Here is a 141,381-nt window from a genome sequence, read left to right as displayed (position 1 = left end):
GCGATAATGGTACCAGGAAAGAAGGTGTGGTTGGGGTAGGGACATAACTGCAGAGTTTTCACTTATGTCCGAGGCCACATCAATCACTTGAAAATGTCTGCTTTTTGTGGGTTTAAGTTATTTGTTTTGAGTCTTCTCTGGCAATTGGATTATTATAAAAATAGGAAATGTGCCATTATTTTTGTCAAAACAGATGCTGTCTGTTGCTAGCTCTTTGTTTATAGTCAAGCCTGTGGTGAAAGAACAAGTGACTGTGTGTGCACATCAACTCTAAATCCTATTTTAGTTCTTTTCAAATAGCAGGCAAAAGGAAACGAGAATAAAGTTAGTGGAGAGGAAAAAAAAATTGACAGAATTGGGTGTCCATTGTACATTTATGTGACTACATTAGCTGCTTAGTGATTTAGCTGCTTTTCTGCTTGATTTTGAATGTTGGACTGCAAACCTAAAGAGAAATTCGCTTTTGCATTGAGAGCTGGAGCACAGAGCACATGTTTGTGTAGTTTACAGTTCATGTTATGAAATATGTATATAGGTTCATTCCAGGTCTTTTCACTAGTAGTAGATTTTGCATGGCTGAAGGGTTTTTTTTGAGGTAGCAGAAATGTCACTTCTGAGCTGACTGAAAGCACACAGTACTGAATATTTTTTCAGACAGACGGGGACAAACCAAAACAAAAGCATAAGTAGTCACACCCAGTGTTTTATACTCGTGATCCTTATATAAAGGGCATTGCTCTTGAGAATATACTGAGACAGTGCATTGTTCCCCATATCAGCACCTTTTACTGTGACCAGAATTGGATTTTTTATTTTTTTTTACGATTTCCCATTCTTAACTTCTCTTATTCAAACTCACATTAATTTCTTCACACAGGAAGTTGCACTGGTGTCGCAGAAGCTGCGCACATAAGTAAGAATATTTGTTTGACCAGTCACTCGGAGGCTGGGGCCTCATGTCACGAGGTATCAAGTTCCTCACTGAGGAGCTCAGCATCCTTCTTTCTTCACCAAAGCAATGACCTTGCAGGACTGGAGGCTGGAGAAGTATTGCTCTGGTTCATGAAAAGCAAGTTCTCTTGCCTGGGTCGTAGCTCACGCTCCCACAGAGCTGCTGTGGCACCTGAGAAGCCTGCAGAGTAATTTACACAGCTGCAGAGGTCCCAGAGGGGAGCTGAGGCCTGGCCTGAGCAGCCTGTGTGCATGTTGCAAGGCAGAGCCCTGCTCTCCACAGGTGGCATGCTCACCTGTGCAGCCTTGCGAGGAGGCTCCTTCCCTTGTCCTTCTTTTCTGGCTGGCATGTTTGGAGGAAAGCAACTGTTTTGTGATAAATACTAAGGGGATTTTATGCAACGTGTTTGCATAAGAGTATATTGCTTAGTATATGAAACAATACTGCAATTTAAAATCAGGGGCGTGTATTAAAGTTGTATGTGGTAACTGGGATCTTGGAATGGCTCGTCACGCCCAAAGAGCAAAGATGGACATGCCTGTGCTGTATTTCTGAGCTTAAATCTTTAAATACCCATTGTATGTAACTTTGCAGTGTGCATCACTATGAAAACTCTTTTCTCTCCTGTTTTATTTTGTAGAAACCCCATTACAAGTGTCGGTGGCATTCAGTGGTCATATTTTGACATGTATTTAGGCACAGAAAATCAAAGAAAGATACCTCTGACAGTTTTCAGAAGTGCTTAACATTATTTAGAATACGATGTTTTCCCACATCCAAGCCTTCTCTTCGCTATGCCACATAAAACAACCCCTGCTGAGAGAAAGAGCAGATGGAGTTTCAAGTGCTCTGTACCAGTGACTTGTGTTTGTGTAGATGCGTAGCTGAATTGCACGAAGTTGATAAAACTTGTTCTCTGTTTCAGCTCAGCAGTTTACAGTTTTCTTCCACCGGTCTCTACTATCATGAGGAGGAAGTGTGCAAAGTTTTTAGTTTGAGTACCACTTCTAGTTCTACTTGTTTCAGCAGGAATGACAAGAAAACTGCTATTTAGATTATGAAGGGGCTCTCAACTTCATTTAAGCTGCCATACAGAGATACTCCCTGCATTTACTTAGTTGCACTTTGAGTGTCAAAATATATTATCTGCAGAAAAAATGGAATTTGTCAGTGATAAATATGAACCTGAGGTCTTGCACTGTTATGTTTAGAATTAAGGGGGGTAAATTAATTCAATGTACAGAAGGATGAAGGATATCTGAAAATGAGCCAATGTGAATGTGGGCTTCTAGGAAGGAGATCGCATCATGAGGCGGAATTTTGGGGAACGATTGAAAACGTATTGGACAGAGCTGAGGCTTGTTGGATTTTGGAAGGAGCTAGATAAGCTGAACTGATGCAGCAAGGCATCTAAGCAAATGTGCAGTATTTAATTATTAGTCTTGGTGGAGATGTGGGGACTCCAAATGCATAATAATGCAAGTACAGCTTAGGATCACACAGAAGCTTTAACTATGATCACAGCAAGAGAAGAACATTTGGACAGCATCCCCGCCTCTGCTCCTCTCTTCTCTGCCAAGTGGTTGCAGAGCCCCAACCTATGTACTGTTTCAGGAAAACAAAAGAAAGAGGTGAGGAAAAACAAAGATTTCAGCTTCTAAAAACAAAGATCAAAGGCTTATTCTGTAAGTGTTCTGTTTCGTACAAACAAACGAACAAAAACCCTGAGTTAGATGTTAATTGAATTTATCTTGCTCCTTCCACATGGCTTGCAGCCAGAGTAGGAGATAGGAATTGCTGCATTAAGAGAGATCCTTTTATATCCTTTTATATATTAAGAGAGTCCTTTTATATCAACAGTACTTACAAAGGACACAACTGTACAAAAATATCGATAACTTGTAATACATTTTCAGATTTCCAATTGTTTTCTAAGTCAACACCAGAATAAATTGGGCAGTGGATCACAGAACTGAAAACATCCCAGTTTGAAAGATGAGGCCTTTCACTAGCTGAGAGCTACCTGTAAACGGCCTGCTTAGTGCTCCCATTAATTTGCGGTTGTGATTTCATGCTCACTGGTTGTGATACTGATTCATGTGCTGTGGTGCAGTAACCTGGACCATCCCTTGGACTGATTCCCCTGGAAAAACAGCAGAAAAACATCACAAGACAGAACTTTGAAGAATTCCAAGAAGCAGGTTTAAATGATTGCTCAGCAATTAGCCCACTGGTAATGTTTTGTTACACGTAAAACATCCTAAGCACCTATTTGCTGCAACACAAAGGTAGGCTCCGGTTCTGGAAGCTGTTTCTTGTCAATAAAACCTTGCAGGATGGAGGCCCCTTGCAACAGATGTTTGTACAGACTGACAGTCTGTCCATCTGAAATAATTTAAAGGATCTGGGCTTTAAGGCTTAATTGTATTAGTATGGTATAGTAAATCTTTTGTGCAAAGCTGTCACCTTCAGTGGACTGCTGGAGTGCAAATAGATCTGAATGACTACAAAGGCTTAAGGTAACAGCTGCTGTAAAGTTGGGCGATGTCTCACGGAGCGGTGTTTTCAATCTGCTAACCTGACTTGTAACTGAATAGTTCTACTAAAAATCACACTGAGCAAGTACAATAGCTAAAGATTCCCCTGTAATTCCCAGGGAAGCTCCTTAAGTTTCCTGCGTGATTCAGAGGTATGAATGCCACTGAAAGTCACCTCTGAGCTTTCAGAAATCTTAAGTGTTTGTACTACTTAAGCTTTTCAAAAAAAAAAAAAGCAAAGAGAGCCTCACTAAAGAACTGCTAGTCTTGATTCTTGGCTAAACACTCTCTGTAATAAAGATAAACACAAGCAGCAGCTCTGAGATAGCTGGTAACAGTTCCTTTTCATCACGTTGCAGAGTAAATCTAACTTCCTTGGTGTCAATGCAGTGAAACTTTGACATTATTCTGTTGATGACTTTCAGCTGAAACACCAGTTGTTTCTAAAATTGTAGGCACTAAATGAAATAACCTTACCCTAATCTGATCCTGTAGGCTTTTCTATACCACGCTACCCTCTGTGGTTATTGCTGGGGAGCAGTTCTAGTAGAGATAAGCATCTCTTTAAGCTGTGTTTTCTTCCTGCATGAAAACTCTACGTCGAATATTATGCTTCATATTTTAATGTTAAAAAAGAGTAACCTACCTAGTTGTTGTAACTTCAGATGGTCAGCAAACAAACATTTTGCTGTTGACTGAGCAGCAACCGTTGTTGCTGTGCCTTTGCAGAGCAGCAGTTGTGTTAATGATGGCTCAGCACATCTTGCAAACTAACACTTAACTTTCACCTTCTTTGCTTGGAGGAGAAATGCCAGTAATTGTGGTTTGTTGAACCTGCGTGGAAAATTACATTCAGTGCAGCCATTTGGAAAAGATGTGTTTCCCCTGCAAAACAGAACAGATTAAGCAATTGTAGGTATCCTGGAGGAAAGTAATGCTCTGGAATGATCCCTCTCAGCTCAGAGGAAAGGTTTCAGTTCAAACTCTTTTCTAATGTTTCACCTGCCTGTCTTTTTTGTTTTGTTTTGTTTTGTTTGTTTGTTTTCCCCCAGGTGTCATTGTGGTAACACTTGTTGATTTTTTTTTTGAGCTCTTTGCTGAGATTTGTTAGAAATGTACAAATCCATCAATTTCAGTTTTGCCATGGCATTGCTCACATCTACAGCTATCTGGAATTTGGGTTTGCAGAAATTGGTGCAAACTACTGTTAGGTAAACTTGCGGGGTTGAATCTGTGAGCTTGGACTTGAGTCCTGGATTTAAAAGAATCGTGGCCCTCCATGCATGTCTTTGAAATGAATCTGCATTTTCCAGCTTTCTCAAAAGCCAAGGATATCTAGAATCATTTGGATAAGAGGTGTGTAAGTCACAAATTAGTCATACACTGAAAATGTCACGCAGTAATCTTTTAAGAGATTCTATGTACAGCACTTTCAATATTTACTTTTAGTGGGTCTGAATTCTTAGTAAAATATTTTTCCTTTTATACTAATTTATGTATTTAAAATAGCAAGAAAAACTAAAACCCCAGTAAGTGACTAACAATACAGTACATACAGCATCCTGTTAAAATAATGATTTCAGCAGTGAGTCCAGTGTTAGACACAGAGACGTGTTATTTTGTAGGAAGAAAATTTTTGCAAATAATCCTGTGTTATCCTTCCAGTATCTAAAGGGGGCCTATGGGAAAGCTGGGGAGGGGCTCTTTGTCAGGGAGTGTAGTGATACGACGAGGAGTAATGACATTAAACAAAAAGAAAGTAAATTTAGATTAGATATAAGGAAGAAATTCTTTACTCAGAGGGCGGTGAGGCCCTGGCCCAGGCTGCCCAGAGGAGCTGTGGCTGCCCCATCCCTGGCAGTGCCCAAGGCCAGGCTGGATGGGGCTGGGGGCAGCCTGGGCTGGGGGCAGGGGCCCCTGCCCATGACAGGGGGCTGGAATTAGATGGGCTTTGAGGTCCCTTCCAACCCAACCTGTTCTGTGATTCTCTGTTTCTATCTGGAGCGTATTAATTCTGTTTCAGATGTATCGCCTTACTACCTGATGTTCACAGGCTTTCAAATTTAAAAAACTCACCCCCCCCCCCCCCCCCCCCCCCCCCCCCCCCCCCCCCCGTAACTCACTATTTTTTTTTGTTGGTCTCATGAAGGCATGTGCCAGTGAGCTACAGACATGATCATATTCTCTAGGAAGATAAAAAAGCAGAAAGAAATGGTAAATTAGTTGTTGTAGGTCTGTAAGTGTTCTGCCCAGGTGAAGAAGTGAGGATTAAACCTCAGGAGCAGCCAATGTGCCTTCAAGAGTTACATGAAAAGGTCACATTGAAGTGGCTCATACATAACCAGTATCAGTTCTCCTGGCTTTTACATTCCCTGTCAGTCATAAAGAGGGGGTACACGTGCTGGAAGGAGGTAATTGCTACAGATCAGAACCTCACGTGAAATCAAAAAGCCATAAAAATGCTTTATTGTTGCTTGGCATGAGTTCCGATAATACAAAGTTCTTTTTTATTATTATTATATAACGTAGCCATCTTCTGCAGACTAAACAAAAGTCCTACAAGACAATAGTTCCAGCCTGTGAGCATAGCATGTTTAAATGCTGTGCACAGCCAGAGCTGGCAGGTGAAAAGTAAAGACAGGATTGCTTGTCCAAATAGGAAGACTTAGATTTCTTCTACTTCTTTCCTGTTTAATGCAATCTTTTTGTGTTTTAGCTGCAATAGGATGGCTGATATTTTGCCATATTTTAGAGCCATCTAGCCATTCTTATTTTATGTATACAAACAAACACATTTTTTTCTCTTGCTATCTCATTGGTAGGAATAAAAAAAGACAATTCCCTGGTGGGATCCCAGTGTGCAAGACTGATCATCAGGCAAACTTGAAAAAATAATACTCTTGAAATGTTGCTCATGAAACTTACACAAGTAGCAACATTTTTTGACTTGCTATGTGTAGAGTCAACCCTATGATGACACTGTTGAGACAGATGTGTGCACTTGGGCAGAGATCCATTTTTTTTTTTGATTTCTGGCTTGAAATAACAATTTATCTCTAGGGAGGAATACAGGGCAATTTCTTACATTTGTGTTTTTCCTATTGCCAGTCATCAAGAACTATGCAGTATATTTAGATCAACTGCCACTGTTTTGCAGAGTTACTAATTTTTCAGTGCTCTGCACATTTTATGCCCTATTTTGAGATCCTGTTATTCCTGTTTGAAGTCAATAGGTGCTCTTAGTGCACAAAAAATGCAGTCTTGAATGTTATGCAACTAAATTAAGCTTCCACCTGCCCAGTCCTCCAGGAAACAGCAACACTTGGTGATAGGAAGAGGCCTCGTTATTAAGAGGTAGTTAATTTTACTTTGATGCTTTTCAGTGCATTTGCTAGTATATTATGATCACACAAATGACTTAAGTCGCTTATATAAAAAAATACTAACAGTCTTGATACGATATTGTAGCTCAGATTTGATAAAATAGTAAAAGAAATATTACTTATAAAGGCGATGTTTCCTTTGTAAGATTTTAGGACTATGCACAGAAAGTTTTTATATGCAGAGAAAATGTCAACATGCAAGCATAGGTATAGACATATTACTTTCTATATTTGTGCACTAAGGGCAAATTCTGCTGGCTGATGTAGTGCAGGAACTTAGAATGTTCTTGGGTTCTGTTTGCAAAAACTCAAGCACAATATTGTTGACTTTTGTCTTTGCTTTAGACTAAGAAAAAAGAAAATATGCATTGTAATGTTGTTGTTGGGTTATGCTAGTACAATCAAATACATTTGAAAGCATATTCCATGTTATCTGCCTGAGTATTTACCATGCCCTGTGCATAAACAGATATTTTAAGTCAGTGTGGCCTCATTCTAAATTAATTCAGGTTGACAGATGCTGTCATGCTTTCAGTGTGGACAAAGTTCATTGAGATTTTGAAGTTTTAAGTTACTAAATGCTGAAACAACTACTAGTGCAGTATTGACAGTTTTTTAAAGTGAATTAAAAAAATACACCAACCTGGTTTTGCAATCATATATTTCAGTGCAAGATTTTCTCCCAGCCAAAGAGTTGAAATACAAGACCAATAAGAAAAATCTCTCAAAAGGAATTATAAAAGAAAATCATTGTTCCTAGAAATGTAAATGTCAACTGGACTCCATTCTTCCACTTGAATTTCTGCCAAACACATTCAAATGTTTGGCATTTCCTTTCTCTCTTCTGTATGTTTTCTGATTTGGTCAATTGTGGAGTTTCCTGTTTTGTTTTTGTTTGGCTGAAGCAACTAAATCAACCCACAATCAAGGTCATTGTAGAAAACCAAACCTTCAGTAAAATTTGAACAATTTGAACATGACCTCCCCATGTCTGTTCTCTGACCTACTATTTGTTCTTGTGGTGTTTTAGTCTTTTCCAAAGTCTGCATTTTCCCTCATCCTCATGTTTCTTCTCCTTTCCCATCAGCTCCTTGTTTGCTTAGTGGTAGTCTTTTTTTTTTTTCTGATTTCGCTTTTTACCCATTTTTATTCTTTAAAGAGGGTTTTCCTTCTTAACGAGGGTTTTCCCCCCCTCCTTTTCTCCTCTCAGCTGATTTTTCCTGCTTTGTCTCATTCCATCTCTATTCCCTTTTGCCACCCTCTGTCCCTGCACGCTCCCGGCTGCGGCCATAAGTGCAGGGTGGTCAGGTATCCAAGTGCCAGTAGCTGGGCATGCCTGGGGAGGGGTTTTGCAAGGGCTCTGAGTATTTCTCCTCCCTCTGACTCCCTCTGACTGCATTTCCTGGGTGTAAGGAGGAGCCTTGAAGTGTCCCAGGACACCCTGCTCTGGTGAGGTGGGGGGTGAAAAGCTGTGAGGAATAAGGGGGCAATAACTGATGGGGAGGGAGGCTTCCATGTTACTGAATGCATTCCCCTTTCATGCAACAACAGCAGCCTCAGCTCTTTATCTTTTCTTGGGGACTGCAGGGTGGGTTATCAGTGGAGTCCCAGCCCCGTTTCCTGCCTGCAATGCAGCCATCCTTGCCCTGCCAGTGGCTGCAAAACCCCATGGCTGACAGCAATTGGGTCATCTTGTCCACACAGAGAGAGCCCTGTTTCTGCTTGCAGGGAGCAATGCCTATTCCAGTGCAGGATGTATATATTTTCTTAAAGCTACCCTTATCTGAGTAGATTTGTCTTGGCAAAAGACAGACCTTGTTCCTCCAATATGCTTCTGATCCTTGGTAAGTAACCATTCAGAGAAATTCTAGTAAAAACATGTGATTTTCATTCTCCAGTTATCATTGATGTGACTGTTACAGGAATTGCTGTGTGAGAAAAAGAGAAATCAGTTTAGAATTGCTTCAGTTTTTGAAGTTTGAATCTTCACAGATTGATTTTAGATTAAAAAAAAAAAAGTTTTTTATAGCCAGTGAGTTTTCCTGACATTTTTCCATAACTATTGGCTTTGTTGCCATCTCTGCCATTTCACCAAACTGTAATTTACCAAGTCTGTAATGAGGCAGTTGTGTTTATTCTAGGAGTTTACGCAGATCTTTGCTCCCTTCATACTACTCTGGAGGAACCACAGGACGAATCGACCCGTCACATAGTGCCACTGCATAAGCATAGAGACCCTTGGATGTGAGGATGCTGTGAGTTCAGACTGTAGCTGTGCTGCACAATTACTTCTTCTGAAGGTAAAAGGCTCTGTATTACATTTGGTAGTAAGAAAAGCAATGGGGGTAAGGTACATTTCTTAGGTTTGTGTGGTAGAATGCTTGAAAAGTAATAATATATTTCATGTTTCTGTTTTACTGGCATCTGTTTTCCTCTGTTGTTTTCTTCTTTATTCCACAGGACATTCTATGAAAGGCGTAATAATGGGAGGAATGGATGGGTTAGAGTGATTTTACTTGCGCTTGGCCTCTAGCTTTTGCCTGCAGATACACCTCTACTGTTCTTATTGCTTGGCTTCATAGAATCTGAATGCTAGGAGTGATAACCAGTTCATTTTCTTCCTCTGTGGCATTGGGGCTAGTCTTTAAAAATTCTGTTTGCTTCCTTTGTATCACTGGTTAAATCTGAAAGCAAATAGGAGTGTCCTTTCGTGTGGTTTCACAACAGGATGGTTCCAAAAAATCCTTATGTGAATTTAATTTTGAATATAGGACAGATGAGACAAAATTTTCACTTGAAACTTGAAGAAAATATATTTTTTTTCTATTTAATACTGAAATTTTAAACCCATTTGGTTGTCCACCTGTCAGCTGAGACTCATTTCAAGGGTGAGAAATATAGCTCCATCCTAAAAGTAACTAAGTGTTTATTAAACAGTCTCTTCCTTAATAAGGCTGTAGAGTATCTGAATAGATGTATGAGGGAAGGAATAAAATAATTTAAATAGGTACAGCTCATAAGAAGAAAAGCTAGTAATCGCAAACCATCTCTTCTGGGATTGTATTAAAAAAGGATGAAGAACATGGAGGGGAGGGAGGCAGGGAGTGTAAAAAATATCACAACGTTAAGCAATGTTGTGCAAATTTGGAAGAGAAAAGATGCAGCAAATTACTCAGGAAAAGGCAGGACATTTAAAATGTGGAAGACCTGTCCTTTAGTTGATATTTTGGATCAAATTGGCTGTCCTGGCTAGAGGAAGCACACCTTTGGCCTGGTGCTTCATTTTGCTCCATCCAATAAAAGTTACTTACCCAGCTGCTGAGATCCATGACCTTGAGAGAGCTCATAAAGAAAAAGGCAGTATTCATAATCAGCCTGTCTTCCGTTTCAATTCCTTGAACTCCCACTGGGCAGTTCCCATAGCATTATTATGTACAGCTGTTTGCTCCTGGATGTTGGCATTCCTGGGTCAATATGATCCAGTTTTTGCTTGTGAAGTCTGTACAGAGACAAGAAGTATTTTTTCCGTACACTGATACAGGTTCACACCTCCGCTTAAGCAAAAGTTAGTCTTGTTTGCCTTTATATCGTTGCTTCTGATATGAGATTGGGCAGACCTGGCCATCTGTGCCAGTGTGATGGTCAGTGGGAAAACCTCATCACACTGACGAGTGTCCTCAGTACTATAATTTGGGACACTTCCAAAAGCAAAAGGAAAAAAATAAAAAGTACCAATCTGTTTTGTTTCCTGCCTTCCTCCAGCTTGGTATGTGCACAAGTAGTACTGAAAAAAAAATAAAATTATTTTTTATTTTTATCACCTTAGCCCTCCTTGGTTCAGTTGTTACGCTTAGGAAAATCAGTGCCAAAACATGTCTGAAAGTAAACGATGTGACCGATTTCTTTTTCAGAAAGCCTGTCTGAAAATACTCCGCTTTCCTCACTAAGTGTGTAGTGATGCTGTGTATCTGCTGAAAAGCTCTGGTGTTTTTTGTTGTTTTGTTTTGTATTTTCAGAACTGTTTGGCTGGCAGCCACTTTCCCTGGCTGTGCTAGAAAGACTGATACACTTGCATGGATAAGTGGTCTTTCACTGGTTCTACATTATCTTCCAGATGCAGATGGGAAATTTAAAAAAGCTGATAATGTTTATGGTTACTTGCCTGTTTAGCTAATAACTGAAAGTTTAGTAATAATGCTAATAAATTCAGTCTCCATGCAAAGGGCTAGATTTATTGTCCGTACTCTTCTGTGTGCTCATGCTTTTCTGTAACTGCTGCTGGCACCAAGTTCTCCACACAGCTCCTCCACATACCTTGTGTTGCCCTGGAAAGGCTGTGATAATGTTTAGCCAACATCAGTCACCAGGAGTGAGATTTATTCGAAAAGTTGAGAAAAGGCTGGGAGTCTGGGGCCTGACCTCTATTTGCTTTCGCTATGAAGTTAATTTGGATGCTTCTTGTAGATTTATTTGAGACTGGTGATCTCGCTGCACAACATTTCTATGGGTGATCTCTACATATAGTGCAAAGATTACTGGCCTTTGGGCAAATATGCAAACACACAGTGAAGAGGAAGGGGTCACAGGGTCTGCTTGTTTGGGTGGATCAATCGCTGCTACTGTAGAGAGGTTTGCAAATATAACTACCTGTGTGCATCACCCTTTTTTAAAACAGATTTTAAAATTGCCTTCCATTATGTGCTCTGAAATCTGCTGCTTTTCCCCATTACTGCAATAACAATTGCTTATGGTAAGTGCTGAAAAGTGTATCATTAGTTCTGTTCCTCCTCCATGGGAATTATTTGGCTTTTACCCTCATCAGAGGGATATAAGAACACTGTATTATAATAATAATGGCCTATTTATTCATCTCTAAAATGTAGTCCTCCTTTCTGTTTGGTTTATATTTTAAGGGGGGGGAGGTTATTTAGAAAATAAGCAGAGGTTCTAAGGAGAAAATATTTGGTAGCAATATAGCTTAAATGGGTGTTTGTCTACCACAGGTAAAGCAACAGTTGGGAGGGGAAAAGCCTTGTAATGTTTTTGGGTCATTACTAACTGTTTGTTAGGATTTAACATAACATGCTTCTTGCATAAGAAGCAGTGTGGCCAGCAGGTCTAAGGAGGTGATTGTCCCCCTGTACTCGGCTCTGGTGAGGCCGCACCTCGAGTACTGTGTTCAGTTTTGGGCTCCTCACGACAAGAAGGACATGGAGGTGCTCAAGAGAGTCCAGAGAAGGGCAACGAAGCTGGTGAGGGGTCTGGAGAACAAGTCTTAGGAGGAGCGGCTGAGGGAGCTGGGGTTGTTCAGCCTGGAGAAGACGAGGCTCAGAGGCGACCTTATCGCACTCTACAGGTACCTTAAAGGAGGCTGTAGAGAGGTGGGGGTTGGTCTATTCTCCCACGTGCCTGGTGACAGGACGAGGGGGAATGGGCTAAAGTTGCACCAGGGGAGGTTTAGGTTGGATGTTAGGAAGAATTTCTTTACTGAAAGGGTTGTTAGGCACTGGAATGGGCTGCCCAGGGAGGTGGTTGAGTCACCATCCCTGGAGGTCTTTAAAAGACGTTTAGGTGTAGCCCTTAGTGACATGGTTTAGTGTAGGACTTGTTAGTGTTAGGGCTCAGGTTGGACTCGGTGATCTTGGAGGTCTCTTCCAACCTAGACAATTCTGTAATTCTGTGATTCTGTGATTCTGTGATTTACTCAGAGAAGTATCTGAATTTGGTGGAAATTAGACCAATGATAGTGTCCTGATTTTCATACACTTGCAGTAATTCTGTATCATCTGGGTGAGGTCTTTATAACATTCTCAACTTTTTGCCTCTAAAGCTGTTGACAAGCATATACATCAGTTCCTTTCTTTGGAGCTAAAAGGTATGCATTCTCTGAGGGCACGTGCAATTTAGGAGTTCATCTGCTTCATAACAAGGATGTGACCAGCAAAGCTGTGTGCACTGTCTTCTGCCTGACACACCTCCTTTTCTCACGCAGCAGATGTGCTGCTGGCTGCTGGCACAGTGTCTCAAGGAAGTGCTTCCTTGGTACACTGCGACATTTATTCCAGAAAGCTGGGTGGCGATGTGAGGATGCAGGCCTTGAGATGTCCATCTTTGGGAGATTTGTTTTTCTCATAAGGATCAGCGTGCGTTGCACTGTCATAATTTTTTTTTAAACTTGGCAAGGATAATGTGAACACTGATGCTTGTTGTAGCTTGCAATATGTATCTTGTCACAAGCAGATGTTGCAGCAGAATAGATAATGGTGTTGGTCTGGCTGCTCTGAGTTGTCAAGCAGCAAATAAGTTATTTAATCTCTGTGCTTTGGAGTACCCCTTTAGTCCCCTGGACCCTCCCTAGCAAGGAAATTTCCTCCCTGCTTACCCACTTTGGCTCCTGGTCCCTGCCTCGTAGCTTGGTGCCTTTGAATCTGGCAGTAGATGCACTGTGTTGAAGTGCCACAAATAACAGATGTTGCTCTGGCTTAGGCTGCATGAATGTTGTCGTTTTGTTTCTAAATAGCATAATAAATAAGGTGTTTGCTGCTTAATTGAGTGCTTGGATAGATAGGCTGGGGGGGGGGGGATCTGTGCAGGCACAGGGACAGCCCCTGCAGCAGCATGTGGCCGTCCGTGGCAGCAGATCAGACCTCTCTTTGCGAGAGCTTATTGCGGGTGGGAGTCACCGCAGCAGACTGAAACCTGGGGCATTCACCTGGCACCGGCATCCTACAGAAGCCACAGCCCGGCAGCTTGTCCATCGTTGAGATTCTCATAGGACTGAGGCAAACTGTCCCGTGGCCTCAATGTGTTTTGCACCGCGTTGCTACTGAGAGCAGGTCTGGGGAATCTGCCATCCACACTGTTCTCCCTCCCCGAACAGCGGAGGCAATTTGACAGCACACCCTTTGGTTTTGTGTGCCAATATCCCTTGCGCAAACTTCCTTTGTCTGTGATGCTTGGCAGGCAGTATGATTTATCCTAGTTTAATGTGAGGTATTAAGCCTTTTGTGCAAATCTGACTGCGCCCTTTTGGATAGGACCGATGTTTTGTAAGAAGAAAGGTGACAAAGTAGAGATCATTATAAATGTTGCTGCCCATCCTGCTGTGTTCTAACTAAACACAATCTGCTGAAAGGCTGGATCCCTTTGGAGGGACATCATTCTCCAGTTGTCAACTGAAGCACTTTCTGAAAAACATTTTTTGTTTTAAAGTGCATTTAGATGGTCTTTAAAGAATTTTTAATGGTTGAACTAAAGCTGTGCAGTAGGCACTTCAGAATAGGGGAGTAAAATAGTATTTCTGAAAATCCAACAATAAGGCTACCAATTAGCTTTGTGGACATATATAGGTGCTTTACATCCAGAATTTCAGGGGGTTCCCCTCATTTTGAGCACCTAAATTTGCATGGCTAATCTCTTTTTCATACATGCCACTTCTGATTAAGTGTCCAGAACAAGTAACAGCAATAGATTGTGGAAAACAAACAAAATAGACAAAAAAGCTGGATTAAAAAATGCACACACACCCCAAAACAAACAAACAACAACAAAAAGAGCAAGCTGCTTCTGCAAGTGTTGGCACTAATTGCTTGGAAATAGTAGAAGGATATTGTGTTGGATCGATAGACTCATCAATTATTTGTAAACAACCATAAGCAGTTGGTGCTGAGGAATCAGAATATTTTTCTTTTTCTGTTATTTTTAAACACAGCAGAGGCATCTCTGTCTAGCCAGCAAAATAATTTTAAACTTCCACTAGATGTACTAGAGGGGGAAAATTTCACAGGAACCCCTGAGTACTGCTTGTATACTAAAGGTTAGCAGGTTATTTCAATAACGTGTATTAAATTCATATTATGTATTTGTTATGGGAGTTGAAGTAAGTGCGGGGGGTTCTCCTGAAACTGGCCTCTCAGAGGTTCTTGGGATCAGCTCTGCCCATTGGCTGTCTTAATAGCTCAGTAAATGCTAATTGTACAAGCTTTTTGTTTTGCCACAAAATGATCAATCGGGTTCAGTGCCCAAGTGAGCTGCGAAGCAGGCTGGGAACTTCGGGAGAATTGTTTTGCTGATCAGAGGTTACCTGCAGGTTACAGTGAATCTGTTTTTATTGGAAAGCTGCAAACCCCCTCTGCGCTCCTGTGCCTCTGAATGGACCCCCAGCCTCAGCGGGGACATCTGTGAGCGTGAGGGCCGGGTAGAACTGGAGTCCTTGGGAACAAGTTGTCACTTACCATTATCACAACTGGGGTCAGCAAAGTTAAATAAGGAAATGAAAGAGGGAGAAACGCCTGATACTTTAGGCATGCTGGCTGCTAACATTAAGCAGAGCAGCTCTGCAAAAGTGTTTGGTAGTTGGCCTTGCTGGATTTCAGACCAGGCACTGAAAATGTGTTTATTGCCTGAAGTAGGATGTTTTTGGAGAAAGATGAAACCCCTGTACCTGTTGAGGACACTAAACAAGAGTTTTGCTATGATGACTGTAATCGGGCTACGATTTGAATGCATGCCTTCTAGCTCCAAACTTCTGGGCTAGTTGTCGGCTGCATTTACTCCTGTTTTACCTTCTGCAGTCTAGAGATGACAACTTTGGATTTTTGCCTTTGTGCCACCATTAGTAAATACAGACATCTAAAACGCTTTATATCCTGTATAGTAGTTCAACAGAGTATTTAAGCAAAAGGAATTAGAAAATCTTTGAGTTTATATCATTAAAAAATAAATCAACAGTCTAAAACCATTTTTGTTCATGTTGTTTAGCTTGAAAGATGACACTAAGAACTTCCTAGTACTTGATACAGTTCAGGGAAAAAGGTCTAGGAAGACAGATTACATTCTAGAAACTGTGGAAATAATCACGTAACTAGGTTGTTTTTAAAAATTGTTTACAAGCAGGCGGTTCCAAAACTTGCTTCTAAATCGTTAGCTTGCAGCATTATTATACATGATAGTAAAATAAATGGAGCTGATTTGGATTTAGATTTGGTGCTTTATAATAGATGAGCTGCCTGTTGCTAAAACGTTGAAGCAGGAAGGTTTTTTGAGGTCTTGAAAAATAAAACTGTAAGGGAGAAGTTGTAAGGAAAATCTGTTAACAGCTAGTACTTGCTGTGCCATTGACACTTGGAAAAAAATATATTTATTTTTGTCTAATGTTTTTATAGCAATTATATTCTGAAGTACTATTCTGTTCTCTGAAAAGGAGGGATGTCAGGTGAGCAGTACGGCCAGCACGAAGGAAACTGGAGGGTGGCACAGAAGGACTTGGTTACATCTCGCTGCAGCAGAGACAGAGAGGTGTCTGGGCAGGATGAGCGGCATGGGGACTTACCAGTCAAGAGAGCATCAGCTGTAGGAGGGGAGGTTTAAGTTGGCTTGTTGAGCTGAGGCTTTGCAGCGCTGGACATAACACATTGCAGGGGTATCTGATCAAAGAGAGCTGATGTGCCAGAAATCCTGTTGGGACTGACCCAGATAGGGTTCCCAGTTTGTGCAGCTGCCACTCATGGAACTCGCATACCCGTCAAGCGGATGGCACTTAGATATGAAATAGATCTTTGTGTTAAGGAGGAGGTTGTATCCCCATCTTGTGTCAAAAGCTCGTGTCTGTTTCTGTGCAGAAGAAACCTGTTCCCCAATGCTTCTGTTGCTGAACAGGAAAATCAAACAGATGTGTAAATCTCACTGTAAAGCAGATAAATCTTTAGACTGACTGATTCCAAATAGGTTCAACAGGATCAACCCACTACTGTGTTAATGGGTGGAATTTAATAATATGAAGAAGTCTTGGAAAAGGGAAGCTGCTGTCCAAATAAAACTCTTGTGCATTAGGCAAGGGGAGGAAAAAAAAAATAAGCAGTAACAAACTTCTCATCCAGAAAAGTTATTCCATGAGATTTTTAGGTTATAAACACCAGGAGCTAATTTCTGGGATCCTCACACAATCGAAACATGTGTGTGCATGTAAGGCTATTTGTCTGATCCCAACTCCGAATTTATAGCAAATGAAATTGAGATGCATCTTCTGTGAAAGTATTTCCATTACTGAACCTCTGCTGTTCTTAAATTCCCTGCCTCCAACAGGGAATTCTGTGAGAGCAAGACGTGGGTGACAGGGGGAAGTATGGAGAAATGTGTAAGTAAAAGAGCAGAGACACTTTCCAGGCCCCCTTCAGAAAACTTAATTTTGTCTGGTATACTTTGACCTTTTGAAACAAAAACATTTTCTAGTACTCAGGGTGAAAGGGATTTTGGTTGCCATATCATGAAAGCACAGGGACAATGTTACAAACTTTGGAGGCCACTGAAAATTGGTGATAGTTTCCCTTTGGTAAATCCATCAGGGGAAATATCAGCCCCTCGTGCACTATGTCATACTGAATGGCTTGTGGCTTTGCTCCTAGCAAGCTGTCTCTCTTCAGGCAGGGACTAAACCAGTAGTTTTGGCCTTGCAGCACTTGCCTCAGTCAGCAAAGTAACTAAGGCCCTGACTCTGGAAGAAATCAAGATCCTGAATGATCCCTTGAGTCTGGGCCAACTTGTCTGCGATGCAAATTGAGGTTGCTCATCTGATGGGAGTGTGGTAGATTTTGGAGTGAAAATACTGGTTGGCTTACTAAAATGTCTGAACATCCCTCGGAAATGACACTTACAGTTACTAGCTTGGCCAAACTTATTTACAGTAGGCTGTTTGCTATAGAAGTACCCTGAAAAATCTCTCTAAGCACTTTGCAAGTAAATTTTATCTTTGTTGTATCATCAGAAAATGCTGTGTAAGAGAATACTTGCACCTGCTGTATCTCCCATAATTATCCTGAACTCAGCACTGGATTTTGTGTTCCTATTTTTAAAAACCATCTTGCTAAATAGATGTAGAGAATGTTCCCTTTGGAAGAGTGAGTGAACAGCAGTGCAGCGTTAGGGAGGCACTGTGAACTTGGCCTGCCTTATATCAGCTGAGAGAGTGAAACGAGGAAGATAAGAGAACAGAATAAATGAGTATGTTTTACATGCAGGATACTGGTTTGCAAATCTGGCAATGCCAGAGAAAAAACCTTTCATGTATTAGAAGGCACCTGAGAGTTGGAAACTTTTTTGTAAGGAATATAGCTCGTCTTCCCTTTATGACAGAGTAGTTAACCGAAGGAAAATAGCATTGGCTTGCAAGCATTTGAAAATGAATGTCTTTACAAAAATAGACAGCAAAACACCAGTATTCTGCATCTTGATTGCTAGGTTTTGGATGTGTTTAACGAAGCTGGCAGCCTTGTGTGAAAAAAGAGCCAAGTAGTTGGTCACAGCTTTGGAGAAGGCAGAGAAAACAAAGAGAAGAAGGATACACAGAGCTCCCATTTGAACACACTGTGGCTAGGCTGAGTTTGCAAACCTTTGGGCCACATCCTACACTTTGTCAGGGTTACGCTCAGTTACACTCAGACGGTAACGGGAGGGCTGTGAGAAGTTCCCTGTCCGTTCTTTGCCTGCCTTGTCAGTCCGACAGCCAGCTGGGGACTGCATCGGTCCATGGTTCAATTTAGCACGGGTTTTGCACGGCCAGCAGTGAGAGCACCTGCTGGCTGCCAAAGCAGGAAGGCCGTCAGTAGCAGTGGAGGCTGTGCTGGCTACTTGCAGGAAGATGCTTCATGTTGCAGGGAAATGCCCACTGCAAACCCCTCCAACAGCTACTTTGCAGTAGCTCTATGGTTCAACACAAAGCCTGCAAGCTGTCTGGGCAACAGGATGAGTGTGTTTGAGCAATGAGACAGGGCAAAAAGCTAACTTAGTGCTTTTAAAAATACATTTCCAGTAAGTACAGTAGGGCTTGTCTACGCTTAAATTTGTATGGTTTAATTAAACCGATTGTTTAAAATCCATTAATATCTGAGCGCATTCAGTTTGTGCTGCTTTGTAAGGGTTTAGCATGCCCTGTAAACTACAGAGCTTATTTAATTTAATTGAAGAATTTGCTTTATGTGATTGGTTTAAGAGTCCGAACTGTGAAGCAAGCAACCAGTGTTTCATGTTCTTTTATGCAGTATGTTTAAGTCTTCCATTTTGGTGAGAAGGCTTATTCTCTGTCTTCATCTTTGAGGCTTTTTTTTTTTTTTTTATACACATTTGGCCTTTGAGAACCCAGCAAAGACATTAGACTGAAATTCCCAGGAAGAAGGAATTGCTTATGTATGTTTTACTCTATGTAGTTTGTGCACTTATAAGGCAAAGCAATTTACATGTCAGCAATTTCTCCTCCAACATGAGACCGGCTGCAACATTGCAGATATCCGCTGCTGGGTGGCAAAAAGTTGATGATAGCAGAAAGGACACAAACTTACATATATAAAATATATAGTTATATTTATTTAAAAAAAAAAATAAGGACCAGCTCCATAACCTGAACTTTTTTTAAAGAGAGTGAAGCAATAACAAATCTATATTATACAAAACTCCTCCAAAAGGATATTAACTTAAAAAACAACAACAACAACAAAATTAATGGGAAAGAAATGTAGATTAATGCTAAGATTTAGGAGTGTGAATCCCTATAAGAGAAATGTTTAGACAGAACAAGAAACTTTTAGCTGCAATGAATACTATTGCTTCCTTAAGAACAAATAAAGATAAAGTGAAAAAGAATTTAAGACAGCCCTCATTGTTTATGGATCTTCACGAAGGAGGCATTTGTATATGTAATGCGTGTTTTTGCCTGTTTGTCTTAACACATTCAGGTACCCAATGTTAATTAACAAAGGTACATGGTATTTGGTACTTCAGAGTGGCAGCTGCACCACAGGATATGCTGCACCCAACAGTTGTGCAGTAGAGTAGGTGAAGTGTCCAAGCAGGAGTAGTAGAAATTAACAGCATCTAGGTACACGAGTGACAAGAGCAGAATCATTTTACACAGGTATCAGTGTATAGATGAAGAACGTATCTTCATCTTACCTAGATGAATGGGCTAATTTGGCTGAAGTCTATTATTTGCCTTTGCTTGTTATGTTTAAGGAGCATTTCAGGAGGGACATAGGAAAGTAGCTGTGACAAATATCTCTCTTTATTTTCCAAAATGATCTAGGGCAAGTTCCAGACCTGGGTTAGTCTGCCACTGCCACCAAAACAAGTATCCCTTTTCTTGTGGTTAAAGAAAATCATGAACAAAGCTACATTGCTGGAGGTGTGAGCATGAAGTGAAGAAGGCGCCTTTCACTGCTTGCAAAAGGGGCTCCACATTTCTCTTCCACACAAGGTAACTCTGTACCCAGGCGGTCTCGGTACACGCAGGACTTGGAGCAGACCTCAGCCTAGATCCTGGAATGCAGAAAACAGCTGTTTTGCCTATAAATAAACCAAGAGGCTCTTCTCATATGAGGCCTTTTTTTTTTTTTTTTTTTTAACAGATATGCCGTAGAAATGAAGTGTCACTTTAACTGTTGGTGTTTGAAGTTGAGTATGTGGTAGTAGCAGGATTCACATTCTAATCTGTGAAAGTCACTGTGATCAGGTTTCAGCCTTATCGCCTTGGTATCATATTTCAGTGAAACCACTTGTACTGCAAGAGTTAAAGCTGTCAGCCTTTCTGTTTCCAGTCTCCAGAGTGCCAGAGGTTTATATTTTGGGTAGCGCACAGAACTCCACTGGATTTAGTCGAAAACATCTCCATGCACCAGTGATTGTTTTGTTTGTTTGTTTAAATCACATACTAAATTATGCAAAATATTTTAAGCATTTGACAAAGATTTTTACTTGTGGGAGAGGAAGCCTGCTTGATCTCCTGGACTCCTGTTTTGTTTTTCTGTTTTTTTCTTTTTTTTGGTTGAATCTGCAGAGCAGCAGCAGTAGGAATGACACTGGCCTTGGCAGTGGGCTTAGACCCTGGTAACAGCTTCTCAAAGCGGCCAGCTGGCTCAGCTGCTTCTGTTCAGCCCTGGGCCACTCTCATCTACTGGCCCTAGGTAACTGTGGCAGAGGTGGTAACAATTAAGTGATGGGAATGCCTTACACTATGGGCCACTGTGGCACTAAATGGGGAAAACTTGTTGGGCATCTGATCAGCCCCCAGAAGTTCTAACACCTGTTCAATGGGCACAAATCGAGTAGTTTTATTAGCCCCCAATTAAAGGGCTTCCACTTGCCATTGCACTCAGCTCCAATCACTTATTATTGGACACGTACCAGCCCACATTTGGCTATAGTCACGCTAGTGGAAAACTAGCAGTTTTCCTCATGTCAGAACAAAAGCTCTCAGTTGCAAGGATGATTTTCCTTTACGAAGTCTAGTTTTTGTACCAGCCTTGCTGAATCTCAGCAAGCTGGGACAAGAGCAGAGCCAGCAAACTTACTGACAGTGTTCGATCTGCCCAGTATGAGAACAGCCCAAGCCTCCCTTTCCCCAGCAGCGTGGAGCAGTTTCCACAGCCCTGGGCTTGCAGCGACTGCTGTTGGAGAGAGATGGGCAGCAGCCAGATCCCAGCAGAATGATCTTCCTTAAACACTTCTGGTTGCTTTTTAAGGGGCTGGCTAGGGGCCACCGTTTGAGTTTGTCATCTCTGATTGCTTGGGCTGGAGGGAGGGCAGAAGCTTTTAACCCTGATCCTTTCTGTCTGTCCCTTTTCCTGAATGGCAGCTGGAGCAATTGGAGATTAAAGAGAGAGCAGCTTCTTTTAAAGGAACCTGTTACCCAGTTTTGGAGGTGAACCACATCTCCTTTCTTGAAAGGAGCTCTGTTACCTGTTCAATCTTTCTCTCTCTGCCATCAGCTTGAAGTGTAAATGCCCTAGCTTCTGAACAGGACTGTCAGTCCCAAAAATAAAAGGGAAAACCATTGAATTATGTTTAGCAGGCCGTGGCATCCTTGTATTTGCTTTGTGGTTTATGAGATTTGGCATTCGCTTGGAAAAAAATTTGGGACTGCAATCCAGCTCTTCCTTCTCAGGAAAAAAAAAAGGAAGAAAGAAAAAACCTGAAGCCCAGGTTGGTATCCTCTCCCAGTTAGGTAACTGGAGAAGCTGGGAACTTGAGTCCCCAGTTGATGGCTTTTTTTTCCTCTCTCTCTCTTTAAATTAAAACCAAACAAAACTATCCAAAATCCAGTAACATAACCTTAGTGGCTGTTCAGCTAACAAAGGTTGGCAGTGACAGTCATGCAGCAAGCGCTGTAGGAAGCAGCCCCTCCTGTTGCCTCTGTGGCTGGAGCCAGCAGGCACGTCCGAGTCCCATGCCATACAGGCAGCCTTAGCTAGGTTTTAGGTTTGAATTTTAATACCTTGAAAAGATTTCTTTCAGCTTTTTTCTTGGCTTAGTCAATCAAGTAGTTTTCAGAAAGCATATTACATGCTAGCAGCCCTATTTTTAGGGGCATGATTTCTATTTGTTAATGAAATATTTAGCCCATTATTTCTCTAACAAAAGAACATGCACACACACCCATTCTCTGATATGCCCCCTCTGCCAGAAACATTAATAAAAGTACTCTTCTAATTGCAGCTCTTCTGCATTGGCTAAAAGGGTTTTTCAAATAGTAATCTCCTTCCAAGAGGGAGAGAACAAAATGGGCCAAATTTCTCGCAGCCCATTTTGCCATGGGGGGGAATTGCTCAGTGTCCTACAGCTGGGTCCAGCCAGACCTCTCTCCGAGACAAGTTCCCTGAGCAGACCCTCTGCTGAGGCCAGCAGCTGCTGCCTTTCTTGTTTGTTATTGAGAGGATATTAAATGTTCTCCTGCTGGTCCCTGAGCAGAATGTATGCGTAGCCAAACAGTAACTGAGGATGGTAGCTGAGGGGGTGAATGGATGCTCTATTAATAAGGGTAATAGGCATCTGCAGGCCTCTGGGGAAACTTGCCAAAACCTTTTTCTAGTAACCGTGGAGATTATCTGGAAATCAATAATAAAGGCGGTAACCAGGGGAAGGAAAAATACATCTTCAAGGGATGTCAAATTCTGTAAGTGCTCTATGAGAGCAATCATGGTAGGATTTAGTGTAATTGTAAAGCAAATCAGATTGAGGAAAATTGTTTTCAAAGGGACCCTTAGCTGACAACAAGGACCATATGTTCCTTCTTATCTTTACAGAAATATCCTACTTTTTAGTGTATTAACCTATGTGAGTAGTTGTCACAGTCTTGATTTTTAGCATCAACAAATTTTTTATGTAGTAAAAAGAATAAATGACTCTGAGTACACTTTATCGATCTTTGTGATTTTAACTGTATTTCACCTATGCTAGTCTGTAGTGTGTGTCGTTTTATTAATCTGTAGCATACAGCAACATTGGGATAAATTTCCTGAAGTCAATGGAACTCTATCCTTTAATGCCAGAAGTGATTTTGGCTCATCATCTGTTGCTCTGTGTTCTTCCTAGCAGATGGTCTGTAGTAATGATGTAATCTCTTCTCATGACACTTCAAAATGCTAGGATGGTTTGTGTGTTTAACACTTTATCCTTCCAGAAAAGCGTTAATTGCTATTAATACTGAAATCTTATTTTGTCTGCGGTGCTGTTCAAATCGGGAATATCAGCTGTTGAACAGAGTTGTTTAACTATGTAATTTAACACTGTCTGTGAAAAAGAAATCAACACTTCTGAAGTACTGCTCAGATTCTGTTTCACTTCTAGGGGCAGGATTTTTACTGACTTTTTGTTGTGTCTAGGAACACTGGCCTTGAGGCTCCCATGTGCTTAGATACAAAGCATGAAAAATATAGGAAATCTTTCTACATCCTAGACATTTAGCTAGTGACCTAAAAGGCGTGTAGGTGGCCTAGTGAATGTCTGCTTCCATAGAGCCAGTGGGAGCATTGGCCCCAGAGCTGCTTTGTAAAAAGTTGGACTTTTTGTTTTGAGTGTGGTAGGTGTCTGCATACTGTCAAAAATCTGCCAGTTGATCTCACTTGTAAGGGACAGAGTGTTCTGTTAAGCTTTTTCTTTTGTTTTATTCCTGACCTTGTTCTTAAGCTGTTGTGTGATATAGGGCAACTCAAGATCAGGTCTAAAAAAAAAAATAAGCAATTGGAAGTTTGAATACAAGCTGCCATCTTCTAGCTCTGGAGACTTCCCAGACTCGTGCCATTAGCACTCTCTCCTTCCTTTTTCTTTTTCCTCCCTCTCTAAGTAGATCTAATCTAAGACAAATGTCTGGTTAGCAGAGAACGGGTCTTTTACACATCCGTGTCACATTTTATCTCATTTTTCCCTTTTTTTTTTCCCCTTCCTATCTTTGTTTTAAAAAAGTGTTTATTTTTAAACTGTATGTCTTTAGGACTAGGTTAACAGATCCACAGTTGTCCGAATCATGTTTTCCTTCACTTCTTAAATACAGATGTGTTATTTGCAGCTATCTTTGCAGTTATCTTATCGCATGATATTATCCACAAATTATTTTCAGTGTTTACTCCTGGATCTGCCACTTCAAAAGGCAGTTCTTCCTAGAAATCTGGGATGGAGATTGCTTAGCACTTCTCATTTAAAAGCATTGAGATTTTTAGGTTTTGCTCCTCCTCTGGAAGTGGTGATTTTTGCATGTATTCTCACTCTCCTGAAACATTCTGAACTTTGTCCCACTTGCCACCATTTTTAATGAAGAAAGTCATGTGTTATTTCAAGGTCATATCTTAATTTTGAAACTTGTTTATCTTATCTTTATTTTCATTGTTTATCTTTGATCTCCACCTTTCCTTATTACCCCCTGGTTTCAATTCTACTTTCCCTGAGTTGGTTTATTAAAAGCGTGGAGAACTTGTTTCTATCTTTTTTTTTAGTGTGCTTTGTAAGATCTAATTCAACTTTACTATTGAAAAGTCTTTTATTATTGCACTTCATTATCACTTTAAAAAGTAAGTGGTCAGTGTATCTTTTTGCCTCCTGAATACCTAATATTTATTGCTTTCAACATGGCAATTTGTTCAGACTTTCCTACACTTTTATCCTCTTCTTGATGATAAAAGCTTGAGATGGTTGGATGTTTACATTCAAGGAAATTCCAAGCTTGCTACTTCTGATTGGAGAAATTCTGTCTTGTAAACGTTAGGTGCTTTGATTTCCTTCTTGACTGTAGAACTGTAAGCGATGCATCCTGCATTTTGTCTGTTCAGACTCCTGTAACTTTACGTTTAAACACCTACATTGTACATAGGTCTTTGAAGCCAGACAACTGGACAGAAATTTACTAATGCAGTTTTACAAGCATAGAAGTGTACCTAGAAGAGTTTGATATAAGATGCTGCTGACCTAAAGGACCTTTTTTTTATATCCTAAAAGAAGCCTTAAAAATGTGTATTTGTCTACTGAGAACGATATTGCAATAAGGAGACCTGCGGATATGTTTTGAATCTGAATTTTGGTATTTACCTAATATCAGAAGTTTTAATAAAATGCTATTAATTGTTGATTAATAATTGTTAATGATAATGATAATTGTTATGATATAATGATATAATATAAAATATAAAAATATAATAGATATATTAGATATAAAAGATATAATATAAAAATATGATATAATGATAATGATAATTGTTGTTGTATAAGTTGATTAAGAGGTACTGTTCCTAATTCCTTTTCTTTTTTCCTGGAATTAGTTATACTGCAGGGAGTATTTATACATTTTTTCCTGTCTGAATCAGAAGGAAAGAAACGGTGTTTGGAATAATAGATAAGTCTATTAAAATACATTATACTCTGCCTGTAAGGCTTATTTGTAATAAGAATGTAGCCATTTCTGTCTTAATTGCTTACTTAAAAACTCTTGGGAACTATTTTTATACTAATGCACTTCCCACCATGGCTTCAGGCTTAGTGGTCATGAGGTTCTTCTGTTGTGTAAATACAATTAATCATGATAATTTTGTCATATGCAAACCTTTCCCATGCAGCAATGATAATTTGGGTTAAGATTCCAGAAACATCAGTTCATTTGGCACCTTTTCTGGACACAAGTGAGCAGGAGCCCACTGCTGCTCAGGCAGCTGGCAGGAGCAGTCCCACAGAAATACAAGACCTTTTGAGCTATCTTATTTAAGGAGGCACAACGTGGATGATGAACCGCTGAAGGCTGTGCAAAACACTCTCTTTCCTCTGCTGAAGTGCTCCTTTCCTTGTGCTAGCTAATATTATTCCTACAGTGCTTACTTGAAAAGTAAGGTATTTTTTACTACTCCGCTTCAGCATTTTCAGGTCTAAAAAATGGCTGCTTCCCTTGTGTGCTAATCCTAACACTTCTTTTGCAAGCATTACTGCTGTCATTGCTTTTTTTTAATATGGGTGACCCTATAACACAAACCATTGGAAGGGACGTGAAAATTGTCACATACTTTTGTTCTGCATTTCTGAAGCAATGTTGAACAGTCTTTGTCAGAATCAAAACTTACAAGCATTTTTTTTTATTTTTTCGGCTCCTCAGGAAACTGCTTGTTGTCACTTCTTTCATGTATGAAGTTATGTCTGTAAAGTGAGATGGACCAGAAAATCAAACTATGAAGACATCCCCAATGCAAGATAGTGCTTAGCAGGTATAATACAGATGTTTTTTTCATATTTCTGGCAACGTTTTGTGCAGTAGATTGTGAAAACCCATATAAATGTGGTAGATAGGTGAACTCACCTGGAAAAGCCACTTAAATTCTATATAATCTTTTTTTTTTTTTGTTAATTTTCTTATAGAGGAGTAGGTCTAAAGGAATAGGTTTAAATGAGGACTCCTCCCTACCTCCTCTGACTCTTACTGTTTTTATGTCTAATTGTGAAATATCACAAGTGAGAAGTGAATTGGGTATGCATTTCTTGCGCTTATAAATATGTAGGTAGTATGAAAACACATGATGTAGTTTCCTTCTGGGTCTGCAAAACAAAAGCTTTAGAGCGTCTGCAGTTGATAGAAAACTGATGGAGCTTTCACATGATGCCATGTATTTCCTTGTATTATGTGTGGACAGCTGCAAAGATGGCAAAAATCAAAGCCATTCTTACCTTGTTCCATGGGAAGTTACAAGTAGAACCAATGTTCACTCCCAGGGGTGATAATTACTCAGAAATCCTCTACTGTAGAGGAGTCTGATATTTATGATACATCTACTTGCTCTGTGTTGACATAAAAATTGATAGAACCACCAGCAAGGTATAACAGTGTGCTGGTAGAACACATTGCATCCTTCTTTTTTTTCTATAGCTTTGCCATATAGGTTTGCCATTTAAAGCTATGGAGAGGAGTGAAAGGTTATTGTAATCACAGTGTAGAACCAGGCATAATGTGCTGTCCTCCTGTATGCTGCAAGAAATGCAACTAGACTGAGGATGGAAACTGGAAGTAACATCAGGTATTCCTGTTGGTTAAAACCCTTCAATGATGATTCATGGTGTGTTGCAAAGCACTGATGCAACACTATGGTATTACTCTAGTGACTCCTTTGATTCTGATAACCCCATAACAGCATGTGTGGAAATAATAGTAGTCCAGTGTTTATTTAGGTTAAATGCATCATGGTTTTGTGGCAGATGTGAAGCTTTCTGGACAAAACTTGCTGTCTAATGTGTAATATTTTTATAGTGTCATTTGGTCTTTATAGTGTGACCAGTTCTAGAGAGGTTGCTTTCGTGAGTTTGTTTTAATTTGTAATGAAAGTTATTTACAAAGTATTTTACTGACTTCACCAATAGAAAATTACCTCTGCAGAAAGTATACATTAAGGGAACATGAGAGGTGAATTGGATTTCATTATTATTACTCTGCTGAAAATCTTTATTGATCTTCTACTATTTGTTTTAATTGAAGCAAACTATGCACTTTCTGATCGTAGGAATCCCAGGAAAAAGAAATTTACTTGAAAATCCAAATGAGAGAAAGGTAAAACCAGAGTTTTTGCTATTAGACTGATTGTAATCAAACTGTGGTTGGTAAATACTCTGTTTTTCTGAATAATAACAAGCAGAGATGGGCACTGATGTTCTTCTTGTGCTACATTTGAGGAATGTGATTCTGTTCATTTAAAATGCTGTTGCTGACTTCTGCTGGTACAAGCTGAGATTCATAGAAGCTTTGTAAGACTAAGGTAAGGTGAGGATGTTAGTCATCAAAAACAATGCTGTATAAAAATTCAACTTCTTAATTCTGCTTGTGCTACATTTTATATTTCGCTTCTGTGGGCCTTCTTAATCTGTTGTAAAAATCTTAGTGTTCCCCTCATAATCTTCAAAAATAAGAGTTATTTTTCCCCTTTGCTTTTATACCAGTCATGTGTTGATGTAGAAAGGTGCTGATTTTTCTGAAAACAAGAACAATTGGTGAGGGACTGGAGAAGAGAAGGGAGAAGGAAGGAGGGAGGCCTGTACTTTGAACTTTGTTTTCTCTTACAGACCAGTTTCAGGAGACCTTTGGCCCCATTCTCTAATGCTTTGGGCATTAGATAGGCATTTGTGCTTATGTGGCTGTATGTAATGTCCAGTCATAATAGAGGTATTTTAAACATTTGGGTTACCTAGAGGGGGAATTCACCCCTCTTGTGGGCTTTTTTTTTTTTTTTTTTCCCCAGTTAAACTATAGTGTAGTATCTCAAGAATTCAGAAAGGATGCTTACAGTGCTACAGTGCAGAGATCATGTCAAGGGCATGATGAAATGAGTACAGTTGCATCCACACCCATTCCTGGGAAGCACAGTTCTTCTTGGGTGAACAGATGTTAGCAGAAGGTAAGGAAGGTTGGAGAGAAGTTTTCAAACGCATGTAGGTGATTGCAGACTACAAGCCTTCTACTTGCCCCTCTTTCTCTGCCTACTTATGTTCCGGATCAAACCACAGATTTGGTGTATAGATTTGTGAATGCCGTGCAGTTTCCATGTCTGTTTCCCTATCTGTAAACGGAAAAATATTGTTTTTCTCTGTTATTGTGTACACGCTTCTTTAGAGGTACAGCTTTACTACCTAGGTGAATACCTGTATAAATCACTATTTATAAGTTTTAATTGTTTTTGTTGTCTAAAACTGGAGCTACAAAGGCAATTAAACACATTCAGCTATTATTTAACTCTGCAGCTTTGTTTCTTTAGATATACCACCATTGATTTGAATGATTCTTTTCTGAGAAAGCAATACAATTACAAATGGGTCCCACAGCTGCAGACTTCCTTTCCTCCTATTCACTTCTGCCTCAGTCCCGTCACAAGAGCTGCAAATAAAACTGTAAAGACCATGTGTCAATCTTAGATGTTTCCAGAAATATACAGGGACAGAAATTCCACCTGCCTTGAGCGGAGAAGCCACCGGAGAAAATATCAGGACTCGTCCAATCCATTGCTGCAGTAGATAGAGGTAAAGTAGTGACCGATCACGCTCTGTTTCTCAGGTCTCACTCGAGCAGTTTGAATGTGCCTTTCAATCGTACTAGCGAGAATAAACTGGAAAACAAATCCAATTAGAGTTGCCCACTTCAAAGATCCCCTTCAGAAGACCTGCAGCTGAAGTGCTCCAGGATTCAGACTGTCCCAATTGCAGAAAGGAAAGGAGGATCCAGAAGAAGTATGACACATTAATTTTGCAGTCCACAAGAGATGAGGAGGCTTTGGAGAAAAGGATAGTGGAACTGGAAGCTGAAATGAAAGAACGCAAAGAACATAAGCTACCTCTTGGACAAGAGAATGGAGAGGTCTGCTTTCTTAAGGTGAGTCTTCTGCCTTTCAGCTGTATGGGGTTGTGCCTTTTCTTTTTAATTTCCTTTGTTCTTTGTCAGTGTACACTGAAATGTATTTCATGACAGAGAATTATACACAGAAATGGCTGTATTCTGCTGCTTATGGAGTAGTTCACCCCTTCTATATGGAAACGTTCCTTCTATATGGTAGTCATATCTGGCTGTGGTCTATCACAACTGCAGCTGTTTTAGTTATTTTTGAGACAAGGTGAAGAGAAAGGAACCTGTGGTATTGATATATAAGGATTATGTCTGCTGGGTATTACTATTTTTTAATGTGTACTCATAGAATTAAACAGCTGTTTGTCAATGTTTTCACTTCTTGATGGACCTTAGTGGTAAGAAATGACTCATAGTTTGTTGTTTGTGTTTGGTCTGCTGGGCAAACTGGCTACCTGGAGTAATACCACCAAGTTTTTCTTATGTTCTAAGAGAAAACCATCTTAAGAAAATATTTTTCAAGGAGTATGTGAAGTGCAAAGTAGATGTTCCTTCATGGTACAATTGTGGGCTTTTACACTGTTAGGAAAATATTTTATCCATTAAGCTAAGCCAGTCTTCCTGCCTGTTTAGTGCCTGCCTTGTTTTGAACTTCTCAAAAAAGGAGAAGAATAAATAGATAAGGTAAAGATCAAGCAGTTTTTTTTTTGCACTGCTTTCCTCTGTTTTCACCTTCTCGTCCCTGAGCCCTCTGTGAGAAGTGGGACCTGCTTGTACTTTGCTGTCACATCTATCAGGAGATTGCCACCTGCTGGATACCCTCCACAGCATCTTTGCTCCATCACGCTTGGAGGCTTTACCAGCATCTCCATTAGCAGGTGTGGTGTACTGGAAGAGGTGAACGCTCAGTGCAACAACCCGTTTGTGTGTGTTTCAAGGGTTTTACTTTGGACTAGCTCCCACTGGTGGCCGGGATGCATCTTTCAATTGATTTGATCCTAAAGGAATCCATTTTGCATGTTTCAAGGTTGCTTGGTGATGTGAAGCACAGTGCAGGACACAGGGACAGTTGGAAGATTTGTAGTAGGTACTTCTCCACACCCAAACCGAGATGCTGATGTAGAAGTACCCTTTGATTTATTTTTTCCATGTTTTTAATTTTTTTTTTTTGCCTCTTTCATATGCTTCGAAATCTTGAAGGTCAATTTAGTTCTCCTGAAGGATACCTGGTGGCCATTGTTCAGCAGGTGGCCTGCAGACGTGCAGCAGGCTGGCGTCAGAGCCTGTGCTGCCAGTGCTTTCCAGGCCTGTCTTGTGAAGGCTCCGCGAGCTCTGAGGGCAGCCTTCCAGCCCAGCGAGGCTGCTGTCGCTGCCCATGAAACAAAACAGGCTGGCGTGCTCATGCTGTGTGCCTTCTTGCCTCACTGCTTGTCTCGGACAGAAGCTGGATTTCTGGGAGATGATTAATATCACCCTCTTTCTCCCCCTCCAAATGCCCTAGTTAGTACTGCTGCATTTGCTGCAACATCCTTCTGCCCAGTAATCTCATTTAGTACTAGGCATATAGATGAATATTATTGTACTTTATGAATGGAGAAGCCAGAAAGCCACTGTCCTACGATCCAGCAGTGGGTCAGAAAGAAGACTGAATATTTTTTTTCTGTGTAGTAGACCCTGTGAGTAGTCCCTCTACTCATTCCTTTAGGCTTTGCGTGCCAGGCCCTATTACTATACAGGAAATTCAGAACACTTACACTTGTCTCTTCTTTTCCACATAGCTATTAGATGCAGTCTTGAGAAGGAAAGAACAATAGAAAAGGAGAATGTTTAAAATCCTAAAACACTCTTAATGTCTGGCAGTTAGACAATATTAATTATACATGTACCTGTGTATTTAGAAACTCAATAAAACTCTCTTATTTCTCAATGAGCCAGAACTGCTTGTTCTGTAAAAGTCATTTTCTAACTGTAGACAGGTATCAGTTCCCTTATTGACTGGACTGATTGCTTCCTGTGCTAATGCATCTACTATCATGCACCTCCTCATAAGGTGACTCTGACATAACTCATGCACATCTTTGGTACAGCGGATTAAGAAAACTGTTTTGTTCACAGTGCTGTCAGCATACAGCAACTGCACATGGGCACTTTGAAACAAAGTTAGTTTCATCATCCTAAGAGTCCCCTGATACCGGTTCATTTCAGTAGCACACCACTCTGCTCTGTTTTTTCTGTGGGCCAAATATATTGTGAGAATAAAGGCAGTCTGTCTTGGATGTTCACCAGTGTTATTTTTGTCTCCAACCACAAATTTCATTTGTTCAAAAGCTGATGAGTTTTATGTCTTTGCGGTGACCCACACACGAGGATGAAGGCAATGCCCTTCTTGTCAATGAAGCATTTGCCAGAACTGATAATGCCTCTCAGCAGCCAGGAGGAATGCAAGTGCAGATCAACTCCAGTCTATGTTGCTGCTGCTCCTGAGAGAACGGTTTGATTGACTGGGATGTCAGTCTTGTGTTTGTTTGTTTGTTTGTTTAATATAGGCTTACAATTTTATATTTTCAAGGAATTTTGAGGTTTGAAGATACTTCTAAGTCTTCGCAGCAGGAAGATGTAGCATTGTAGTGTTCAGATACAGGAAATGAGTATACCTCATGGCCAGAGTATTCCCCTACAGCCCTGGGGAATAGGGAAGTTGGGAAGAAATCCTAATGGAGAGACAGCAAGACTTTGTAAAGTACAGTCTCCAGTGGCCTGCAAGTGAGAGATGTAGAGAACCCTGGACACGACTCTCCTGTGTATTGGGAGAAAGACAGGTCTCTTCTGTATGCTGCACAGCTGGAAAAGGGGAATCACTCAGCCTTATGGCATGATGCATACTGCGTTTGCCAACAACTTCTTTCTTCAGAATGTAATTAGATTTGGACAAGGAATAGGGAGACAAAAGACAGGATTTCATTAGTATTAATGGACTTGCTAAAGGAGAGTTCTTCTCGTTGACAAGATAATGCACAGCTTTAGCATAGCCAATTTCTCCAGCTGGCAAGGATTCCAGTATCTTCCTCGTGGAAAATGCCCAGCTATAATGTTGTTTTTCAGTGTTCAAAATGACTCCAGAGGGAGACGCGGGTGAAATCCTGCTCCCTGTTTCAGTCAGTGGCAAAGCACCCACTTCTCTTACTGGGACTAGGCCTTCCATCTCAATTTTCCAGCATGTGCTCAGACTCTTAAGGCTGAGCAGAGAACATTTAAACTTTAGTTCAGAGCGAACATGGAGCTCGTGAGGTCTTTTCTCCCTACCAAGGTCAGCTCATTAATCAAAATGGAGGACTCGAGCCTGTCTGGAAGGAGCTCAGGATGGAAAGGAGATGCGAACCCAGAGGACCAACATGAAGCACAGCAAGCTGTTTCTTCAAATGGAGGAGTTAAAAAGTCAAAGCTCAAAAGGACAAAAAACAAAGGGGAAAAGGAAAAAAACTGATTCTGGATAATGAAAAGGTGCTTATCAGAGGAAACGTGATTGTGTTGATGCACGCATGCCAGTGTACAGCAGTTTTCTTCCCAGTTCTTATGCTTGCTCTGAAGGAATTTAACCTTGAAATATATACAGGGAAGGTGGCTTTTTGCTTGTTTTATGTGTTGGGGAAGATGAAAAAGGACGAAGGGACAGATGTGGCACCCTTGAAGTTGTTGGGGGACAGAGTTTTCCTTAATGTCCATTGATATTGGCAAAATAACTGATGTGATCTTTTGAAGTTCACTTTATGAAAAAAGTAAACAAATTCTGTATGAATTTTGTATTTGTTACAGCATTAAGAGAAATACTGTGGTGTTGGTAATGAAGATTTATTATTCTTCCTGGCAAAACACTGGAGGAAGTGGTTAAGATATCCTAACACTTCACTGCTCTCCGGGGCTGTGAGCGTGCAGGTCACAACACTGCTCTGTGATTAAAGGGAGTGGGACCATTTTTTTTTTCCTCTAGCAAGTGAAATCCTGAGAACTGAATTCTTGCAGTTCATGTAAAGTCAAAGGTAGGCTTCTTGCTGGGAATAAGATAGCTTGGAAACGAGGAGCTGAGTGCTTTTCTGCCACATTATCCCTCTTTCATCAGGCTGGGATCAGGGCCTCATCAGCAGTTATTCACTGAACGATTGTGCAGTGGAGGACTTGGAGAGCTGAAATGCTCCAACCAAGTGACCTTCACTTTCATAATCTCCAGTGCTGCGGGTGTTGTCAGAACTTTGCTCTAAGAAAACAAATTCCCCCAATTAATCTCTTTTTAAGTCCCTTGAAATCTGTGGTGTTGTCCCAGACACGCAGTGAAAACAAAGCACAAGCTGCTGTAGTACATTTGTCCTCGGGTTTCCTGAGTCGAAGTGCAACGAGATATGGCCTAAAATGAACCATTGTTTTAACAATGACATAGAGGCTGGGGTAAAAATCATGTTATTTCCTTTGCAAAGAGTCCTATTTTTAATTATTTTTTTCCTTAATCTTTCTATTTTATTCTACCAATGTTTATAGCACGTAGTACAATACCTCTTGTTAGAATTGTTCTTTGTGTGGCTGGGAGGTAAGTAGGAATGTCTGCAGTGAAATGTCTTGGATACTGAGTCCAAAAAGCTTGTGCTACAGGAAGTTCTAAAAAAAAAACAAAACAAAAAAAAACCCTGAAAGACTCCAACATAGTTCCAATATAGAAAATGACTGTATCCTTTGGAACATAACCTGTGTTTCTATTAGGATAGGATGTTTTTTTTTTTTAAAAAAATGGATACCTTCTTTTTGAAAATTGCATTTGCTCCAGAAATGGGGGGATCTTGATTTTGATTACTGAAAGACATGAAAGAAAATCTGCCACTGGCAATGCTTTTTTTTTTTTTTTTGATGGTGACTGGTCGGCTGGGTTTCAGTTTCAGCCAGCTCTGCTCTCCTGTAAAGCCAGTGGACCCGAAACGGACCTGTGTGACTACACAGAATCCTCCAGTCTTCAGGGAGGCTGCCTTTCACATATGTTTTGAGGCAGTACTGCTGCTGAAAGAGGTTCTTTTTGTCTTTTTTTCCTTTATTCTCATTTCTCCCTTGCACTGGCACAAGCAGAGTCTGGTGACAGAACAAGGCAGGAAACTAAACAGTGAAAACCTGCAGAAATTTGAAAAAGAGAAACTGTTTTCAGGAGTGGGAGAAAAATAAAAAATCTTCTTCCTCACATGTTTTTTGGGGGGCAGGGGTGTATATATATATATATTTTTTTTTTTGGGGGGGGGGTGATTGTTGTTCCTTTTCTCTAAATTTCAAAGGGATTTAATCAGTGCTAGAGGGAGTCTGGACTGCATTCGCACATCTCAAAAAATCACCATGGCTTTGTGCTAGGACTACATGAGGAGATCACCGTTCGTCCTCCTGTTGATGAGATGACATACTGTGGATGTTGCAGAAACATAAATATCGTCTCTTCAGTTTCTTTTGACAGTTTGTGCTTAAAAAAGAGGAAAAAAAAAGGAAAATCAAACAAAAAAACTCCACAAAACCAATAACCTTTGCATGGCTTATGTCAGAAGTCTGTGGGGAAAAGAGAGAGATCCCTCAATATAATTGACAAATGATTTTTGTGCAGTTAACAAAGTAAGAAAAATATTTGGAATGTGCTCCTGTATTATGGCTGAGGAAAAAAGACTGCTTTTTGCTTGAAGCAAACTCTTCATTCATCTCAAACTGTTCTGTGAAACCAGAGTTTGGTTAAGAAAAACGTTTGCACAAGTACTTTAGCAAGCATGTCATGCCGCCTCAGACCTTTGTTCTCATTTATGGAAAGTGAATTGTGCATATTTACATGTTTGTGGATACAAACAACAAATAATTTATCAAGTTATGATCACTTCTGTTGTTTTACAGGATGCTTGCTTGAAGGAAATAGCAGACCTGAGGGCCTGTGCTGAATGGGTAATGTATGAAAATGACTCTTGTGGTGGTGAGTTAAGTTGGAATACAACAAAAAATGAAAAGGAAGTTAATTTGTTTTTCTGAGAATCCCATGAAACACTGTCCTGGTTTCAGTTAGGACAGAGTTAATTTTCCCTCCTAGTAGCTGGTAGGGTGCTATGTTTTGGATTAGGATGAGAAGAGCGCTGATAACATGCTGATGTTTTAATTGTTGCAGAGCAGTGCTTACACCAAGCCAAGGACTTTTCGGCTTCTCACTCTGTCCTGCCAGCGAGCAGGCTAGGGGTTCAGCAGGAGCTGGGAGGGGACAGACCCAGGACAGCTGACCCAAACTGGCCCAAGGGGTATTCCATACCATCTGACATCATGCTAAACAATATATAGGGGTGGCTGGCCGGGGTGGGGGGCCGGCTGCTCGGGGATAGGCTGGGCATCGGTCAGCGGGTGGTGAGCAATTGCATTGTGCATCACTTGTTTCGTACACATTATTATTAGTAATACTATTATCATTATTATTATTATCATTGTTATTATTATATTCCTGTCTTAAAAAACTGTCATTTATCTCAACTCACAGCTTCACTTTCCCGTTTCTCTCCCCCATCCCAGAGAGGGAGGGGGGAGGGTGAGCGAACGGCTGTGTGGTGTTTAGCTGCCGGCCAGGTTAAACCACAGCAGTCCTTTTGGTGCCCAACGTGGGGCACAAAGGGTTGAGATAACAACAGATTTGACCAGAGTGTGTTAAACTAAAATTGGTATAAGTATTGGACCTGCTTAATAGTTGCTAGTCACAATGTTGATTGCCTTAATCTCAAGTCTGCTGTGCCTGTGTTCCAAATTGAGTTTTATAACACATTACTTTCTGTATGTGCTCCCTGTCGCGCTGTTTATCCTTTCCGGGCCCTGGTTTAAGATTGTTATGGTACTGTGCGGTTAGCTAAACACCACACAGCCGTTCGCTCACCCTCCCCCCTCCCTCTCTGGGATGGGGGAGAGAAACGGGAAAGTGAAGCCTGTGAGTTGAGATAAAGACAGTTTATTAAGACAAGAAAATAATAATAATAATAATAATAGTATTACTAATAATAATGTGTACGAAACAAGTGATGCACAATGCAATTGCTCACCACCTGCTGACCGATGCCCAGCCTATCCCCGAGCAGCCGGCCCCCCACCCCGGCCAGCCACCCCTATATATTGTTTAGCATGACGTCAGATGGTATGGAATACCCCTTGGGCCAGTTTGGGTCAGCTGTCCTGGGTCTGTCCCCTCCCAGCTCCTGCTGCACCCCCAGCCTGCGCGCTGGCAGGACAGAGTGAGAAGCCGAAAAGTCCTTGGCCTGGTGTAAGCACTGCTCTGCAACAATTAAAACATCAGCATGTTATCAGCGCTCTTCTCATCCTAATCCAAAACACAGCACCCTACCAGCTACTAGGAGGAAAATTAACTCTGTCCTAACTGAAACCAGGACAGCACTGTGAACTTCACAGAACTTCATAGAAGAACTGTGTACTTCAGCATCTTTGTGCTGTTGTTTATATATAGTATTTTATTGAGGCTTTGAGAAAACTACTAGTTCTTTTTTTCCTCTTAAAGTTATCACATTGTGGAAACTACTTGGTAGCTGCAAGGTGATTTACAAATTTTGCTGTGCAGTTTCTTTATATTGTTTTGAGCTCCCTTTTGAGAAACCATAAGGAATCTCATCTACAGGTTAATTGCCATGAAGACAGCCTTTGCTAATTTATCCTAATACTTAGCCCTTCCAGAATTTCTTCTGCCTGACGGATTCAAAGATTTTTGCCAGAATTTTAGGAGTCTTCTGTGTCAGTACACAGGTCTTGCATGAGAATAGTGCAGAAAGTCCTCTGGAAGACTGCATGCCGGAAGGCCCCCCCCACGTACCCGGGCATTCCCCACTGGGATTTCCTGCCCCTTCAGCTGGCTGGCAGCAATAGCAGGGGATGGAAGGTCCTTTAGGATGTGGCAACTCCCCTGGAGTTTGCAGGGATTCATTTCTTAGAAATGTCTTCCAGAGTGAATTTTCTTTTATCTTATTATTAAATCAAGTGTATTTCACAGGTAAACGACAGCACTGAGCTCAATCAAGTGGCCTAAAGTGAAGTCTGGCCTGTCTTTTAGAGTCTTATTGGCTGGGCGTTAGGGTGACAGAAGGTCTTTGAGAAAGAATCTCCCTCACATATCTTGGCCTCAGCTGTTCGTGGAAATGCAGGGATGTTAGCACTTTCCCAGTGCAGCCCAATGGCTATTGGGTCAGGTATGTAATGTAGAGGCAATATTGCCTGTGTTCAGAAACACACACAAACACTGAATAGGTTCATTCTTCCACAGACTTGAAATGTGGTTAGTGATTTTTGGCTTCTGAAAGGAACAGTCCAACTTCGTTTCTTGTTTTGAAGTGTTCATTGTTTTGTGCATGCAGTTAGTGAGGAATGGGTGTCAGTAATAACTCTAGCTATTTTCATCAATTTGAAAAGTCCAGATACCCCCCTCAGAAGCTTCTCAACCCCAGGAGTGAAGTTGCATGGCTGGTTTGGAGCTGAAGGCTGTGCATTTCTGTGCAGCACTGAGCTGCCTTTCAGTGGGAAGGAGGCTGTGTGAACAGGGGAGCTTGTGTGCTATGAAGGAGCATGTTCTCAGGGGAAGAAACAAGCTGGAGCAGGCAAACAGGTACCCAGACAGCTACCCAAGGAGACTTGAACTCAGCCTCAGCTTGCTAGGACTGAATGAAATCAGCATTAACAGAATATGAGGGGAAGGAAGGTTTCAGCCAGGAATAAACTATGAATCTGGTCAACAAGGGAAATGGGAAGTTCTCACTGAAGAAATGAAATGGAGAGTTTTACATGGAGAGTGTGCTAACCTTCAAAGTGGGTAACTCTACAAACTTATTGCTTAAGTGATTAATTGCTAAATATCTTGGCTGTCTTATATTCACATGTTTCTGATCCAACTGCCTCAGGAACTCTCACAGTTCTGAAGTATCAACTTTATGAACTAATTGATAGGTATTTCTTCATAATTTTAGTATTTCTTGAAGGCAGATACACATTTTCTAGACTTTCAGGCAATAGAGTAAGTAAAGATATTCTGACGCTTCATCTTTTATTCTTATTTCGACTGAGCATGGTAGAGTTCGTATTAAGAGTTTATGTTAGGAATTTGAGACCGCAGGTTCCAGAATTTGAAAATGTGTTCTCTGTTCCTTCTGGAGCTGATTAGTAAGTACATTTGTTAATTCTAGCTTTAAAGAAACAGGCTTTTGCTGTCTGAAGGATTTCTGAAAAAAATTGAATAATTGCAGTGTATTTCCTGTCACGAGTAAATATTAGTTTTCTATTGAAACTTTATGATTGATTGCTAGGCCGCGCATTATGGTTGCTTACCACAAGCACTGGAAAAGTATAATGTAGTAAAGGATGTTTATGGACTTTACAATTTTTAAGTTTTGGTTTTGGTAAACCAGAAAATCAGATCAACTCATTGATCGTTGGCTTGTCCTCTGCTACTATATTGCTGTAAATGCCTTTGGAATAAAAATGAATGAACTAATTAAACTGAGGCCAAGAAATAATTTGTGAATGTCTTTGTCTTTTTAGGTATTGCTCGTTGCTTTACCAGCTGTGATGATGCTCTCAGAAGTTCCAGTGCCTTCAGATATAAAGGTGTTACTGGACTGAGATCCACAGAGCAGAACTTATTCAGAAAGAAGGAAATGCAGCAAGAACTGTAAGAACTGATTTTAGTTTGTTTGCTTTTCCTACTTACTACAAAAGGAAATGGTGTATCTTTATATCCATTCTAGAAATTGTTCAGTGGCATGAAACGTGCATTAAAAGCATAGCAAGTTAACAGAAGCCCTTCATGAGAACCATGTACATCTGAGAGTATGGAGGGATGTGTTTGAAAACAGAGCAATGAGCTGAATAATGCGATAACGGCAGGGTTTGTAACAGCTCAGTATGCTGGAAACTGGAATTTCCTACCTGTGTTGCAGTATGGTTACGTATTGTTAATCAGTAACCTGCTTACTCTTACTAACCTTCTTATTACTAACCTGCCTAGTAACTATTGTTAGTAATCGGCTTGTTAGTAAGCCCTAACTATTAGTAGCAAGTTTGGAGCCGTGCAAAGGCATATACATTTGGTTTTAGTCTTGTTGTCAGCTGGCTTCCATGGTACCTTCTGTGTTCACACAATTAAACACAGTCTTGTTCACAGTCTTAATTGTCAGAAAAGAAAACTGCTTCTTGTCTGTAAACATCTGTCCTTCCTGTACTACAGCCACTTAAGCACATGGGGGATTTTCCTGTGTCTAATCCTTGGACGCAGCACCGCGAGACACTGATTATCATAACTAGCTACTGCTAAAAGGGAGAAGTCCTGTTTGTTCGTCTCATCCTTTAACCTCAACCACTTCTTTTGGCTGGGTTATTTTAATGACTTAATTTGACCTGGAAGGGTCTGCAAAACAAGGAGGAAAAGACGGGAAGAAAGCTGCCCTTTCTGGGAGTTCAGCTGCCCATGAAAGGATTAACGTTGTCAGTAAACATGATGCGCTTCCTCTGAAGTACGTGGTGATGCCCTGTAAGACTGGATTGGAGATTTATTTCTGAGTTTGTGCACACTTAGCACGCTGGAAGCCTCTTAATGCTGTTACTCTGTAATACAAAACTAATATCTAAAGCAGTCCATCAGGTCCCACAACTTTCTTTGTATCTGTGCAGTTCACCTCACATGATCCCTGATTTTTATGCTTCTACATTTGACTGATGGTCTTTTTAGTATACAAGTAGGGAGGGGAATTTTTCTGATACTATTGTAAGCCTTAGTTTTGAACTGGCATTTCTGAAATACCTCGAATTCCTGTTGAAGAAAGAAGCAATTTTGAGTTTTGCTGGCATATGCAAGAGCTTTTTTTTTTTCTTTTTTCCCAAAGCCAAGTAATTAGCAAAATATTATACAACCAGAGATGTAAAACTGAAATTTCACTTCAGAATGAGGAGAACAGACCTCAGACCATTTCTAATTTTATCTGCATGTTTTAAGTTAGTAAGCATGCATCTGCCATCTCTTGTAATCATGGACTAGTTGGTCTTTCTGGACAAATGTATTTAGCATACAAAACTTGTTTGACTCAAATTTATGGGCAAATCTATAGACATACTTTCAGAAATAATTTTAATGCATAGTTTGATTTTTGGAGTACCTATATCTGCTATACTGAGGCAAATATTTTGCTTTCTGCCATTCTGAAAGTGCGAGGACTCTAAATGTGCCAGTTAAATCACTTCAAATTAGTGATCACTTTAAAAGTTTTCTTAAAAAAAAAAAAACATAATTCTTTTGTTAATCTGTTTGGAGCAGCTGTAACCTTGTGTTTAATTCAGATATTTAATTCAGGAAGGTAATGATGTAATCATTTTTCCTTAAAGGAAAAGAGAATGTAACCTCCTGCTTGATGTTTTGGTAATTATGTATTCAAGAAGATGGTTTCTAGAGGAAGCAGTACCATATATACAAAGAAAGCTTGAGAAATGCAGGGGAAATTTGGAAGACAGAAACTGAAAGACACAAACACCCTCCTGAAAAGAGGGGCTGTTTTCTGTTGAAAGCACAAAGTATTGTCTAATAGTCCACAGTGGCATCTTTTCTTGCTCCTATATCCTTGTTGGATTCCAGCTGAGTGTTGTGCTTCCTGTGGCAGATGTGAGCAGATGCAAGGGGGGAAGCTTAGTATGGAATTCCCAAAAAAAAGGCTCCAGCTTATATTCAGTATTGTGAGAATTACTTTGAAACCCAGAACGGATGTGTTTGCAGACTTGCATGTACTGTTCTTCCAAATCTGCTGGAAATTTTTTGCCTGACACATCCTTAGATTTTTAGATTTCCTTTTTATGATAAGAATTTGTGGTCAATTACCAACTGTTGCCCAACAAATCATCTGGGTCTTTCTCCTTATAGCTTTAGGTGACAAATTCCCATTACAGAAGTGTTATTCCTGCACTTTGAAATACTTATTTAAGAGTACAGTCTACAAAGTTACCCTCTTCTTCCCATGTGATATTTTTAATCCTTTTTAGATACAGCTTTCTCATTTTCTTTGCAAATTTTTTAAACATGTTTCTACTTCTGTGCCTTGGACATTAATTAAAATACTAAAGTCGGAATATTCAATAATCTGTGAGAAACTTCTGTTTGTCTCTCTCCTGATATTTTCTCTAAAAGCATAACTCATAATCTGTCCTTTAATGAGCTTCTTACCTTAAAATATTTCTATTATATCATCCTTAATGATTCAAACGAATTATTTTTCTCCATGTTAATTGCATCAAATAGATTTGAGTTCTGACAGAAAGTAGTACATATTTTATTCTCCTTTCTTATTGTACTACACAACATCTTGGTAATTTACCAAAACCTCTCATCTGGATTTGAATTTTTGTGTTGAGTTTACTGTATTTTTTCATTAAATATAGTCATCTTAATTTCAGTGTCATTATCCTTTTAGCTTTCTCTTGCCTTATCTATGTTTTAAATCATCCTCCTGACTGTGCTGGGGAGGGAAGACTTAGTTTTTAGGCCAGCGTACTGTTCATCTCATGACAGTATGGTATCCACACCTCTTTTTATTGTTTAGTCATATATCTGAAACTTTTGTTGCTGTACTTGCTTCATGAGATTTAATTCATCCTAACCTGTCTCTCTACATTTTCTTCTTTCATGTGACTTTTCATTGCTATTTCATTCCTTTCTAATTCCTTATTGGAGTACATACTTATCCCCATATATTTTTAGAGAGTTATTTATCCATACAGTGCTTTTTTTTTTGCTTGTAATGCTACTACTGAACAGTTTTTTTTTTAAAATTAGATTTCACGATTCTTCCCTTTTCAACATCTGTGCTTCTCAAAGTGGTTGCCCTAATATCTCGGAGTTTAATACCTTTTTCCAAATTAAAGGATCCCATATATGTTATTGTCAAATGAAAACCATACCTTATCTTGGATCATTCTTGTTGACTTCTTCCAGTTCTATAATAAATCAATCAATCCTTTTTAAGATGGGAAGACTAAGTGCAATATTCATGCTGGAATTTATTTTTTTCAGTATATGGTATTGTATAATCTTGGAATATTTTTTACCCTCACATGCATTTATTTGCAATTGCTAAAATTGAACTATACCTGCTCTTCTGTCATTCCACTTTGTAAGATCATTCTGCATGTTCTTTGCAGTCAGGTGAATTTATTCATATCATTGAATAACTCTGTGGACACAGTACTACAGATACTTCTGAGTATGTTGAACAATTTGAATCTCATTGAATGTCCGCTGATAACTGCACTTACACTGTTAAAATTGACCTTTTCTTCCCTGATGGTTTAATTGATTATTAACTCATGAGGACCCTTCTTCTTGTACAGTACAGCTGGCTTACTTGGGATTTTTTAATGGCACATTGTCAATTAGCTAAACCATATCAACTGGATTCCCTTAGTCCATATGGTTCTGCTTGACTCTTTTGGACATGCTGGAAAAATTGAGGTATATTCTCCAAAAGCTGTGCTTAACTCTTCCTTGTTATATCACGTTTATCCATGTGTTCATTAAATCTGTTCTTCTGAAGATTGTTTTTGCTACCTCCTAGTTCAAATGAGGTTTTCAGTGACATTTCTTATGCTCTGTCGTAGTGGCTCAACAATTATATATTTATGTTATTCTAGAACACTCACTTAAGTGTTATCAGATTTTATAAACTGATTTGAAAATTCTTCAAATAACCTCTACATGAGAAAACACTCTGAAGCTTGTCTGCCTTCTTTCAAAACAAAAATAAACAAAAACTTGTTTCCTAAAGAGATAAGTATCAGTAACATGTGGTTATAAATTCAGTAACATATTGTACAACTTTTCAGAATTATCATATAATAACTACCACAAGCAAACCAACCTTGAGTTTGTATTGTGGCATTGTCAAGTATAACTTGATTGTAAACTATGATTTTCACTGTGAAACAATGATTAATATTTTAATATAAGATAAATATGCAATAGAAATTTTATTTAAGTAAAACAAATAAGTTTAAAATTCATATTAGTTAGGCCACACTTCAAAATAAATTTAAAAAAAAAGGAAAGATAAAAATCCAAACATTAGGACACAGTTTCTCAAAGTCTGGAGGAAGAAATAATAGATTTAGTTAGTGCTCTTACATGCAGTTTGGAAGGAAACTTGAGGAAAACAAACAACACCCCCCTTCCCCAACCTAAAACAAACAAACAAAAAAAACATATCCCTAGTCATTGCAGATGCTTTTGCAAACTCGTTAGTTTTAAGAAATATAATATTTACTATTCAATGAATGTGTTTTTAGTGCTTGTGCAAAGTCACATACTCTGTTCTCTACTAAGCAGAGAAAGATTGTTTGAAATCCTTAATTTGTGGTTTGTTATATAAATGTTTTCTTTTATTTTCTTTCCTAACACTGCATTTGACAGGTTAGCAGGAAAGCCAGTAACAGTAGGAGAAGCCACCAGCGATATAAATAGAGGGGAAAAACAAACAAACAAACAAACAAAAACAAAACAAAAAACACTGACTTGCATTTTTTGTTGTGTAGTAGCTGAAGTCCTGAGTAACAAGTGTTTGAAGAAAGGTACTAAAGCACTTCCTTACCAGACTTCCATGCAACTACAGTTGCTGAGTTGTAAGGGTCTCTTTTTAACGTACGTTTACTGTCCCAATAAAGAAACATAATGTTGGCGTTTGTTATTATGGTAATGGACTATTTTACATGATCACAGGAAGAGCTCTTTAAAACAAAATGGCGGTGAAAGAACACAATTTTCTATCTTGGTTAGGAAGTAATACAAGATCTGGTAGCATAACGTGTTTTTTTTTCTCAAGGTATTCTACTGACTTTTCTTCTACCTCACTTGTCTATAACTGTTAAAAAGCTATGTAAGAGTTTAAATGACTCCTCTCAGTGTATTTTGGTGCATCTTTTTTTCTTCTCTATAGGAACAGCCTTCAGCAACTGTGACACTCTTTCTGTATTACCTGAACAAAACACTTGGGTTGATCTAACAGCTTGTTTCCTCCAAAAGGAGTCACTTCTTTTCTGGCCCTGGCACTCCTCTGACCCATCACTGAGTCAATTCAGCTCACTTAAGTGGGGAGAGAACAAACTCCATGGGAGCAGGAGGGAGGAACTGCACAGATGAATTTGGCCATTTTGACTAACTGCAGTTGTCTTTCTTGCAGCTGCTCTGCTGAAAACAATGAGAGGTCTTGCACAACAAATCCTTGCCAGTTCGTTGCCATCCTAGAAGATATTGCAGGAACAGAGCCCAAAAGGACTGCGATGTTTGAGCCTGGGAGGCATTGATAATAGCAAATTACTACTCCAAAATCTCATCTGGCTTTGCCAGTACACAGAAAAGCTGAACATGCTAAGACCTCAGTACTTAACAACACAGCATGTAAGACATTATTTTTAACCACTGGTTGGTGTTAATTTTATGAACCGAACTGCAGTAATATCACAGAGGTCTAGAATAAAGAAGATGAATATAAAAGTAATTTTCTTGGTGGAAATGAGTAACTTGATCTCTCTTACTGGAAAATCAACAAGGTTTCCGTGCTAAAAAGACTGCTAAGCTAAGAGCTTTAAATTCACAAAATTTCGTATCAGTAGCAAGAAGACAAGTTTTTCTTTAGTGTCTATTTCACCGCCAGCAATGAAATAGGTTCCTGAGCACCAGCCTGTCCTGTCTGCCTGCCCTTCAGTCAGCTTCACCATCACTGGCTTTCTCTTCCGAATCATCACTTTCATATTCCTCATCCTCATACCCGAAGGCACCCTCAGCTTCAGGGTCGGACTGACCATCTTGTGGCTCAGGGGACCGGTCAGACTGAGAGCTAGGTCTTGACCGATTCTCCTCCTCCTCCTCATCTTCCTCTTCCTCCAGGGAATGGTCACGTGGAAGGCCTGCCTTTGCTTCCCCTTCCTCCTCTTCACAGAGCTGGTCAGAGCGGGGGCTGGCCTCCCCTGTGTGGCAAGGCTGCTGAACATGAGGGCTGGCTCTGGTCTCGTCATCCTCTGCCTCACTGGATTCACCGTCCCAGGTGGAGGCTCTGACACCTTCTCTCTTCTCTTCCTCCTCCTCGCAGGACTGCTCAGCCTGAGGGCTGATGTCAGCTGCTTCTGCTGAAAGGAAAAATTCCCTTTCTTTCACTTTATCCTTGTTGGCTCTGAAAAGACAATTTGTATGTTATTTTTATTTTCAGGTAATGTGTTTTAAAGTAGCTTTTAAAGGATTACTCCCTTCAGGTAATCTAGGACAAATCCTGGTAGACTTGGCTGGGGTGGAATCAGTGAAGGAAAAGGGAAGGGGGGGATGCTAGAGTCTGCTTTTATGCTAGGAAGTAACAGTATTGTTTCTATATATTATTTCCTTTTCATTTTTCCCCAAATCTAATTATATATTATATCATAATATATAATTATGATATCTAAATCATCTAAATTATGTCATAATGTCAAATGGATATTGAGAAGTATTTTTATAAGGCTTACTTTAAAAAATCAGTAAAGGTAATGCAGAATGAAATGACTTCCCAGCAACCTGCCAGAATTTTTGGCAAAAGGAACAACCAAAAATGTTTCTTATTCTTCATTTTTCTTTGAAATGCCTTGTGTGTAGCATAACCAGTTCTCTCCTTGGATTTATGAAATAATATTTAATTCAGGAAAAACAGTAAAAATGTACAGTAAAGCTAGCATTAGTATTGCTAACTACATCCAGTAAAATATTTACCTGGGAAATACTGCAAATAATTTTCTCAACATTGAAAATGACTTTTTGATTTCTAGATATGTAGTGGCAAAAAAAAAAAGCCTTCAGTAATCTCTACCTTTCTTTGCCATCAAGACCAAAATCTTCAGCATTGGAGCATTCTAGCAATTTAGTTGTTTGTCCTTTCTTTGAAACAAACTCTGGACATACCCCCAGAGCTCTCAGTGTATTAGAATAATGCTTTTCTGCAGCTATTCTGGCATTTTTCTGTAGGAAAAACACAATGGTTAAGTATTATCTAAATGCATTAAATGGCCTGTCTTCAGATAGTTTTGTTTATTAATACTCTGTTTCATTATTTGCATCTGGCAAGTTGAATTATTAACTGCAGGGAAAAATGGCAAAACTACATGAAAATTTTATACCAGCTTTTCCTCCTTTTTCCTTTACTAGTTTAAACACAGATTGCTCCCTGCACCCACTGGGTAATGAAAAGCTCTATATTCTCTATGCTGTTATTGAGGGAGGAGGAAGACATGAAAAATCAGATATAGTCTTCCTAGGGCTTCTCCCTTATCCCTTCTCCTTATATCTTCCCTCTGGGGGAGCTGCTGCTCAAAAAGATGGTATTGTTTTACGCTCATACAGTGCTCTCTGATGAATGGCATAGATCTGTATCTCTGCCTCTGAAATGGAGGGGGTGAACTCTGGTCCTCCAGGTAACACCTGAGTGAGGAGGACTTGTCCTCCAATCTGCATAAATGTTCCTGCCCCTGCAGTGGTGGCAGACCAAGGAACTAAAACAGAAGGGACAAGGGTGAGCTACAACTTGCTGTCTCTCTGTGTTTGTCACACAGTCAGGGACTACACTACCACTACATGGTTGTAAGGAAATGGAGAAATTAAAATACTGCATCTAAGCTTTACAGTAGACATGAAGAACGCTCGAGTTCTCTTAGCACTTTTCCCAACTTAAACCTCTCACATTTTTGCTGTACGTTTCTTGTTTTATTTAGAAGTATCCATGTTATAATTGAATCAGATGACATGTTTAGAACAGCATTGTTTTAATGACACAGCTCTCCTCCCTGTGCAAGCCTGCCATGAACACTTGGTCACAGAAAAATAATATTTATACAGAGGTGGAGCAATGGAGATTAGAATGGACAAATACTGGCCTAAAAAATATTGTTCAAATACCTTCTAAAAATGCTTGACTGACTACAAGTGCTATTCACACTAATTGAAGATGACATTAAAAAGAACAGAGAAGCAAGACAACCTGAGTGACTCTTTCCAAAAGCAATGGCCTTTGGTTTACTCTTTCTTCCATTTCTTGTAACTCTTGCAAATATTCTTGCATTCTCTGCTTCTCGTAATTCCTAAGGGAAATACAGTACAACAAATCATTATTGTCTATAATAGAAGAAGTAATTTCCTACAGCAGACGAAAGTAGAATCGCTTATGACAAACTTAATGCTGTCCTACTTAAATATATATAAAGGATAAGTTATTTTATGATGGAACTATGTATGTTGTCTCATTTTCACAGCGTTTGCTTGCTTGGAAATAGAGAACAAAGCTATCTCTTAAGTAGTCACTTTGGATAAGCAGAGAGAAATCCTGGCCAAAGAGGTTAAATAGGGGTTGCATTTGTGTGTGTATATTCAAAAAAAAAAAATTTGCTCAGTTCATACTTTGATAGAGGTTTCACTTGTTTTACACAAGCAGTGTGAAAGGGCTGATAAAATCAGAATGCACACTAGGAAATTAGCATCATTAAATAGAAATTGATACTTTTAATGCTAAGAATCTTTTGCTGTTTTACCAACCCCTCTTCTCACAAGAAGGGTGACTGCGTTCTGGATCATAGTACCCATTTTTCCTAGCTGCTTTGTCAAGGTCTCAGTCAGTGTGGTGGGATGACAGAACTGTTGCTTCGTCAGCTGAAACAATAGCTCAGGTCATAGCAAGTCCTTGCTAATCCAGCTAGCATGGGCTGTAATCCCGTGTGTGTGACAAAGACCCTGATGATGCAGTGTTGATTCACATCCCTTAAGGCTTTAACACTGGCCCCATAAAATTTTGAGCTAGTTCTTGCAGATCTAGTTCATTGCCACAGTTCTAACACGGCTTATTTTGTCAGGCAGTGTTGGAACACATGGAGCCAGCTCAGGGTTGTACCTGAGCTCCTAAGTTCTTTGCAACCTGGAATGCTGGCAAATGAAGCAGAGGACACGTCAGAGGCTGCAGCATGAAGCACTACAGGACTCACTGATTAGCTCAAGCATAGCTTGAGGGGGGCTGCACAGGCCCTGGAAATAACCCGGCTGTGTTCACGTGGTGCTGCACCTCAGTTCCTAAATCTTACTGGTTTGATGTTGCATCTGCACTGGGCCAGCTCTAGCGTTACCAAGTCAGGCACTGAAGGACAGTGTGGGCTAGACATTTTACACTTCTCTCTTCCCCGCCTCCTCTTCCCCTACCACTCTGAATATGGCTGTGCATTAAGGCAAGTTATTTACCATTTTAAGGGAGTGAACTTCATTGTTTCTACTTGCTTGCTTTCTCAGAAGGCTTTCCGCAAACCCAATTATCTGTTAGAAGAGCACTTACATTAATGTACCTTATTACCCAGCCCATGTTGCGATAAGCATTATCAAGTTAAGCACTTGTACCACCCTTAATGCATCAGCACTAGGGAAGGAGTCTTGCTTTGTAAAAGCACCATTTTACGTGCAGAGAAGAATTAAGTGTGAGTTTTTTACTATACTCCTAAAATCTGATTAAGCTAAATACTGTAATGTGAAGTCTGCTGTTCAATGAACTTAAATCAAATCTGTAAATATACCCACTGTCTTTCTTAATTCTCCACCTTGCTGCTGTAATTCAGGTTGCTTTCTGCTTCTGTCCCAGAGTCAGCAGATCATCTGCCTGAGCACAATTGCATTATAAAGCTCCTGTTATTAACAGTACCTGCTGGTCATGTTCCAAAAGCAATTGCGCTTCAGCTCTGATTGACAAAATAATTAGAAGGGACTATCCCTTTTGTTCTACATCTCTACTGATGCATCTCTGCTGTCCAGGACCCTGCATAAGCCCCACTTCTCCTAGACCATTGCTGCTTATCCATGCTTTGGCTTCATCTGTCTTTGGACTAGGTGGCAGCTTCCTGGTTTGCTGTGGATACATGTGCTAAACTAAAATAATACTGCTATTTTGCCTTTTTTTTTTTTTTTCCCTGAAGTGGGGAACTATTGGGACAAATAAATGAATTGTGCAGCCATACCAACATCTATCAATCCAGCACTTTCAAGGATGGTCTGCAATTATGCTGCGCCCTTTCCTTACCATTTTTTAAACTTACTTTCATTGCTACTTGGTATGTCAATTTAGAAATCACAGGACTCTCCTGTTAGCTGGTCTGTAACACTATGAAGTGGAACTATAGACTGAGAGCATTAGAACGGGCAATAGTTTCCCAGTTGAGATACTAAATTTGGCCACATTTGTTTTTAACTAGCTGCTTGTACAGTGTATGATTTATCAAAGGAGTAATTGTGAAAACTTAAACTCTGCTATTTTTTACATTGTATGCTTAACATACAATGTAAATTCAGGGGTTCAGGATTCAGGGGAATGCAACAAAATACCTGAATGTTTTTAATTTGTATTTAGACATCTGAGCTAGGCTCTGATGTGGGTCATTGGCCTCAGCCCGAGTTGTAACAATTTTCTGCATTTTTTTCGTTCGTTGTTTCTGCTTTGTCCTGTTCCTTTTTTGCTGTTCTTCCAACTTTCTCTTTTCCTCAAGTGAATTCCTGGGTGGAAAAATAAACTAAGACTGAATTCATTTGGAAGCAAGAGCAAGACTTCAAAGGATGTTTTGGTAAAGGAAATTCAAAGGAGAAAAAAGATTGAAAACAGGGTTGGTGTAAAAGGGCACATGATACACGCCATTGTAAGGGATTCAGGTGTAACCTGGGAAATTGCAGTCATTTGTCCCTTTCCTACGGGCATGTTCAGAAATATGCATTACTGTTTTTGGAAAAATCAAATACTAATAAACTCCTGTATTCAATATTTTAGTATAAGGACTTAATTATAGTATAAAACTTAATATATGTAAGTCTCATATTCACTGTATGGAAGAATTAACGACATCTGTAGAAGTACAAAAGATGTAAGTATTTATAAAATGCAGAACATCACTAAAGTGGTCACCTGATGGCCTGTAGCCTTCGTTGGGTGGATTGTGTGATTTTTGGCGATTTAGATTCTCCAAATCCTGAGGGAGGTGAATTTGCACCTCTCATTTGAGGCTTACATCTTGGAGAGGCATATGGCCAGCGTGTTTCTTTCAACCTTTCTTCATCCTCTTGAATGTCCCTCAAAATCTTCCCCTTGTTTGAAGGAATGTGTGGAGTACGAAGATCAAATGGTTCACAGACTGTAAGGTGTTTCACCTGTTTTTTTTGCAGGAGCCGTTTCTGAAATTTCTGGTGGAGTCGTTCAAAATCTGGAACATCTGGTTTGATCTTGGGCTTATGTTCTGTCTCCTTTGGTTCGATGCACTTGTGTTTCTTCTTTTTATTGGTGTTCTTTAAAGCCAGCCTGCTCGTGGGTAGGGATGAATTACGCAGCAACTCCTCAGCTCTCATTCTAATCCTGATTTCTCTGTAGAGCTCTTCCTCCTGTAACTTGTCATTAACAGCTGGACTATAAACGCATTTAGGAATTGGTTTTGCTTTGAATGGTTTTGGTTTCTTTTCAGGTGTGGAAAGGTCTCTTAATTGCATTTTCCTAATTTCATTCCTTTGCTTCTCTCTTTCAATGAATTTAAATGGCTTCTGAGAAGCCAAAAGCTTGAGTTTGCTTCTCTCTTTCACAGACTTCTGGCGTTCTTCATTTCTTTGTATGATTTCATGGTAGAGTGGAAGAAAAACTGCAGCGGGCACAGGATTGGCTCGGAATTTTTTCTGACACTCCGCTTCTTCCTCCAGCTGCTTCTTCAGTAGGTTATTTTCCATTTCAATCTGGGACTTTGATTTGACATTCTGTTCTTTTTTTCTAGCTTCTCTAATGGTCATCTGGAAAGGCTTGGGCACAGTAACTTTTGGTGACCATGCCTTCTGCTTCTTCCGTGTCGTTCTGAAGGCTGGTGAGCTTGGTAAGCTGTGTTTGGTTCGGGCGATGTAGTCTTCCACAGAGAACCCGTCCCACATTTTTTCAATCCGTTCCTTAGCAAATGATGATGATCCAGTTTCACTACCATTTTCTTCAAATGCTAATTCTTTGTCAGACCCACCAGACAGACCTGAGCCTAAGGGATCACTTAAGTCAGAGTCAGAGAAGGATTTGTGCAGATTTAGAGGCTGATACGAGCTCTTCTCCCAAGTTGGCCTTAAAAAAGGAAGAAAAAAAAAAGAAAGAAAATAAAGCTGTTTTGAGTCCAGCCCAATATTAATGCAAAGCCAGCGACTTCCATTTTCAATATCATCATTAGGAAAAAATGAACAGCGCTGGTGAGAAGAGGAGAGAGGAAAGGGAAAAGGGAACATTAGGCACTGACACCAGATTATAGTTTTAAAGACGTTCAGATCACGAACAAGTCAGCATAAGGAAAGGCACCGTGCTTTACTAAACACATTGCCTAGTCCCTGCTGTGTACACACTTGTAAATCTCAAGGTGAATAAGCATTTAAATGATTAAAATTAACTTAATTAACTTTTCTGTAATTATCTGCTTATAGGAAATGGGGAGAGTAACACTTTCCAGCTGCAGAAAAAAACTGCTGTATTTACTGGTGTCTGCAAAGCACTTGAGAATCTTCAGGTAAAAGGTACCCAAAACTTACCTGCAACACCCATTAGAAGCAGCACCTTTTCTGGCCACGGGCTGTACTCCTTTTAAATAGAGTTTATTCCGATACATACTTTCTAACTTTGCCATGGTTTCCAAGTGGGCATTCTTCAACTCTTCTAGCTTCAAGTAATATTCTTGATTGGAAGTGCACATTTTGGAAAAGTCTATCCAGTTGTCACCGTCTCCGTGTAGAGGGAGGGTCTGCTCTCTGTCAGTATTTGAATCCACATCAAGAGCGTCCTAGAAGACATTTCTTTGTAAATTTTTCTGATTTTCTTAGGATAAAGGGCAACAATGTGTTTAACGTTGCTTTATTCAATTGTCTAATGAATGAAGCACTAACACCAAATAGATACCTGTATAAAGATTTTCATGTGAGTCACGTGGAATTATCTTATTGCATAATAATTTATATCCTGAGGCTACTGAAGTCTGTCCCTGTAATCAATGTATTTGTATCAGGAAATGAGATCAAGAAGGATTTATCAGAAGAAAAAAAGCTTAGCTGTTTTGTAAAAAAGCGCAATCTTTCCTTGCTCAGTACACAGCTCTAAAAAAAGCCTTAAAGCACACAAACCACCCCTCTCCGCCTTCCAGCATTCTAAAATCAAGTCACTAGGTGCTGTATAAATGCTGCTTTAGCCATTTCTGTAATGTGTTGTGACGTGATAGGGATCTGCACATCTTTCAGTTTAAACAGTGCTTGGCAGCCCGCACTTGTGTGGAGGTAAGCATGTTCGCTAACCGTTTTTAGAGCCTGCACAAGTTTAATGACAAGCGCTGTTAAACCCAGGTTAGGCTGCATTAAAAAGGCTTCCTTTGCATTATTTTAAGCGCTGCTTAAGGATGTTACAGGACTAGTTCCTTCACCTAAAAATAGCACAATACCGTTCCACACGGGCTTTTAGTAGTTTTCCCCGTCTGTTGGTCTCTTTATGTTTTTTCCATCAGCCCCCAGGCCCCAAGCCCTTCCCCTGGCTTTTGGCAGTGCCCTTCCTGAACCCCTCTCAGCCAGCCGCGGGGTTTAAGGGCCCAGTACCGCCCCCCGGCCGCCCTTCCCCGCTCCCCCTCCCCCTGCCCCTGCCGGCGGTACCTGGGCGGCCGGGGGCCGGCTGCTGGCGCCGGGAGGGGCGCGGGGCCCGGGGGCGGCCGGCACGGCCCCAGGCACGGCCGCCATGGCTCCCGCACGGCGCTGGGCTGGGGCTGGGGCCGGGGCCGGCCCCGGCTCGCTGAGGGCCCGCCTCCCTGCGGGGGGAGCCGGGATTGATGCGTGCAGGCGGGGCCCCACGCCTCCGCGGGAGGCGGCAGGGGTACCGCGCCTCGGTACTGCCGGGAGATCCGAGTCCTTTATAACGTGAAGACACCGATGAAGAAATTACACCACTGTACGCAGCACGTTGAAGTCTTGTCAAGAATTGGAAGCTTGAAATGATGGGAAAGCCCTCACCAGAGCTAGCACCCAGACTGGCAAAGTCAGTTTAAGACGTGTTTGCTGTACGTAACCCCGTTATGAAGTGTAATTTGTACATTTAACGAGTCAATAAATAACATGCACAGAACACTACTGTCCCCATTGATTGTCCTTTACTCTCTCTATATAATTATCATGATTCTTATACTTAGCTTTAAATCATAGCAAAGTATTTCAGTAGCCAGTCAAAAGAGCAGCGGAAACTTAAAAGCTACAGCTCCTGAGTGACAGTAAGAAATGTAAGTTAATCAGGAAGCGAAGAGGAATCTGGCAATTCTAGCAATGAGTATTAAAGGGTTAATTCACAGTTCCTGGCTGAGTAGAAATAAATTTTAGAATGTTTATTCTAAATTATAAAAAATTCAAAACTGTGAAATCTATTTGGCACAAACTAAATCTAAGCTGTATGAAACCTGTGGAATCCAGGTTTTTCCTGGTAGCTCAGGTATTTTGTTACAGCTCACCCTAGCAAAGTGGCTCACTTATGTGCACTGTGCTTGCTCCTGCACTAATGCACAAGTAATGCAATAATGCCTTTCTCAACAAGGGTGGTTATTTTCTTCGGATATTAACAGATGGTAATGTTTATTCTATGAATTCCTTCATAGAGCATTATTTGCATCAGTATAAAAATGTATACTTGATAATTTGACTTCTCCCTGAGTTTGGGTGTATACACATATACATTACTTGAGCTGGCCAGTTTCAGTCCTAGGCTTTTCCTGAACAAAAATGGGAGTTGAACACAATCATAGAAAAAAAATAATGAAAGAACAATTTAAAATTAAATATTACACCTTGGAGCTGCACTGGCTCCCCAAAACCAATTTTAAATAAAATTGCATGAAAAAGACTTTCCTTCATATTCTATGGTAGTATCAGAAACCAAAGTAGTCTCCAGAAGACAAAACAGGGCAAGGAATGTGATAGCATTCTTACAGCTACAAGTGAAAAGTCCAGCCAGATCTAAGGAAAAATAAGTATCATTCCATTGTGGGTAACTCCAGGAGAAGCAATTCTAAACTACTGTGGTAATACAGCGTAAGTTATGTAATTTCAATGGCATTTTCAGAACATACTTTTACAAGAGCTAATTAGCTCTGGAAAGTACTAAGGTTTACCTTAGTTTCAGCAGAATTACAAAGTACAGACTCAGGTAGACTACTGCATGTTTATTGATAAACAACAGTTCCTTGTTGAAACCAGAAACTTTATTAAATTAATGTGACAAAAGTACATAAGCCTTTGTGGACTTTTTAAGACAATTCACACAGGCGCTTTTGGTGAGGAAACCACATTTCAGACTACACAGAAGGAGCTCTGGAGCACGGTCCCAACTTCCATTATTCAGCTTACCGAGTGTTTACCTGCAAAGAATTCCAAGAACATACATGAAGTATGTAACAATTACTTCTCTGATTAAAGATGTTATTTTTTTAGTCACTATAATATCTTGCTATATATATTAGATGGCCAAATGGCATAAGCAGCATGTAAAACTGTATAGAAAATTGAAAATTGTATAGAATTATTTTAAACACATCAATTTAGATGACAGTATCTATCCCAGTGCTTATGAAAGAGATTAAGCAGAAAGCAATGCAAACACTACTCACCACATCATCAATCTTTAGAATACTGCGCACAGTTTCTGTGGCAAGAGTCAGTGCACTGACAGACACTAGCAGTGGTTGAACTACCAGCTCCTCCAAGATGTTGGAAATGCCACCCTACAAGAACAAGCACCTTTTACTTTGGGCAAACGAGGCTACAACTAGATTCAGCAAGTTTTAACAGAATCCTGGAAGCAACACCCCACTTCAAATTAGACCGAGGGCTTGCACTCTTCAGTTCCCAACAGGAATTACTATTGTAGAGGCATTCTGTGGCTACTTGACGTATCCACTCAAAAGCAGGTTCAGAGAGCAAGCTATGATCTCTCTCAACACTAATTCTGGAAGAATCCACTTATAATACACAAACTTGTCCTGTCTTTATTTTAGTCCTAGTGTATTTTCTTTTAAAAATGCAAGCATTTTAAGCATTTTCTTTTTAAAATGCAAATTTTTTTTTTTACCTCTGGAATTCTACACGCAATTCCTTATTACCTTTCTGACATTAATGCCGGCTGTTTTCTCTCCTTGAGCATGTCTGTTTCTCAGCTCTGTCACCGTTGAAATAGGATTGAGGCCTGCATTTTCAGCCAGTGTGGATGGTATGACCTCCAGCGCGTCTCCATACGCACGGACACAATACGAGTCCATACCTCTCAAAGTGCGAGCGTACTCATTCAAGCGCAGCGCCAACTCTATCTCTGGTGCTCCACCTCCTGCAATTAAAGCTCTGAGGAGAGAAATTAAAATTAAACCTCATTTTACCTAAGTCCATAAATAATTAGTTCTCCATATTAATATACTAGATTACTCTGACCAAAAAGGGACATTACCTTTTCTTAACTAAGCATCTAATGACACACAGGGCATCATGAATTGAACGCTCAGCTTCTTCTAGAACAAGTTTGTTGGATCCACGTACCACAATGGTTACAGTTTTTCCAGGGTTTGTACAGCCTGTGATCTAAAACAAAGACACGTTACAGCACTAAAAGAGAGTACTGGACAAAATAATAAAAATAAATAATATATTTGCAACTTTTGTAACAGTACTGAGGTCTGCTGAACAAAACGACTAGGCTTCCCAGGCCAGAGGCTAGTCAGGGATTACAAGTAGGTGCTTTAAGGCTTCTTAGTACTGAAGTTATTACATTCAAGTTAGTAATTATTATTAGAAGAATTGGCAAATGTTAAGAAGCTATTAACGTGTTGTCACTCACCCACCTTTATTAGTTTCCCAGAACTGTTCAAGTTGACCTCCTCTGCCAGCTCAGCAGACCCCAGCATGTCAGGAGTAAATTGGTCAATGTGAGCAACAGGCTTAGTTCCAATCGTCTGAAAAAAAAAAAAAAAAAAAAACCAAAAAACAACCAATAACAACCACCAACAGTAAGAAAACATCCAGAATCCAAACTGCAGAGTCAGGAAGTGTACTGCGTAACATACTTCTGGTGTATTACAGTGAAACACAGGTAGGACTATCCCCTAGAAAAATAAGGGGTGGATGTAAAGAAGTGTGACTACTCAACAGAACAGGACCGTCTTTTAGGGAAATGCCTTCTCAACTCTTACATCACATTCAGAATGTGAAACGCACATGTCATAAGAAACTGGCATTAGCTAGGTGCTTAGGTTTTGATGTTATCTTTAAACACAACTGTTACCGTAATAGACATTTGTATAACTCACTTTACCTTACATATAAACTCAATGTCTTCTCTTTCTATGTCTTTAACCACCATGATCTTCATTTTGTTCAGAAAATGTAGGGCTAGGTCACTAAGAGCATCCCTAAAAACAAGAGGGAAGAAGTCAATCCAGGCTTGTCTTAATAACTGGGTTGCACTAGCCAGTTGCATGCTTCTTTGCAGCAATGCTGAAGTTCTTCAGACTACCAAGTGAAGATGTCACTAAATCCGAAACACAGACAACGCTAGTGCTGCCACTAGTGTCTGTCACTGGCACAGCCAATCTGACACTTCTCAGTGCAACTATTAATGTTTAGCTTCCATTTTCCAGATATTCCAAACAATTCCAGCTGTTCCCCAAATGAACAGAGTAAGCTGGTAAATCGCTATTGACATACCTCAGAATAGATTTCTGAATCAGCAACACATTGCATCCAGCCTTCTTAATTTGTTTTACTAAGTTGAGAATATAAGCTCTCTCTTCACGCAGTACTCTGTCCATTTGAGCATAATCCGACACAACAATTTGGTTGTCCATCTGTTGAGAAAGAAAACCAAGTGTCACCAACTGCTGACTTGATAAGTGAACGTTAAGATGTTCTGCATTCTTTAAATTATCAGCCTGTGATGCAAAGCAAGCAAGCAAGCAATTTCAGTAAAGTATAAAATAATCACAGAACAGGTTGGGTTGGAAAGGACCTCAAAGCCCATCTAATTCCAGCCCCCTGTCGTGGGCAGGGCCCCCTGCCCCCAGCCCAGGCTGCCCCCAGCCCCATCCAGCCTGGCCTTGGGCACTGCCAGGGACGGGGCAGCCACAGCTCCTCCGGGCAGCCTGGGCCATGGGCCTCACCGCCCTCTGAGTGAAGAATTTCTTCCTAAATATCTTATTAGAAATCGTTTAAATAAGAAAATACCAGACTTTTAAACTGTTTTTCTTTATACCATTTTTAAGTTCCTTGTACAAGTTCTGAGTAATAAGCATTACCCAGCAAACCTTCACTACAGCCATGAAATAGAGCTGACAACAACACAACATCTTTAAAAAATATTTTGTCATTAAATTTGCATCTCCAAAGAACTACAGCAAGAGGTTTCACTCCAGGTACATTTAACTTACATCTGTCTTTGGAGCAGACAGGCAGAACTGAATTAGGCCAATTTTGGCTTTCTCCACTCTAGTCACCCCTGTATTCGCCACCTTCTGAGTCAGGACCAGTCCTTCAACCAGTTCACAATCATCAATTGTTCCGCTGGAAACAAAAAAACAATCCATGAGTAGCACTTTGGGGAGCAAGTTTGATAGAGACATAATCCTCTTATTACAAACTGGTTCTTACCCCAACTTCTTAACAATTTTAATATCTCTGAGGTCCACGCTGCTAGCTGTAGATGGGTCAATCACCTTCATCACTGCATCCACACTCATGGGAGAAAGTAAACTAGAATACTGACACACAACCTAAGGGGTTTAATAACAGACAATAAAAAAGTGTGAGATTTAACGCTGATCAACAGTGTCTAGGAATTTCTAGATAATATTGTCCTTGTGTACTAGTTTGACTTTCCATAATGTGCTACCTTCTTCATGGTGACTCCACTCACAGGAAAGAACAGCTATGCTGTGGGAAAAACCTATGCTGAGGGACTTGGGAGAAACTTTGATTTATTTCTTAAACTCTTAGATTAAGCCCTTTGAGAACTTCCCAGATCAGTTTGCCAGAATGGAAACTAATGCATTTGCAGAGATCTTACAGCACAAAGGAGTACTATGGGGAAGAGAAGAAATTGCATTATTGTTGTTTTGGAGCTATTGGCCCTCTAGAACCAGTAAGGAGCTCTGACATCCCGCTGTGCCAGGAATGAAGTTCTTGCAAACAACACGTCTCCAGTTTTTGATGCTGTTTTAGGAACCTCTGCCTCATCATGAAGAACTGCCTACATGAAAGTTGACAAAAGCTCTCAGTATTCCACCTGTCTTTTCTGTTACTGTTTTTCAGTTTAAGCTTGCATATATATTTTAGACTCAGCAGCTAATATTACTATGTATTTCAGACTGAAATTCAGTTTAGGCGTGTCAATTCAATCTTGATCAGCCAGAGAGTTTTGAGAAGTCAGTCTAACAGAGGGTAGCTATTGTCTCAAAACCAACTAGATTCATGAGGGGATTCTTAATAAATGAACAGTAGTGCACTGGAAAGAGCCAAATGGCTCAGCTTGCCTGGAGGTAGTACGAAGTTTGAGAATCAGCCATACCTTTGAGTTCAGCGAAGTAGTTGCGCTATTTAGTAAGGTTTCTCTGTCACTCAGTTCAACTGGCTGTGCCATGTTGGTCAACACTTCGATACCTTTTTCCAAAGCTTTCTGGAATGACTCAGAAATGATGGTGGGGTGAATTCCTGTGAATTGTATAAAAGGTGATTTTATTTGGTTTTACTTTCAAACCAACGGTCTATTTTTTTCCCCACCTCCCGTTGCAATTTCAGATTATTTTAGAGACACTAATGTCAGAATAAATAGAACCTATTTTAGCAAAATATGTTCCTCGTAAGCAGATAACTTCCCCTTACTACTATCTACAGTTAAAGCTGAGGAAAAAAGCTGTTATGTTCCTAAGAATTTGTCCTCATGGGCAAGTAGTGCACATTTCCCTGCAATGTTTGGCAGAGCAGAGACTTTTCTCAAAATATTATTTTTCCCTGGCATTGTCAAAGCCCACTTTTGTGATGGCAAGCGCTACATTTGCTGAGTAGAAAAAAGGAAAAGAATAGAATCACTAGCTTCGAATTTTATTTATCCCTTTTAGGTATTTCTCTGTCCATGAGAGAAGTACAAATATAATCTAGGTGAGCTTTTACAAGGCACTATCTTCACATGAGTGAGACACTGTCTCCTGTATCAATGGTAATGTGTTCAGCTCAAAAGACTAAACAATGGATTTTCAGTTATTAGTGGGACATGAGCGAACCCTGAAGTTACCTTTCATGTTTAAGCTGCTAATAGCGGCTTTCAGCTTCATGATAAACATGCAGCCAAACGTGGGACTTAACTACTTCATAACTAAGGTTTTTGTATTAAGTATGCACGCTTACCTTTCTGAAGGAGTCTGGAACAGGCATCCAGAAGAGCTCCAGCAATGACAACAACAGACGTAGTGCCATCACCAGCTTCAATATCTTGTGCTTTTGACAGCTCTACCAACTAAACAGCGAATTACAACAAAAGCTTATATATAATGCTGCTTAACTGAAAACTCTGACAAGTGCCAAAAAAGAGATACTCAAGAATGCTGCGCTACTGAAACTACCCAACTACCCATGGTATCACATCTCACACTAATCACATCTCTTCTGATTTGCAAGTGACTTCTCATACTGGTATATGGTTGAATGACCAACCATTAAAAACAAACAAGAACAAACCACAGAAACCAAGGAACTTTTCTCCCAAGCATAAAACTAATTACCCCCACGTAACAGGTCAATCTTTCCCCCTTGCTTTAGAAGGGCCCCACCTAGCTCACTTCCATCTCTAGCCACAATCAAATCTAAGAGATCTGCACTTAACTATTCAAAAGTCCAGGCTACTGCTTCCTAGGGCCACAATGTAATTCATTCTCTTCTCTCTCTTCTGTCCTAGTGGTATGGGACATCACCAGCTTTTCTTTCTCACATCAGAGAAAATTTGGGCTAGATCATTTTATACCTTAAAACGTATTGGAAATGGATTCTGCACGAGGAATACGAGATAAGCCATAAAGACCTGGAATTCTATAGCACACCACACCATCACAATAGGCTGTCTTGAGGCACCCTGCACAAAATCTCTTGCTCTATCACTACCGAGTAATACTCCTCAAATCTACGTGAAACATTACTATGCTCTTTTGTCCCAGAAACAAAGCTCTAACATGTATCATTGTCCGAGCGATGGAGAAACGCTTACCATTTTGGCAGCTGGGTGCAAAACCTGCATTTGTTTCAGGATAGTAGCACCATCATTAGTGATCGTTACGTCTCCTTTAGCATCCTGGATCTGAAGGAGAAACAGCACTGGTTAGTGACCAGGATTTGTTAACGTGATGCTTGATGTAAGACAGCTTTCCTGACAACATCGTTTCTCAGACTGAGATATGTATTTAGTTGACACTTCCTCTAAACGAATAGAGTTTGGTCACAAAGTAAGAATGTTTTTCAAGCTTAGACAAAAGCCAAGACAAAAGGCTGGGCGCTACTTAAGTCATGTTGACATACAGCACCTTCAGCAATGTCAACGTTTACAAAATTTAAGCGTAAGATTTACCATTTTATCCATTCCTTTTGGTCCGAGGCTCGTTCTGATGGCATCAGCAACAGCTGGAAAGAGAACAAACAGGTCTGCGAGCTGCCCAGGAGAGCCCCAAGCACCCACCCCTCCCTGCAGCCACCTCCCCTGCAGAAACACCACCGCCGGGACCCGGCACCTTCCCCAGCCCTCCCGGCCCTCACCCTTGCCGGCGGCGATGTTGCTGTTGCGGATCTGGGCGGGCTTGTCGCGGTCCTGGTACGTGCCCTTGGCCCGGCTCCCGCCGCCGCCGCCGCCGTGGCCGTGGCCCTTGGGCCCCGCGTTCTCCGGCATCGTCGCTGGCCGCCGATGGGCCCGCGGGCACGGCGGCGCTGCGGTAACGGCCGCCCCGCCTCGGGTGGGCAACGGCGGGCTCGGGTGGGCTCGGAGGGAAGCGGGCGGACACGGATGAGGCGCGGATGGCGGCGGATGGACGCGGATGGCGGCGGATGGCCGCGAACCTTCCAGAAGGCGCCGCCGCCGCCACCCTCAGGAGGCGCCCGGGTCCTTCCAGCCGGCGCCGCGCGTGACGTCACGCCGAGCGGCTGCCCGCCCCGCGCCTGCTGCCCGGAAGCGGCACTAACCCCGTGCAGGCGGACGGCGCGGACACCTACAGGCGGCCGGGGGCCGCTTCTAGAACGAGCCGCGCGGGGGCCTCGCGGCGAGGTTTCCCGCCTAGCGGGGGTTACGCCAATGGCGTAACCGGGCCCGTTCTGCCTGGGCGGCCGCCTCCCGCCTGGCGTAAGTGCTGCCGGCAGGGGGCGCGGCCGTACGGGCGGGGGCGGCCCCGCCCCTGAGGGAAACCCTGAGGGAGCGGGGCTTTTTTGGGTATGGAGCGGGGGATTTTGGGTACGGAATATTTTTTTTTTTTAATTTTTTGGATACGGGGCAGCTTCTGAGAGGGTCCCGCTGCCAAAACGCCGGGCTCTCAGCCGGACAGGCAGGGTGTGTGGCAGGCAGCGCTCCGGGGGCCGCGGTCAGCTCCCGCGGCGCTGTGAGGGGAAATTCTCCTCAGAGGGCGCCTCCTGCCGCGCCGGGCTCAGCCGCGCCAGCACGGAGCGCGAGGGGTGCCTCCGCCTGCGGTGTGGCGTGTGCCGCGGGGCAGGTGTCCCCCTGTTTGACTGCTTTGGCGGTCAGGTTGTCCCGGGTGTATCAGGTTATTAGCGGGTTTGTCCAGAGCGTAGGAACATCTCCGAAGAAATGTGTTCGCAGGGACTGGCATCTCGGTTCCTTTACGGTGAAGAACCGGAGTTTTGCCCTAGGGGCAAGGAGCAGTTCCAGCCTACCAGGCTTTGGATGCACGTTTTATTGTAAACAAAACAAAAAACACAGTAAAGCACCTTTCCTGGGGAGGACACTCAGGGTTTACCATGTCCACGTTCAGCGTTAGTTCATTTGGGTGCATTGGGTTGTGTGTGTGAAGCCCGGAAAACACCCGTAGACGTACATCTTATTTCAGGGGGGATATGAGCGTTAGGTAGGGTCTTTCCTTTTTCTTGAAGATTACTTGCCAAGTACTCTCGGGGCAGTGGCGATGACAACCTAATGAATTACTGCCAAAAACAGCATGACATCCTCTCACCTAATGGCCTTAGATAGTTACTAAGTGACTTAATTGTGCCCTGATAAGAGTGAGTAGCTTCTACGCATTTGATGGGTCTAACACCAATGCTTTCCCAGCACAAGATAGTTTGCACAGTAAGTAGATTACAGTTATTCAGAGAAGAAGAAAGTCTACCCAGTGCTGATTGCCTGGTTATTATAATTTTTTTTTTCTCCTGGCCTGAGCTTCGTCCCGCAGGATGTGGCTAGTGGTGTCTCAGCACTATGCCCCAGTAGGAGCTCGCAGGAGCCACCAGCGCTGTGCCGCCTGTGAGCTGGGGACAGCTCTGTCACTGCTCCCACCAGCCACGAGCCCCATGAACCATGGGGGTTCATGGACCATGGTTCATGTGGGTTTTCCTTGGGATTCTTTCATTTCTTGTGCTTACTTTGGTTCTCCCCTGCTCTGGGTGTATCCAGCATGCGTTGTATTGTGAAGACTTGTTGCTCTTCTCACACGTCTTCCATTTCTTGTTAGTCTTTCCTGAGTTTTTTACTTCCCTTATGTACCTTTTTAAAAACAAAACAAAACAAAACCAAACAACACAAAACCCAAAGAACCATTGTAAGCAGGTGAAAATAGCTGCACACCCATTAAAGGGGGTTGCAGAAATGCTTACTGTGGTAGGACGCTGGGAATTACACAGTGCCAGCTTTTCCTTATACGTGCTAGTGGGTAATGTCATCCAGCACTGACGTGCGAGGGTTAGGGAGCACAAAATACAGTGCTGCACCTTCAGAAGGCAGAAAAACACCCTGTTTCTGGTGGTTATGTTTACACAGGTAAACATTGCTAAGCCAGTGAGGAATTTGCTATAAGGGACTCCTATGGATTCAGACCTGTCTTTTTAAAGACTGTATTTCAAAGGTAGCTACGTTATCAAAGTACTCTTAAAAAAGTGTTTATTATTATTTTTAAGCATAAAAGAGTTGCTTAATAGATCCCCATCTGAGTATTGTGATATTCCCCAGTAACATTAGGAAAATTTAGTTCCCAAAATCTACAATATTTAAAAAAACCTTACTGTTCTTGTAGACTGATTTTCCAGTTTGGGTCTTCTCAGGAATCCCCTTCTTGTTCTTTTCCTTGCTGGTGTCAGCTTGGCACAGCGCTTCCTGGCCATAAGGCTGCAAAAAGAATTGGAGGTGAGGACAGATAAAGTGCCAGAAAGCAGTCTGGGACGGGGGCTGTACCTGCTGACAGTTCTCATCACTTCTGCTTAGTGAACTGAAAACAAATGGGCACCCTAATAGAAAACAAATCGCTGGGTGAACAGTGGCACAAAGGAAACCCATTTTTCTGTGTATCTAGAACCCGCAGTTGCAAGCTCAGGCTGAAGCTTTTCCTTTGGCTGGGCCTTTATCAGGTCTCTGGGGGGTTCCTCTGCCTCTAGAGAGCACTGAGCTGAACAAAAGCGATTTCTGGAATTGCCTGCTGGAATATCAGGATAAATGCTACTGATTCTATGAATAATCCCCCAGTTTCTTTAAAGTCCAGTAACACCAGTGACAAGGTATTGTGTATCCTCCCGCTATTATCATGAAAACTGTTAGAAAAGGTCTTTTAAAAGCTTCTTCAAGTGTTGGCAGGTGTGGATACACAGGTGCACACAGTCGTGTAGCCAGCATCAGTGAGCCTTGGTCTGTGAGGCGCGGACTGAAGTTCTGTGGTGAAAGAGCCAGTATTTCCCTGTGGGGTGGCACCTAAGCAAGATGATTCCACCCTCTCCCTCTAGATGACAGCAGAACCCAGCCTTGCTATAAGGGCTTGTTTCCTGAGTATATTTCAAAAATAATATTGTTATTTGTTGGCTTGCTTGATTACTTTTTAAAAAAGTTTGAATTTACTCTTGATATAGTGCCCGACTTGAGAACAAACTCTGTATGCTTCGGACAGCTGATAAAAAGGAAAAGTACTGGGAATTTAAACATGATGTTCTTTCATGAGTATCTGCTTCCACAAACACAAAACGTGTTCTCACATGTGATAAATGTCTCTTTCACAGGTAAAGTGCGAACCAGATGCTTCTTGACAAGCAAGATCCTGAACCCTCAGAGCCATCCCCATTTCTCCCTCCAGGTGAGTGTGTTTTTTGGAGACTGCTGTGCAGGAGTGCATCTGTGCCGCTGCAGTGCTCGCTGAATGAGCGTGGGGCGTTGATCTTGCATCCTTCCACCATGAGGCTGATAAAGCCAGCGGCGTGAAGTGAACACCCTGCCTTAAGCTCTTTGACTCTGGGCAGTTCGATGAGCGCTCAGAAGCAGGCTCCTCTCCTCTCCATCGTGGAGGTGGATCTGGGTGAAGTGCCTTCTGCTGCACAGGGCTTTCCACCCACGTTTGTGCCACCCAGGAGAATGCTCCGGGCGACTGCTTCTCTAAATGGCATGTGTTGCACTAAAGATGGTGATGTCCCTCACGGTTCCCTTGTAGCCACCAAGGCTTTTGCCTGCATGGTGTCTGATCCTTGAAGAGAGCAGTTTTTTTCCGAGTTGAGGCTTTTTCAGGGATCCTCTCCTTTTTCCCGCGAGTTTCTGCTTCCTGGTTGGCTCCATGAGGCTCAGTGACTGATTTTTGAAATGCTGAGATAGGAGAGGGAACGGCTCATGCCTCTGCTGCGACACCCAGGGGATGCACCCACACGCTCTCTTGGCTATTTTGGTCTTCCTTTGCTTGGACTTGGACTGCTAGAAAGAAAGCAAATGTTGCCAAGTGAAGGGAAAAGGTTCTTGGGAATGCATTTTTTAGGAAGAAAAGCCCACAAAAAAATTGTAAAACATTTGAATGCTCACGGTGCTTCCTCTGAATGATCTTTTCACAGAGATAAACAGGACAATTATGTACGAGGATTATACACAGGCTATAAGATGGGCTTCAAGAGAACTTTACCCCAGTGATTATTGCTCCCTTTCTAGGGTGGAATTGTGAAATCGGTAGGTGCAGCTGCAGTGAAAGCTCTAGAAGGGACAATGTGGTGATTCACTTTCTCTAGGAGTGTATGCTGGTTTTAAGTAGCAGCGATAGGCAGTGCTTTTCCAAGAAATGCTTTATACCCAAATGCTTACTTTGTGAATGTTGTGAGTTGTTCAAACAAAAATTGCAGGTTTGAATAATTGCCATTTTACCTGTTCCTGGGCTGCATCAGTTACTTAAAAGACACGGGTTCTGGGTGGGGATTGAGGGGAAAACTTTTTTTTTAACCTGAGCAGGAATTTGTGAGGTACAGCAGAATAAAAGATATTAGCTTTCCTAACTTGAAAATCACTTCAGACTCTGGCTTGAAGGCAGAGAAGGCCTGTGGAAAGGCACGAGGGGCTGGGAGAGAACTGGTTGGAGGAGTCGGGTGCGATAAACCTGTGTCTTGCAATGAGGAAGGATTCAAGAGGCTGAGGCTGAAGAGCAGCACAGGGCTGGTGTGGGTTTGTGGGGGCGTTTTGCAGGCCTTTTTGGCTGAAAGTGGAGTCTGCTTTACCTGCCCCTGCAAGATGCTGCTTCTTCGGCCTCACGGCAGCTGTAACTCGCGTGGGGGACACAACAGCTCTTGACACATATGTGTGAGGCCTTGGGTACTTGACTCTCGTCCTTGCAGTCTACATTTCTTCTCAGCTTGTTATCGTGGTGCTTCTTTTCGGTACCCTAACTGCTTTAGAGCTGCTCTGTTGCGTGCTGCCTCTGCAACAGGGCTCCCCTAAACTCGCCTTGCCCTTTGCAATGTATTTCCTGAGAAAGGGGCTGTGTGCAAGGGGGGTTATTTAAACATTTTGTTTGTTGTTAGAGCTCTTCAGATGTTGAGCAAATCTTTGATGTCTTGGTTGCTGAAACAAATGGAGCTCTGGGTACTACCCCTGAAGCAGCGCAGAGACTGGCAGCAGGTGGGAAGCCCTACTAAAACAGCACGACAGAATATGGAGCGCTGTGTCCCTGCTGTGGGACTGCTCTGCTTCAGGGGTGCAGCAAAAGATCAGTCTGCTCAATCAGAGTTGCCGGCTGTTGGCTTCTTGGGGCAGTGAAATGGGGAGAAGGTGAAAAAGTAGCCTGTAAAATGTCTGGGCTGCTCTGAGAGGTAACCAGGCTTTTCGGAGAGCCACAGGATGTGCTCACGCTGATGTGCTTGGGTGAGGACAATGGGTAAGGCTTTTCTGAACTTGGGGTGTGATTTGCTCTCTGAGGGGCGTCAAAAGGGGTGTGCAATCAGTGCACACATCTCGGGGGAGCAGCTGTGACAAGACGTGACTTGGACATGGTTACAACCACGTGAGGAGCTTGTGAGTGCTCCCACGTCTCAGCACAAGGCACGTGGTGGCACGTGGCGGGGCTCAGCGCCAGCCCTCCTGGCTGCAGTGGCTCCCTGGCCATCCTCAGAGGGGACGGTGCTGCAGCGACAGCATCTGCTGCGTCCTTCATCCCACCCAAGCTGTTAGGCTTTTGGGTAGCTGTGGGGTCGGAGCATCCCCTTGCCACTGAGTGCAGTCAAATCCTGTTACCTGGGGGTCTTCTGGTGAGCTTTGTGGTAGGCGTTGCAGTGAATATGCTTTGTAACACAATAAAGGCTAGTTAAGACACAAAACTCTGACTTTAAATGCACCCTGTTGCTTTGGGCTAACAGCTAAACTGGAACAATCTGCTTTATTTCCAGCTGCAGTGTCTTTTTGCTCTTCCCCTCGAGAGCTAATCTTCAGGAGTATATATGTAGCTATTCACAAATCTCTTATTTTGCTCCACTTTATTTCTGTTTCTGGTAATACCAAAGACCCCAAGCAAGGTCTTTTCGAGCTCTGTTTTCCAAACAAGGGAGTATGTGATCCCTGCCCCACTTTGCAATAATGTGAGTCAAAGGTTCTTGCTTACTTGGAATGAAAGTAAAGTATCATCTGCTCCTGTTTACAAGGCCTTCCAGACAGTAGGGGAAAAAAACCACCTGAAATGAATACGAGAAACTACACCCAAACAGAGAAAGTTATAAACTACCAGAGTAGGAAAATAGAAGAGATTTGCAATGGGAGAGCCGATACCGTCCTGCTTCCTTCATCTGCAATTCACTTCTGCTGGAAGCTGAGCCACGGGGCCCAGACAGGCTCAGGAGCTGAGGACGGGCACGGCAGGGACTTGCAGGGAGCATCTCTCCTGACTGCTGTCCGTTCCTGCGCTGGTGCTGGGAAAGGATACATTTGCACAAAAGGGTTGCAGGCCCTTAGAAGTGAGGATGTCCCAGCCCGCTTCATACGGCACATACAGAAGGAAAACTCTGATGACATCAGATACACAAATTGATCCCAATAAAAATGTCCCTCTACTACATGCCTAAAGGCTCCAAAACAGCAAAATGTTTGAATTCGTTCCTTGGGCTAAGCACTGTAGATAGTAAACACAGCTCAGAGATCTAGATCTTTAACAAAGAACCAGTCTGTAGCTTTTATTTCCATTAATACAGGGAGCATTAAAAACCTATGGACAGGACAGAGACTCTTTTGCACTGTACAGCAGCCTTTGTTCTCTGAAGTCGGGGGATTTTATCTACACAGCAGCACAAACATGCGGCTCCTGGGACAGAAACCTACAGGTCTCTGAACACTGACTGTTAGAAATACTTGATCAGGACAAACACCTTGTCTTACAAAAACAGCTCTTGGATTAATTTTTTTTTAATTTTTTTAAATGAAAAGATCTCAAAGCTGCTGAATTCTCAGCATCTGTTGCTATTCTTGTAGCAGAGGTTAGTACCTGTAAGTACACTTGAAAAAAAATGTCTGCATGAGTATCTGCTGTTGCTAGTGGATGGGATTTCATTTTTCAAGTCTCAGCAACACGCGCCCAAAATGGTTTCGTTACTTGGCTCTTTGCCTCTGTGTGAGGTAAATCGTCAGCCTGCTAAATGTGCAGATGGAACCGAGCAATAATCTCGTGTTGAAAATCAGTTTTGAAGCAAGTGCTGATGTGCTCCCCTCGCTTCGGGGGCACTGCAGCATCGCAAACTCCTCACCGCCTGCTCGCTGCCTGGGCTCAGGGTTGTGGCAGCTCTCCGGAGCCTCGGTTGTGGAAGACAGCATGTAAAGGCAGAACAAAAGGATCCTGCCTCAGTCATCCTGCAGTGTCTCGTTCTTCCCCTTTGCAATTAATTTTTGCATTTCTTTCCCTTATCCGAGTTAGAGCTGAGCAGCTGCAGGCACCAGAGCTATTTGCCGGAGCTGGATGTGCACAGCACCTTGCTACCGAGCCCGAGGAGATCTTTCTCACGTTCCTTCCAGGAATGTTCTCTTCTTGAATAATACCTATGTACTTACGTTAGGAGAAATGGTAAATTCAACTTCACTGATGTGAATAAAAGCAGTATCTGTCTTGCTTGGTGAGATGCGTTACAGATTCTTGCTTTGCTTGGGCTGTATCCGTGACAGCTGGCAAGGCAACGTCTCACTGCGTGAAGTGTGTGCTGGTGTGTTTGTAGGTGATTATAAAAGTAACTTCAAGGGTAGTGTCCAGGTTTGCTGCTGCTTAGCACATGAACAAGAACCCACAGGCTCTTTTTTTTTGCTAAATTCTTTTGTTTTTGTTCCTCCTTTGGAAGCACAGGGGCTATGAAGTCTGGTGTTCCCTAGTTTTGCTGAAGGACATTTTGAGGATCTCAGGAAAATGTACCAGAGTGATAGAGACAGAGAACTTGGGTGGAGAGCAATCACCTTGAGCTAACTCGTGGTCTGTAGTTTTAAGGGGTAATCAAACGCTGGGTTCTTGTAAGAGACTAAGTGTGTACCATATTGCTCACTGTGAGGCTTTTTATGTGCCTTGCACAGACAAACAGACAAAATGATTGTGGAAATGAGAAAGAGTCCGCTTGCTGCAGACAGAGCAGCAAAGACAGACTTGTAGCTGAGCTTCGTTTGAAATCTGGTGCACGAGTTACCTGCAATTCCCTGACTTGTCACCTGGCTTGACCCCGCTTTGTTCAAAGCAGTCACACAGATGTGGTAAGTGGTGTACGGTTGCAGGTTATACAGGGTGTACTGCCTTGCTGTGGCATAAATATTGTCCAGGACGAGCCGTCTCTCCTCGTTGCCTTGGTCGTGAAGCATCAGCTGGTAGGTACGAACAACTGAATTTGGGGCGCACCAGTGTACCTGTGCAGAGCTGTCTGTGACTTCAGACACCTCCCTGAGCCTCGGAGGGTCCGGGATTTCATCCTCCCTCGACATGCCAGGGCACAAACATCGGGATATGCTCTGAAGTTCGCTGCACGGTCTCTGAAGGTGCCTGCAAGGATTGTAGTCGCACGAGGTGTATACCTGTTGCACGGGGGGTTCTGTTGTCTGCTCCTCATACTCGTAGTCGTCCACGTAGTGTATCAGCGACCTGGTGGATGCTGATGCCGAGTGAGCACCGGACCGTGTGGAGTTCAGCCGGCGCAGCTCTGTCTGCGGGGTTCTTTCCACAGCAAAGGAGTGAATGTAATGGTCAGCGGCATCTGGATCCTCCCTTGCTGTAGAAGGATAATCACTGGTGGGCTGGCTGAATGGGCCTTGCTGGGGAAACGCCTCCTGAGTTTTTCTGAGCTCCCTCTGAGGCTGATCTGTTTGAGCGTGACTCATGGCGCTGCGATCCGGGGCCCGGCTGTGGAGCTCTCTGAGAAAACCGGGGGAGGTGGTTGCTGGCGCGAGGGAAGGGGGATGGCTCATGGCTTCAGAAACTTCCTCGTCCTCCCGGGAGGAACTGCTGGCTTTTATGAGCAGCAGCTCGGCTGGGCTGGCTGCGGTTGTGCTCGGCACATTCCTGTGAGTTAGGGAGCTGGTGTGAGTGTCTTTGGTTAGCAGAGCGGAGCCTGTCGTTACTGTGGCCGTGCTGGTGTAGCCGGCAAAGCTGAAAGCTTCATCTTCGGTGGAGGGTGTGTTTGAGTCGGGCAGCGTGACGTTTCTCTCAGACTGGCATTCATCGTAGAGCTCTTGCAGTGTAAAAACTGTGGAGGGTCTGTCCCAATTTTCCTGGGACACATTGCAAAAAGTGTCTGAAGCCCTGCAGAGGGAACAAGTTAGAACAGATAAATTCAGCACGAACCTTACAGGTCCCTGTCAGCCTTTTGGATGGTCGTTGGCAACCTGCTGTCCAAAACCAGTCTTCACATTAAAGAAGACATGAAACTTAGAGCAAGGCTAGGTTGTACTGTCAATAGTCCTGTGCTTGGCAGATGGCTTTCCACAGCACTGTGAACGCAGCTGACTGGCTTTAGGCAGACTTTAATGCCTCACTAAGAGGGGACTGCCTGTAGAGGGTTGCAACAGGGTCCCCAAGATCCTTAAGGCCAGCTGGCTCAGGCAGCGGGAGCTGTGCTAACACTGGGTGTGCTTTTGAGTGACGAAGCTCGATTTCTTTCTTTGCTCAGACACTGCAGCTTTTCGTGAAGAACGCAAGTGCTAAGGCTGTCCTGATGAGAGGCGATCTGATTTTAACAACGTACCTCCCTGCTTTCTTCACCATGGGTGACAAAACTTCTTGGTGGCCCTTCCCAAGGAAGACAGATCCTACATATGCAAAGTAACTGCAGCTTACTGCGGTCAGTCTGTTGGAGAATGTGGAAACAACCGGGGACAAATGGTGCTGTTTGCAGGGGGCTTTGTGCGCTGCCTGTGCTGATTGAGGCTCTGGGAATACGAGGGCAAGCAGGAAATAATAAGCGAAACTGCTTGCAAAGTCTTCTGGTTCTGCTCCCAGTGCTGGCCCACCAAGGCCACCTAGCTAGCTTATTTTTATCTCTTTAGTACAGAAAATATGGACAAAAAGAGCAAATAAACTATTCTCACCCTGAAGTAGAATTCACAGCTAATACCACTTTACTTTTCTACATATGCCCATCACATTTATGTACTTTGAAGTATAATTCAGCCATGGTATTTACCCCTAAAGAAGACTTTATTTTGCATTTTTACCTCTAGTGGAAGGGAAGAACACACAAGGAGTCTGAAAAGTTTGGATCATGGTGACTGTTTGGTCCCCAAATAACTTGCAGATTTGAGTTATGTCTGAAGAGCTTTACATTATCTCCTTGAACTCACTCACCTTTGCAGCACAACTTTCTTGGGCTTGGAGAGCAGCCAGGAGAGCCTGCAGTCACACAGCAGGGGATTTCCGTGCAAGTTGATGGTGATGCTGTCTGATGAAGTGATATTCCAAGGATTAAAGGAACTCAGGTTGCAGCTACAGGATGACAAACACAATAATTAGCAAGTGCTGAGCTACCTTCCAGGGTCTGGAGCATGCTTAGTACCCCAAGGTGCGTAGGACACAGAGCAACATTCCCAGTTCCCTCAGAAACCCCGTGCTGTCACACCACCAGCACTCTTCTGCACTTGGAGGTCCAGCTGCCACCTGCCCACCTCTGACTTGCACGAGGCAGCCGCTGTCTGCCAGCGCCTAACAGGAGCTCTGTGAGTGGCCAAGGGCTTCAGAGGTGGGTCACACCTTTAGAGATGGCAGCTGGAAAGAACAGACGATCGCTGCCGTCACGCAGTCAGCTGCGCTCTATGTTCTGTCATTTCTCTGGCTTCTTTCTCAATCTGCTTCCAATGACTTCACTTCCTCAATGCCAGTCACTCTCCTCTTGTCAGTTACCTCTCGCAACATGCACTCACATCTCCTACATCAGATGATGAATGTAGGAAGCATTGTTAGCCTGACAGAGCTGCAGAAAAAAAGCATGATCGTGTGACCCCTGCAGCCTGAGTGCTCAGAAGATGCTCTCTTTCGCCTGTGACTGTAATTGTTATTCCTCTGGTTTTTGAGTTTGGGTCATGATTTTTGGTGCTGATATTTCTATGGGTGTTGTAAAGTGCTGTGTAAATTCAATGTGGCAATCTAGTGAGGCATTTTTTTATTTGTATTTTTTGGTTAAACCGGTTTCTTTATTTTCCTGAAACTGGTTCCTAGAACACAGCCACTGCTCTAGTGTTTGCTTTCTGATACGCTAATCTGGGCTGATATAGAAAGTTTTCTAAGGTGCTCTCCAAATCTTTTTCTTTGTTGACTGTTCTGCCTGCAGTTTACTTACCTCCGTTTTCATAGAGGTAGGTAAACCTTTTTTTTTTAATTATTAGAAAAAAAACCAAACAACTCACTTCTGAAATGAGAGATGGCTCAGATGAGGTGTGCTTTCAAACATCTCTGTCCTTACGAAACCCAGGGAGTGGGAGTCATCACAGTTGAGCTCCCTGAGATGAGGCATGAACCTGAGGTCGGTATCGAGGCTTCTTAGTCGGGACATCTTTGTCAGGTGAAGCGCTCTGAGGTTGGGCATGTCTTTGGCCCACTCTGGTTGAACTGAAGCAGAAAAGAGATTTTTACCTTTTGCATAAACAGAGCATTGCTGTGGATTTCTGCTGAGCAAAAAAAAAGGTAGAGTGAGCTGTATGGGCTTGATGAGGTGAAACCTCAAGCCTGGGGAATGGCGAAGCTGCTGTTTACTGGAATCAGGGCATATCCATGTGGGAAAAACCCCTCTGTGCTGCCTCCACCTTGCACGCTGTCTGGGAGAACTGCCACTATCGGGCGCTGTCGCAGTGAGGGCGCTGCCCCGACCCCACGCCGTGGTTCTTGGTCAGTGTTAACAAGCAGCCTGCCAGTGAAACCTCCCGGGGCCCCTGGGAGACCAGGACTGGTTCATATCAAAAGAGCTATGAATAAAGCTGTGAAATGAGGCAGAGAAGCACGTGAGGGGGCCTTGCGGATAGGCCAGGAAGGCACTGGACCAGCGTGCAGGAGAACTGGGGGCAGGTGTTGGCTCTGCCCCAGCTGGGCAAGGCATTCGGCGTCTCTCCCTCAGCACCTCAGGTATAGGCTGAAGCTGACAGAGGAGGCAAGCAGAAAAACCGTGTGTCAGTTGCCCAGGGCAGGGATGGGCTCGCTGTGTGGCAGCTATTTGTCCAGCTGCCGACACAAAACACCTCTCTGCGCTACATCAACTCCGATACAAGCGGAGTATGAGTGTGGGGCCTGACAATGAACGATTTCAGCAGTTTGTCTGGAAAGAGAAATGACTCCCCTGCGTTTCCCAAAGCTCACCTCAGGGCAGGCAGCAGCAGAGGAGCTGGGCAGCAGAGCGAGGCAGAGCCCTGTCGGTGCTTTGCCTGTCCTCAGGGAGACCGCTGTGCGTGAGGGCTTCTCCCCAGCAGCTACGTGACTGGCTGGAGAGCGCCTGGCACGCTCACATCAGCAGCGGATGAGGCCAAGGCCCCGTGCTTACAGTGGGGGATTTGTCGACTTACTTTTCTCCAGAAAGGTCCCGCTCAGATCAAGCACGTTGATGGTGTTCCCAGTCCTGTTTGTAGCCTCACTGGGAGATGTGCTGATGGCAAAAGCAGACTCCCTAATTCCCCTGCGGTTGTCCTGCCCGAGCAGAGTTGTGGAGAGGTTCAGGAACTGTAGCTGAGGGTAGCAGGAGAAAGCCAACGGCTGGATTTCAGTCAGTGGGTTTCCAGCCAGGGACAGCCACCTCAGGCTGGGCAGGAAGGAAGCGTGGCACAACGGCACAGACGACAGCTTGTTAAAGCTTAAGTCCAGGAAAAGGAGACTGCCGAGAGCATCAGGTCCCCACCTGACCACCCGGAGAAGGTTCTGCCTCAGCGAGAGGACGCGCAGCCGCGGCAGGCTTGCTATCTCCGTGCTGTTCAGCTCTTCTAGGAGGTTGTTGCTGAGGTCTAAGGTCTCCAGGGCCTCCGGTAGGCAGGTAGGGAAGGTCGTCAGGGTGCTGCTGGTCAGCTGCAGGGTGATCCAGGTCCTGTTCTTCCGATCCTCGCAGGGCAAGCTGGTGAGGTTAACGTTCTCCCAAGTGTCTTCCTGAGCCAGCTGGAAAAATGTGGTGACATCCCTGGATGCCACAGGCTCCGCTCTGCTCGCCGGGCCTGATGCTGCGCTCCTCACCAGCAGGGAGAGGGTGAGCAGAAGGGACAGCATCCTTCTGCCAAGTGCCTTGCTGTTAGTTGTGAGACCTGTTTGGGTTTTGTTTCAGGGAGGGGAAAACAAAACATCAGCATTAAGAGCGAAATTAACATTCCTCCAGGTAGCTACAAGCTGTTTGAAAGTGAAACATTTATAACTGCTTTCCTGGTGCATCCAGGCAGTGCAAGTGATAATTAATTTCTGTAATTAAGCCTAAGTAAACTCGAGCCCTTTGGGACAGCAGTACCATGTGATCTTAGTCTAAGTTTGCCTGCAATCTTCCATGCAGTCTGACACGATGAACAAGCAAAGTCAGTAGGGAGCTAATAAAATAAATTGTTCGTGGTTTTCTAGGATATTCAAATCCTGGTAAATTTGGAGAATCAAGAGCAGTAGCTCAGGACTAGTCTGGCCTGGGGTGTGCTGCTCCGCTGTGAAAATACCGGTTGGTAGGGCACGAGCTGCAGGAGAGAGGCGTATTACCATGCTATGGGGCTTTGCTTTCCCACCTGATTGTGTATCGCTCTCCCCAGGGCTCTCCGGCTGTGCTCCCAGGGAAGAGGTGTCCGGGGGGAGGTACCAGGCAATAGGGCCAGGGCCAGGGGTGACCATGGCACGGGATTGTTCTCTGTGAGGGTGTTGGTGCAAAGCAAGCGTATGGACCTAGGGCAGGGGAGGACTGCCAAACACTCAATTAAAGGATGCAGGAGCTCAAACTGGGCTGGGCTGCAGTGGGTGTGCAGGTGAAAGTGCCTTTTCTCTCTTAGGAGCGACTTTCTGTCCCTTAGCAAGAGTCGAAACAGCAGCAGCCCAGGGCTCGTGTGGGCTCTGCCTGGGCAGTTCTGGCACACCCAGCTCCACCCCAGCTTGGTTGGGGGCATCACAGCCCCCAGCGCGCTTGTCCTTATCCTCTCCGAGGTGGGCAAAGAGCGGCGTTTTTGACAGTGATACATTTGTGAAAAATTCATGAAATCCATGAAACTTGTAAGCACCAAATGAGCCTACATGGTTCTGAGAATTTTAAAAGCTCAGTAGGAAACTGAAGACCCATAAAAATAATTTTAAAAAAAGTCCTAAATGACTTGCCCAAGGTCGCACAGGTAGGTCTGTGTCAGAGGAAGGAATTAGCCACAGCCCTAAACTAGTGCTTTACTTGCTGGGCTGCCTTTCATGCTTGCAGGCATTGCAATGATCATTCCTCATCTAAAAACCTACCACTGCGTGGGGTGGCTGAAGCCCCCTCTGGTATGAAATATGGCAGACTTTTCCTGGCCATGAAGGCCACTTGCCATTCCCTGGGTGGTGCCAGGAATTGCCAGGCCATCCCCTATCGCTCCCATCTCAGGTTTGAAATAGGGACCGGTATATTTTGGTCACCTGCGTACTTTTTGGTATCTGGAGCCGTGCAGGAGCTGAGCAGCCTCAGTGGAGATGCTGGATTCCCCGCTCCATGGCACATGGCACCCAGAGGATGGGAGCAGTGGCACTGCTGGATCCTGGTCCTACATTCGCACTTAGTCCCCAGATCTAAACCGCAGCCGCTTGCACGTACCTGCCCAGCAGTCCTGATGCCTTGTGCCTCCCCTCTGCGCAGCACCGGTTGCCCGGCCCTGATTTTATACACTTGGGTGACTCAGCCGAGGAGCGTAAAATGTCTCTGTTCTCTTCCCGGCTTCCCCTGCTCACGGCTCTGCCCACAAACGCAGGCGAGGTTTGTTCCAGGCTCGCTCCCCCACAAGCAGCTTCCCCCTGCCTGGAGAGGGGGTGGCTCCGCTCAGCCTTCCCCGCTCCTCCACCCGGCTGGAGGAGGGTGGGAGGGCTCCGTTTCCCAACTCCGCTCCCCAGGCAGGGCTGCTCCGTCTGTCTGCTCCAAGCAGCGCGTGGAGGGAACAGATCCGTGTCTCCAGTCCCAACTCGCACATCTCCCACTGACTGGCGGAGAGGGGCCGGGAGGGGAGAGGAGTTACTGTGTGTGTTTTGCTCGCAGACAAAGATGATGTAGAGCTAAGGCTCTGCCTGCTGACGTGGGCTTCGATACCTCTAGGCGCCAACAAAGGGCTTAAAGTATTTACGTTGCTCTGTAAGACACTTGCATCTGGGGGAAGTCCTGGAAACGTTCCCCCAGAACAAATGCCTTTTGACACAACGGTCCCTCCAGGGAGGCATTCTGCTCTGGGACGTGCCCAAAGCAAAGCTCTCACCTGCTGCTTCTGCAGAGCGCTTTCAGCTGAGGGAGCGGGCCTGCGGCATCGTGCACCGAGTGTGACAGCTCTGGAGGCTGCTCTGAGTCCTGCTGCACGGGGCTTCTCTTCTCGGTTCTGCCTCTGCCGTGCTGCACGGCTGGGGGCAGTTCCCTTCCTGCTCCCTCACTCATCCTTTGGTGTAAGTAAGACTGACGATGAAAAACCAAGGGGCCTGCTCTGAGCCAGGTCTCTCGGCATTGCCACGATTCAAATAATTAGGTCAGGAGCTGGGACTAAAGGCAGGAACTCAAAGGGAATGAATTAGTAGAGGTTGTTCCAAAGGAAAAGCAGAAGTGTGGTTGTTCAGTTGCTGCTATAAGCCGATTAATGATCGGGATTTCAGGGAGAACAGTAGCTGGTGCTTTCCATTTGTCAGGAGGACAGAACAGATTGTGGCATGGAAGGCAAAACAGACCTGTGAGTTTTGGTGCTAAAGTGCAGATAAGGGTCTTGCTTTCACAAAAACCTTGACTCTGCATGTACGCAGGCCTTATCTTCTGACCGTGTCAGGCATTATCTGCGTGGGGAGAGGGCCTTGAGGAACACCAGAACATCCACAGACCGAGATATGGGCTTTCGGCAGGACTCTTGGAGCCCTTGCGGTTCCCTCGGAGGCTGGGTGCGATGTACACGCTGTTCCGTGTGGAACGGCTCTTGGGCAGGACAAACAGTTTCCTAACTGGGGGGCTAATCCCCCAGATTAACCCGGGTGGAGCTGCTGGCAGTCCTGCGCTCCGGGGAGCACGCAGGCCGGGCGCCTGCAGCCCAGCAGGTAGCTTCACAGACCCACCGGGTTCAAAGGGCAAACGGGAGCAGGTTAAAAAATTCTGAAGAATTTGCTGCAGGGGTGAGTGGAAGCAAAGTCCAGCCTCAGCCAGAGCAGTGGAAACCCTGCCTTCCCTTTGCCTTTGCAGGCAAATATTTGCCCTGCCAAATTCTGCTTTGCTTTTAATGCGTTCAACCTTACGATTTCATTCTGGGGACTGAGACGAGCGGCCTGGTAAGACTGGAAACTGCAAGTGAGCCGTTCATGTCAGTGAAAGTGGAAGCAGGGCGGAGTCATTGCCCAGGGGAGCCTGATTCTGAGCAATACAGAGAAGCTCTTCCATGGAGTAGAGCTCCACATTTGTCTGATGTTTGGATGCCTGATTTTTGGGGCAGGCTATATTCTCCCAGCTCTTAGCCTAGCTGCAAACTAGTAATTTGGAACCCTGCTGGCATGGCACATCTGGGAGAGCTGCCCAGGTGCTGACGGAGGTTTCCCCAGGCAGGAGGCAGCTCTCTCACCAGCTTCCTTGAAATCATCCCGTAGCAGCAGGCAGGGACTTCCCCTGTGTGTCACTCGAGCCAGTTCCCATGGCGCTGCTTCTTCAGGTTATTGCTCTCCTTCTTGTGCTTTTCTGGGAGTTTCAGTGGCAACCTGAGGGAATGTTCAACAAAGGCAGGCATTCTTGTCAGCCTTTTTTTCACTGCGATGATGTATGCGGCACGAAGAGCTAAACCAGACGCCCCCTCCCCAGGGCTGGCTGTGCCGCACAACCCCCCCCCCCCCCTGCCTGCAGGAATGCGGCAGAGGGATGAGCCCCGCATTCCTTTGTGACACCGAGATAGGGAGAGACCAAGGCGAGGATGGTACCAGGCAGTAAAGTTTAGGAGATGAGTGTTTCTCAGTGGCTGTGATCCAAGCGATGGCTAATTATGAAAAAATCCTGAAAAATCTGGAGAATGGCTTTTAAAGCCAACAGAAAAAAAAGGAAATACTTTACAGGTCACTTCACTGAGCATACACGAGCAAGATGCTTTCCTGCAGAGAGCAGGGAGAGAGGATTATTTAGCCTGAGGTTTCAGGCATGTGTGCTGTCCGCTGCAGTAACGCTGTCTGAAGGCAGCAGCGAATCCCCTGTGGAACGTGTGCGAGAGCAGACAGCGGCCGCTGACATTGGGAGCATTTTACCCTCACCTGCCTTTGGTTTAATTAAGCACGACATACAGAATGTAGTCACAGCTGAGCCAAGGTATTAGTTTCCTAAAGGTTTTTGGTTTAATCTGTATAACATTCCTGTCCTCTGCATTGCAAAACGCCTCTTTCTTCAGCAATGCCTTCCATTCCAGGGTGGACACTCTCTCTGTCAAGCACCTCTCACGCATCTGGCCCCGTGCAGTTAGTGACTCAGTTACTGCAGCCCACCGAGGCCATGGTCTTTCAACCTGGGTATAATCCGGTGGTACAACGCAGCAGAAGGCAAGTTTAACCAGGTTACTGCGTGAGTAAGGGAGTGCAGGGGTGCCCTGGGGCATGCCATCCCGCTCCGGCTCACCCGTGGGCTGCCTGCAGGAGCTACGGTCACTGCAGGGGGATAAAAACACTCCTTTTCTGGGTGTTCCTTAGTGCTCATCGAACAGCCTTGCGAGAGACAGATAGCTGATGTTCTAAAAAACCACGGAGACAGGACAGGGGCAAGGGAACGTGCCCCTAAAGCGAAGATGGCAAATGGTGGGGCTTACGGGCAGGCCTGAGTGAGCTGCAGAGCTCCCCCCTGCAGCAGGAAGCCCTGTGCGAAAGGCAGTGACACACTGCAGGGAGATGAAGGGAGGGGCAGCACAGCAAACGGAAAGATTTGGTAGTTTTTGGAATCTCAGCCAAGACATCCCTGACTGCAAGCTGGCGTGTTAGCTCAGCGCTAACAGCAGCTGCACGCTGTGCTAATGAGGACTGCATTTAAGTTCCCCTGGCTCTGCGTTCCTATATTCAGATCATTCAGACAGCAGGTAGCAAGTCGAGCTCTTCCTCGTGACAGCTGTGTGATGAGCTCTGCGCCGAGAGTGGTGAGCACGGCGCTCTGCTCCCCGATGAAAAATTTAAGGGAGCCTCTTGCTGCCGAACGAGGGGCTCGGGCAAGCTTTAAACACTGCAAGTGTTTGGACTTGGCCTGTTACAGGTGGTGCTCACGCTCTGAGGAGAATACCTGGCTTGTGCCAAGCATGCCACTCCTCAGCTGGAGTAAACTTGATGGTCCCTCAACCCGTGTGCAAGAGGTACAGAGGAGAGGGACATACAGCGGGCTGGGAAGCAGCCTGTATCTGCTCGCTGTACTGCAAAATATAAAGCCGTGGTTTGTCTAAATTGAACGGGATTCTCCAGCAGCCTTCTGGCACGCACTGGAGAAAAACACAGCAGGTGACGGCAGAATGACGGCTGTCCAGTCCCTGGGACATTCCGGAATTACATGGTGATTACTGCAACATCTCGTAGTGATAAGACAACACCTGTCCACTGTATTTCTTAGATATGTGAACCAGTTTGGGGTTTGTCCAGCAGTTTAATGAATCCTCCTGACTTTGTTCTCTCCTGTGCTTTACTGGTCACGACGCTCTGTAGGGCAGAACCAAAGTTCTCCCAGCGCAGTGGATGTGTGCGGCTCCCTCCAGCAGGCAGAGCTGGTAGCTACAGATCTGGTTCCTCAGGCAGCGTTACTGAGTAATCTCTTGTGTTCTGCCTTACAGCCAGGAGTAAGACTTCTACTGGCATTTCAGCTCCTAACTCAACTTCTGAACAAGTTTAGTTCAGAGTTAGATGTTACAGCAAAACAGTAACAAAGACAGAAGACAGAAGGAAGGCCTAAACTCAGAGGCCTTTTTAACAAGCAAATAATTTAAAATAGTACCTAAAGCATTTTTTCAACCTGGAAATTTACACAGTTCCTCAAAAAATTAACATTCTGAATCCAGTTTTGTCAAGATTAATGCTTTGTTCTAGCTGTCTGGTAGCTCCTGTGGCTTTTGTGGAACTATTTACATGGGTGAAGGTAGGCACGGTGTGATATTTTTGAACAATTGTGTAATCACTACTTGGGCTATGATAGCTCAGTGTGCAGGACTTCAGAACACTGATGGAATGCTTTCTGTTCACAGCACAAGTGTTAGACAAGTAATAGAGCTCTGAAAACATATTTACTTAGTGTTCGTTCTGTTACATGCTGGCCTTTTTAACGGTGGGAGTTGCACAGCTATAACAGAGCAGAAAATTTGCTTATAATATCCTCAAGTAACTTGTTCTGACTGTTTGAATGGATTCTTGCAGCTGTAAATACTGGATTCAGAAGTGGCTAGACACCCTTCATTTGAAAACTTCTAGCTGTACTGAAGGAAAACAAACTTAATTTCTAGTGTTGATGATGGAGTTGCCACACCCCATCCAGCGATCTTGGCTTCAGTATTTAACAAAGAAACTGTAAAGAGTCAAATCATTACAACACGGATTGACACATACAGTGTATTTATTTGTCAGTAATAAACAAAGAGATTATACAATAACTATAATATAAGAGATTATTGTATAATCTCTTGTCCTCTTAATCTGTGCCAGCAGAAGGGAAAGAGTTTGCCTCATTCCTGACCTCCAGTTAGTTTATGGAACAGTTCCTCATCCAGTGTTTCATTGTGGTCTTTGGAGCGGGTTGACAAGAAGATGTAGCCCCCGATGTACTCGTGGATGATTTTGCAGTCTGCGCTCAGGCATGTGAAGGCGATAGACACGTTCTGATCAAATTCAATTGCAACCTACCGAAAATACATGTGGCAAGATCAGGAATGGAGATAAACTGCAGCATTTTTCTACCTGAGTTTGGGAGACAGAGTAAATGTGAGAGCACAGCTGGATCACAATTACTTTCTCTGCAAACCAAGCACTGTAAAAAAATCCGGGTCTGCCGTATGTTGAGGGTCTTTGGCTGCTCATTTCTTAATTTTCTACTCTAGCAGGGCCCTCTTGTGGTCAAAGGCCTGTTTAGGCAGGCAACAAAACTGATTTTAACTGGATTTTTTCCTAGTGGTGCACTGAGAACACTCAGAAGAGCAGGAATGGCAGTCCTGGCTCTTTGCACTTAGCCAGTTATGCCACTGCAATTTAGAGGATGCTGCATGAGCTAGACTATATAGAGAGAGTACTATGAGATTTCTATGGACAGAGCGGTAACATAATGGGGTGAAATTTACCTTTGACTCTTTATATTTCATCCCACCAAAATCAAGGGCAATTTACAAAGAATAAGCTGCAGATCTTTTAGTTTTCTGAACTTTGACTACAGACCCCATTAAGAAAAAAATTAGAAAAATAAGATTATTTTAGTATTTTACAACACTTTCAAAATCTTCTCACTGTGATGTTTAAAAAGATGTTCTGAAAGCATCCTCCCATGTCTTAAATGTAATGTCTGAATGCAGAGAGCTGTTCCAGTTTTACCTGGCGTATTTCCCAGTTCACATTCCACTGCTTCATGTTGGAGAACCTCCATGTTGTGATAGGGTCTCCTGTGGCTATATCTATTCTTATCAGCCTGTTATAGGACACCCCGAGCACGTCATCCTTCTTGCTTCCTTTAAACCTGAAAAAAAACCACAACCAAACAACCCTTGAGCAGACTTAGTTTGCAATGATTTCTGTCTAAAGGAAAATTTCATTAACCTTCCTGCCAAAGTGCAAAAAATGTGGGAAAGTTTACAGCAGTCTGGGACTGAGGAGAGCTTGGGCCCATCTTCAGGACAGTATTTGTTACAAAGCAAAGATGTAGGCTGGTGAATCATGGCATAAGATATAAGATGGCTGAAGTCTTTCCAGTTTATTGTTTTCTGTTAAAAAATACTGTTCTGCAAAATGCATGAATTTGATTATATTTTTACTGGCAAAGCGTCAACAATATTTTTCCTTGCTTCACTTCAATAATGCTGAAACATGTTCTTGCATTTATCTTCACTTAAATGATACAAGCATATCAAAATATTTAATATTTTATATTATGTACCGCCATTAACTTATCAAAACAACTCAGTGTTAGCAAAATATGCATTTCTGAGTAGAAATCATATTACAAAACATTTCAACTTTCTTCTAACTAGAGATGAAAAATAAATACAAAATGATCAGAACTTTTTTCAGACAAATTTCTGAGCTGGAAAAAGCTGAGAAAAGATGACTCAGGTAAAGAAACTACCTTCATCTGCACTCATAAAAGTTGGAAAAAGTCTCCTCTGACTGCTGTTTGTATTTTCTATTATTTTGATTCTATTTTTGAGCCTTCTGGCCTTAGATTAAGCTGGCCCTGAGGGAGACAATGTGACCTGGACCACAACTGGTACCTTATTTAATAACCCCGTGAGATACTGCCCATTAGTTTGTAGAAATTCACCACAGGGTATTTAGCCCATTCTATAAAATGCAGTTTATTTTATTTTTTAGACAGAATTAGTGCTGACAGATGGGGCAAACCTCTTTATGTTAGTAAATTAAATACCAACAGGGAACGTTCCTGGGCACCGAACCCAAGTACCTGGTTGGCTCAACTGCTAGAAGAGTCCCAGGCAGAGTCCTGGCTGCAACCCAACCAAGAAGCACGCTCCCAAATAACTCCCAGGGATGGCTCAGGAGCTGGAACATAGAGCTTAGGTCTGTGTTCACTACCAGCTAACACCATACTGGTAGTTTGCATGGCACTACCAGCTTTGGGGACATCAGAGAGTTTAATGGTAAGGATGTGGGCTGTTCTGTGCCAGCTGGACTCTGTGCCAGAGTATGGTTTTCAACTTACTCAGTTTATACTGCAGATGATTCCTGAGTAGCACTGAAAGAGGTGGAAAGAACAAATTAAGGAGGGTGACTCCAAGTGTGGTTGTGTAAGTACTTCTCATTTTTTTGGTGTTTTGTCGAGAGAAAAGAATGCAGGTCAGGTAGCCTTACAGAGCCATGCCATATTCAAGGCAAACGTCCAGGGAAACTGCAGTGAGCACAGAAGGACATTTCTTGTGCTGACTGCTCTTAACCTAAAAGAGGGATCGTGTTCACTGTTTTCTTAATGAAATGCCAAAGACATAACGCTCAGCAAAAAGCATGCTATCATACTCTAATGAGGAAGAGTGGGAGTGAATGAATATATTGCAAACCTGAGAACACCAGTAAGATTTGCATTTTCTTTCACATTTTAGTGAGTTCATGTTAAGAAGGGTTTAGTCCTGCTGATAGATTATTTCAGCCAAAGCCCAACAGATTTGTATGAAAGCAGACATAATGGAGACTCACTCCAGGAATGGAGCTACTGAGTGCTACTGCTACAGAGAAAGCAGCAGCATGGAAGTTACTACAATTAAAAAAGGTCTGTAGGGGAAAAAGTACTAAGAGAATGTTTCCAGAACAAGGAATCAAAGAACTTCCTGAAAATCACTGACCGTGAACACGTTAGGGCAGCTTGACATTGCCGTAGCAGTGCGATTACCTTACAATGTAGTAGGACAAGCCAAACTCAGGAAGGGACTGCCATGCCTGAATAAAACGCAGCTTGGCCTCCACTAGGGACATCTGAGACACATTTTGGTGAGCTTCCAGAATACGAGCAGCCAACTGGGAAACACAGGAAGAGAGAAAGATTGCAGTTGACTGGAGAACAAAAACATCCTTGCTTTCACTAAATTAAACAGCGTTAGGTGTGATGCCATGTTCAGATACTGTATCGGAGAGAGAGAGCAGCTGGGGACAGATCCTGAGCTACGAGGGCAGAACAGCGCAGGAAGGTCTCACTGTGTTTGTGCTGCACTGGGTCAAGCTCCAGCATGCCATAAAACGATCTTGTCCCTGCTTGCTGCCCACAGGCCCATTCTGTATCAGGAGCTTGCTGGGAAATGGGGATTTTCTGTCCCTTTCCAATCCCCTCAGTCATGTCTCCAGAAGTGTGAGGTATTTATTACTGGGGCAAGGACTTCCCTTGACCCCTTGATTCAACTGCTGTGGTACTGCCAAGCCAGACTGCTGCACCTAGCTAGTGTTACCAGCGAAATCTGGCCCTTGGCTCACTGTTGGCCAAGGCAGCAGGAGAAGTGGAAAGTCTGAATTGCGCATTCATTGTAAAGATGCTCCAAATCCAGCTACCCTGTAGCAGCAGTCTGTTCTCATTCAGAACCTGCCCCACCCCAGGCCAGAATTCTTTTAGCCAGTTTGTTCTTGGTTCTCATCTTTTATTCCTTCTTTGGCAAAGCAGGCCTGACTGTGCTTGCTTTGGGCAGACTCCATCAGCTGCAGCTGAGCATCTGGAGAACAATCCTGCTGGAGTGCTAAACACGCTGCACACACCGGGGAAATTGGCTCCCGCCGTCCTCCAGGTGGGCAGGGCACTCTCACAACTGAAGTGCTGTGAGGGAGGGAATGAGCTCAGCAAATCCCGCAGGGTTCCTTGCTGATGTACCTACCACTTGCTACTCGTTCAGGCATCCCACAAGCACTCTGGGTACCGTGCACAGGCTGGATACAAATGTTTTTACAGCAACAAAAGTCCCCTTCCGTAGATAGCTGCTCTAGCTATGGAGTCATTTATTCAGTCCTGAAAGCAGGCTATGAAATCTGCAGCAAGCCCCTTTGAATCGGTGGCTCTGACAAGGAGATGGGTTATTAGGGGAGATGCTGAGAGGCATGTACCCTATTACTTTGCCCTGCAGACTGTATCCTGAGGACAGGTGGGCTGAACTCTTTTGAATCAAAAGGACAAAGAATTAGGTAGAGAGGACGAAGGGGTACCCAGGCCAGGGGGGCAGGAAAACATTGTTGTTTAAGATGTGGGCAGAACCTTCCCTTCCTTAAAAACCTTCCATGCTCACTGAAGAGACTTTGAGGGACAGCACCATCAGGAAGAGAACAGGAGTGACTTAGGAGGTAGTGTGGATGTAGGGGTATTTGGAAGAAGTGCTGAGAGATGTGTCCCTGTGTTCAGTTTAATTAAAAGGCCCCTTGCTAAATATTCAAGGGACAAATGAGTATTGCAAGGTGATTCTAGTGTATGGCCAGGAATACCTCCATGGTTTCCAAATGCTGCTTGGATCCTGTCTCCTCCATGAGCAATCATCTGCCTGGTCTTTGGAACCACCCATCCCCAACCACAAAGCCACGCTCAGGATACCTGCTTGGACTTGTATTTTTTTGTGTAACGTAATGAGACGAAGCATTCTGGTTTCATATCTATGTTTTCCGGATCAGAGACAGCCTGGGGTGACATAGTCCAGTTCTTCATCTTTAGAAATGAAAGGATCTTGTGGACCTCAGGATGGTAAGAGCTATCAGCCATTGTTTTGCCTTTTGAGGCCAGAACACAAGCAGCCATCCACCGAGCATATTGATTCTCCTGCAATAAATACAATTGTTCGATATTTGTGGACAAACCGTATATGAAGATTGCTACTGCTCACCCATCTTTCACTGCGCAATAAAACCACTCTGGAGTTACTCTGCTTAATTTGTGTGGATGTGTAGTTATGATAGCACTACTGTTCTTCCCTGGCCGGGCTAGTTCCATATACAGAATCTGCCTGCAGAACAGTTAGGTTTTAACGTTTGAAAGCCATTTATCTTGAAAATGGTGTTATTCCTCTAAAAACATGCTTTCTTATAACATGCCAAAGAATGCGCCGTGTAAAGCTGAGTTTGGTGTGTCTACAGCTACCACTGACATCAGCTGCTATATGCTATCACTGCTGCAGGTAATAGAAAAAAAAATACCAGTATTTTATCCAATTGAGTATTTCAGGAAAATGGTCTGATGCATGAAGTTACTAGTTCACAGAAAGAAATCCAGTATTTTGGAATAGATTTGATGGAAATTTTATGGCATGACTACTTCCCACCTGACAAAGTTTTTTACACAATTTGGATTGATACATTTCAACACAAACAAAATAAATTGAAATTGAAAACAAATGGAAGATCCCTATTGCACTACTGTCATCTGAATGAAAAGTTCTAATTAAGAAAAAGGAAGAGAAAAAATCCCAATCTTCTGAAACCACTGAGAAAAATTATTGCAATTCTTTTGACATTTGTGATAGTATGTTCTTTTGTTCTTTACAGCAGCTATGCTTGGAAACTGATCATAAAGATAGAATTAATGTTATTTTGTCCCCTAAGCCATTAAATATTTGTTAGACCCCCTTCACATCATTCTTAAATTCTACTAAACACATAGATCATAAACTCTCAGGAGCATCCTTATTTTTCTATACAAATTCTAGAGCAGGACAATGATTCTTCTAGACAATCTGCTAATAAATCGGGAATAGAAACTTTCCCTTGTCTCATTACTCACATTATCACATCTTAAATATAGTTCATTCATGCCATCAGCAACAGGAATTAATAATTTGATTCCAAACTTCTTTGCTGCAACATTTACATCTGGTACAACTTCACATCCTAAATCACAGAGAATCAGAAAGAAATGGATTTATTTAATTAGGACATCGCTCACTTTAAGTACTAATTAATACCAAAAAGGAGTATTTAATGGTTGCTTTGTTTTGAGATCAAGGGCCAAGACTTTGAAAAGTCAGGCCTAATGAAAGCATTTTGTTCTAGTTCACTGCCTGGACTGGCTTGCCAGGGTGATGAACGCTCTGACCTCAGAGTGTTATTCAGTATGGAAGAGAAAAGATGCAATGCTCTCAAAACCTCAGCCTGATCTTAGGAAATGCTCAACACTTAAAACAGAGGATGAGATAGATAGGCACATTTTGGAAATTTTACCCGAAGTGACTTGAAAGCCTGGACTACATTCTCAGAAGCAACTTAGTACTGAAAATGGGACAGAGGTAACGTCTACAACAGAGCAGGCCAGTTCGGGGATCCCAGAGAACTCTGAGGACCTGGCATTTAGCGTTGATGGTGCTATGTTAGGCCTTCTGGATTCAGCTGGAGTCAGGAAGCCTACAGTTCCCCTTGGTGTCAAGGAACACCGAGGCCGTGGGCTACTCGGTGAGGTTCCAGTCACCCTGGCTAGTTTTACCATGCATTTATCTGACCTACTGAGGATGTGCAGATTGGTATGCAGAGCCATTTGTTCACAGGGGTCAATCTTCTTTCTATTTCAAAGGTTTCTTCTAGGATGAATCCTGGGCATCACTGGTTCCCTGATGCTGAACATATGATGTCCCTGCAGAAGTAGATGTAGATGGAGGCTATATATAATGCTGGCGTCTGCCCTGTGTTTCTCCTCCAGAAGCACCTAAAGCTGGTTGTAGCTATGGAAATCCCCATGCGTGAAACAAACAAGGCCTAGAGAAGGTCTTGGAGGTGACCCTGCACAGCAGTATCTAGGTACAGCCTACGGCATTCTTGCCCATTGCATCGTCCATAATCCTCTGCCACCAATGTGCGTTTACCAAGGCCAGAGGTGAGTACTGCCACTTAGCAGAGAGTAAAAACATTTGGCAGGAGAAGGATCCCACAGAGATCCCATTCCCTCTGACTTGTCTTCAAGTGAACTCTGGGGTACACGCCATTTTACGAGCTGGGTCCAGATAATCTTGATTTGGGCTAAGCTATTGAATCCTTTCTGTTTAGGCTTCTTCTGCAGATGCAGTGTGCCTGCTTAGGAGTATCAGTAACTGAAAAAGTAGTTTCAGGACTAAATACTACTTTGCTTGCCTTCTTGCACCTCGCAGGGATTTCTTGATTTATTCAATTCGTGAGTGCAACAGAGAAAGGAAAGAAAGGAAAAAAATCCTACCTTTTAGGTTTAGTTTCTCAATCGGTTCTCCCTGTGCGGATTCTGTGTTTTTAAAATAAGATACAGAAGTATCTTTAAAAACAAACCAGTATGGCTTGATAGATTTGATTGACAGCTTCCTGGGCCTGAAAGAAAAAAAGCAATCACATTTGTTGCCACTGAAACGTACAAAGTGCTAAGTCACACAAAAATGCAACAAAGACTCACAAAGATTCAGTGTATTTCAGGAGAGAAAACCAGAAGTGTTAGCACTGATTTAGTAGAGAAATACTTCACAACTACCTACGAAGATTATCGGTACAGTTAAAAAAAAGAATTCTACTCTCTGTGTAGTACTTTCCTTTAAATCTAAGGTGATGATACAAAGATTACACAGCTAGCTGAAAAACAGCGCTTTACTACCCCCTCTTGCCTTCTCCAAAGCTTGTCTAGAAATCCTACTTTAGTCCTTTCCAGAAAATTATGATTTTTATGTTTAAATTCCAAAAATAACTTTGATTTTCAAAACTGCTAACTATTTTAGCTTTCAGTTTTCCAATACAGGTAAAAAATATCTTCAAGAATAAGGGACTATTAGATCTTCATAGACTAGAAAATATTTTCATATCCAAAAAAATTAATGAAAACTTCTAATCATTCTTTTTTTTGAAATAATATTGTAGCTCTCCACAGTATTATCACCCACCTGAAAGCAGTATTTACTAGTGTGCTATGTGGTGCACACTGTGAATAATTTTGAATAAAAGCTCACTGTATAAATAGAGCCAGCAGTATGACATGCAGAGCTCTGCATTTAGGTTTCTAATGAGGCCAATAATTTTAGTAAGAAAATGCTGTTCTTTTAAAGAAATATTTTACAACTTACCAAATTTCTACAATGTGTTAGGTTTAGTAAGTGATTTACTATGTCTCTAGGAAATGTTTGATGATGAAAAATAACTGCTGAATGCTTTTAAAGCAAACTGCTCAGCTACTGGGCAAAAATAATCCATTGTTAGAGGCAAGTAACTGATGGACCTTAAAAGGCTTAAATTCCCTTTCATCATAAGCCACCTTAGTAATTTGCATGTCAAACACAATTTCTTAATAGGAAATTAATAATTCTTAACAGTTAACCATAGTTAACAATTTTCCAGTGCAATTTTAAGTTTGCTGACTATACACATGACTTGTTAACATCTAATAAATATTCATAAATATTCATGCAATAGATACCCTTTTATCCTTCTAAAACCTAAAGACTGCTTTGCGATGAAAAACACTGTAGACTTGAGACGAGTGCAGTCGTTTAAATAACCCTTAAATCAGGATACTATAATTGGATCACAGAACTATACTTTCCTCAGTTAACTTATTTAGGTGAGGTATTACTGAGCTGGTTTACTATACTTTTACTTCAACTTGAAACTCATTTTGATATTAGAAAAACAGACTCCACATTTGGTGAGAAAGGGACAACTTGTTTGAAAAAATACCCAAGGTTGCTTTCAGAAATCCTTCACAGGGGGAGCTGAAATGTTTTTTCTTGTTTTTCATTGGCAAAAATGAATCACAGTAAAATATGACTGAAAACAAGATTGTAAACTCTCTTACTTAGGAACGATGACCGATGAGCACTAGGAAATCACAGAGAAATATAAAGAGCCTGGACTTTTAACAAGCACAGATATGGCTGCCCTAGCTCCTCAGAAGCTAGAAAGATGTGCTGAGAATCTGGCTCAGAAGCAGTAACAGAGAGAGATTTGAAGAGAATGATATTAGGCTAGTTAGATCTGTCTGGTGTATTTGTTCATTTACAACCTCAGGATCTACTGTTATGTTACAATGCAGAACTTAAGGGATCTCTTTTATGGTAAGCTTTTTGTTTCGTATGTTTTATTATTAGCTTTAGTAACTCACCTAACTAGCCTGAGATAATCAGCAAGTTTCGGGATGTCTGTGATGTCCTCCTATCAGGAACAACCAGGAATAATTTTAGTACAATACACTTTGTAATTGTCTGTTAACTCTGGTAAGAAATCAGGTAGGCTCATCACAGTCAATACATTTGACATAGCGAAAGCACTTGTGGGATGCAAAAGAACGTACCAAAATGTTACTTGTCTTTCCCCCTTCCAGTGCCACTTCCAGATTAGAAAGCGCAGCTTCTATTTCATCTACTTCTGATTCACCAGTGAAATTTTGTGTCTCTGATGATGATGATAACTTGCTTACATGGTACTAAAATAAATCATCAAGAATCAGATTTGAATGGTCAAATGTACTTGAAATATGAGTCAAATGCCAATTAGCAACATATAATGACAATATATGAAAACAGGCTATTTGTCTTCTGGGTCTTGGCCAACTATGTAAAGTTCTGCAACATGGCACCTCTTAGAGGGAAACAGGTGAGCCCAGTAGGATTTCCAGTGCAGTTACTGACAGAAGTTTCCCATTTCAATTGCCAGGATTTATATTCCTTCACTCTAACCATCCTGTTCTTTGTTCCGTGAGACTGACTCTGCTAACGTTAACATCCTAGCGCCGTGACCTCTAAGTGCCATCCGTACTAGGTGGAAACTTGGCAGCAAGGTCTCTGGTGTTGGTCGTGGCAGGCTGTGACTTTTTGGCAGCTCCATTTACATTTAGAAGGAAGGGATTTATTAATAATAAACATTTGTGCCTTACTACCCACAGTCAGGGACTAGGCCACAGCAAATCACGTTAAATTTATACACACTCCATAGTGTCTCTATCTTCACATTGTTATACAGTTGTGTGGTTTGTTTTGTTTTTTGTCTATTGTGAACATACGTATTTATGTATTAGACTTTCAGGAAGAACACATGAAAGGGTGGTAGCTGGTATGAAAAGCAACACTTCGTAGTAAACCCCTTCAGAACAGACTGGTATCCAAGTGATATCCCATGTACTACATCCTGGTAGTGTTAGTAAATGGTTCCATAAAGTGTATAATTATTCAGTTTGAATAACAGCATGCTGCTTTTGAATTTTAGTTGGATGTTCTTATTGTTTCTCACTCCAATAGTAGATCCCCAGCCCCCGGGGAGCTATTGGCCTGGGCTCTGTTGAAGTCCTGTCCTAGCTTGTGCCTGCCTCGAGAAAACAGGTTTTGCAGCTTGGATCAGGATCAAGTACATGCCTGTAGTGCAGCAAAGATCAGCATTTCTTCCTCTGTGCAGTCAACTTCTTCTAACAGGATGGCCCAGCGGGCTTGCTCATATATTTGGTTTATCCGCACTGCGTCATACTGTAGCAAAAAAGAACAGCACTGGTCAGTAACAATACAGATTGAACAGAATACAGATTCATGATCAGCTGCAACTGATCTAGCATCGGTCTGAAGCCGTAAAGGTTGTTTCCTTCCTTCCCCCACTTCTGCCCTGCTGTCTGTTCCTGTCCCTCTCTTGTACTAGCTCACATGATTGTACGTAGGCTCAGAGTGACTTGCTGATCCAACAGAAAATTAAGCAGGACTCCGCGGCTGAAGCAGAAGGGAAGATTAAGACGTCCCTTTTTGTGGTAATAGGTTTTGGACTGGCTTAGACCAAATGTGAAACCACATTGAGAGTGAAATTAACAGAAGACAGAAATTCTTTTTGCTTTTGGCTTCTTTGGTTCCAGCTCCAATCTTTCACTGGCTTGACATTTGTCAGATCCCGCTGTAAAATGCATTAATTCAATTTCCGTTTTTTGCATATGGATTGGGTTTCACTCTCTGTTTGGTTAATAAGCTGAAGTGACTCATAGATAGTCAAGCTTCAGAGCTGGCAGAAGGTGGCTGATGGGAGTGTGACCTCTGTCTTTCAAAGGCTACTTAAATAGCTCACTGCTATCTTGGGTTATTTCATGGCTAGGGCAAAGAATGGAAATGTCTGGGCTGCTGAATTTGAGGCTCCTATTTGATCTTTAGTGGGGAAGACATTTCACCCATAACATGCCACCTGAACTAGAAAATACCCTTCTGTTTATCTGAGATGCCTGAAATGAAATGGATTTAGAGCAAAGAACAATGTGAAGGCCAAATCCATTTGACATTTAAACTCTTGTTGATTTATACTGGTCAGTGGTCATGCTTTAATTTCTCTAAATGTACCACCCAGGCCTTAAAAACCCAGGCCTAACAAAACCACAGTGACCGACTTTTAGTGAAAATAAAGGCCAGTAAGAGGCAACTTGAGAAAATGCAGTCTTGTTTTCAAATGGGACTCAAACACTTTCATTGAGTGCTTCTGAGAGCTTGAGCCCAGAAAAGCTGAATATTCAGTGAATGGCAGTGAAACATAAATACCACTTTTAAGTCTATTCTCAAAAATAGGGCTTATACCTTTACATCATTTAGGATACTGTTGATTTACTTTTCTGCTTAGTTTTTCATGTTAAAAGTGAAGCAGAAAGTGAACTACCCCCTCTGGATATCTGGATACTGTTTCTGGTGCTCTTCAGATCTCATCTTTTTACTTAAGATCTTATCTCAGGTAAGGAATGGTGATTCAACATCCAGAGGGGAAAAGTGCAGTCTTAGCTATGGGGAAGAATTAGAATTTGATCTCTGAAGGGCCTGTAACAAATCCTAGCTAAAATTCAGTATCCTTATGCAAAAGATCCTTGACATGAAAGCAGTCAGACAATGAACAACAATAAAAACAAAGCTCTTACTTTTGGATTCAAATCAAAGAAAGTGTAATATTTAAAGCGTAGAAGAAGCTGATCATCCTCCAGAATGCCTTGTTCCATAAGTGATCGGGATGAATCTAGCCAGCTGCAGAAGAAAACAACCCACAAAATCATTTGTACAGGACAAGCTATCACATCTGCAGTGCTCTAATGTAATCGTGAAACGGAAATGGGGATGAACAGCTGTATTTCCTGCAAGTCTGGGAAAAATTCACATAATTTGAGAAAGCGGAACATTCAAATGGATTTCCAGTTTTCACTGTACAAACACAATACCTAAAATCTCTCAGTTTTTGTTCTCCAGCACTATTCAAAACATCAGGACTAGAAGACAGAAACTGAGCCGTAAATAGCTACAGGGTGACCTATGCTAGCAAGATTCTTTCTAATTGCTCTCCAGAAATGGGATGTTAATTTAACTTCCCATGTATCTTTAGAGCTCTTGCTTTTCACTTCAGTATTTGTTGTTTTATAATTCCGGCTACTTTTGTCTTTTAGGGAAATTCAATGACAATGTTAAAGTTACTGTTAAATGCTCCATAGACCTGAAAGATGGCGGTCTGTATTTCAGTCCTAGAGACGATCCTCTTAAATGCCTTCATCTCTAAACCCCTAGTGTTCTGTATTCTTCTGTAGTGTTCAGTAAGTAACACTTGTTTGTGCATAATTCAGGAACTCGGGATCAAAAAACTTGTTTGTGCATAATTCAGTTTGCTATCCAAACTGTCCTTTAGCTGTGCCCACAGTGCTACGCACTTCACTGGATCTGCCTTCATCTAACAACAGAATTTAGTCCAGAGCCTGCACAATTACATCATTCATCACTTCAAAACCAAATGGTCTAACCAAAAGTGCTGAAAAAAAGAAAAAACATCAAAAAGAGTCTAAGTATTTCAAAAAAACCCACACCTAGATCAAAGCATGTTTTTAAGTATCAGTATATCCATTTATCACGGTTTTGTTTTCAAGTTCTGGTCTGCACTTAAAAAGCTGGATTAATGCCACCCCTGTTCAGCCAGCTTATGAAGAACTCAGAGAGGCTTCTTACCCTGCATTGAGTCTGGCTTTGTCAGCTAATGTCCGAGGCTGGTACATCTCCGCTAGTGTTTCTGGAGAACAGATGGGATGACTGAAGGCAAGGATGTTGCAGTTCTGCTCCGTCAAGGGACTGTCACTGAACCAAGTGACCGTAGAAGAAGCTGGTGTCCCACTGATGGGATCATACGTGGGCGTCATGGTTTTACTGTATAAACCTGGACTTGCTGCAAGTTAAAACAGTAAAGTCTTATTCCACAGAAGACTGCCTTCAGACTTGGGTAGTTTACCACTTCCCATTTACATTTTCAAAGAGCTGCAGCCAATCCTTTGTGCAGGGCCACAGCTGATCACCTGTTTTCTGGTATGGCCTTTCATACAATGATGGAAAGGAAAACATTTAAAAAACAACAGAAAATATTGATGTATTGGGGATTTCACTAACTTCTTGAAGCTACTAATTTCAACTCAGCTGTGTCTCTATCATCCTACATTAAACTGTTCTCCTTGTTTTTAGTTGCATAATGAAGAATTTCTTCCTCTTTTTGACTTTCATTTAGAAGAATAAAATCATTCTAGTTTTTCATTACCTGATAATCCGGAACTCACTGGAGAGTTGCACAAGTTTAAAATATCTTCTGTAGCTGGTTCTTTGTTGTTCTTGTCTTTTTTCTTCTTCTTTCTAATTGTATCTTCTGACTGCTTCAGCAAAGAGAGTTCTTCTGACCGTCTGATATCTACAATGGCAAATTGGGAAGTAAAGTAAGATGAAACATTTGAAACTTAAAAGATTACATCCAAAAAAACCCCATGATTGGTAACAGCATTTGGGGAAGCTCCATGTTGCAGTCTGAACCTTATTTTTAGCAATTCAAAAGGAGTACCCACGGAAAATCCGGTCATTTGATAACAAGGCAAAAGACTTTGGGCTGTGAGAGTGAGTTTTGCCACAACTTAAGCCTCTTTTGTAGCAACCATCATTGCATTTTAGAATGGGAAAAACTCTTCCTAAGGGCTATGCAATCACCTTTGAGTGTAATAATCTCAATGAAATGTCTGACTTATTCATAAGCAAGAATGGAAATGGAACCACTGTATTTGAAGTTCATGCCTTTTATTTTTCAGTTAAGAATTTTGTATTTCCCCTAAAAGATTCTGTCTTGGCGATACACTGTTCACTACTGCACTACTGATTCAGACATCTATTGTCAATTGCAAATCAGAAAAATCTGCAAACTATTTGTATCTTGGAGCAAGCAAAGACATTTCTGATGCTGTTCACTCATGAGAAAAGTTACAGGGTCCTTGTACTAACACAATCTGAAAGTAGAACTATTTAATTCAACCAAATGTCAGTTGAACAATTATGGCATTATTTTTATCAGAGCTATTAAATGTAATCAAGACATACTGTCCTTTCCACAATCCACTGCTAAAGGATGAAATTGAAAGCTACATTGTGGTCAGTATATCTTGAAATTCCTTCTGAAGATGAATGTGTTGATGGGCTAAGCTTTGAAGATCTAAAGGCAAATGAGTATTAGGTGTGCCCTAAAATGAAAAGACTCTGAAGACTCCTTGCAGACTCATCTTATTCCTATTGATCACGGGCACACAGGTCTGGCATGCTGCAAAACCTCATTTCTGCTTAGGTGCTCCATCCTGGGAAAGAGCTGCAACACATTGATGGGCTTGTAAGGGGCAGCCGGTGTCATAAACCTGAAGAGGTTTATGACAGTTCTGAACACTCAAAACATGCTCCATCTAAAGTAAATACATATAACCAATTCACCAAGTTGAATGTCATCTTACTGATGTTGGTGCAGGTAGGTGATAAATCAGTTGGCACCATGGGCATCAGTTGCCCATGCTGAAGGCTGGTGTAGGAGATTGATAAGCTCGAGCTCTTAGTCAGTGGCATAAAATAAGCTGGACTCAGTCCAGGCATCCCTACAAAACCATCAAAAGGGCTTTGATTATCCAGTCCCCCTGCGGCTCATGGAAAGCATTACTGACACTATCTTCATCAGAATTATCACAATGACTGAGAAACACTGACATGCACTGGATACTAAAAACAACAGCAAAAAAATATCTTCGTCTTTTCATCCCAGGTCAACTCAATCAAATTTCTCCTTGAGCTAAATGGGGAGTAAGGACTTCACATCAAAACAAAGTCACCTAATAAAATGCTCCAATGTAGCTGCCAGAGGGGATTTAGCTTTACTTACTGAGGATTTTGCAGACGTCACTGACAGCTTTGAACACCACAGAAGAAAAGCTGACTTTCAGTCTCACAGTCTTCATGTTTGGCAAGCGAAGCCGCAGCATTTTGTGCTGAGTAGTAAAGAGCAGCTTAGCATCTGCCTGCACCCCACATTTATCAAGAGTCCAGTGGGTTTTCAGAAGCCAGCATTTTTTTTGCTCCCACCAAAGAGCATAGTCCGACCAATCTTGGGGCATTTCTAGAAAAAAATACAAAATGGCTATTAATACGTTATGTAACAAATATACTAAAAAATCAGCTTTGGAAACAGCTTTCTGCACATAGAATTTATTTGCATTAAAGTAGTGACTACAGTTCCTCAGATCTAGACCCCATCTGCTGAGTACTTGTGACAGTTGCTGGGATTTAACTATGTTAACCGAGACGATGATTGTCACATTGCCTTTATCTTGCAGGTATCCACAGGGAAAGCACATCTCCCAAGTCCTTGAAGTCTTGGTGACACACAGCCAAGGGGGCTGTTCCAGGAAAGACATGGTAATTCAGCTCTTCTCTATGGCTGCACCGTTAGACTAACAAGGAAGGCAACATACTTTATATAATCAAGGAAAAGAATTATTAAGTTGGGAGTAAGCCCTATAACAATCAGGAAAGAGTTAACAAGCTCTAACAAATAAGATGACCTTCTCTACCACACAGGATGCAGAAACTTGCAACAGAGGTAGAAGCTTGTAACAGAGGTAGAATGAATATGGTACAGGTAATGCATTAATGGTCTGTGCAGAAGGGCAGGCTGGTCGGACTGACCAGGGACTGACAAGAGTTGCCTACAGAAGCTTCTCAAAAAAAAAAATAGCATGCAAAGAGATGACTGTCTTGTTTCACTAATTTCGACTTGCCTGTGTTTTGATGAAGTAAAAATGGGTATTCTGTACTTTGAAAACATGCAGATAGAGAAGCTCTTGGTGAATCAAGAACAGATGGAAGACTTTGTTCATGTGCTACGCAAATAATTTTAGAGGGAAGAGAGCAGTGTCTTTTGTCTGATGACTCTTGAGCAGTAAGTATCCTGACCTGAAAGGTGTAAAACCTTGACTAGCTCAGCTTGAAGAGTACACACATAAGGAAGGATATGAAACATTGCTGCTTTCAATTCTGTGGGGAATTCCAAAATTAAATGACTTCCCAGATACCAATGATGTGTAGTATCAGCTAGTTTGTGTGATCTTGGTCAAGTCGTTTCAGTCTTCTGAGCCATTTCTTATTCCTCCTTACCAGCTCCGCCAGGCAGAGTGTTCGTCCCTGTGTCTACAGCACAGTAGAGCCCTGTCCTGTTTTGGAATTTCTTGGGAAAATTGTCTCTCAAGAGAAGTGTTAGTGCAAATCACTTAGTTAAAGATTTGCTTAAATATTATTTAAAATATAAAGCTTTTTGCACTAATTGAGTACACTAGCTTCTTCTAGTTATAAAAATGCTGTGAAAAGTTAGCGTCATGACACAGTGAAACTCAAGCTACCTTTGCTTTGCTGGCTGAATTGTGTGTTTAAGTAAGCAGAGAAGTCAATAGAAATGTATCTTGCTTTTTAGATTTTCTTCATCACAGATTTCCTACCTGCTCTAACGCTGGGAAAGGGATACCTTAATAAAATCACTATCCCCAACTAGAGTTTTTCCATTACAAAGGATTTTTGTGTAAAAATGTCCTTCCATTGAATAGGAGACTTTTGAAAAAAATATCTTGTGTCTCCCTTTTGTTTCCATCAAACCCCATGTTTCAAAACAAAAACTTTCATCTGGCAGTAAGAACTCTGAAATTCTTAAGTTGCTGAGTTTAAATTTCTTAAGACTATTTTGCTGAAGTGTTTTCTTATAGTTCAGGTTTTCTTTTCTTGTTTGTGAAAAGTCAAGCCATGTAAAAAAGACTAAAGTTTCAAGGAGGTTCTTTTTTGACGGACAGTTTTTTGTTGCCATAGATCTTGTATTTCTAGAGCAGTGTGTAGAAATGCAAAGCTCGTGGCATTCCCATTTGATGAGTCTAGTCTAGCAAACGTGTTCCTTTCTGTGTGAATTTGGTGATTGAAGACTTCTAGGTATAGATTTCCAGAAAAAAAAAAGAATAGCACTTGAAGAATGCATTGCATATGGGACCCTGTGACATTGGTGTAATAATCAAATACTGTACTACCTTGTCTGTATCTAGCATTCTGCAGTGTCAGAGTACAGATGATTATTTTGGGAGGCAGCTCCATTTGGTGGCTTTGAGTTAAAGAAACTTTGATTCTCTGATTGCCTGTAGGGTTGATGTACTCTGACTGTACACAGGGCATTTTACCTTTCATCTCCTTACAATTTTGACTCAGCCGGTCTCTGCTCTGAGCGGCTGTTCCCTACTGGATATATGAAATGGATAACGTGGCTCAGATTTTGGGTAGGGTGTTACTATAGCACAGTAAACTATCTTTCTAAACGCACTTGTAACAACTAATCTAATCCTTTCTCTGTGATGGCTACAGATGGATAAATCAGGTATCAGCTACCTGTATTGCCCTCAAACTAGCCACCTATAAAGTCTATCTGGAATGGGAGCTGAACAGTTAGTCTAGTCCAACTGTATTTGTCTAACTGAAAGAAAAAAAAACCAAAGTCTTGTTTGCATTATGATAGTATAGGGGCTCTAATCACAAACCGGGGTTCTATCCACATGAAAAGCAATCCTGAGTCTGCAGCACCTACATGCTAGGTGTACTGTTTCTAAGACATAAGTGAGGCAGTGCCATTTCAAAATGTGCTGAAGCCTCTTTTTGTGGTGGGAAAGCTGCATGTATTATTTTAATAACACTGTGTAAATGAAACAGGTCTTTACTCACTGATCTGTTCTACTAATTTCAGCATCACTCCTCCAATATGAAGGTCGCCTGTGACCCGTAGTGTAAATTCTTTTTGCTCCTCTTCATACTGGTGATCAACTGACACCAAGAGCTCCCAGGAGTTAGACCCATATGCACCTGAGGAAGTCATTTTCCAAAGATCTGTGTAAGCTCTGCAAAAACAAATACAAACAAAAAGGATATATGTATTTTTTTACTCTACACTTTGAAACCAATGCATCTCTCCAGTCTCAAAACACATCCATGCTGCCAAGACTTCACAACAGCCTTGGCAGGACTTCTGATGTGTTATCTTGTTACCTCTGAACTAGACTCTGTTCTTGTGATTACTTTTACAAGGCAGACATGTGGGATTTTTTGTTTCTTTGTTTTTTTATTCTGGATGTATTTTTTTCCCTAACTCAAGCGTCTCCTGTTGGGTAGTGAGCCCAGTTTCACCCAGGTTTCCCCACTCTGCAATGCTAATCTGTCAGTCAGGACACCGTAGAGCCTGCAGTTGTGGGTGGGATCTGTTTTGGCAATCTATCCAGTGAACAGAAGAATTTCCTTGACTTGTACGCTTATAATTGTAATTTTGACTGCAAATGGAAGTTCATACTTGCAGGAAAAGGCAGATGAGTTCTGCTAGCTCGATCCCATGAGACCAAAACCAGAGCAGTTTTACTTCTTTGGGTAGGTGCGAAGGGGGAGATGAGTAACTGCAATGTCTCTCTGCCAGCAACATCGAGGCACGTAACTGCAGTTCCAGCTGACTGTCTGCTTGCCCAGGGATGTAAGCACCTATCCTGTCTCGGCACAGTGAATCACCTGAGATCCCACCAGGCTCCTGCCAGGACAGGTAAACAGCAATTGTGCCAAGCCAAATTAGAGAGGATGCTCAAAGTAGAAGCTCTGGTTGTGATCAGTAGAGTTCTGCGAATTACTGAAGCAGGAGGTAGGTATCTCTGTAGGAGGTAGGTAGTCACTGTAGGTATACAGTGACTGATGCTGCAGGAAGGATTTGGGATATCTGAGCAGTGAAAGAAAGCACCAGATTAGCACTCAGTGTCTGGTCAAACCAAACCCTAAGAAACTCACCTTTGCAGTGCAAGCTTAGGCAATGAAGTGGATGACTTCCACTTACTACAGACTTTCAGCAGTATCTGAGAACCCAAGTCACAGAGACCATGGTCTTTGGCACAGTACACAGACTGCTTGAACATGAAAAATAACCATGTTATATCCCCTCTAACGTTGTTTGTAAATGACTCAATGTTGACAGATATTTGCAGGTCTTTTAAAAAAAATACTAAGATATGTCAAAACAGAAAATCAAGGACCATTCCCATACATGAGGAATGACAGAACAGATGATGACCCTTTCTAGGACTGACCACAGAGCAGACTAGATTAGGTTATGTGAACATAAAATGAAACTAGGGGTTAAGTACCTCATGCCTAGCAGGGTTTTCTAGTTTTCAGCCCACCTATGCACCAAATTTAATGTAATTATGAAACTTTACGTTACCGATTACATAACAGAAGAGGGATTTGGGCCAAAAGATACTACCTGAGAGCAAAGCCCAGTTCAATGGTCAGAAGTTCCCTTCCAGAGGCACAAGGAGGCTCAACAGCCAGCTTGTTACAGCTTAATCTTCCCCAAACTTTCAAATGTTAACTTGTGTTTCTTAACTTCCTACAGCTTAAAAATTTCAATAGGAAGACTTCTGATATTTTGTTAAATTATGGATCATTCAGTATTTTTATTATGGAGTACACCATAATGTCATCTAACCATTTCAGTCAAGTTCTTTGAAAAGCTGTTCTCAGAATGTTGCAGACTTGGTTCCTTGAACTCCTTTGGGTCAGGGCCGCACATGTTGTCAACCCTATTGATATAAAATTGGGTATCAAAGGAATAATACAGGTATGGTGGTAATGACAGTCTACTAATAAGGAAAAATGATTCCAAACTTAAAGGCAATGAAAGTGTGTGTGTTAAAGATTCGATTGAGGCCAAAAAAATGAAGAACAACATGAATGAACAATGTGTCCAGCTCAAAACCATCCCTTTAGGGGGAAAATCACCTTACCACTGAGTTTCGCTCTCAGAGTGCTGGTAATCTGAATGTCTAAAATCGTGACAACTTACAACAGAGCTCTAGCAAAAAAAAAAAAAAAAAAACCACAGAGGACTCCAAAAGGCCAATTTACACCAAGGAACAAATGCTGTTCCTATGTTCTTGCATGTGCCAGCCTACACCTTTTCACCAAATAGTTGCTCAACTAACAAGGGCTGGTACTTATCCAAAAAGTCTGTTTTTTCTTGGTAAATAAAGACATTGTGTTGTACACTGGAAAAAACTATGGCTGTACTGCCTCAGGGATGGAGCTGGGATTTTGAATTTGTGCTGCTGTGCACCACATGGATTTACTTGGGTGTGCTTTAGACCAGGGGGTTGTGGAGGGCAACGGCTGTGCCTCTCTTGAGGGCACAGTGTCCAGGAGGCACAGCTCCTGAGCCGGTACAAGGGCAGTACAACTTGTAGAGGTCAGTTGTTATTACTCTTTATGCACAGCAAAACAAAAAGAAAGCCAGAATGCCACCAGTCACTCCTAAGCATCAATAACAGCATTAAAAAAATAAAAATATATAATTGACTAAGCATGAAAACGATGCGATTTCACTTTGAGAGCACATGTATGAAATCTAGCTAAACTATACTTTTGTCTGCACTTCACCATAAATCATTGTCTGCACTTCACCATAAATCAGTGTCATTATGTTAAAAGTACCTCATCTGTCCTCGTGTCAGCAAAACCATCTGGGTATGTTTTTTCTCTTCTTCTTTTTAAATTTGGTTTACCTTCCGGATACAATTCTGCGTACAAATGCTTGTGCTGACACGGGTGAAAAGGAGCAGCCCAAGGGGTGGGCGAAGCTCTCTTCGACACCACTGGCTTACAGGGCTTGGAAAACCATGGCCTGGCACAGCTAGTTCTGGCACTCGGTCATTCCCCAAAGCTGCTCCCTTCCCCACTTCCTCTTCAGAACAAGAGCTTTCAGTTTGGTGATAAAACACCACCACCAGTAAACCTCTCAGAGGGCACAGCACAAACAACGCCTCGTCTTGAAAAAGAGGCAAGCCTCTCAACAAGGACAACTAACTGTTGTGCATTAAAACCAAAAAAACAAGCTGTCAGGGCACGCTGCACGTCTTAAAACCCTCAGGCCAAGCGTGGATCTGCTGGGGGAGCGCAGGCGCTGTGGGGCCTGGCACCGGGGTGTCCCAAAGGTGCCTCTGGTCGGGGGTTCTGCAGAGCCTGGTGGCCAAGGCAGCTCTGAAAGCAGCAGTCGTGCTCTGCCCAAACAGCCCCCGGCTTCAAACTTAGCACGGGAATAGAGGAGGATGTTAGTGTGTTAGAGCAGGAAAAGGCTCGCCGCGGGATGTCGACGCCTCGGAGCGTTTCTGGGGCAGGCAGCTTCGCGGCCCCTTCCAGGAGAGGAGGAATAAATCGGCACCAGGGCGGCCCCCCCCTGCCTGCCAGCAGCCGGCGGGCTCGGGCCTGTGAGGAAGTACCGGGAGGGATAACGACAGCGGCGTGCGTGCTGGCCCCGCGTCCCCCCAGCCCCAGCGCCTGCCCCGCAGCGCGCCCCCGCCGCCCCTCACTCACTCGCTCGCTCGCTCCGAGCCGGGCCGTCCCTCGCCTCCCGCCCGGTTCCTGCTCCCTTCGCCTCCGCCTGGCAGCTCGGGGACGGGAGGAGGAGGAGCGCAATGCCCGGCCCTACCCCGCACCGCAGCGGGGCCCCCGGGGCTGTGTTGCTGAGGGAGCCGCTCCGCTCCCGCCCTCTGCCGCGGCAAGCAGCCCGGGGGCGCGGAGCCGCGCTGTGTTCTGCCCTTCGCTTCCTTGCCCTGCCCTGCCCTGCCCTGCCCTGCCTTTGCTCCGCTCCCGCTGCCGGGAGGCTGAGGAGGAGCCGGGGAGCGCCGCCCTGCCCTGCCCTCCCGGCTGAGGAGGCTGCGGGTCGGCGTGTGGTGTCTGAGGGGACCCCGGGGGCTGAGGGGACCGCGGGTCCGGGGTGCTGCCTGTGAGGGTGAGGGCTTGCTCGTGTCCTGAGAGCTCCAGGAAAACCATCTCAAAGGCCCACCTCAGCCCCTCGCACCTCAGCCAACAAAGTACAAATGATAGGCACGCAACCAGGCTCCACTGACTGGTTTTGGTCACCGTGCTTTGGGTTCTCGGCAAAGCTTGCACCACAAGTGTTTGCTCTTGAGTGGGGCTACTGCAGAGCTGGAGCTCGACATGGCCAGAGCAGTCTGGGAACAGGGAACAGCAGCGGTGTGTAAATGTCCCTTCTAGTAGGAGTGGCTGGACTGTGAGGAAAGGCCACCACCAGGAAGCTGATAGCTACCCTCCAGAACAAAGAGCGGAAAGCCATATCTGAAATACTTCCATATCTCCCATTAGGAAGTGAAAGCCAGTGCACAGAAACCATAAACACGATCTTAAAGTTAAATATTAACACCAGGGTAGCTTTACAGAGGTTAGGACTCTGCAGTGAGTTACTGTTTGAAAATGTAGCAATGCGGATATACACCGCTTTGTAGTGACTTGGGCTGAAAGCTTTCCTTCTTCTGTCTGAATATCTTCCTGTGGTGTTGGGTGTGAAACTGATAGGTATGACAGCAAAACACCCACAGGAGCCAAATTTAGGCCTGTGGCGGTGAGGAGGGCTTGTTAGGGAGCTCTGCCTAATTTTCATTTAACCGGAATACCCAAACTCCTAGGCTGTCATGCCACATTAGGTATACCTGCGTTGTTGCTTTTAGGATACAGTTGTTGAGGGATTTGAGACCAGTGGTTAACACAGTAAAAAGAAGTTTGGTTCTGAGGGTGAAGTACCAGAGAATAGAAAGGCATATTTGTGACTTAGGGATGTGTTACAATGCACAGAGTAAAAGTGCATTAGATCGACTGGAAGTGGGCAAGTGCTTCTCCAAAAGGCAAATTCTCATGAAAATCCTTTCTTGCCTTAAAGTTTGTGACTTATTTGGTAAGCATCGTGACCAGGTAAAACATAGTACATGAAAAAAATGTCAGGAGAGAGAAATAGAGAAAATCAAGGAAAGCATTCTTTCAAATTAAACGCACAGCCCCAGAAATGAGTCCTAGAGGCTGGAGAGGTAGAAATAATGCATTTTGAAACTGTCTCTGGAGCAAACAGTTTCTCTTGCTAGAACAAAGCAGATGTGAAGTGGCAGAACCACAGATAAGATCACAGCCTGTTTGCTCCCTTTATTGCTGTCATGGATTAAGCCACTGAGCTGCTCTGGCTGCACCTGTCTCCTCAGGTTGTTTGCACGTGCATCGTCAACGTTGCGTAAGCCTCAGACATCCTTTGACTCAAAGACTTGAGAGTACATGGCTTTCTAAGCCCTGTTACCTGGAAGCACTGACAGGCCTTTTATTGCCCTGACCGGCCTTACCTGGACCATCCCAGCCCCTGCCCATGGACCCAGTAAGCTCCAGGTGAGCTTAGGTCTGGGTCTTCAGTCCTTGCATGAGTGATTCTGTGGGTGCCCTAGTTGGTTAGTGTGCTGGAGGGGTTGTTCTTCTCGCCTGGCTTGTGGTGTCCTGCTTTTGCAGGGGCTTGACTTGAAGGCTGGCTAGCTTTTAGCTCTTTGTAGGGAGGTTTGATAAGGCACCCCTTTGTTTTTTAAGTATAGATACAGGTATAGATGAACAAATAACTTCTCATGGAATAGGTCTTTGGGAAACATGAAGCTCAGAACTGAGTTACTTTTAGTAGTTAGAAAAGTAGTTAGAGAAACCTGAAAGGTTGTCCCTGGGTGAGAATATTCTGATAAATTCTCTTCCTGGCTATGTAAGCTTGTGTTGTCTTACCTTCGTCTAAGATACAAAGCTAGGAAGATTGTGTTTCATGTTGGCTAAGCATGGACATGATGCAGAGGTCTAGGGAAACTTGTAATCGGCTGGGTCCGGTGCTGCTCAACCTGAAAAAAGTTTTTTGATGTTTTAAAAAAATTAAGTTTATCTTTTCTGGGAAAACCTTAAGGTCCTTATTAAATAGAGGGAAAAAAAAAAGTGATAATAGATCTAAACAATGGTAGCTGCTAAGCCAGAAGCATCAACATATGCTGAGTCTTTTTTTCCATATTGGTCTGTCTTGACCTCTTCTAAGTATCCCCTTTCTGTTTTTCAGTTCCTTGTGAATGACTGACTTGAGGGAAGAGAACATAGAGGTTGATGTCAGCCTAGTTCTGCTCTACAGGGGGCTATGGATGGAGCATGTTCTTCCTGGACTGCTCTAGGACTGCTAGAGGAAACAGTAACCAATCCACCCAATCCCTTTGAGAGGGAAATGCATTCCCTGTATGCTGGAGGAGCTGGATGAAGAAGAGATCGGGGAAAAAAGCCAGAAGACAACGGAGTTTGGGTAAGTTATCTTTGAGTCTAGCACAAACTTTTCCAGGGTGTATGTGTCAGGAAACAAGTGGATTTCAGTCAGTGTTGAACAATATCCCCATCATGAAAGGCAGCAATATTTCTCTTCCAAAGAGTTGCAAAGTTCAGGTATGTTTTGAAGTCAGAGTGCTTGTTTTCAGTTGTCTCACAGGAGGCTGAGGAAATTGGATTCGGAGAATTGCAATTTGTCCTTTCAGACAGTGAGTGGGGAAAACTGTAACTGAGCAACAACTGTTCTCTGCCAGGGTTTGTATAGAAGATGACAGGAAGCTTCCATTTGCACCCTCGTAATGAGTTTACATGCTGAAAGCCCATGCTAGTCAAAAATGGGGCTTACCGGAGATGGTACCGTGTGACTTCATGGCTTGAGTTAGTCAGCTAAGACTTGGCTTGATCAGCTCAGAGTTTGATTCCTTTTCCTGTAGGGTCTATTAAATGCCTGTAACAGAGTTTCTTAGTCAACAAATGTGTATTTTGAGAGCATGGGAAGGTAACGTGACAAAAACAGAAAAATGAATGTTACAATTTTTAGAAATGTATTTCATCTAGTATACTTTTTACAGCTCCTCTTTACTTTTATTAGGTCAGTGTTTAAAATTATCAACAAGCAGGTGTGTAAGATTTGTTCTATTATATTATTTCTTGTGTTCGTGTTGCCATTATCAAGCACAAGGTGTAGACTAACTATCTTCTCTTTTCTTGGTAGGCCTCTATGTATCCGTTATGATCTGACTTTATTTATGGGAAGAAAATTTGCTCAGTGTTAAACTTCAATTATCGTTGGGGTCACTTCAGTTCATGGATGAATCTGTTATCCAAATTCCCATTCCTTTCCTGTCTGCCTTCCTTAAGTTCTCTTCACGTCCTCCATTTAAGTGCCTAAAGATACAAATGAATCAGATTGCAGAGAGAAGTGAACTAGCATGTTGCCTGATGCTTCCAAAGAAACTTTGGAAGAGTGGCTCAACTCTTTTTCTGTGTGGTTCTTCCTGGGAATCTCCACATAGGGATTATATATGGTGGCAACATTTTGTGCGTGGCTAATGCAGGATCTTTTTCCAGACAGTGAATGTTGGTAGTAACCTGTGATTAACTTCATTAGCAAAACCTTGGTGCAATGGAAGGTAACAAATGGCAGAGCTTCTGTTAGCTGTAAGAAGGTCAGTTTTTTACTGTGACTCTGTAATTATAGTATCATCTAGGCTATGTTAGCTGTTCTGCTGATGTTTGTACGTTAGCACAAACCACACAGTGCTGTAAACACGTGTGATCATAGCTAATGCTGCAGCTTCTGTTATTGGTAGGTATGTGAACAGATAGTAAGCGAACAAATTGCAGGACAGCGATATGTAAATAGTAGAAGAGTGGCTTACAGTTGAGGTGGGGGGAAGCATCTCTTTCCTATTAATGTGCTCACCACGTGCTTTGGTCAAGCACAGACTAATCTGCAGTGCTGCCACAGATCTAACACTTCCTTCTTCCCCTTAAAAGGGCTTTCCCACCAGGGTGTGTCAGGCTGAGTCAAAAGTGGATCCGGAGGGGGCTTGGGTGGAGGAGATGACCAGTGCATTGCAAGTGTGGGTTTTCCCTAGTTCTTCTTAGACATTTACTGACTTCACTGTCTCATGACTTGAGAAAAGCTGCCCTGAGTTTGGAGGGCAGTAGATGAACCCTGAGGGTAGCCTTTGAGGTGAAAGTTGCATGAAGACCCTTGTAAAGTATTACAGATGGCCCTGTAGGTATCTGGCAACTTTGATTTTACTGAAGCCTTGAAGGTAAGGAGCTATTATAAATGTTGCTGAGATTCTTGGCTCAGATTCCAGGTGAACACTGGTAAAGCTGAGGAGAGAATATTGGTCCTGTCACCAGTCCTGTAGCTGATCACTGGATCCCTGTTCTTCATGTAACAGCATCAAAACCGAAGTGGAGGCATTAAGGAGATGTGCCCCCTCCTCCTCGGGAGAATTTGCGTTACATTATAACGTGATTTCTAAAGTCAGCCTTTGAGACTTCCTAGGGAGGCAGTTGGCTTTTGTTGTGCTGAACAACACTGAAGTGTTTTTCATTTGCTCTAGGGAAAGAAGTAACATGTGTATCTGTTATTTTCCCACCACCTCCTTACTGAGAAAAAAAAAATCAACGTAAACCCTGGAATGGGCACTAAGCAGTAATGACAGAGTCGTTGAGGAAAAGCTGATCTTTACCACAGTGGATCTGTAGGCCTCCGTGTTTAAAGTCTGCTGTAATAAATGGCCAAGGTGAGAGGTGGTAATGCTTTATCTGTTGGTATGCCTTGACTATATCCCAGTTGATGAAATCGGTAGTCATGGTCTAAATACCTGAAATGCTGGAAAAATTCAGCTCTGAACCCAAGTCCTATAAGCAGTACTTGGGTTAAAGGGAAAAATAATGAAATGCTTATCTTACTCTCTGTTTAGCAGAGTTTATGCTTCTGTTACAGATCTGGGTAGGGATCTGGTGATGTGTCTGGGTTTCCCAAGGTGCGGACAGCAGTGATCCATAATGGACTGAGCTTGCATGGAGTGTACCTGCCCTCTGGGTGCAGGTGTTTGTGGAGGATTTTGAAAGTTCACCCCCTACTCTCTGGCTGTCTCATGCTTGAAAAGTAGATTGTGATGAAACAGTGATATGTCTAGCACAAAGCCTGAGTCATTTAACAGTGTTGCCAGAACCCCTTTGACTACGAGGAATAGCGAGGGGTGAGTGGGAGCAGTGTTGTCACACGCAACAGGCTAAGGACAATAAATAGCCATAACAATGTATATTTCCCCTAGGCAGCTGATTTAATGATTCAGAGCTCTGTCAGACTGCTTTTAGCTGAAGCACTGAAGCTCTGCAAAGCTTTACTTGCAAGTAGAACTCTTTTTTTTCTATGACTGAGGATGAACTAATCCGTTAAGCCTTGCATTCAGCCTTTTGCCTTGCTTTAGTCCAGTGATTGCAACACAGAGCAAAAGCACTGGTTTGGACTGTCTTGCCTTCTCCTCCCTTTCCCCTGCCCCCAGATGATTAGTGGCCTGGTTTTCAAATATGTTAGGTATTGTCAGACTGCCAGAAATTCATGGTGTTACCTTCGTTGTGCTCCTGTGAAGCCAGGGCTATGAAGAGGTGGTGCCAAGTAAATGCAGGCTGATTTTCAAACTTATGTCTTTAAATAAAGACTTGTCTCCTCCACTCTGAAGACCTGCTGTGGAGATGTGAAAGTTAGGAGTTTCAAGGTATTATGCCTGGTTGTGGGCTATAAAATATAGCCTTATATAAGATGTTGGTCAGTGGATTTAGTCTGCATTCATATTCTGTTATATTTCTTGTAGATCCCATGTCAGATTTTAACATGCTCATAATTGCTTTGTGGCACCTTTGAAAAAGGAAGTAGCAGTTCTTCTTTGGTAAGTAGTAAATATGAGGGCTTGAGTGGCTACAGGCCTGCACTAAGTTACACACCATTTAGAGGATGGAACTAAGGCTAAAATCCTGATGTCAAGTCTGGAGCTTTGGCTGTAAGGCCATGCTCTCTAGCATATCATACTTCTTGTGTTTAAAACTAATATTTGAAGTCCTTTTGTTTGTAACGGCCTTTCAGTAATACGGCTGTTTCTTTGCAGTAATAAGTGTTTCTATCCTACAGAGCTGTGTGTGGGGTTGGTTACATGTATTGATTTGATGTCTGTTGCTTACCAAACAACTAAATGAGCCTGTTTTCCATTTGCAAATTTTGGTAATAATATTCCTTAATGTTGGAAATCATTCTGAGATCTTGGGTGAGCAAAACTATACAGTATAATATTTGTGGTGTGCTGGACTGTGTCTGTTGTTAATGTACTCTGTTGTGTCTGATGGGGGTTTCTTGCAGTTCTGCTCTTAACTGTGGGAGCAGGTGAAGAAACAGTCCCAAAGGCAAACACAAGATCTGTTACTATTCCTACCAAAGTTAGAATGTGAAGGAATGGGTTCAAAATAATTTGTTTGATTGCATAGTCTTACTATATGTGTTTTCTTTAGGATACTATTTCTCAGTTGGAGAAACATTCTGAGATATTATCTGAAGCTGGATTGGGGCTATTTGGATGAAAACTGTAAAGATAAATAGACTTACCTTTGTTTGACCCTTATTTTAAGATTGTTTTTATTAATACTACCCTAAGTCATCCTTCATCCTTTTTAGACACTTAAAATATTACAGCAGTACTTACAAGATCTGAATGAAACTGAACTTTATATGTCTGTGCAGCCTGACTAAAGACAGTCTTTTGCCCCAAGGAAATTGGAGCTGCAGCAGGGGGATGTAGTTGTTGTCCTTGTGCTGTTTGCACAAAAAGAAAAATGACTGGAGGTTGCGGAGTGGCTCAGTTGTAAATCAGGGTTTTGAGCAGGGTTGTCCAGGTGTCCCAGAGCGGAGCTGAGGAAGGTCCCACAGAGCCCCCAGCTCTGGGTCAGGTTGGTGCGAGCCATGCACTGCTGTCTTCTTGGGCAGCAGAGGCTTTGCAAAGGGCTGATGGTGGTGGTGGGGTCTGTGCCAGCTTCCAAGGAACAACTTCTCTGGGAGCCCCTTCTGCTCGTTTCCTGGCCAGGGCACTGGAGAGAGCAACACTGCAATGACTCTGCCCCCGAGGAGGGCACGTAGCTGTGCCCTGCTGGCTGGGTCAGGCCCACAGACCTACTGCTCTGGAAGATCTCAGGCAAAGAGATCTTCTCTACACCGTACAACTTTGCATGGAACAGGATTTTATGGTGCTTTTGTGAAAGCAGGGACTTCAAGGAGAAACTGTGCACCTTTCCTCACTGGGTAACTCCTGACGAAGGCATTGTGAATACTGTGTTGCTAGGCTTGGTTCTCCCATCTAAATGTGTAACTCTCTGTTAATACTTGACCCAGCTCTTTAAAAATAGAAGGTTTAAACAAGACTTCCCTTTTTCTATTATGGCGGCTAAATCAGTGTCTGGATTTGAAAATTTGAAAAGACAATTCATGTGCATTCCAAACCAAAGAGCAAATAATGTATTGCTCATTTAAAAACTAATTAAAAAAAAAACAAAACTCATCTGGGGCATGGCTCTCTAAAAACTGGCAAGGTTTTCCAACCTTGAAGTACTGCTTCAAAGATGATTCCTTTTTAAAGAAATATTTAAAGATGACTAGAAACGGTTGTCATAATAGCGGGGTTACTTGCATCTCTTCTGTTTTCTGGCCCTAACCCAAAGTAGAGCTTCTTGCCTGTGCTTGTACTTGGGGGTTGGACCAGTTATTATTTTTATTCCATGTGACAGAAGAAACTTTGAGAGATCAAGTGAGTGTTGGATTCTCAAATTTCCAAACTGTGAGTTAAGAACTGCATTCTTAAAACTCGGCCCTTGCTTGGTTTCACCTTGCAGTTCGAGCTGAGTACTAACAGAAGAGGAACTCTATAAGGGCAACCATTACGCGTTATGCACACGTACACAACATGTATGTACGTAGTCTCATTTAATCATTCATTCCAGACTGGGTTCAGCTTTTCTTATTATCTGTAACTGAATCACATCCTGTCTCACCCATGCAGCTCGTTTGTAGTACCTGAAGAAATACAAATACTGTACGATATGGTAAACAAATACTAAGGGAGGTCCAAATGTCCCAGCTGAGTTGCTGGAAATAATCAGCCTTGCTGGCCTCAGCAGCCTGGCTAATCCAGGCATCAAACAGCCCTGACTCCAGTTATGCTGCTGGTAGCTGGGGGTTGGTCGGAGCGATACATACGTACTCCTGAGTTTTTTTTATTCCCCTGGTTGCTGATGACAGTCAGCTGCAATATGTCATTGCCCTGCAGGAAAGCAGTTCTGTGGTGGCTTCCCCATCGCGCGGTCCATAGAGCTTGACTCAATTGGTTGAACTATTTTTCCCTTCTTTCATGGGGAAACCCAGGAAGGTTTTTTCCATTGACAGGAACTCAGTTGTAAATTAACTTTTCTTCTAAATACAAGTCTTACCACGTTGCAGTATGTGGCTCGGATCATTCTTGTGGTGTGTGTATTTTAAATATAGGCGGGGCTCCTTGAAAGAGGAATCAACTCTATCTGCAATAGAATCATTAAGGTTGGAAAAGACCTTCAAGATCATCTGGAATAGCATTCTGTGCTCTGCCTCGTAATGAGAAGACGTGACTGAACCAAGTGAATACTGGTTGAGGTGCAGTGTCGTATGTGTGCCTTGCCTAGGGAACTGAGGTTTGTAGGAAGGAGAACAAAGGAAAATCAAACTACTGCTGTGGTTACCAACTGAGGTTTGTATGAGAATTGAAATAACTTGTTGCTGGAACGGCTAGGCTTGTGTGTCTTCATAGCCATGCATACGTGCATGCACTCTGATAAAATAGTAATAAAAGTTTATATATTACACAAACCAGAAACTACTTCTTAAGCACTTGATTTGGTGGAAGGGAGATGGATAACTTTCTGTCTAAAGAATTTCAATGAAATTTTCTTGGCAAATTTGCTGACCAGGGCTGAAGATACTTATGCCTGCCTTCCCTATGGAGGATGGGATAACTGAGGATGTGTAGGTACCAGTTTTCTATCCTAATGCAATCTTTTAGGAGTTAGAGTCGGTATGAACTTTTAATAAACATCAAAATAGATGCATGTGAATTGTCATGACACTGCCCTTGATTGTATGTATTTATTTTTTCTAAAAAATGTTTCCAAAGCAGCTTAACAGTGAAAACAACAAAAAATTAAAAGAAGCCTGAAAAACTCATGCTCTTCTGTCATATGAGAAACTTTTGAAGCAGCCAAAAGTACCGCCTGCTTTGCTGGGCTGTGACCAGCAGGTGCCACTGCAGCCTTGTTAACAGGGGACACTGGACTCGGGAATGTGACTGCAGCATGGGAAATGCTGATGACTGCAGCATAGGAAGGGGATGTCTGGTGGCCTTCTTAGTCATGGTAGCTGATGACATGCCGTGCCACCTGCTGCTAAAGGAGAATGGGACAGACATGGGGTGAAACAGCCTTAAGTACACATCTACATGATTAATTTTTAGGACGGATGACATGCTTCCTGTTTAGGATCCTGTGGAAAGTTTGCTTTTCCTGTCTGGGTTTCTTGCTTGCACTTGCCTTATGGTAGAATTGAGATCCGTGATGGTATGTCTGCTTTCCTATGCCAGAGGAATGCAAAGGATGATATTTCTTTCCACTTAACTAGAGCTTTGGGCTCAGCAAGTGCTGAAGGTTTCTGTATGGCATCACATTCAGGGTTTGGTGAACACTAGCTATTGCTTGTTTGTGAAATAATGTGAGCCATCTTGTGGAGGAAATGAACACCATGTTAAGGGAAAAGAAAGCTTATATATATAACCTCCACTTGACTGTAAACTGTGTGGAGTCTTATGATGCTTTTTGACCTCTTAAACCAAAAAGTAGAATTTGCTGTTCGTACAAAACCTACCCCCAGAAGAGGCCTTAAATTGCTAGGAGAAAACTGCAGTGAGGGTATTTGGGATAAAAAAAATAAAAATAAAAAAATCAGCGCAGCTGTATGATGCAGATGGCAGGAGAACTTGTGGGCAGAAAAACATGGATGCAGGAAGGATGTGGTGCTGTCAGCTCTATGTCATTCATGTTTTTGTGTGGAGTTTATTAAGGGCAAAAGGAGCTGGTGGTTGTGCCAGTCTCTATTTGGGCTATTACAAGCTTGCAGATGCTATTCCAGAATAATTCCATTGCTTTAGGTGGAAAATGCCTCGTTCCTGTCACACATCTAATCATCCATACCAGGAGGTGTGTGCATGGTTTTTGTGGCTGCTCTTGGAGGACCTCTGCTCCGAGTGCCTGTAACTGGTGTTCTGGAAGACCTCAAGAAGGACACCAGCAGTAGATTCACTTTTCCTTGCCAGAGCTTCTGTTAACACAAGCTCTTTTTTTCCTAAGGGTAAGATAAGGGTATTTTGGATCAGTTTTCCAAGTACTTCAACAGATGCTTAACTTAAGGATACGAACGGTCCCATTGAAGGTGTTCCTTTGTGCTTTAGCCTGATATGAGCTCCTTGCTGGACTGTCAGGGATCAAGCTCTGAGTTACTTTTACTGTGGCTGATACTGGAAAGGTGGACTGTTTTTTTTTTTTTTTTTTTTTGGCTAAAGGATACTGCAGCTCAAGCAGTGCAGATCCCTCCTGATTTGATAGAGATGAGCTAATCCAAATAAATGTATTCACTTGTGAAGTGATTGGGAAGACTCCCATTATCAAGCCCTGAAGATCTTAAGTCATTGAGCTGCATCCTTCCAAAAATTAACTTGTGCCCCAATACGCTGGCTTTAATGAAAGTGGGCAGAACTAGCTTTTTGATACTTTTTTTATTTGACATTCTGAGCCCTCGTGATGCATTCAAGTCATGTTGTCAGTATTACTGTGCAACTGAAAGGATGGGAGATATACCTAGCTGAAGTGAAAGGTGAGATCCCTGAGTAACTGCATGAATAAAAGAAAAATAATCTCAAAAATAGAAAATATCCGAAGAACAGGCTCAGAAGTTGTGGTAGCCTTTCAAGGATTTGATTAAACTGAATTGGAGTTAGGATCTTCTTTCCTTTAAAAGAAAGCACATGAGTGCATGTAACAAAGGAAGAAAGAAAGCAGTTTAAATGAAGCTTTTTTTTCTCCTTATAGATGGATCTTGAAAAATCCTTTGTCTGTATGTGGGTTCTTCTAAACTGATTACACTAATGTGGTTGTTTCTGTAATTTAATTATCTCTGCTCTCAATGAGAACAAGCTAATTAAAAGTTGTCTTTTGTTAGTTGAAATATATTAGTCTTTCCTACACGGAACTTCATGGCTTTTGTTTGCTCCTCTTGTAGGTTGTTTTTGTTCAGTGCAGCTGTGCTTTCTGTTGCATAACAACTTAATATAGCTGGCTTTATAGCTCTTCGTTTTTATAGGCCGGACTAAATTACCTCCGGGGATTTGCAAATGTAGGTCAGTAGTGTAAAAGCACAAGTCCCACTCCTCTATTAGTTTGCTCCTAAACGGCCAGTCGGCTCTGCTCTCAGCCCCTTCAGCAGGTTGTGTTGCAGGCTCTTTGATGTTGGGAGGCTAAATGTGTGTGCGGGGAAATTGCTGGGCTTTACAACATGGTCTCAGTAGCTTGGCTTTGGAAATCATATTTTGTTTGTAACCAGAAAGGTTTTTATTTTAGAAAGCTCCTGGGAGATGAGCTTAACCTTGGGCTACGGTAATGTCAGGACTGAACAGGGCTGGGCATAGTTTGTATTTAGATTGGCGACAGCCAATCCGTCAGAGCTGCATGACTCAAGAGCTGACACACTTCCTTCTGGGTATGAATGCCGCAGCATGTTGGTAGGAGGTACCGTGCTGCTCCATGACTCATTAAAACCAAAGCACTGAATTTTTCCTGGTCATTAAGGACCACTTGGCTCCCTGAGCAAGAGCGTGGCTTTGCCTGGCTGTTCTGACTAACCCCTGCCTCCAGTAAGCCCCTGCTCTGCACAGTCCCCTCCCTGGCAGTCCAGTTTCATCATTTGCTCTTTGCATTTCTGCTAAAGTGCTGTGGCTTTGTGATGTTGGTGTAAAATAGCCGGTTCTTTTTATTACTGGGGAGATCCCTGCGTTTCTACAGCTGGAAACTGGAAGCCTAAAACTCCAGATAATGTAAACTGGGTAATCTCTTTTGATCCTCAGTGTACAGAAGCCAGGAATCTTGAGTTTTTCCCTTTTCCTAAGAAACTTTTCCTGGAGTGAAATCCACCTGCCCGAAACCTGCAGGTTTTTTGCCCATTTCAGAAGCAAGTGGGAGCTTCCCCCTTCTTGCAGTGGGGCTTTGAGCTTTGCAGATTGCTGAGGACCCGTTTGATCCTGTGGCAGCAGTACATACATAGGTCTCCTTGCATATCTGTTGTGCTGTGACCTCCTTGTAGTGTCCCAGGGAATGGCAGGCGGTATCCTGCCATGAGAAAAGAGCAAAACATTTGTCATAGCCAGCAGGCGAGCTGCATACCAAGGCTGCCAGGACTTGAGGATGCTTTTACAGCTTTGTGCTGGAATACTATTTACATTCATCTGCTTCACGGTTAGCTAGAGCTGGTGGTGGTCAGTTTGCTTTATGGAGCTGATAGCCCTCCTGCCTGACCTCTGCAGACCAACGGGGCTTTCCTCGTTTTAGGGCTGGCAGGTTCTGCCTGGATAAGGATGGAAGAAGAAAAATGCAGAAATGAAAAACAGGCAGTCATGCTCCCGGGACTCTGGGGAGCTTTCTGGGTCTGTGTGCTGTATCTTAGTATAGGTATGGATTCCTAGTGGCTCGTGGAGATGTTAACAAGAATTTCTTACTCATTGCACATTGTACCCTGCCAGCTCTGTCGCAAGTTTGATCTGGAATTGTTTTAGGAATACCCAAGTATGAGAGAAATGTCTGCTCTTTAGGCAGGAGTAGAGGCTCCGTTTCTGGATCAGTATTTCATAGTCTTTACAAGTATCTTACTTTGTTAATATGCATTATTTTTAAGTTACTTTCCCAAGAGCCCTAGTTCTGTGCTTATTGACACCTTAGCTTATTGAGTTGATGGCCTGTCTTGCTTGCAAGCGGGACTACATGTAGGGAAACTTGGTCAGGTTTCCAGCCCAGAGATAAACTTCTACTTTGAAACTATTTTTTCCAACTTTAATTTCAAAAATAAAAACTTAGCTGCAAAGGAAGCACCTACACGGAAAAAGTACACCATAGAGCATTAGCTATCTTAATCACCCCCTAAAATTTTTCTGGAAATTAAGGCGACTGTCTTTCCAGTGCTTGAAGTCTTCTAGCATATTGGAATGATTCTTAGCATTTTTTGAGATGTTATTCAGTAGCCATCCAGTATATAAATGTTTAATCGGACGTTTTTAAAAGCTCAGTTATGTTTCTAGGATGAGAGGTTAGCAGTTAATAAATTCTTGACAGCAGCAGGAGTCTTGTCTTAACCTACTTACTAATTCAATACCTGGAAAACTCCTCAAATGTCTCAGAATCAGTATTGCTTTTAAGTGGATACTTGCAATAATATTTGTAGCTCGCATACTGATACCATGCTGTGCTTGTTCTGACCTCCCTTTAAGGACCTGATCCAAAACCAATTTTGAAACGAGCAGAAAGTCTTCCATTGATGTTGTGCTTTAGAACAGATCCTAGAAGAAACTGCAGAGGAAGCGATAACATAGTGGTGGGTCATGTGTCTTGTGTCTGCAGTACTGGGGAGCTGATGTCATGTTTATTAGAAGCCAAGATCAGAGTTCACAGGCTCAGGAAATGTCTGCAGAGTTTAGGAATGGTTTGTAACTTCTATCCCAATGACAGGTTTATTTGGCACTTTTTGATAAGTGGCCTGTTTGAAATTTCCTCTCCGAGTAAGCAATTTGTAATTCCCACTTGAAAGGGCTACTGTGGGGGATGGTGATGGGGCCATATTTGAAAACCATTTATGGTTACTAACATCCTGGCATCTGTCATCCAGGAGTTCTGTGCCTTTATTGTTTTGATCTGTCCAAAATGACTTCTTTATATAGAAACAGGAAAACTCTTTGTGTCCTGAGAGAAGATAAAAATATTTACGCTCCCTTAAAGCGTATAAATAGAATTGGTGACTAAGCTAAAGGATCATTAGAAATAGTTCTGCTTTTATTCACTATGAAATTTGCTCACTTTATGTTGATCACTTTGTCTCATACGACCTTACAGCATGGCTTTCTCAGGTCCTTGCCAAAATACCATCATTGTGACACTTGAAATCTGCCAATTTTGAAGCATTGCGCTGATTCACAGTCCTCTTATCCCCAGCCCGGCTTCTGCTTTCTTAAGCAACAAAGTAGTCATTTTGCAGGTGTTGGAGGTTTCTCTTGCTGACTCCTTCCATTGGCTGCTGAAGAAAGTTGGAAAAACCCTTGTAGTAGTCATGGTGTAGCTGCAGTAGTCCACGGATATCAATGAAAAAAGTTTATTGGGGCAGTTATGGCTTTTTCTTGGGCTAGGCTGTGTAGCTGGAAAGAAAGAGCAAACAAACACAGAATCTCTAGGGATGTGACAAAGCGAATCTGAGCTCAAAAGTTTTTTCAGCTTTTCTAAATGTGTTGGATAAATTCTTTTACCTTCCTGGATTTCAACGGAATTGTCAAGCTCAGTGAATGGGAAAAACGTGTCATTATGTGCTGTTAGGAGTGTATGGGTAGAACCTAAAACTAACTGGAACGAAAAACAATGCTTGTTTTTGCTGATGGTAATTGGGATACAAGAGCTTTGTTTCATGTATGATTGGTGTGACTGCCCTTTGAGGCACAGAAGGAGTACAAGGGACAACAACCAGCTGCCTGCCAAGAATGGAAATGGAGATTTTCCCTCCGGCTGCTCTTTTTCCTGTTTCCAGAAGCAATCTGGTACAGTAGTCGTGAACTTAGCTATACTGGTTTTTATTTTGAGAATTGAGTAGGTTTTTAGGGAAGTGTTACCGAAATATAGGTTCTTTAGAATCAGCACTTAGGGACATGGTGGAACCAAACAAATCAGCTGTCAACTCCCTTGTTTTTACAGAGGATTAATAGGAGGTACGTTGTTACTGGAGCTCCAGGGAGCACCCAGGTCAGGTAGGGGACTGTATGCTTCTTTTGGAACCTGAATACTCTGAAAATTGAGTCTTAATGTGTGTAACACTTGTCAGTAGATCCTGGATTCCCCTGTTATTTGTGTGCTCTTGAAAGAATTACTTCAGCTCCTTTTAGTGGTAGCATCTAGTTGGACGAACAATGTCTTCACTCTTCTGATGCTTCCAAAATCCAAGCAGATGGAGGAGACCTGATTTGCCTGAAGACACACAGAAGACTAGCGGGCAGGCTGAGAAGAGAATCTGGATCCTGTTTCCAAGTTGCTGCCCTGTTCACAGGGGCATAAAGCCAGATAGGCTGAATCTTTAATCATATTCAAATTTATTTTCTGTCACCGGACGTTTGTGTCAAGCGTACCCTGACCTCTGTCCCCATCTGAGGTAAACCAAGACTATCCAAATAGCACTTTATTATAGTGTTGTTTTTTTTTCTATTTTTGGCTTCCTGTTCAAATAATTTAGTGACTTATTCATGATCATGTCCCCAAAAGCACGGGGAAGGTAACTGCAACTGAACATTACAAACGGAGTCTGGTTCCTGCCAGCAGAGGACACTATTGTTCAATAAATTTCTCCAGAAAATGTTCTCTGTTGCTTTGCCGTTTAAAACCCCAGAAACAGAAGTGGTGGAGAAAAGTGGGAGTTACCTCTCGATGGCAGCAGTGGGCTAGCGCTGTCACAGAAGGTTTAGAAAAAAAAAAATCTCTTCAGCCATTCACTGATACCTGGTGTGGAGGTGGGAGCTAAGGAACAGTTAAAGAGAATCAGCCTTTTAATGTAAAGGAATCTTTGTTGGGCCAGTAGCAGAAATGGGAGTCCTGGCAGACACAGAGCAGCTTTAAATCATGTCCACAACAGTGTGGGTGCTGTGAGGTGCTGGTGAACCTGGAAGACAGCCCATGGTTATGTGTAGTTAGCTGTAATCTGAACTGAGAGCGTGTGTCCAGTCGAGTGTCTCCTCTAGGAGGTGGCTCCTGTAATTCTGGAGGCTCTTAAGGTGTGTAAACGTCATCTTTCCCAAGAGCAAGCAAACCAACCAACCCTGAAAGCCCCACACCCTCTCTGAGGGTACAAACAGAGATTAAGCCAATATGTAAATTTTTTGTTCACTTAATTTCTTAAAATACTTGCTAAATGACAATAACATGAAAAATAATCAATGCTTTAAAAATCTCCAGTGCTCACTATAGTAGAACAGTCATTTAATTCCCTCATAAGTTGTAAAGTTAAGATGGGAGAAGGTCTTGAGCTGACTTCGGTTCCAGTGTTTGACTTCTGAGACTGTGTTGAGCCAACAAGGAGGGCTCAGCTTTTGATAGTGAACCAGGGAATGTGCTCTGTGTCCTGCTTCTCCTTCAGCACTTCTAATGCCTACCACCCTCCATTATATGGTTTCTAGTGGGTATGTGAATGGAAGTGCCCTGATGGCACTGCAAAACCCAACCCATGGCCTCCTATCCCAAGTGTGCAAACAGAGCAATGCTGATCTCTTTTCCAGTGCATCTGGGGAGTCAGTCTGCCTCCATGCTGCTGCAAAGGGCTGCAGCAGGGCTGGGATGTGCTCAGCAGGCCTTGCTCTATCAGCCTCAGTTGTACCATATTTGTATTAGCTGAGGATGTGGCTTTGAGTTTTGATTTCAGTTGTTGGTTAAGTCAGGAAACCTAAGTGTCTCAGCTGTGATGCCACTTCTTTTTTACATTTGCATGGGATCAGCTTTTAAATGAGAAATGTAGCTGACTAAATGTTGCTTTTCTGATGTGCTAGTTCTCTCTTGGGATTTCACGGCCTGATGCCTCCTGAATGCTGCCAAAGCCAGTTGTTAAATTGATCTGATTTTTAAAATTGACCTCTGTGAAATGACGTGTGAATTCCTCAGGGGAGATTGTTCCCCCCCCCCCCAGCCCTGCTAAGCACAGAGGCAGGCATAGGCTGGTAGCACTGATTTCAGTGGCACTGTTTGGAGCAGGGCTTCACCTCAGAAGTATATCTGGACCAAGTATTGGAGATAAGCCTTCATGCAGAAAAATATGATGGTGAACTGAAAAAATCTGAATCTCCTTCATGGGAAAGGAAATAACAGGTTTATAAGGGAAGATGTGGTGAACTTCATCCTTTGTAACTTCCCTTTTTGCTTCTTCCTCCCTCCCAGAAGTTCAAAAGGTCTGCAAAACCTCAAGTGCCACAAAGTATCGTCTCATTCTAAGCTTAAAATATTAACGCTGTATGTAGTACTAGTGTGAGGAGGAAGGACTGCCCCCTTTGCTGAACACCACCTTTCCAACAGAAATACCAAAATCATAGTTTACGCTGGGAAATGTGAAAGCCCTGTGAGTCTCAGCATCCTCTGAAGTAATTCCTTCCACTGCTAGGTGCAGTCTGCTTCCTATTTATTCAGAAACACAGTACCATCTGTGGGAGAGGGGGCACGTTATGATGTGCGGCCTCCTCAGCTAAACCTCAGAGCCTGGCAGGCAGGCAAGAGCGACATGTTCCCTCACGCTGCGTTTTCTCAGGTTTGCTTTTCTCAGGTTTGCTTTTAACTCCTGCACAAACTTGCCTATGCCCAAGGAAGAAAGACGGCACCCTTGACTACTTAAACTGAAGAGGTGTCAGCTGCTCTTGTGCTGGCTTTAGGGTTGGAGCCACTACATTTAGGGCTCCTTTTTTCCTCACAAGTAGCAGGGCTGATCTGTTGCCTCTCTCAGGGGTAGTGCCCAGCTCAAGTCAGGGGGTCTCAGTCGACTAGGGACAAGCTTTTACTGAACTACAACATCCATTTCAACCTCTGACAGAGAAGAATCGAAGTCCCAGGACTGATTTACTTAGTGCACTTTATTATGTCACAGAGACTGGGTTGTGGCCAGCCTTCCGCAGTTAAGAAGGGAGGATGCAAGAAGTTCTTGAAATTCCAGTGTCCTCGGGCTGTCCTGGCTGAGTGGTTTAGTAAGTGGCCGAGGGCACAGGCTGACTCTTTCTTCCAACACTGTTAGGAAGTGGCAAATTACAGAAGAGAGATTTCTTGTATTTGTTGATGGTATTGGTGTGTTCTCCCTGTTCACTAGCAGGGGATAGGAGGCACTGTGATAGAGCCTGAGAGCCTGGCCTGTATATGACTGCTAGGTATTTATGCCGTTGACAGAGCAAATATCAACTACACTGTATTTTGGATGTCTAGTAACAGCTGACCGTGTAGGGATGTTGGAGGAGGCAGGAAAAATGTATGCCCCTTTCATATGCCTAAAGCTGTGTCCGTCTCCTGAGGTAACGGCTTGTAACTGGAAGATTCATTTACTTATTTTCTTTAGCTTTGTCTTGCAGGTCTATTTTCTCTTTCTGTGTGTGAGACTTGCACATCTGGCCCCTCTGTCCAGCTCTCCAATTGTACTGCTGGCAGCACCCACATTTGAAGCATCTCGGCTCTCCTGAGTTGCCTGGCTGCCTCTGCTCCACCCGTCCCTGCCTGGCATTAGTTAGTGACACGGTGTGGTATCACACATCTCCAGCCCTCCACACGCTCCTGTGCTATGGCTCTGTCCTGTCGTGTGACTTGGCTTGAGGGATGCACCGCTCTCGTGTGGTCTGAGCTGGTGGATCCTGATGTAAAAAGCTCAAAGTCCACTTCTTTGGTCTTAACTGATTTTTATTTGGGGTATGAGGTAAACCAGCCAAAAGGAAGCTTAAAAAAAACCTTCTCAGTGTTTTGAGATTCTTTCTCATTTGCTTAAATTACTTAGAACTCTTGAAGTTGAGTCCTTGGCAGATGGCAGAACTTGAAGTGGGGCCTAACTAAAAGTGATTTGTTTTCAAAAGTGAAGGACAACAAGTGGCTCCCATCAGCTCAGTGAAAATTATGGTGGGCCCAGCACTGTTGAGAATCAGTCTCTGGTTTTGCCTGTACTTCATCAAGATCCTTTAATTTCATGCTCATCTTTAATCCTGCTGGGAATGCTATGTGATGATCAAATAGAAGTTGAGAAGGTGTCATATTTGAATGTTAAGCTTCAGCTTTTCAGATGACATTCTACCTCTGAATTATGTACAGGTTATTTTTCATACATTTGTGTGGCCATTGTACATCAGAGGATTCAGCTTTGGAGTTGCTTAACAGCTCCAGCAGACAAATAACTCCTGCTGGTTCATGTGCCAGTGCATGTGTCAGAGTGCAAAAGTGAGGTAGACAAAGATGACTTTGTGCAACTTCAGGAGTCTTCAACTGAAAATCAGCCCCTTTGTGCGAACTGCTTGGGAATTCCCTTTAGAAAATGACTTGAAGTAGCTTCATCTCCAGTATCGCTAAACTTCAGTCTTCTGCGGGCACCCTCTTCTGATGTGATTCTTTTCTTCTTTTTATAAAGTAAGGTTAATGTCTTGAAGAACAAGAACAAATACAGAACAACGGAATTATTTGGGTATTAGTGTATATGTGTAGTTAGAAATATATGTCTGTATATAATGTGAATGTGTCTATGTGTGTCAGTTTTCAGAAGATTATTGGAAGCAGCTGTGGGTGGAAGAGAAACAAAGCCGTGGATTTGTGAGCCAAACAATTAACATAGGAGTGGAATACTGTAGTTACATCAGTCTTTCTTTAAAAAGCCAGAATTTCTCCCTTATTCCCAAATGTATATTATTAATTCTCTTGGCATGTAACATAGCAAAATGACTGCGTTTATGAACTTGACTACTTCTTTTAACAAGTTCCAATAACTGCTTCCTAAACCTTGTGTTTTTATATCAATTACATACAGTAAGCATTGAAATCAACCAAAGAGAACTGCTGAGGCCAAGAAGGGTTATTTATGTTAAATGAGGATTGCCAACTGCCAAAAGTAAAATGTGGATATAATTTTATAACACCATTTTATAATTAAAGTCATAAGTGAGGTTTCCTGCTATTGTTTAAAAATGTGTCATGATAAATTTAAATCAAGGATAAAGGCACAGAATGGGCTACTAAAGAACATATCAATACAACAAAGATGGTACAGCGAACATGTCTGTTGCAAAAGGAAAACATGTGCTAACAATTTCAGTGAAATAATTATATTTATTGCATATAGATTCTGCTTTAGGAACTATAACCACTTAGAAACTGTTTTCATTCATGTCAGATTGAGGTTAATTTGTTGTTACTGTATGTCTATAGATAGATTTTACTGTCAGAGAAATTTAATATGTTGGTTTAATGATAAGTCTTCTAGCGAGACCAGATTCTTTTTTTTTTAAGGCCAAGAAATCCAGAAGAAGTTAATAATTTTAGCTAATATTTGTGTCCACAGCATAGTGGAGTTAATATTGTATCAATAAAAAAAATAGAACTTTGGCAGGTAAGTACCCACTGGCCAGGTTCAGGAAAATATTTGAGCACATGCTTAACAGTTTCAGTGGGATGTTGATTTTAATAGGAGTTAAGCATATACCTAAGGACTTTTATAGGGATTCTTTTTTCAGTCATAGTCTAAATTTGAAGAAGAAATAACTTCAAGTTGTTGAAATGAACAGGAATAATAATACCCCTTTGTTTTAATTTACTAGTTGCATATATAACTTTGCTACTGTACCATCACGGCCATTTACCTATTAGATTTTAGGATTGGCCCATTACAGCCTATTGGTATTTGATAATGCCACCCTTTTCCCAGAAAGAAGTGGTATAATTCCTGCATTCATAAGAGTTAATTGCTAATACATTCCTGACTTTGGTAAGTCATATTCGTGGAATAGGTAATTTCCAATGTATCATTTCATACATCGCTTTGCTAATATAACCCATGTGTTTCATATCAGCACTGAAAGGACATTAATCAATACACACCACTTCTGCCAGATGTATTCTGTGCAGAGTCCCTGGTTGCATCTCAAATGTCAATATGTGGAAAAAGATGAATAATAAAATGCAATAGATATCACTAGTTACATATGCCATTTGCAAGTTCGTTGTAAAATAGATCCCATGGAAAGAACTGAAAGTAATACAATATTGAAGTTGCAGTTAGGCACTCAGAGGTAAGAAATGCCACAGTCAGATGTGCAGACAATTCTGCTGCCTTGTGCACAGGCATTGTTATTGTAGAGAAACTATAGGACCACAGGTTATTTTTCCAGTGATGCTGTTTTTTTCCAAACTAGAAAAGAGCATGGAAGCTGCACAATGCAGGAGCTGCTGATATCTCTAAGAATTCTACCTAATGGCTAGAAAACTTTGGACAAAATGTATGCATTTTTGAGTTATTCATAACTCCTGAAAGCAGAGGTGCTGGAATGGAAGCAAATGTACAGCCCCAGCATTAGAGGCCACTTTAACCAATGGCAAAATACATGCTGAAAAACGTTCTTAATAGTAACACAAATTCTAACTTTAATTCATTTGAAGCAGAATTCCTTATCTGAGTTACGTGAAGTCAGCAGGAGTCTTCCATTGACTTCAGAGCTCTGAGCTGCTTAGGATAAGCATCTTGATTCTTGTTCCATGCTTCTGTGAGGATCCAAACACAGCAGGTTTCTGCTATATTGGGGCTAGTTAGTGGGCTTTGTGGATGTAGAGAAGCAGACTCAGTGGCAGTAGGATGCTGCTGCCTTTGGTGGACTTGAGGCTAAGCTCTTCTCCTTTCATGTGGCTTTTCCCAGGTGAGGTAAGAACATGGTGTTAAAAAGGGTTTGTTATATTGCAAATGTTCAGTCCTGAATAAAGTCATGAGTTTTTGAAAAAAAATGATACAAGGTGAGCTCATTAGCAGCCAACAAACGCACGCACTACTGAAATGTGCATAGCCTGTTTTGCCTTAGAACAAAATGAGATCATAGTGGAAACACCACACAGGGCAACCAGAATGATACTTAGTAGGTCTTCAGTGGTGATGTATTTGATTCAGAGGGGTAATGCTTGGGGTTATTTTTAGTGTCAGAAATCAGTACCTATTTTCCTTTGAGTTCTCAATGCATTTTAGGATATTTGCAAAAACCCTTTCCAGTTTATTCCCAGCTCCTGCAATGACTTCTGTGCAATTTGTTTAATCTTTTCCAAAGCAGAAATTCTGGAGAATATCTGCAGGTCAGAGATCAAATCTCCTTGAAATCCTATTGAGAATTCTAGTTCCTTTGACAATCGCAGATAAACATTCTCAGTTATTACTAATACGCCTTTTATTTTAGAATCACAGATGTGTATGTCTGGAAGAAACCTCAGTCATCTGATTCTTTCCCTGTCCCTTGAGGAATAGGGAAGAAATGGAGCAAGAAGGGGATTGTGAGGCAGGGAAGAAATGAAATGGGATGGCAGGGGCAAGAGGAACAAGAAGAGGTGCTGGAACAGAAGGGAGATAGTGGGGGCTGAAAGGTAATCAAATAGATAATTAGCCTAAAGCATTCTATCTGGAGTTCTGGAAGTCTCCTGTGACAGGTGATTTCAGAGTCTTCATGTAACTTGTTTAACTTCTTAAAATCTCTTTGACCTCTCAATTGAATTCCTCTTGTTTTTAAAATTAAGCCCCTTATTCTTGCCATGTCCATGGGTGAGGATGTGAAAAAAATAAATCACTGACCTCACCCATATTTGGTATCCTGCAAGATGCCACTCACCCTTCTTTTCCCTCTCCCTACTCTCTAAATCCTCTGATTTTGCTAAAATTTGCTTTTATTCCTGTTGATTTACTGTTTTGTGAGGGTGTCTAGCAGGTTTCTTCTCTGGTCTCCTGTATTCCATAAGTGTCTTCAGTGAGCACTATAAAGATGAACAGGAATGGCTCATTCATTTAGATTCTTAAATGCTCTGAAGTTATCATGTGCGGCTGATCTGGATATATCTAACTGTTCCAAATATTTTTTTTAACATGCTTTTTTCCATAGCCTGGGCTGTGTGCTTACTCTGTTAAGTTCAGCTTTAAGTATCTGATCTCAATTAACCTCCCTTAAAAACTGGAGCAGGAAAGGCCATGTTTAAGCCTTCTAGATGTTATCGATAATCAGGAAAAGCATCACAGATGCCCTCTCCTATTAAGCAGTTTACTATCAATAGCCTGAGAAGGCAAACAAGAAAATGTCTTGGACTATTTAGAGAAAAAGACTCCGCTACCGTTGGGGGGGTTATGCTGCCAGAATGCTCAAATATTTGTGGATTACTCAATGTGAGTACAGATGACTGAGCTGAAATCACAGCCTTGTGCATTTAACAGCAGCAGGAAACATTTTGTTGTGCTACTTCCCTGGGTGCTCTCTAACGACAAAAAAATTGCACACTTCTGTCTGGTGAAATTCAGTCAGAATCCTTGGTAGCTGGACAAAAATCAGGCTAGACATAGCTGCTTAGCATGGTTTGCATTACGTACTAGCTGCAGATATTGCCTTGAGGAGAGGATACACACGGAATGTTTTGTCTTAATTGACTCCAGTCTGTTTCACCAAGAGGTTTCTAATCTTTGTCCTCAAAGTTAATACGTTAAAAGGAGTAGATGGTTTCTCTCTTCCATTTATCTTTTATATAGGTGCTTGTTTGTCGAAATTGTTCTATGAAGAAATACAGATTAGATAGTTTGAGCTGAAGTAAAAGGGGAGCTTAAGATCAGTCATACTTGGCTAGTGAGGGGGAGCTGGGCTTTGGTGGAGCTGCTGTCCCTAGAACCAGAAGAGCTGAGCTGGTGTCAGAAGAACAAATAAAGTTGCTGTTCAGAGCTGCAGCAAACTCGCATTTGCACGCCAGGCAATTGCACACCAGATCTTTAGCAGATCTTCTGCCAAAAAGATCTCTCCAAGCTCTGTTATGGAAGTATCTGCATGCAAATTTTTCTGTTCAATTAGAAACAAAAGTAATTGTTCTTTCATTGCTGGGATGTAGCTGACATGTATTCTGGTTTTCAAAATGAACATAAAGCTAATAGCATTCTGCTCGTACTTCCCTTCTTCATGGTATGGAGCACAGGGATAAACTAAAAGCTGGTTTCGAACTGGTCAAACCTCCAACTTCAGTCAAAGCAGACGTGATGGCCAGTGGCCAGCAGTACGTTTTTTGATAGCTTTGGTGAGAATAATTTTGATTTTATAGTGTCTCTGCAAGGTAGGAGGTCTTAGTTGCTTTGAAAATGAGAAGGTTGAGCACGGAGTAGCTACGTTATGTAAGAACACTGTGACATAGCAAAAAACTGATCCCCAATTTCAGTGGCTGAATTACCTTTTGTCACTTTGAATCCTTCTAAAAAAGGTGAGCCTAAAAGCTGCTTCAGGAGCATGCCAAAAATGCATGGCAACTTGGAGGCCCTCTTTCCATCTAGACATCCTATTCGTTGTATCTAAGATAGTTGCATCATTGTTAATATTGATAAATCAGCAATCTACAATAAAAACAACAACAACAACAAAAAACACATTAGTTTTTGTTAGAGGAGATCAAATATTGCTCTGAACAGTACCCATCTCTTGCTCTTTGAGTGGCACTTGAGGCTCTGGCTTACAAGATGGAGAATAACTTTTGGTCTCCCCAGGCCTGCTGTATATTCTAATATGGTTGTCGTAGCTTTCATCAACAGCTTGTACAACTCTCCCATGGGTCTTGTGCATCGTGAGATTGGTGGCAAAATTGTTAGGTGATGTGAAGCCAGAATTAAGAAAAGCATTCTTAAAAAGCTCCTATGAAACTTGCCTGGTTTCATGGTTCATTAGAAAATTTAAACTCCTGCCATGCATGTTGAAAGATTTGCTTAAGTCAATGAAGTCTTTTGAGTGAACCTCATCAGGCAAAATTGGTGGTTCCGCTAAGAACCCAGAAGAGCATTACCAGTTGCAAACAGCTTTTGCTCTGAGATAATTTTTGATTCGTTTGGACCTGACACAGTAGAGCTGTGGAGCAACTTGAGACAAAACCCTTAAATGATCTACAAAGCAAAACCACAGAGTTTTGTGGAGTTATCATTAGAGCTGTGTTGAAAACTAGATTTTTTTTTTTGAAATGAGAGGGGAAATATGAAACTAAGGTCTGTAAAATTGCCTTACTATGATTGCAATAGCAAGAAGCTTAAACCCTGGTCGTGTCACCAACTGCTAAGGCTCATCAGAGAACTCAGACAAGCCATCATTACTGCAGCAGTAGGTACAACATCCCCATCAAAGCCCTGTCTGCTGAGCTGGGCCCTATGTGAAGAAATACACGACATGATAGTCCTGGTCTCAGAAAGTTGAAAAGGCATGGGAGAGATTTGCAAAACAGCTTGAGGGAGCCTTGTCACCCAGATTTTACTGAAACTCATTAAGATTTTCCGAGCAGCTTAAAATTACTAACCATGGGAGTCTGATATCATCCAGTAGGTAAAAATGGAAGGGTGGTCTGAGAAAGTGGGGGACCAAAATTTAGTTTTGATACAAATAGACAGCCTTGGGCATTTGATTTAGACCTCACCTTCCAAGCTGTGCTTCCGGTACTCTTAACTCTAATGAAAATACAGCATTAAGCACAGCCTTCTGAAGATTTTCTGTAGATGCTCACACTGGTGCATCTATACTATTTTGATACAGGTTTGGGGGTAGAGGAGTGGGGACAGAAATCAATGGTACCTCTTGAGAGCTGTCATCAAACCAGAGATACCTGCATATAAAAGAGTATGGAAATGTGAGGCAACAGAATTACAAGATCTGTAATACTGGAGCAGCGTTTTCAAATAGCTTTACGTCTGGTTTTAGCTTTTTTTTTTTTAACTTCTTCAGAAGAAAATTAAACTTTAAAAATTAATTGACAATTAAAGATGGAGAAAGCCCATCTTTCAGCTTGCTGCAGCCCAGTGGACGCATTTGGAAAGCAGTTTAACTCAGGAAGAGACACTCACTCACAAGGTCATGGCAGCTTCCTTCAGCTTATTTCCTTTTCTTCTCAGCATTGTCTTATATCACACCTTTCCTCAAGCACATGAAACCAAGATCATCTTGTGAAGCTTCCTACCATCTTGTACCTTTGTAAGGGAAACCAGGGAAGGGGTAACTACACCACTTAGGATCACATTTAGAATCCCCTTTTGTATCCCACAGGATTTAATCCACTGGTCAAGCACTTTCATCTGGCCAATTTCTCCCTTGAATTATTACCCACCACATCAAGGAACGTCTTTGCTCAGCATATCTTGTTCTAATCTCAGAGGAGATGGTTTCCACCATTGCTGGGCATTGCAGAAGCACAACTAAATATAAAGCCCTTTCTGCCAGCACTAGAGCAAGGGCAGCACAGCTTTAAAATCCGTATTAAATGAACCTAATTTCCTCTGAGATGTTAATGTGCTGCACTGATTTCAAGTTAATCAAAACAGATGCTTTCTGAACTGCATCAAACAGGATGTAGAAAATTTGGCTATTTAATGCAGATTCAAAAGCAAATTCCTTATAACCACCACGGAAACCATGGCTGTTTGCTGAGTACTGCGAATTGATGCCGTGCTTTATAAGTGCCACTTGCTGACTTAACACACGCTGTTGCCTACATACTGCAGACTCACTTAAAGCTTGGTTATACAGAGGCAGTAAAGATAGTTGGCCAAACCTTGTTCTTGGGGAAATAATTAATGTACCCTGCCAATTTTTAAATAGATGCAGAATCAAATTTAGTTCCTGCGCGGCAGCAAGATACTTTTGCATATATTAAGTCTTATATTCTGGAAGCTTTGCTATAAAATTAACACACTTTGCACAAAATAAATGATATGAATGGAATTAAAGTGAGGCGTTCATGACAGTATTTGATGTTTCCCTTAACTGTAAACTTTGTATTTGATCAGACCCATTTCTGACCTTTAAATTCAATACTACTTAAAGCTGAGCAATAGTTGTCTCATTCCTTCTGATAGACACACAGAGGTGAAAGCAACTTTGTAGTCCAAGATAATGTTTGTATGAGTACCTGCCATTAAAATAGGTGAACGCATCCAGTTTATGCAATGACACTTTAGTTAGGGACTATTCAATGTGAATCCCTTCTTTTTAAAGTTTATCCTGTAAGTACTGAGGGATCAGGTAGAGAACAATCATAAGTAGACAAACAGTCATGTTAATTCAGCAAATATAACATCTGGTGTGCAGTTTTGCATTTATGCTGATCTTAATTATAGTTTAATCATTCTGACAGCTAATTGAGTTGGCACTTCCAGAAAGAACTGGGGAAAACTGAAGAGTTGCAGGAGTTCTGGCTTCAGGAATGGTCCTTTTCCCTCTTGATATCAAGAGTTACATTTTGCCACTGTGCAGATGGTAGTTAACAATGGAACCTTCATTTGAGCCAAGAGAGAACTTTTTTGTTTCCTAAATTCCTTTTTTTTAAGGAAATTAATCCCTCCCCTCCTCCCCCCCCCCTTCCATGAATTGATATTTTCGTGGGTTGACTGAAAAAAGACAAACAAGGAAGTAAAAATAATCAGCTTAAGTCAAGCAAAACATTTTCTTTAAACTGTTTCAAAATGTTTATGTAATTTCTTAATGTGAGTTTACATTTAAAACACAAATTCTTTAAGGAAAAGTTAACTATAAACTTTCCTTTTGAATACTGTGAAACTCATTCTTCTTAACTTTTTTTTTGGAAGTAAAAGTTAAGTCTCTTCTTTTAGTGTTGTTGTCTTACTGAATCAATAATGTACAAGGAAAACATGAATGTCTTTTAGACTTTTTTTCCTTGTCAGGAATTTCCTATCACAGTTGCCAGAGAATCACAGAATGCTTGTAAGGGGGGGGCGTCTTGAAATCCTCTAGTCCAATCCCCCTGCACAAACAGGGCCAACTAGTGCCAGTTGCCAAAGGTAGTGTCCAGTTGTTTTGAATATTCCCATGGATGGAGACTCTACAACCTCTCTGGACAACCTATTCCAGTGTTTGACCGCTCTCATGGTTTAAAAAATAAATTCCTGTGGTCAGATGAAGTTCCTTGTGTTTCAATTTGTGCCCATTGCCTCTTGTCCTGTCTCTGGCCACTGGTGGGAAGAGCCTGGCTCTCTCTTCTTCGTTGCCCCCATCAGGTATGTACAGCAGCTGACGAGATCCCCCTGGGATACCAACACGTGACGCTAAGCAGAGTGACGGTATTTGGTGTTTATTATAAAGGTGCACATAGAATTTCTTTAGTTAAGGTAAATGGAGAACACTTCCTATTAGCTACACAATGAAATCCTTTAATCTGCATAGGAGGACTCTTGTATTTGGCACCAGAGGAGGAATCAGGTCAGTTTTTGCAAGATACAGGTATAATGTAATGAAGCTAGCAAGGTTCTGTAAAGTGACTAAATCCCTTCCTGTGGAGTTAACCCTTCTCTGGTGAGCAGTGTACTGTGCCAGGTGGGGGCTTTCCAGACATCTTGGGGCTGTGCCCCTTGTGGTGTTTTGTGCTCCAGGTGGCTGAGCACTCTTTTAACTTGTTACACTGAGACTGTAGTGAACTTGGTGTCTCTGAGCTTTGTCAGTAGGTCTGTAGGTCAGAAGCTTCTACAAGACCCTGGTTCCTGCCTTCTCCCAGGTTCTTAGAAGCTCAGGTCCTACTGACGTCAGCGGTATATCCTCCACATCCTGAGAAGAATTGAGGTGGCTGAAGTCTCCTAAGATCTGTTGCATGGAATGTTCTTAGTATGAACTCTGTTAAGGTCTGGTCTGGGATGGGAAGTGCTGGTCAGACTGTTGTACTCTACATCACACCTTCGTGTTGGTTGTCCACTTCTGCGCTTGCAAGTGCTTGAGTCACAGAGCAGTTTAGGTTGGAAGGGATCTCTTGGAGGTTATCAGTCCAACCTTTAGCCTTCGTAGAGGAGGGAAAAATCCCTTGTTTAAACCTTCCGCGATAACCACTTACATATAGTTAAACAACTGTGCCTTTGGGCACCTTTATTAAATGTTTCGTGTACACACTTGCTGTATCAGTTCTTTAGTGGTGAATTAAGGACCAAATTAATGGATTCCAAAACAGACCAGACACACATACAAGCATTGTAGATATTCAGCTCTATAATCCAGACTGAATTTATGAATATATGGATGTGTTTTCTTTGGTGATTTTGATATGTTGTACTGAGTGGCAAATTCTAACTATAGTTATTTGACACTTTCTGTTAGCCAGGAGAGAAAAGCAACCTTCCCCTTGCATTTTCACAGGTTTTGCTTTCTGGTCTGTAATTTCTAATTCCAGAGCATCTGTTTGCTTTATAGAATCATCTGTATTTTGTGAATTTATGTGTAGGAAAATTGAAATGTATTCAAGGAACAGTCTATATGTTTGACTGGGCAGTTCAAAATAAACACAAAAGGGTTTTTCTTTAAGGTTTTTCGTTTATTTTTAAATTCTGTACAAAGGGCTGGGAAGCTGTGAGCCTAGTGGCAATTTGTGCAGTAATGACCAGTGGTCAGCAAATTGTCCTCTGTCTTTTGCAGCAGCTGAAGACAATGGCTTCTAATTACATTAGAAGGTTAAACATTGTTAAAAATAATAATAATAATAAAAAACAATTATTTCAAAAATAAATGAACCATGCTTTCATACAATGTACAATTTGTCTTTGGAACTGACTGCTGCTGGTCTTTGGTGAAACCAAGGACGTGTAAGGGTCTGAATCAGCTTTAGAATTTGTGTGCGTAACAGAAGTATTCAGCATAATTATAGCAAAAATTAACAGCACTTTGTGAAGGGCTGGCATTTTCACGCTGCAAAGACAGGATTAGCTCTTACGTTGTCCTGCAGCAATGTTCTTGCACCTTCCTGTCAGGGATCTGGTGAGGGTTGTTATCAGGTCAGGGGTGACTGCCTCAGCTTGGGTCTGCTCCAGGGTGGCACTTTTTATTTTTTTTTTATATTTTTATTTCTTAATTCAGAAAGTAAAATCCAGAGTAAAGCAGTAGGTGGCACTACAGACTCTGTTTTTAGGTAACTTTCCACAGTACTTCCTTGCCAGTTCACCCTGAACAAGTGTATGTGTTTCCAAAAACAACAAGGCTGTTTCCAAGTTTTCTTGAAATATATGCACGGCCGGTTAGTCATTCATAATCACTTCTTTGCAAACACTACAGCTATTTCACACGAGCAGCACGTCAGAAATGGGAGTTTTGCAGGAATTCCCAGTATTGCAGAAAGGAGTCCCTGAAACGGTTCTTTCTGGCAGCGGGGCGGTGGGTTTACCTACATCAGTGACACGGCTGCAGCAGTTTCCCTGTTCCCCCTCTTGAAGCAGTTTCTGTGTTTACAGGCTGCAGCCAGCATTTGTCCAGATGAACATGGGCAGAGCCTCGCTGGAAGGCTGCTTTTATTGTCAGATGGTCCGTGTATCAGCTCAGGTTGTCTTGGTCCCTTCCCCATAGCCAACCTCTTGTGTAGGAGGAGAGCACAGGTGGGAAGAAGGGCTCTTGTGAATCAATATCCCCTGACTCAGTAGCTTTTACCTATGTTACACATGAGACCAGAATTTGGTAGTTGAAACTCACATACCTTTACTGTCATTTTAACCATTATTTCAATTTTATTTTGCTAGAATTGCAAGATTTGATTATACAGCAGGTACCTAAAACAGGATCAGTGTGATGGAGCTGTGTATCATTGAGGGGAAAAACTTCCCCAAGTTCATTGAGGTGAATGCTGTGGAAGATAGGAAGACACAGCAGGATGTTGTTCTCAAAATTGTACAGAGAGAGAGATATTGTACAAATTGAGAGCTTGGTGCCTGTCTGGCTCAGTTGGACTGGCCTGAAGTATCTCAGTTAGAAGCAATGAAAAGCTCTCGTGCTAATGAAGACTACAGTTTTCCATGTGTCATAGAAACAAATTGTTAGCCAAAAAGTGAAAACTTTGCACTAAGAAATATTTTAGCTTTCATATAAGACTTCAGTGAATGCATAATATATTCTGAATTTTTTATTTTTTTAAGGAAAATAAGATGTTGGATTATGAAACACTGGAGCATGCAAGGTAGTGTGAGCAAGCATATTTGTGTACTGAGTGCCCCTGACCCCGAGAACTAATTTCCACAGTTTTTCCTTCGGTATTCAAAAAAGTAACATCTCCCTTTTAAGAAAAAAAGTCTGTGCTTCCATTTGAATAAGCAGAAAAGGCCTTTAATAACATTTTGGAGTAACTATCCTCTTTCCCAGAGGCTTGTGAAGATAGCTGCTTCCCTCTGAGGAAGCTAAATAACTTTAAGTCCCAGGCAACCTGAGTATTTCTGGTCATCTGTGCCTTCTTTACCAATACAAGCCCACAAGCAAGAGGTTGGTGCTGTTAGCCTGATCTCACTGCTGCAGGGCTGAAGCAGGCAGAGGTGAAGTGACTGCACCAAAGTTGTAAGAAAGGCTGTGGCAGATGTTAATCTGGAGCCAAGGTGGTCACACGTTTTTGCTCTGACTACACTGATGCCCTTATTCAGGTCCTGCAGACTGGAATTTTTTGAAAACTTGATGTCCAAATGTGTTGTGATTTGGATCCACTGCTACTGAGAAGTGTCTGCTGGAGTCTTCCATGCGATAAGCATATACTAAATCTACCTCTGAACTTTGTCCTTGCATCCTTTTTCCTTTCTCCAACCTGTCCCATCTGCCTGTCACATCTTGACTCTTGCACCCTGGTTCAGGAAACATATAGTACATTTGTTATTCAGAGACGTACATAAGCACCTGCTTTTGGCAGGTGATTAGAAGCAGCTGGTAATAAAGGAATCAGTGGGACACGTGCATATGTTTAAAGCTTCAGCACCTGAAGATACTGGCCAGGTATGCTTTCCATATGCCTGGGATAGCTGTTTCGTTTCCGTTCAGTGTGCTAGTGTAACAGGGCTGTGAGCTACTTGATACCTGAAGTGAAGCCACAATATAAATAACAATGCTGATGATTATTATTTTAGCTGACTATACAGCTGCAAATATCGTTGCTGGTTTTAATTTGATTTCCCTGCCAACCTTTGTTCTTGAAGACAGGAACTGTTTTTCTTTGCTATCCAAGAACCCATGGCGTGAAGGAAGAACAATAAATAAAGATGGGAGCAGCACAGATAAGCTACACCACAAGAAACAGAGTAATGTTTGTGATTTTTTTTTCCTGCTGAAAAACTGAGCGATTGATTGTTCCTATTTGTTTAGACACTGTATTGACAGATCAGTCTAAGAACGCCTAAATCAATTAGAAAACAAATAAATGTCAAAAGGTTGTATCATGAATTTCAGTTTGGATTAGGCCCTGTACAAATTCAGCCTAGATGTACAGGAGGTGCAGCCCTTGGCTCTCAGGTGCCTCTCGGTCCCTACAGTCTCTGTATCATCAGTGGAGTGCTCCAGGTCTGAAGCACCTTCAGAGGAACTTCCCCTTCTCTCTCCCAGGACTGCTAGGGAGATTAGCTTCGGTAAGGTACTAAATTGCACTATCTGGAATATTTCTACCTCCTTTCTCTCTTCTAAGAAAAAAGATGGGCTGTTCAGCTTTCTTGAATGAATCAGGGTTTTTGAGCTCTTATTTTCCATTTTATAAACTTGCTGCGGAGACTAGAGGCTGCTTAGCTGATGTGCTGTCGTCCTGTTTTCTTGCAGCACACCGTCATGCCAGTGATCCTGATAAAATAGGAGGTAACTAGGGTTGTTTAATCTCAGGCAAACGCAGGTTCTCCAGAACATGTTGTACTACTATGTTAATATCTCCTCGTAGTGAGTTGAGATTTAGGTGCAAAATCAGCCACATACTTACAAAGCGAGACACAAAAGTCAGTTACCCCCGAGTGTGCTTTGGAAGGGAACGTAAATTCCTGCAACTGGGTTTTGCACATGTGGGTTAAAGCATCTCAGTAAAGGCCACTGCATCATGCAGTGTGTATACCATCCCCACTAGCGTGCTTTCCCTTTTAGACTGTAATGTACATACAGCTGCCATCACAGGTCACTGTTGCCTGTCTGATCTTTGTTACTGTAAAATTACAGTTGTCCAACAGGAGGGTAACGGTCTCTTTTTCAGTGCCTGTGTGCGCACTCTCTCTGCTTAGCAGAGAGAAAAAAAGGTGGGGGGGGAAGAGTTTGGGTGGTCTTAAGCCTATATTCATATAATTCTAAAGACCAAGAGTCAGAATAGCTAGGAGGCCCTGGGAATCTTTTTAATCTACAGCTGTGCTGTCACAAAGACGTTTCCTTCCTTGAGCTTACAACTTAAGGGACTTAGAATAGAGGTTTCAGGAACTTCTTGAAATTGTTATTTATTTCTTGACTTTTGTCATGAAAATGCTTGTTTAGCAAAGACAACTGGTGCTCTAAAACCACCGCACAAAGATGTCGGGCTGATTGTTGCCGTGCCTAAAGGTAGAAGATGATACAGGCTGGGAGCATCTTTGATTCATTGCACTGAATTTTGAGGAAGTACGGAAAAGAAGGTGCAGTGTGATAGTATTGGTGCAGTGAAGTTGGGGCAGGGCAGGTTCTGAACATACATGCTAATTAATTTACCTTCTCAATTATCAGCTTGGCTAAGGTTAGAGTCTGGGGTCAGTTAAGCCAGGAAAAAAATCCTTTCTAATGCTTTCCCTTCAAAATACACCCTCCCTTCCTTCCTCCCTCCCTCCATGGAAGCTTTTACATATCTCTAAAGACCAAACCAAATCTAAAGACATTTCTTTGGAAGGTTTATATGAAAAGAAATTTGTATTCAGATTCAGATTTCAGATACAAAATCTACCTAGTCAAGAATTAGAGTTCAGCATGTGTATCAGTGTTGTGGAGAAAAAACTTTGTAGGAGATTATCCCTAGACCATTGAAAACCTAGGAAATTAGAGAAGTTCTGGGGGAAAACAAACAATAATAACAACAACAGTTTGACATGGCAATATGAGGAATTGCAGAATCTAGTTAATAGCTCTGCATACAAGGTGACCCTTAATTATGATTTTTTTAGGTTGGGCACCTGCAGTTCTAAGCAAAGTGCATGGAGACTGCAGATTTTCTCCTGAAAATCACGCTCAAAATGTCCTGTTTATTTGCCTGCAGTCACTGTTCCTTCCACAGGAGAGGTTTTAGCACAGTAGCTAAGTAGGGAAAACCTGGGGTTACGATGAGGTTATCTCCTAGCCTCTTTGGGTTCACCTCTGTTTCAAGGTTAAGAGAGTTAAAGGTGGCCACCCTGTGGGGAAGGTATTTCATCATGCCCCAGGGTAATTCCCAAGAGGTTTTTGTGACTCGTGGCCCAGGACACGGATACATGGCACAGCATTCAGTTTCTGTGACCACGTACCTGTAAGGTGCCTGGATTTTGAAGCAGGGATGTAAATATCAGAACTCATGTTCATAACCAAATCTTCATAGTGCTCAGCGCTCGGTAATTTTTAGGGAAATGACTGAGAGGCAGTGTTCAAAAGTCTCCTTCATCCTCTGTGCTGGGCTCTTCTGAGAATCTGACTCTGTGCATCCACAGAGGCAGAGCTAAGCACAGCAGAGCGAGCGGTTTCACAATCCTGTCTTTATTTGCCGTGCAATGAGCAAGGAATTTTCTTTTCATTACTACATCATTCATGACCTAGTGCGGTGGCTCCAAGAATCACATAACCTTATCCTGCACTCACGTTAGCATGAATAGTTTAAATCAACATTTCTGTTGGGGAAAATTGTTGTTTGGGAAGCGGGGAGCATCCAGTAGGCATGTCTGTCGGTATGTTTTTCCTGCTGAGTCTGTCCATGGACTCAAATACCTGTCTAAATAGAGCTTCCTAACACTAGCTAGGCTGTTCCGTTGGGGTGGGCACCGAGTTCAGGTCACTACATCCCAAGGTACAGTACCGACCTTATGTTGTGCACACAGATTGCTTCAGCAGGAGAGCTCTTGGCTACATGCGCAGTGGTACCACTTTAATCTGTTTTGAATTAAATCTCACCTTTAGTTAAAGGCTTAATTATAGTAAGAGCAAAGTTCCTAAAAGTAGGAGAAACTGGGCCTTAGCCTCTGTCTCCAACATGGAGGCACTTACTGCCTTGCTGGCTGCTCTGTAGGACACTGAGACGTTACAAGGAGTGAGGCTTTGAGAGAAGGAAATGTTCATGGTGCTGCAGTACCTGAGAAAAGTGATTTTTGATCGGAGAAATGGGATTTGCAAATACAGTCTTGTGGAGACCTCAGAGTACAGAAGGCATTCTATTTTGGGATATTGAGATGATAAAGATGCTTAGGGTGTCTAGTGAAGTGCTGTCAGTGCATGACACTGGCAACTACTGTTTCTGAGATGACGATAATAAAGATAACTCTTTTGGGTAAATCTGTCTTGGAATTTGACTGGTAAAGCTTTGTCACTCTGTTCACATCAGACAGTAATATTGGTAGTGGTAAAATTTGATTCGTAAATATCAACCTTTGTCTGCTAGCAACGTGATAAGGAAAATGGATCATTTTGATCATTCTAAATGCAATTTGTTCAGTTCTTTTCAAGCATATAATCCTGATACAAAGCAAGGATTTTTGTTAGGGCATTTTTCAATTCAAATGGAACAAAAGCACAGACCACTTGGAGGTTGAATTATCACTTGCAGCTGCACTGATAAAAGAGCAAACACTAAATGCCTCTACAGTTCTGAATGCTTTAGAAGCAATGAAGTTTCTCTAAAGCAGCTGCTTTCTTCACTGTTATCTGTTTTCTCATTGAAAGCAGTATCTCCCTCCTTCCTAGGGCATTCCTACATCTGTCTTATGCACGTAACACGGGCAAGTATCAACAATGGGGAGAAGATCAGTTTAGTAGTCTGGTATCTGTTGTGAGAGAGATGTCATGCTATTATCGTTGGGCTATAGCTTTTGGCCCAAGTGTATTCAAAACAAATCAAATTATCAGTCATGATTTGTTATATTGTCTAGGGTTATGAACTTTCAGTATCTTCATTCTGGATAGTAAATAGAGAGTAAATCTGTTCATAATAGATATGTTTATCTTATGGAAGAAGAGGCCATTTGCATGGGGAAAATAGGAAACTTCCCTGCTTTCACCGATACTTGGATTGTGTACCGTACCTCCAATCGCTGCTGTGTTTCTGGAAACCAACTTGTGTCTTGTTATGAAATCTGTCAGTTTTTATTTAGCATCCACAAATTTCTTGCCATGGCCACCGACAGAGATAATGAACTAAAAAAGCATGTGTGAACTCAGCCTCGTGGAGTTTCTGTAGAGGAGACCTCGATGGTCAGAGAATCAGAAGAGCAAGGACTCCTCAGCAGTCTCAGATGCTGCTTTCCTAAAAGAAGCACTAGGGTAGCTTCTGTTCCCCTCTCGTTCATTTTCACCTCGCTGCTGACAGTCGCTATCTGCAGCCTGGAGGTAAGCCAACACCAGTGCCACTTTGTGAGTCAAGTGTCAGGACATGGCATGGAGCGATAGTGCCTGAAATCTTCCTGAGCCCTTAGAGATAACAAAGCCAGGTGCTCTTGAGAGCTGAAGTTCAATTCCCATCACCTTCCGTCAGGCCTGGAATCTCAAAAGGGCAAGCGGTGAGGCAGCTGTGTTGACAAGTCAGAGGACGGGCTTGCTCTGAACATTGACTTTCTGAGGAGTGGGAGAAGGTTGGCTGTATACACACACTTGCTAGATACTATTCTTACATATGTAACTGGTTTGAAGAGTCCACTTCTGCCCTATCTGGGCACTGTAAGCGATAGCCATTACAGATAGTGAGGACCTGGAGCCCAGGGTCCCTGCTGATGTAAATCAGCACGGAGCTGGGCAGAGGTGGGCTGACTGGCAGCCAAGGCTGTGGCGCGTGCTTTAGGGGACAAGCCCAACACCGTGGAGGGGGTTAATAAACATTTAGACCTCTCATTAGCACCAGTCCACACTCACTCCTGTACTACCAAGGCCCTTGTTGAAACAAAGCTGTGTCCATCATGTCTCCACATATGTTATATTTTATCAGCTATCGACAAAAAGTTTATGTTGAAATTGCCAATATTATTTTTACGGATAGGCAAAACAAATAGTCACCCGTCTAGTTTATTTGCTGAGAAATCAGACTCAGTTCGACTGAAACTGTTTGCAGTCAACCTTGTCAAACTTGGCAAACAATTGCAGCCAAACTTTCCCACCCTGGAAAAAATGACTGAAGTGAAAGCTGTCATTTCAGCATTTTTTACATGAAATGTTTAGGCTTTGTTTTGAAACGGGGTTCCAGGCTCAAATTCAATTAAATGAAAAATAATAATAATAAAAAAATCTGAATTTAAAGAAGTGCCCCAAATGGAGGGGGGGGGGGGAGGGGAGCCACTTGCCAGCTCTGTATGTAATGAAACGCTTCTTTCAGTCTGAAATGCGTTTTCTCCCAAAGTTACCTTACTGAGACATTTTTATTTTATGGCCCTAAAGAATTAGAATGAATAACCAGGAGAAATATTCCCTCAATCCTTCCCTGATCCAGGCTCTGCTGGATCATGCGCATGTACTGATGCTAATGGATGAGCTTTGGGGGGGCTTATTTTGCACTGAGGAAGCGATATTATCTCGTCCTGACTATCTCAATGTCACCAGCTCAGTGCTGTAAATCACTATCAGGACTCCAACCAGTTGTAATGGCAGTGCAAGGACAGTGATGTGGTGGTGCATTTTCTTGATATCCCAGTTGTTTATATTTTGCATGAGGGAGTGAGGGTGTCCACAGCAGTTTTATCAGATAATGCCATGAAGCAGGATAAATGAGGGGAAATGGAAGAAAGAAACATTTACAGCCCATCACCACAACAGAAATTTGCTTTGGTGAAAATGAAACCCAAGAGACATATAAAAATAACTTAGGATATGTTTAGTTAAAATAAGACTAAATCTCAGCATTTTGGCCAAGCTAAGTGGAAGATTCAGACACTAACTGTACATCTCCAGCCAGAAATATTTTGGACGTGGACCTGTTAAATGATCAAATGCGTGTTATGTGTGGAACCTTGTTTAAATCTGAATGTTAATACCACTCAGAAGATTTACAGAAACTGTTTGATTCTTAATACCTCTTC

The 141,381-nt window shown here is 42.3% G+C and overlaps 4 protein-coding genes and 1 long non-coding RNA gene across 9 annotated transcripts; 1 reads left to right on the top strand and 4 right to left on the bottom strand.

The window, feature by feature from the left end:
- Positions 1-43,402: 43,402 nt before the first annotated feature.
- Positions 43,403-53,352, bottom strand: FAM161A (FAM161 centrosomal protein A). 3 transcript variants are annotated; one of them, XM_048060944.2, is made up of 7 exons: positions 53,219-53,352; positions 52,118-52,365; positions 50,484-51,662; positions 49,913-50,080; positions 47,541-47,640; positions 46,377-46,525; positions 43,403-45,713 (listed from the first exon to the last, which is right to left on the bottom strand). In XM_048060944.2, exons 1-7 carry the CDS (start codon positions 53,300-53,302, stop codon positions 45,245-45,247), a joined length of 2,397 nt encoding a protein of 798 aa, XP_047916901.2. In that variant the 5' UTR covers positions 53,303-53,352; the 3' UTR covers positions 43,403-45,244. The 3 variants fall into 3 exon arrangements, with proteins under 3 accessions (XP_047916901.2, XP_047916902.2, XP_047916903.2); XM_048060945.2 differs by lacking the exon at positions 49,913-50,080; XM_048060946.2 differs by lacking the exons at positions 46,377-46,525; positions 47,541-47,640; positions 49,913-50,080.
- A 1,401-nt stretch (positions 53,353-54,753) lies between these two features.
- On the bottom strand, positions 54,754-61,739 carry CCT4 (chaperonin containing TCP1 subunit 4). The gene is made up of 14 exons (XM_048060949.2): positions 61,382-61,739; positions 61,197-61,249; positions 60,840-60,929; positions 59,987-60,095; positions 59,151-59,293; positions 58,235-58,356; positions 58,015-58,147; positions 57,296-57,435; positions 56,904-57,000; positions 56,434-56,544; positions 56,043-56,173; positions 55,705-55,939; positions 55,213-55,326; positions 54,754-54,963 (listed from the first exon to the last, which is right to left on the bottom strand). Exons 1-14 carry the CDS (start codon positions 61,509-61,511, stop codon positions 54,949-54,951), a joined length of 1,623 nt encoding a protein of 540 aa, XP_047916906.1. The 5' UTR covers positions 61,512-61,739; the 3' UTR covers positions 54,754-54,948.
- A 2,139-nt stretch (positions 61,740-63,878) lies between these two features.
- LOC136790593 (uncharacterized) lies at positions 63,879-132,769 on the top strand. Of its 2 annotated transcripts, XR_010830845.1 has the most exons (5): positions 63,899-64,732; positions 64,826-64,899; positions 96,908-96,989; positions 105,544-105,777; positions 107,882-132,769. It is a non-coding gene; the product is annotated as an uncharacterized lncRNA (long non-coding RNA). The 2 variants fall into 2 exon arrangements; XR_010830846.1 differs by lacking the exons at positions 105,544-105,777; positions 107,882-132,769 and adding an exon at positions 97,403-97,733 and having other exon boundaries at positions 63,879-64,732.
- LRRN4 (leucine rich repeat neuronal 4) lies at positions 67,526-76,581 on the bottom strand. Of its 2 annotated transcripts, none has more exons than XM_013182153.3 (5): positions 76,286-76,581; positions 74,061-74,783; positions 72,915-73,116; positions 71,860-71,997; positions 67,526-70,818 (listed from the first exon to the last, which is right to left on the bottom strand). In XM_013182153.3, exons 2-5 carry the CDS (start codon positions 74,746-74,748, stop codon positions 69,498-69,500), a joined length of 2,349 nt encoding a protein of 782 aa, XP_013037607.3. In that variant the 5' UTR covers positions 74,749-74,783; positions 76,286-76,581; the 3' UTR covers positions 67,526-69,497. The 2 variants fall into 2 exon arrangements, with proteins under 2 accessions (XP_013037607.3, XP_066851464.1); XM_066995363.1 differs by lacking the exon at positions 76,286-76,581 and adding an exon at positions 76,119-76,248.
- On the bottom strand, positions 81,236-103,264 carry FERMT1 (FERM domain containing kindlin 1). Its single transcript, XM_066995373.1, has 15 exons — positions 102,996-103,264; positions 99,321-99,493; positions 96,457-96,690; positions 94,816-94,962; positions 94,239-94,452; positions 93,173-93,275; positions 91,656-91,763; positions 90,599-90,730; positions 90,410-90,459; positions 88,511-88,635; positions 87,092-87,198; positions 85,913-86,134; positions 84,242-84,366; positions 82,219-82,360; positions 81,236-81,536 (listed from the first exon to the last, which is right to left on the bottom strand). Exons 2-15 carry the CDS (start codon positions 99,469-99,471, stop codon positions 81,363-81,365), a joined length of 2,034 nt encoding a protein of 677 aa, XP_066851474.1. The 5' UTR covers positions 99,472-99,493; positions 102,996-103,264; the 3' UTR covers positions 81,236-81,362.
- Positions 132,770-141,381: the final 8,612 nt, after the last annotated feature.

Source organism: Anser cygnoides, chromosome 3 (assembly GCF_040182565.1).
Source record: "Anser cygnoides isolate HZ-2024a breed goose chromosome 3, Taihu_goose_T2T_genome, whole genome shotgun sequence".
NCBI lineage: Eukaryota > Metazoa > Chordata > Aves > Anseriformes > Anatidae > Anser > Anser cygnoides.
Note: the sequence above shows the minus strand (reverse complement) of the source record. Positions and strands in the feature narration are given on the sequence as shown.

Coding starts and splice junctions, on each gene's coding strand:
- LRRN4 (XM_013182153.3), bottom strand. CDS start 74,748: ATGCTGTCCCTTCTGCTCACCCTCTCCCTGCTGGTGAGGAGCGCAGCA. Junction 73,117..74,060: donor CGGGACCTTTCTGGAGAAAA/GTAAGTCGACAA, acceptor TTTCTGCTTCAG/TTCAACCAGAGTGGGCCAAA. Junction 70,819..71,859: donor AAGAAAGTTGTGCTGCAAAG/GTGAGTGAGTTC, acceptor TTCCCTCTGCAG/GGCTTCAGACACTTTTTGCA.
- FAM161A (XM_048060944.2), bottom strand. CDS start 53,302: ATGGCGGCCGTGCCTGGGGCCGTGCCGGCCGCCCCCGGGCCCCGCGCC. Junction 52,366..53,218: donor GCCGGCCCCCGGCCGCCCAG/GTACCGCCGGCA, acceptor AATGTCTTCTAG/GACGCTCTTGATGTGGATTC. Junction 51,663..52,117: donor GCTTCTAATGGGTGTTGCAG/GTAAGTTTTGGG, acceptor TCCTTTTTTAAG/GCCAACTTGGGAGAAGAGCT.
- CCT4 (XM_048060949.2), bottom strand. CDS start 61,511: ATGCCGGAGAACGCGGGGCCCAAGGGCCACGGCCACGGCGGCGGCGGC. Junction 56,545..56,903: donor ACATTGAGTTTATATGTAAG/GTAAAGTGAGTT, acceptor TTTTTTTTTCAG/ACGATTGGAACTAAGCCTGT. Junction 56,174..56,433: donor GTTCTGGGAAACTAATAAAG/GTGGGTGAGTGA, acceptor TCTTTGTTTTAG/ATCACAGGCTGTACAAACCC.
- FERMT1 (XM_066995373.1), bottom strand. CDS start 99,471: ATGACTTCCTCAGGTGCATATGGGTCTAACTCCTGGGAGCTCTTGGTG. Junction 91,764..93,172: donor TCTTTGATTTGAATCCAAAA/GTAAGAGCTTTG, acceptor TTTTTGCTACAG/TATGACGCAGTGCGGATAAA. Junction 88,636..90,409: donor GATTATCTCAGGCTAGTTAG/GTGAGTTACTAA, acceptor TTTTTCTTTCAG/GCCCAGGAAGCTGTCAATCA.